The 139,146-nt window shown below is 52.0% G+C and overlaps 4 protein-coding genes across 7 annotated transcripts; 1 reads left to right on the forward strand and 3 right to left on the reverse strand.

The window, feature by feature from the left end:
* Window positions 1-291: 291 nt before the first annotated feature.
* Window positions 292-14,638, reverse strand: ELOVL1 (ELOVL fatty acid elongase 1). 4 transcript variants are annotated; one of them, XM_074151957.1, is made up of 9 exons: window positions 14,615-14,638; window positions 5,777-5,904; window positions 3,984-4,045; window positions 3,354-3,544; window positions 3,104-3,184; window positions 2,838-2,894; window positions 2,418-2,523; window positions 2,149-2,285; window positions 292-1,740 (listed from the first exon to the last, which is right to left on the reverse strand). In XM_074151957.1, exons 3-9 carry the CDS (start codon window positions 4,027-4,029, stop codon window positions 1,486-1,488), a joined length of 873 nt encoding a protein of 290 aa, XP_074008058.1. In that variant the 5' UTR covers window positions 4,030-4,045; window positions 5,777-5,904; window positions 14,615-14,638; the 3' UTR covers window positions 292-1,485. The 4 variants fall into 4 exon arrangements, with proteins under 4 accessions (XP_074008058.1, XP_074008057.1, XP_074008059.1 ...); XM_074151956.1 differs by lacking the exons at window positions 5,777-5,904; window positions 14,615-14,638 and adding exons at window positions 11,349-11,358; window positions 14,040-14,207 and having other exon boundaries at window positions 3,984-4,043; XM_074151958.1 differs by lacking the exon at window positions 5,777-5,904 and having other exon boundaries at window positions 14,615-14,628.
* A 12,534-nt stretch (window positions 14,639-27,172) lies between these two features.
* Window positions 27,173-37,452, reverse strand: MED8 (mediator complex subunit 8). Its single transcript, XM_074152314.1, has 7 exons — window positions 37,431-37,452; window positions 34,139-34,257; window positions 32,969-33,113; window positions 32,182-32,322; window positions 31,677-31,758; window positions 30,678-30,926; window positions 27,173-27,647 (listed from the first exon to the last, which is right to left on the reverse strand). The coding sequence occupies exons 1-7, from the start codon at window positions 37,434-37,436 to the stop codon at window positions 27,583-27,585; spliced, it is 807 nt and encodes a 268-aa protein (XP_074008415.1). The 5' UTR covers window positions 37,437-37,452; the 3' UTR covers window positions 27,173-27,582.
* An 87-nt stretch (window positions 37,453-37,539) lies between these two features.
* SZT2 (SZT2 subunit of KICSTOR complex) lies at window positions 37,540-98,908 on the forward strand. Its single transcript, XM_074152878.1, has 72 exons — window positions 37,540-37,589; window positions 37,854-37,979; window positions 38,150-38,323; window positions 38,660-38,830; window positions 40,719-40,850; window positions 42,941-43,100; window positions 43,576-43,682; window positions 43,866-44,076; window positions 45,289-45,459; window positions 50,586-50,817; window positions 51,484-51,613; window positions 52,897-53,039; window positions 53,699-53,851; window positions 54,185-54,299; window positions 56,884-57,089; window positions 57,498-57,722; window positions 58,145-58,223; window positions 58,570-58,667; window positions 58,920-59,088; window positions 59,574-59,688; window positions 60,360-60,473; window positions 60,952-61,149; window positions 61,269-61,381; window positions 61,870-62,011; window positions 63,381-63,585; window positions 63,800-63,912; window positions 64,350-64,608; window positions 66,012-66,177; window positions 66,255-66,347; window positions 66,534-66,615; window positions 66,754-67,035; window positions 67,392-67,530; window positions 67,786-67,902; window positions 68,017-68,080; window positions 68,455-68,640; window positions 68,711-69,049; window positions 69,191-69,311; window positions 69,775-69,849; window positions 70,061-70,199; window positions 70,439-70,556; window positions 70,802-70,931; window positions 71,032-71,184; window positions 71,298-71,400; window positions 71,794-71,911; window positions 72,155-72,266; window positions 72,723-72,841; window positions 73,232-73,396; window positions 74,009-74,093; window positions 77,490-77,678; window positions 77,800-77,997; window positions 78,353-78,522; window positions 78,690-78,856; window positions 79,296-79,393; window positions 80,303-80,435; window positions 80,546-80,673; window positions 80,948-81,078; window positions 81,592-81,774; window positions 82,105-82,372; window positions 82,589-82,668; window positions 83,010-83,135; window positions 84,840-85,045; window positions 85,171-85,261; window positions 86,931-87,011; window positions 90,371-90,445; window positions 92,792-93,005; window positions 93,279-93,462; window positions 93,758-93,880; window positions 94,142-94,253; window positions 94,338-94,643; window positions 94,969-95,085; window positions 95,491-95,559; window positions 98,151-98,908. Exons 1-72 carry the CDS (start codon window positions 37,560-37,562, stop codon window positions 98,292-98,294), a joined length of 10,590 nt encoding a protein of 3,529 aa, XP_074008979.1. The 5' UTR covers window positions 37,540-37,559; the 3' UTR covers window positions 98,295-98,908.
* A 557-nt stretch (window positions 98,909-99,465) lies between these two features.
* Window positions 99,466-102,453, reverse strand: HYI (hydroxypyruvate isomerase (putative)). Its single transcript, XM_074152387.1, has 8 exons — window positions 102,250-102,453; window positions 102,054-102,165; window positions 100,846-100,960; window positions 100,621-100,699; window positions 100,382-100,431; window positions 100,130-100,199; window positions 99,802-99,936; window positions 99,466-99,599 (listed from the first exon to the last, which is right to left on the reverse strand). Exons 1-8 carry the CDS (start codon window positions 102,443-102,445, stop codon window positions 99,511-99,513), a joined length of 846 nt encoding a protein of 281 aa, XP_074008488.1. The 5' UTR covers window positions 102,446-102,453; the 3' UTR covers window positions 99,466-99,510.
* Between the last annotated feature and the right edge of the window lie 36,693 nt (window positions 102,454-139,146).

Genomic DNA, 139,146 nt, shown 5'->3' on the forward strand with positions numbered 1-139,146 from the left:
CCCCAGCCATTCTTTCACAGGGTGGAGCCACTTTCACAACAGGAGCCTTGACACATTTCCTGCCCTGAGCACTGCTCTACCAAAGCACTTGGAAACAATCTGCCATCTGCTTCATCAGCATACTGCTATCACCCTCTACCCCCCAACACACAAACCTGCTACACCAGCTGCTTCTCCCAGCCCTGCCTCCAACCACACTAGGTAGGACCAAGCACCTGGAACAGCTTCTGAGCACAGCAAGCCAAGAAAAAGAAGAGGGCAGAGCCATTTCTCCTTCTGTTTTGTTTATTTGTGATAGAAGAGCAGCCCACTCTGACAGGGCCTGGCTCCTTCACCTCATCCTCAAGGCCACCAGCACGGTTTTGGTTACAGCCAGAGCAGGTGATGGGCACCAGGCCCAGGAGAGCTGCTGCACTGCCCTGCTGTAGGGCAGAGTACACCTTCACCCAGGCCCACTTGGATCCAGAAAGGCAAGAGGTGCTCACTATTACACCACAGCAGGGCACACTACAACCATCCTCTGCTGTACTCACACTGCGCCAGAGCAGGGCTGGTCCCAAGCTGTAGAGCCTGGGAGCTGCTTCTAGGGGCAATTATTGCTCAAGTCTTGAGTTTGCAGGAATGGAAGTGGTCCAAGGCAAGGCTGAGCTTGGCTCCCCCCACTCTGGAGCAAGCCACCAGCTGCCATACAGGATCAGGTAAGTGTGGCTAAAGCACACACCGAGCACCCAGCCCAGGCACAGAAAGGCAAGGCAACCTGGGCTTACCAGGGGGCATGGGGGAAGGCATTTCAGGCTGTCACAACCCCACCATGCACTAGGCACAAGGCATGTGTACTGTACTGGGCAGGTCTGGGCCTCAAGTCCCATACATGCTGCCCCTACATTCTCCACAGCCACACCTGAGCACGGAGACACCAGGGCAAGACCCCCCCACCTGGGCACACGGGGACCAGAAGGGACACACAGCACTGTGGCATTGAACAGGGTGGCACAAGGCATGGTAGAGCAGGAGCACTCACGCTTGAGCTGGCAGCAGCAAGCAACCAGGGACAAGTCTGCTCATCCACACAGGCTCTGATGAGCCAGGGAAGAGGAGAGGGCACCAGGACAAGGACCGATCTCTTCTTTTGGTCCTACTCAGAAGGAAATGGCCCCCAGGCAGAAGGGCCAGATGTAGGCACTTGGGGGAAGTTCCTTTGGAAACACTGGAATGGGACTGCAGCCCCGCAGCTGTGATGCAGGCAGCTGCCTCTCTGCTCAGCAACACCAAGAAACAGCATGAGCCCTCCCCGGAGCAGGAGAAGTTGCCCATGGCTGCTCAGAGCAGAGGGGCTGGGCATGCAGACAGAGGACAGCAGGGCTGGGCACAGGGGTACAACAGTCTGTAGGCACTTGACTTGGCTAGTGGCACCCAGGAGCAGGGGAACAGGTCCCAGCTGCCTCTGCCCCGGGGCTCTCATTGGCTCTGGGAGGGCCTTGCCCTCTAGTTGGCTTTGACCTTGCCGTTGGTGACAGTGCCATTCTCATGGATGCTGCTACCATTCTGCTGGGCTGCTTGCTGAGCCACCCTGGGCAACCGTTTGCCCTTGGTGTAGGACTGGTACCAAAAGTTGGAGAAGAGGATGAAGAAGATGGTCCCATAAATCCAGATGAGGTGGATGAAGATGGGGAACTGGTACTGGCAGCTGGGCATGAAGTAATACTGGGAGATGTGGACGGAGACAATCACGAACTGTGCCTGGGAGCAAGGCAGAGTAGCAACAAGTTATCCACAGAAGCAGGGTCAGGGATCCCACTAGAGACCTTCTTGCTAATGAAATCAATAAGCTCCTTTACCACTCTGAAGTGGAGTTCCTTATGGTGAGGCACAGTCAGCAGCAGCTGGAAGAGGCTGAAACAAGCATGTGCCTCTCACCCTCCCAATATGGCCACAGCCCAGGGGCAGCAGGCCAAGCAGCACCTACTCCCCAACCAGGCTGGTAGGGCTATCAGAGGCCTACGGTGGTCCAGAGCTGCTAGAAACCCATAGTGAGAGGCTGCAGAAGAGACAACAGCTGCTGACTGCGCCCTTCATAGGTACAAGGGCTGGCCTGTCCCCTGCATCAGAGGCTGAGGGCACATGCTTTGCTCCACAGCACAAACTCACCAGCTGGATGGCCGTGATGTGCTTCTTCCACCACAAATACTTCTGAAAGGCAGGTCCTGCTGCTGAGAGCCCATAATAGAAGTACATGACAACGTGCACCATGGAATTGATCATGGCATGGAATGAGCCCATTCCCCCTGTTAAGACAGATTTTCATTAGCATAAGTCAATCCTAGGAGCCCAGCAGGGCTAAAAACCCTTCTCATCATGCTGGGGCTAACCCAGATAACCTTTTTCCCCCCAAGCCGTGCACTCAGTTTTCATCTTACCTGGACCAAACTTTGCTCCCCACCACCAACTCCAAGGCAGAACAGAGTGGTGGAAGAGGTGTAGGAATGTGACCTGTTCATTCTTCTTACGCAGGACAAAGATCACCTGCAATGAAAGCCCAACAGCATCAAGGATTTGCAGCCATGGGAGCAGTCTGAGCAGGCTGGACCACAATTCAGTGTCTGATCTCAACAACACCTCCCCCACCAAGCTCACCGCCACCACAACTTAGCCAGACCTATTAACAGGCCAAGAGTGGCTTTGCAATAGCCTAGAGTGGCCTCCTTGGCAGTGACACCAGACAGAAGCACTGCCAGGTCATACTGGAACAGGTGAAGAAAGCCCCTGCCCCAAGTATACAGGGGCCCCAACTCCCTGCCCAGCAACCAGTGACAAGGCCTCCTCAGTAACTCACTCACCGTGTCCGTCAGTTCGATGAACTTGGAGAAGACAAAGAGCCAAGCAACGCTCACCATCTGTAACAGAAAAGGTTAACATTAGAGACCCACCTCAGCCTGAGCATGACGCAGTGACTGAGGGCCTCCACACAGTAACCCTGGAGTGAAATCAAGAGCCAGGGACTTTAAGACCTCTGCCTCAGGAGACACAGGTAGCTGTGATCTTGCTGTCCAAACACAAGCACTAAAGACCATCCCCACTTACTGGAAGAGGGATGAGAACTCACCCTGAGGGCCTTGGGGTCCTGCGAGAAGTCCACAGGGTCACATCGCCAGGTGTACCCAGTAAGCCACCCTGCCATCAGGAACTGCAAGAAGAGCATCATCAGGGTGAGGCCCAACACATCACCCACTGCACTTCCCAAGCCCTGCACAGAAGGGCAGGGAACAGCCTGCAAAAGGCCCCCCCCCATCACCCATGCAGCCTTCATGGACTGCATTGTGTATACCAGACAAAGCCTACTGCCAACAACTCACCTCATAGACTATGTAAAGTGAGAGTCCCACCAGGAAGAAGTTGTATAGCACCATGAACTTCTTTAGGTTTAAAGGTTTCCTGTTGGCCATTAGCCGGGGACCCAAGGATAGTACAAAGTAGACATATCCCAGAAGGATGCCCATCACAAGGAACGGGGACTGCATCAGTGGATAATCAGCAATGCGGGGGTCTGCAGAGAGAGATGCAGTGCAGGGCAGTTAGTGTCCTCACCCCAGTCTTCTGCCAACAATGCTAGTGCCAGAGTGGAGGCAAGGACATGGCAATCCTTTTCTCCTAGGACAGGAATGAAGGTAGGGGGCAGTCAGGGAGCAGAGGCTGGTGAAGCCAGCCAAACTCAGTAAGGTACAGCCTGAAGCCACACTGCTGAAAGGCAGCCTTGTGCCGTCCTGGGCAGAGGGCTTTCAGTGTCCCAAAAGGGCCTGCACAGGCACTGAGGCAAGACAACCTTGTAACAGCTAGCCCAAAAAAACCCAGAGCTGCACCTACATCAGGGCAGAGGCAGGATGCAGCTAGACCCAGACTGCTTCAGGAATGACAGACCACCCCCCTGTGCCTGTGACAGTAAGGCATGTAGTGCCACTTGCCCCGCAGCTGAGCCAGACACTCACCTGCTTTCTTCATGAAGTCCTGATACATGGTCACAATCCCCTCCATGGTGGTGGCAGTATCTCTGTGGAGAGAGGAAGGGCAGATCAGACAGCTGTTTTTCCCAGGAGGGCACCTTGCAGATCAGCAAGTCTCAAGCATAGCTTCAGAGGTACAGCCATGTGTATCTGGCCAGCATTCCTCAGCTGATCACACACCAGCATGCACTTTCCAGTTGAGCCACATGCTCCCCACCTCTCACTGAGCTTGGCCCTGTCTCCTCAGCTGTGCCAGGAACCCCACCATCCACCCCAGCAGTCCTTCTAAGGCAGGATCCTAACGCTTCAGGCAAGCTAGGAAAGCTTACCAACCTCAGAGCCGTATCTCCAGCCCCTTAGTCCTGCTTCTGCAGTACAGGCTCAAGAAGTATCACCCACATCTGTCATGATATCACCAACAACCTTGCCACCCATATCAACTGCTCAAGGTCTCCAAGGGAGATGCAGAGCTGGCCCACACTCTCCATAGAGCAGTGCCTTTATGATCAGCTTTGAGTTCCTGCCCACTGATCCCCTCCAGAGAAGCAACAGAGCATCAATGGCAGACCCACTGCATGAGGAAGGAAAGCCATCAGTTCAGAAACTGATGCCAGTTTCTGGTGTGAGAGTTCCTGGTTTCACATCTTGCAAAAACCCTCCTGACAAGAACTACCACCCCACAAACCAGCACTTGAGAGGCTAGGAGCATCCTACTTGGCAATAACATTTCCACACCCCTTCCAGACAGGGGACAGTATCCTGAAGTAGTGGGGAAAGTTGCAGGAGAAGGACACACCAGACAGACACTCTCCAGAAGAGCAGGAAGGGCCCAGGCTCTTGCTGCTGCAGGCACATTTGAAACACCCTCACCCAGCACCCCGTGCTCCCCGACCTCCCCCCAGCCCACAGGACACCAGAGCAGCAGGAAGGGAGGCAGAACACAGGCCCAGCCTCAGCGAGAGGGGCATTCCCCACAGCTGCTACCAGACACTCCACATGCACCTTCCTGGAGGAAGGTGCACAGGAATCACTGCCCACACAGGCCTGGGGAAACAGGTCCCCAGCCCACTCTCCCCAGGAGGTTTATTGCTGCTGCCACCAGGAAGCACGCAGCCTCTCCCAGACCAGCAGCCTGGAGGCTGAAGCTAGAGTAACCTTCTTCCCAGTAAGGCCCCAGCTGGGAGTATCCAGTAGCCCCTACCACCTCAAGCCCTCACCAACCAACACCAGCATCGTTCCTTCAGCTTTGCTGCAAGAGGAAGAGCTCAGCAAAGTGCTCTGTGCTCTAGCAGGGACCCAGGCAGGATGGCACCAGACACTACCTGTGTAGTGCTACCAAGCACCTACATGACAGGCTTTGCTGGCAGCCCTCTTCAAGAGGCTGGTGCACATCATTCTGGCTCACCATTCTCTGCAAATCACTTTAGTGCAGCAACAGCACTGACCCTGTGCCTGCCCAGTCATACCCTGTGTGCTCCTCCAAACCGGGGAGTGCCACCCAACCTCTCTTCCTTCACCCCTCAAAGTACCCGTTCCTCTGAGTAGGGCTCTAGAGCAGCCCACACAGCCACACACACCAGGGAGAGCCCAAGAAGTTTTGCTGTACTACAGAAAGCATGGAAGGTGGCTCCTCATGCTACCTTGGAGGCAGCTAGAACAATAGGACAAAGCCCACTTGGGACTGAACCCCACACCTCAGGAGCACCAGCAGCAGAACAGATGTTCACCCTCCCAGCCCAAGGTTTCAACAGGTTTAATAGCAAGTAAAACTCACTTACAGTATCACCGTGATACCAGTAGTATTTAAGGTCCTGGACTGCCAAGATTATCCACTCCTCACATGCAGCAGAGGCCAGAAAAGCGTAGCAGGAGCTATAGCATCTTTGAGAGCCACTCAAGGCACCAGCTGTGGGAAACACAGTATGTACAAGTCCTGAAAGCTGCTGAGCTTTATGCTGCTTTAATGGCTAAGAGCAAGCTCCAAACTTGTCTGTCTAGTTTCAGCTTTCAACCACTACATCCAGCTACACCTTTATTTGCTAGGTTGAGGAGCCCTCAAGAGTTAGTTCCCAGCACAGGTACCTGACTATTTAAGCTCTGTGTTTATCTTATCAAGCTGAATGAGTCAGCCTTACTACAGGACCAGGGCAGAGACAAAACTCCTGTGGAGCACTTGCCTATTTTGGGCAGGCTAGGATGAGAAGATAGTATCAGTCGCCCACAAGCTCAGAGCTTTATCTCACAGTGCAGGGAAACACTTGAGCACTATGGATTACTTCACTGACCCTGATGCCAGCAAGGTTCCAGCATCACTGGCCAATTAGGACCCCAAGTCAAAACAACTTGGGCAAGAAGACTCACACTGCAGTTTTGCCCTGACAGACCTGCTGAAAGGTGCACAGAGCACACAGCAGACAAGGGTCATCCTGGCTGCAGCCCTGGACCCAGACAACTGTCCCCCCAAGCAGTGGGAGAAGACCGTTTCAACCCAGAACTAGCACAGAAGTCCCCACCAGTGTGAACAGCAACGAGTCCCTCTTACTGCTGTGTCTTGTGAAGCACCCGCAGCACTCCTACAGCCATACATGCCACAGGGAGAGGGGAGGCATTGCAGTTGTGCTGAACATGGGCTCTGGCAAGAACCAGGACTTCTACCAGGGCAGAACTAGCAGAATTATGCTACAGGCCCTTATGAAAAGGACCTAAGCACTTTCCCAAGCTTCCCTCAGCAGAACAGCATCCTGCTGCATTCAGCTAACAGAGCAACCACATCTCCAGGGAACCCCAGGTCTTCGCAAGATGTCGTACCCACACTGACATGCTATATGGTTCTGCATTAGCCAGAGGCTGAAGTGTGCCTTGCTCCCTGAGCAGATGCAGGTATGTCTCACCCTCCTCTGTCTCCCAAGGGGCAGCCACTGGCCTTGAGGTGCTGGCAGTTGAGCTGCAAAGGGGGAGTTGTAGAGCAGGCCCAAGCATTACCTTCACTAATCAGGAGGCTCCAAAGTGCACTGGGCTGCCTGAGCCACCATGGCTCCATGCCAGCCCTTCTGCTGCAGGCAGGGGTCTTTCAGCACAGACCAGCAAGTATCTGGGAACCTGAACTCACCCCACAACGATGTCCCTCTGCACTTTAAGAGGAGTTCACCATCCAGCCAGGCATCTGCTCTTACTACCCTCCACGCTACATTGCGCCTCTCAATGCAGGTATTTACAGCTCAGTGGTTGGTGTCTGTCCTCTCTGCACAGTGGAGACTCTCCTTTAACTCGCCCAAGAGGATCAGGATCCAGGAAAAGGAACTGGGAGGAGATGGGGAACCCAAAGCTGAGCCTTCAACAGCTGAAGACAAGCTAACAGGTCCAAGCATCTCAAAGCACCAAGAACCCTTGGGGCCCAAACACACCCTGCACAATACCTAGAAACCTTGCAACACATCTCCTTCCACCTCTCACCAACTGGGTGTCACTTCCCCATCTCAGCAAGAAAGTTCCCACTGTTTGAAAACCAGAGTACCAGGCCACATTCTGTCCCAGTAGCCAACATCAAGGATTAGATAGATACTTGCTTACGCCAAGCAATGTGCAGACTGCATTATTTCCAACAAGCTATACAGCTAATTAGTGCAACTTCAGCAAGAACAGCAAGGCCCTTTATAATCAGGCCCAGCAGCCCAAGAGTAGTCAGACCACAGTATTGTGAACCACGACACTGACAGAGACCAGAGCTCAACCCAGTTAGCTTTGTTAACAGCCTCACAGGGCCTTTCTCTCCCCACATAGTAGCCACCTGCAAGGAACAGACTCAGCCCCAGCCATCCAACACCCAACACTCCTACCCCATCAGCATTCGAGTCACAAATCAGTCCTGTAATAAGTAAGAGAGCAAGCCACCCTAATCTCCCCACTAGTTTAATTACAGGCAGCACCAAAACAGTCTGGTAGGTAGCCACAGAGCTGACACCCCAGGGAGAGCTGGCACAGGGCCCTTGCTGAACTGGCTAAAGCAGGCCTGGCCCTTGTGGAGCTCCCAAGGGAGCAGCAACCCTCAAAGGTCAGGAGATAACCAGCTGGCCGGAGACAAAACCAACCCTCATCCCTGACCTACAAGCTGGCAGCTGCCTGATGTAGCTCTGAGCTCCACAGTCTCCCAGGAAGAGGCATCTCTTCCCCCAGCTCCCCACCACAGCACCTGCCCAGCTTCCAGGGGCTCCAGAAAGTCATTGTGGGGTCCAGCAAGACCTGTATGCAGCTCCATGTGCCCAGGGAGCGTGTTTCCCAGCAGAGCTACAGGAACCTGTAGTTCAGAAGCATCTGCCAGCAGCAGCTATTGCTGTGGAAGAGTGGGACTGACCAACCCAGGGTCTGGTAGCCCCAGACCAGGCACAGGCAGGACTCCACACAGCACACTGCGAGTGGCACTTCAAACTATCACCAAGAGCTGTCAGTTACAGCTCCAGAAGAAGCTTTTCTGAGCTTACGCATGAGTGAATCCAGCAAGGAGCACAAAATCACATCTGCCCTGAACGACACAAAAGCAGCAAGGCAGAGCAGGATGAGAGGAAGAAGCTTGGCCAGCCCTGAGCAGCAGCACTCCCCTGTTCTTTATGAACTCCATAGCAGGATTGCTCTAAGACTGAAGTTTACCATGAAGCACAGAAAACTGACTTGGATCTCCTCCTTCTGATACTCTGCACTCAGGTGAAAGGGAGAGGGGTCTGTAACCAGCCAGTGCACATTCACTTCACACACAGCATCTTGGGACACCAGCTCAAGCACATACAGCAGAGAACACTCAACAGGAGAGCTGTATTCACATACATCTGCATTACTATAACAATTTCAGCCATCTCACTGAAGACTCAGTTAAGGCACTCTTGTCCACATGCTACTAAAGTCATCATTTCCCCTCAAGAGAAAAATTACAGCCTAAAGAGATGCCTGTGCACCAGTGCTTACAGGGCACACAAGATGCTATGTGTCAAGTGTGGAAAGCCATACCAGCAGATTATGGCAGGGCAGGAGAGCTCTCCTGGCCCATCATTCTGGCTCTGAGGACTTGGGACAGACTTTCTGATCAGAGTTTGAAGACAAATAGTCCCAGAACTCTCAGCCCACAACATAACTAAAAAGTCTACAAGGCAACTTCATGATAACATCACCAGATAAGTTTTCCTTCTTGAATCACGTGTATTTGTCACTTCCTCTGGCTTAGCTACTTCATGCTGAGTGTCAAAGGACATGGCTAACAGCCTGGCACCATACGCTCTGTATCAGCAAACTCTGAAGCCAGTATAGGACAACTGCGTTCAGAGAGAAGGATGCAAACTCTTTATATGCAACAGCTCTTGCAAGAGCTGCCATTGCAGCTGGTGCAGGAGGCCCACTGAGTGCTGCTCCCGGCACACTGGCTCCCAGTGGCAGGAAGTGACCTACCTGAAGTTGAGGAGTTTCCCCATCTTCACCAAGTGTGTGTTAATACCCTACCATGATCTCACGCAGTGGCTGTGAAACCCTGAGGCCTTTGGATAGCATCCTGTAAACAGAGATTAAGTTCTCCCCTTCCCATACTCGCTGGAAGCGGGGAGAGAAACAGGAGACTCCCAGATTAGCTAGCAAGCAAGCTCTGCAGAGCCTGGGTAGTCAGCGTGGCACCCCACAAGCTTTCAGAAGGAGCAAGCCCACTGCAATAGGGTACTGGTAACCTTGTAGAAAAACTGAGGCAGGTAATCAGACTTCAAGGTCCCACAAGAGCATACATTGCAGTAAAAGATCTATATGCACAGCACGCTGCTTTTTCAGGGACAGCACCTCCCCAGGCTGATCAGGCAAGCTGTTAGAAGTCTTACCCCTTATCACATTCAACACCAGTGGCTGCGTAGTTAGAGCACTGGTATCAGTATAGATGAGAGCAGCCAGGGAAAAGGCAGCATTAGCCAGGAAGTCTGACACAGCAAGGAACAAAGGAGTAAAGAAGTGAATGAAGAAAAGAATAGAGGGTGATATACCTACAGAAGTGGAAAAATAAGGTATTTCCTATCCGAGCTAACCACACTGAGCTGTGTCCACTCCCTCACGCAGCACCAGGTGAGGGGGAAAGGAAGTGGAGATAGCTGGGCTCCCGCTCTGAAGTGATGGCACCCAGCACCCCCCCCCAGGGTGCATGGGAGAGGACTCAGGAAGGATAGAACTATGCAGGCGACAGAGGAGGACAAGCAGGGTTAAACCAAGCAGGGCTGGCTTCTGACACCCGCTTCTAGATATAGGTCAAGCCTTCCAAAGCCCTCTAGCAGAGGAGCACAGAGCAACCCTATGTGGAGGTGGGACAGACGGTACCAGAGCATGTCTCTGTGGTTTTAACCATTATGCAAGTGCCTCACTACAAGGCTTCACCTCTGTTCTCACAGCAGTGTCTGTAATCATTACACAGTAATGATTACCGTGCTCTTTCCCATCCAAGCCTGTGCATTAGTTGGACAGGCACATCAAAACGAGATGGACATTAAAAGTCTAGAAAGCAAGATGCAGAAAGGAAATACTCCTAAAATGCCTCTAACAGCTTTATCTGGACCATTCAAGAAGCCAAAGTGTGATCCCAGAGCCACTTATTGAGATAAGGGGTTACTGCCTGGAACTCACCATGAGATCTCTTTTGGAACTCCCCTACCTTCCACACCAAGAAGGCACTGCAGTCACACAACCACCTTCTAACATGAGAAAAGGATGTTCCCTGACAATACTAATGATGTCAGATTCCAGCAGCACAGTACATGTACCACAGATCCCAACAGCCATAAGGCTTAAGAGATACCACCTTTAACAAGGTTCACAGCCCTCCAACACACACTCAAAAAAAAAGTAGTATTAGGCCCAATTATCTCCACACAGGTGTAGATGGACCACTCAAAGGCAGGGCTGTTGCTCCTACTGCTGATCCTGTACAGACAGGAAAAGCCTCTTAGGGTTAATGCAGAAGCAATACAAGATATAAATGTATGTATACAGAGCAAATCTGTTAACAAACCATGAGAGCAAGCTAGCTGATCTGATCCACAGGGTAAGAGCACTCCTTGCAGCAAGGCTGGAGAATTTGCTGCCACAGTGACAGCTTACCACTCTGAGCCATCCCACAGGGAAGAACCCACTAGAAATTAAATACCCCGTGAGACGCTAAGGTAAATGAAGAACCATCAGACCCAGTTACCACCTCCACCAGCCCCAAGCCACTAAGATCTCAGATAGCATCCAGACACAGGCCTGCTGGTGGGGAGCTGGCTGTGGCAGCTGCAACCTGTCATCTGAGCAACAGCAGCCCCACAATTCCTGCAGGGAAGAGCCCTGGCTCCTGGGGACCAGCTCCTCCCTGCAGGAGCCCAGGCTGCCTCACCTGTTTGACTGGCAAGAACCAGACTTTCCAGCCCAAGTACTCCCACCATCTGACAGCCAGCAAGGCACAAGCTAGCACAAATCCAATACAAAAACGCAGATCTCTTGGGTCATCACAGGCACCACTCCCAATACTTCCTTTAGTAAGAAACTTGCAGGAGGTATCTCAGCCTGAGCATTGACTGTGCTGTAACCCCAGCAAAAAAGGGGAAAGCATTCACCCACAACCTTCAAGGACAGTGCCAAGCCAAGCATGCAGCAATGCACCCGCTTCTGACACCAGCTTCAGAGCTTCCTGGGGATGCAAAGCTTTTACCCAGCAGGAGAGAAAGGAGACACTATGCACCTTGAATAAGCTCACTTATTTTCACCTCCCAAACATGGTGGGAAACACCTCTAGATCAAAGTAAGTTTTTACTCTCCTAGCCTCAGTTTTAACAGTACTTTCTCTCATATTACATACCTGTCCTGAAGGACCATATAATCCCCCCATCTAACAGACTTTCAGGAAACTGAGGTGAGAATACCATGCAGCGCAGGACTCTGTAGGCCCAGGCTGTGTGGGTGGCATGGCTTAATCCCCATAGCAAAAAGATGCTGAAACAGCTGGCATCATGCTACTTCTCAAAGGAACAGGCTGTCAGCAGCAGCTGACACCCATAAGCTAGAGGGGCTTCCTAGGAGACAGATAAGACACAGCAGCCTCAGCCAAGCCCCAAGGGCTCAGCCAATTGTTTGACTCTCTAAATCATCCTCAAGAAGCTGCCCAGCAGGTCTGGTGGGAAGGTCACTTCCATCCAGCTAGGAATCTGCCCTGGCTGCATTCTAGCAAAAGAGGAGGTGGTCAATTTGGGGCAGCACAGCAGGATGGATGCACTGCTACACAGGTAATCCTGGCCTCCAAAAGGGGAAGAGATGCTCTGAAGGAATGCACTAGGCAGGGAAAGCGCCCAGTGTTAACCCACACTGCCCACTGAGCTATAGGAGGGATATTCACTTCACTTCTTCCTGCCCTTAGGACTCCAGAACCAACCTGGTCAGTCACAGGGAAAGCACCTGACAGTTCCCTAGCGAGACACAGCCTGGGCACCGAGGCACTGCTGCCCCCAAAGCCTCCCCTCCTGTCGCAATGCCTGTGTATTTATGCCATCTCATTTAGTCTGTTGCAGAGATCAGGAAGAAGTAGCCCCACAGATCAAGTCCAGTACTGCCTGTGCAAGGTCAGATGAGCATTTGGCCATGGTTACTAAGCCTGCAGTTGCCCAGCAAGTGAAGACCCCTGTGCATGACCACACACCAGCCTGAGGTGAGCTTGCAGCCAGGCTACTGCTGCCACCAGGAGGGTGACAGAGACCTCCCTCCTCCTCCCACCGGCGTTCCAGAGCAAGGGCCAGAGGGAGGCCAAGCACCTACACCAGCCAGCACTCAAAGCTAACATTGTGTCACAGCAGCGGGGGAGGCCTGGTACTGCCACCCTGCCCGGGGGAGGAGAGAAAAGCTATCTCAATGGTACATTGATGCTGAAGGATGTGTAGGAGAAAGCTCTCCAGCCACCAAGCAGCCAGCACCACTGCCAGAGCCTGCTCTCGCTCTGCTGCGGTGAAGCCCCAGCAGACCACAGCCCTTCCCGGCTGTTCAACATCGCCGCAGCCCTCAGCCAGGGCCGAGCCCACCGGCCACAACACGATGGAGGGTGTCGGGGAGCCAGGCGCAGCCGGGATCCCCGGGTAGTGCCCCACATGGGCCTTACTCCCGCCCCCAGCGAGGCGGCTCCAGCCCAGGCCCCAGGGAGCGCTGAGCCCCGCAGGAATCCCCTCCCGCCGCCCCCCAGCCCGGGAGCGGGAAGCGCGGGCGGCTCCCGGTAGGGCCTCGGGGTGGGGCAGTGCCGGGGCCTACCGCCGCTCCGGGCCCCGGAAGCGCCGCGCCGCGGCCCGGCCGAGCGCTGGCCCCGCCGCCAACGAGGAGCCTGTAAGGCCGGGCCCCGGGCTGTGGGGAAGGGCCGCTGCGTGACACCCCGGCGGCTGCTCGCCCCGGGGAGGCCCTGCACAGCCGCCGGGAGGGCGGCGGGGGTTAAGCCCCGGCCGCGGCCTTCCCCGCTGTAGAGGCAGGCCGGGACCAGCCACAGAGCTGCCCCCAGCCCCTGCAGAAGCACCACCACAGCGCTGCCGACCCCCTTCCCCGAGGCTGTGCAGCCACCACATCTTGACCCCGAGAGGAAATAAACGACTGGCTGAGGGCCCGTCTCCACCAGCAGCAGGGAGGCAGCCCTGGCACAGCAGGGACCCTGTCCCCAGCATGGCCACCAGGCAAAGACCTGCCGGGACGGAGGCCAGGGTGCTTGTGCCCTGGCACACAACCAACGAGGAGAGACAGTCCTCCCTCCTGGCAGGCTGGGAAAGCATCCCAAGCACTGCCCCGAGACAGTGCAGAGGGACCGTATGGGGCATAAGACTGCCTCAAAGGGGTGCTCAGGGGAAGGGCAATGCCTATCCCACAACCAGGCAGCCCCCCGGAGGCCGCTCTGGGGCAGCAGCACCAGGCCCTGAGCTGGGGTCTCTGGGGAGCACTGCAGCTCCTCACACCATCAGGACACGGCTGCTGTTAAAAACCACTTCAACAACACAACGTGGACTCTGTTCATCTTCCTCCTTCTGCCACAGGCGGGTTTGCACACCGCTGGCCTGTCACAAGGATCCACGCTGCTATTACAGCTATTGCCACCCCACCAGGAAGGTGACAGCCCCTGCTAGCACCATCCTGCCTGGTGGCAGCCGCACCCAGCCTCACCACCTGCCAAGGGCATGTCGCAACACCCATCCCGCCCATCAGGCCACGGCCTCCCCAGACTCATCCCTCCAACGCTCTGGTGAGGGGGAGACACCACCCATCTCCTCCCGTGCCCTGGAGCATCCCGGGTGAGAGGGACACAGGCACACACATGAGCTTCCTGCAGGCTGTTCAGCAGGTGCCAAGCCCCTCAAGACCTCTCCGGGGCAGGGCCCACCATCCCTGACAGGCAAAGCTTCAATCCCAAAGCAGCCAAACCCCCACTAAGGCCTCAGCACTCCCCTAGGAAACACCAGGCACCCCCTGCCCAACCCCAACAGGCAGGGTTAGGCACAGCACCCACCACCGCGGCGAGATCGTCGTACCTCCCCTCAGCACCCACCGCGCAGCTGGGGTCCCCTTCCTCCCCACGTGTACGCAGCACCCCCCTAGCCGCACCGACTCACCGCCAACCGCACCCCGCTCTGCCCGCCACCACCGCTGCCTCCGCCCTTAAATAGTGCCGCCCTACCCCCCCCGCCGCTGCCGATTGGCCTCTGGGGGTCGAGCTCCGCCCACAGGGCGGAGCTCGACCCCCAGAGGCCAATCGAGGCTGGCGTCGCGGCCCCCCCATTCTTAGCCACGCCCACGCCGGCAGCGCGTCAAGGGCCAGGGCTGCGCAGCTCCCTGACATTTGCGGGGTGGGGGGGGCGCGTGCAGTTTTTTTGGGGCAGTTTTGGCTGATTTTTAGGGGCGAGGCGGCTGCCTGCGGAGGCCAAGGAGGTGAAGGGGCAGGAACAGGAGGGGAAAAAAATGGAAAATGGCTGGGAAAACGCTGCGGGCTTGGGCAGGGTCTGGACGGAGTGTGGAGGGTTGGTTGGAGGGTGGTGGTGAGGGCATGAGGGAAATGGCAGAAAGAAGGCCCTGGCGTCACTCTCGCACCGACCTCTGCTTTCTCTGGTGGTGGTGAGGTGGAGTCGGTCCTGTCTGAGTCCAATGATGCCTCGACATCCATTACAAAGGAGAGTCCCAGTCCTGCGGGTTCCCCCGTGGTGGCCCCAGTCCACCCTAGCAGGCGAAGCAGCAGCATGGTGGGCAGAGAGGCCAGGCAAAGCCAGGGTCATCACCTGCATCCTGGCCGCTCGTAAGTGGCGGTGCACGCACCTTCATAAGAGCTCAGCATCAACGGGAAACCCCTAACTTGGATGGTTTAGGTGGACTCTTTCAATCTTGCACTTTTAGGAAACAACCAGCTACAGATCAATAACAAGTGGCACATATGCACCTTTTTTTTTTTTTTTTTCCCAATGGCACCACAGCAGCTACTGCCAACGTTTGGAAACAGGACAGGACACCCCAGAGAGAAGCCCGACTGCGTACTGTTTCCAGCACCATCCTCTGTTGTCTTCACAGACTTATCAAGCGCCATCTTGAAAAGTGGCTGGGCTTTGACTCGCGCTCGTCTGATCTGAAGGCGGTTTCAGAATTCACTGTGCTAATTGTTAGGAATCACCTTCTCATTTCCACCTTAATTTGATGTACGGCCAGTTAACATCCATTTGTTCCTGTGCCAACATTGTCTTTTATCTCACATAGGTCCTTGCCTTGATATTTATGCTCCAATGTATTTGTAGACAGCAATCATCTCTCTCTCAGCCATTACACGGAAGACTAAACAAGTTTTTCCAGCATTTTCTTACTAGCCAGCCGGTCCCTGCACCAAATGCCATGGTAACTCTCTTGGCCATGCTGCAGTTCAAGTTCCCTCTCCTGAAGACGAGTGACCAGGAGTGGTCGCAGACTTTATGCTCATCTGGTGATAATTCCCAGTCTGGGTACAGCCAGGGCTGCATTCACCCTTCTTAGTTCTGCTTTGCAGTGATAGCTCAGAGTCACTCTGTGGCCAGTTACTCCTGTAACTCCTCTTCTTCAAGTGCTTGCAGCTCACGAAGTCTCCCAAATGAGGTAAAGAACTACACTCCTGGGGACTTTCATGCCTTTTTATCGTGGTACAGTGTTCTTTACATTCCCCTACAATACCAATGCACCACACATTCTAATTTCATCAGATTACACCTACTATTTGTGCCAGTCCTTAAGGCAATCAGTTTATAAGAACATCTACAAAGTAGGATTGAAGGTTACAGTAATAAACTTCTTTGTGTCCTGATATGCTCCCTTTCACCAGGCTCTGCTTTCATCTTGACCTTAACCACTCCTTCCCACATGAAATTCCTGTGCTCGTTTCTGCCCCAACATCTACCAAGGTTCCCAGTTGGTCCCAAGGTTCCCAGCTCCTTCCCTGGAGTCCACACAGCTTTATGGAAAGTTTTTTTTAACTATCAATCAGGTTAGTCAGACATAAGAGACCGTATTTTATCCCACTTTCCATTTCCTGTCCATGCACTGAGTTAGTCTTTAATTGAATGCTATTAACATCAGACTGACAGGCCTGCAGCTGTCTCGATCGCTCTTCCTCCCTTGTTAAGTATAGGCATCAGCCTTGTTTGCTATTCTTCACTTCTTGTTTGTTCTCCTTTTATTTTGTACCATTAATCTATTTTTAGTTGATTCGGGGTCCAAATCAGAGGAAATCTTGGTATGTCGTTTGCCATGAAATGAGAGATCACCAGTGGATTCCTTCCCACTCCTTGCTAGGTGCTTTCCACCTTGTATCCCACATCTCATAGTTTTCTCCAAGCATGCCTTCTTTCCTCTGGATCCACCCTTGCTGGCAGGCTTGTCAGGCTCTAACAATAAGCCCCAAATTGCACAGCCCAGCCTCTTCCTGCTGTTGGAATAAATTTCCAGGTCACTCTCTTTTTCTTCTGCTCTGAATGCAATTTCTTTCCCCTCTCTCTCGGTCCTGGAGTCTTGCTCTCTGTTGCGTCTGCTGTCTCCACCATTTTCCCTGTGGGGTATTTGCTCTTTGGTTTTCCCTTGCTACCGCATCTTCTGTTTCTCTCCTTAATTCTCCAACACATCAAATATATTTTTCCATTTTATTTCTCCTCTATTAGTTTGTTTTTATTTTCATGCTCACTTGCTTTGATGGGTTACCCTTGTCTGCAGATCTGCTTTTTTTTCTCACTGCTTATGCTCAGCAGGTGTCTGCATTTCCTCGGTGTTCCCCCTTCCCACCACATCCCTCGAGCTGCAGTAGCCTGGGCAGGAGCTCCAGCTGGTGTGAGCACCCTGGCTGCAGGCAAGTGGATCCAGCACAGCATTGGCCCAGCTACAGCTCACTGCGGGGGGTAATGCAGAGTGTCCACCCTCCTCACCCTTGGGGACAGTCCTCCAGCAATCTGCTGTGTGTTGTGGATCTAGGTTTCTGCCTTCTGGCCTCTTTGGAAGCAGGGCAGCACAAGCACACGTAGCAAAGAAAATCCCTCAAAAATAAGGGAGGTGAGGGTGAGCGATGTGACCCATCGTGTACAGCCGGATGTTCCCAAAGTGTCTGGAGAGAGACTTTTATAAATGGATAATCTTCTGCTTCCATCTTGAATCCTGCCCTGTGTGACCCGCAATCTGGGAGAGAAGCTGTTTGCAGCCAGCCAAGCGTGTGGCTCTGACCACAGTCTGGACTGCCGAACCAGAGGTGGTGGTGTCACACGCCTACACGAGGGTGCCCTTCCTGCACCAACCACTCCTGCAGCGGGCAAAGCCCTGCGGGTCATTAACTCTTCACCTGCAATTCAGGAAACAGCCCAGCTGTTGTGCTCTCAGTCGCAGCAGCCTGGGCTGTGCCAGGCTCCAGTCTGGGACAAGTTAAGCTCCTTCCTCCGTTGCTTATCCTGGAGAACAACACACCATTTCCACTGTAGCTTTAGTGAGAGTCTCGCTGATCCTTCCCAACACGGAGATCCGATCAGATGGAGGTGGGTGTGAGTCTCTGCACTCCTCCTTTCTGTTGTTCCTTCCACTTTCTGCTTTCTCCTTGCTTCTTGCAGAGCCAGGTGCTCCTCTCTTTCTCCTTGTTGCTCTGTCTTGGTGCAAAAAGCAGGCTTGCACTAATGTTAACTTGCTGAAGGCACAAAGATGGAAGCCATCATCAGTGCAGAGGATTATCAAAATTATCAGATGGGAAGGTCTGGAGGAACTAAGCAATGAAAAAGGAATGAAGTTCAATGAAAGGTTATGACCTTAAGGATTAATAATTTCTTTTGCATGTGATGTGAGGTGCTGGTACCTTTTCTGGTGCCAGTCTTGAAGCGTGGCTTAGGATCATCGTGCAGCTGGGTGGGAAAAGGGGAGTTTCAGGCCCTCCAGGTGCTCAGTTTCTCAGTTTTTATGTCAAAGAGAAATTCACTGAAAATCCTGGAAACTACAATATCTTTCTGATTATCTCCTATTCACTGAATTTATAACTATGAATTTATTTTTTTTAAATACTGAAAAAATGAATTGTGAGGTTTTTGTGGCAAAAACATTGACATTATTCAACTTGAAAGATCTAAAAGATAATAAAAGGACCAAATGAATGTAGTGAAATTAAACATATATGCACTTGGCCCTGTAATTTTGCAGTAATGTATTTGACGTACATAGCTAGCAAATTCACCTACCTTATTATACTTGGGGGGTGAAAAAAGGATTTCCAGATCCTCCCATCCTTTTCTGTTTAATCCTGAAAAGCCAGCAATTTTGCATGTGATCAGATAAAAACACTGCATGTAAATTGGCTCTAATGCTGTTTAACCCTTCTCCCTTTCTCCCGAGGTTAGACCCTGAAGCACTATCAACCACACATTGTTGCACCACACCTTCTCTGGGACTCCGTGACAAAAAAATGGCAAGTTGATTATGCTGATAACCACAAAATATACAGGAAATGCTCCTACACCACCTCTGTCTATACTGAGGGAATAAAACACGGCTTTCATGGCTGCTAAAAGTGGAGACAGATGACACTACTCCGAGCCTGAAGGACCATTAAGTGCTGTAGTGTCAGTTTGCGATTTCAGCAAATGGAGATGGGCAGATAGGCCATGCCCCATCACACGTGCTTTGCTAAGCTCAGGCTGATGTGCTGCCTCCTTCCACAGTTGATATCAACATTAAGTGGCTCATCTTGTGCAAACTTTTGTCTGTTATTTAATGCTGATTACATCATCCTGGCAGTAAAGGCCAATTACCCCATCGCTGTCAGTGTTGCCCTCTTCCCCTTCAGCCAGAAGAAATACCATCCTTCCTGGAATCTGAAGTCCCTAGAAGCCCCTCAAGCTACCAGGAAGCAACTCACAACAATTCTGTAGCCAGCAGGCACGAAATGACCCTGCTGAAATCCCTGCTGTAACATGATGCTGTAGTTTTACTTTAAAACACCACCTGGAAAAAGCATACCATGAAATAAAAGGGAAGGTGGAAGCATCACCTGGAAGGTTGCAGGCACCGTGGTGGTGCGCTGGAGCACAGATGCTTTGATGGCAGACTTTCACCCTGCTGTGTTTAGTTGCTGGACTTTGCCTGCCAGCCGGGGTGGGCAGCACGCATGACTGCGGTTCCCTGCCAGGACAAGAATTCTTTATCAGCTGCATAAAAGCCAGCAGCCTCTCCTGGAGTGAGCCCTGACACCCACCGCTGTGGCCTGGCAACGTCACCCCTCCACGGACACGCCAGAAGTCTCAGCCCGCTCCTGACCTGCTGAAGTATCCCTATTTGTTCCTGTGGCCTATAGGATAACCTTATGGAATAACAGTGCTTGTTCCAAATCCACACAAATCCTGGGTGGGGAACAGGCAGCAGAGCCGTGGCCAGAGCAAGGTGCTCATGGAGACTAAAAGCCTGGAAAAGCCTGTTCTTCAGTGATTCTGCATGTCAGCAGGCACAGCAGAGCCAGCTCAAGGCCCACAACAGGCTAATGGGAAGCTGGAAAGGGTCAGGAGGTTTGGGGTCTTGAACACAGGCAGCACAACAGGAGTCCAAGCAGAGCAGTCCAAGACCAGCGCGAGCGTTTGTGACTCTCCACGGGCAGCATGCTGTGGCAGAAGGTCAACAGCAGTTCTGTGAGCTCTGTCTCTAGTAGGGACCTGAAATCTGCCACTTCTCAGGGAGGTTTCAAAGCTGTTCCATGGGCACATGCTCCTCAAGAGAGAAAATGCAAGTGATGAGAAAGCCCTGGTCCTGCTGATCCCGGGAATCTCCCTTTCTATCTGAAGCCATTTCATTTTATCTCCATGATTTAGAGCCCATAGGAGTTGATCAACCTCGGAAACCTGCCCCAGACTGCCTGGAGCCTGAGAGAGCAGCTTGGCAAAGCCGGGTGACTTCTCCACCCCCGGCAGGCAGTTGGGATTACAGTCAGATTTGGTGACTTGACACCCACACGCCACGCTCCACAACTGCGTCCCAGGGCTGTCCTCCTAACCTGTAGTGCAGCGGCGGCGCCATGCCACTCCGTGGAGCCAACAAAGCCAGAAGAAAAACCCTTCCCAAGTGCTCCAGGCTTTGCTGGAGACTTTCCTGGGAAGAATTTGCCTTGACCTGAAGTGGCCACAGAGTCCTGAGCAGAGGCTGTCCAGGCCGGGGGTCCCAGGTGCTGCACCTCGGCCATGGGGCAGCAGGGCTGTGGGCAGGGGCTGGTGCAAGCTGCCAGGTGACAGGCTGAGCACGCTGCTGGTTGCTCTGCAGGGACTAAGCCACAGAAAGGACATTGTCAGAGCTGAGGATTGTTCTGGGAGAACAGGCCTCACAAAGAGGGATTGTTTTGCCGTGAAATGAGGCCGTGTTTTAGCTCCAGCCGGGGCTGAGCTTCGCTTGCCCATCCGGGCTGCAGGCTAGTGGGGGACACTGCCTGCTCCCCAGTGGCTGCCGTCCTCCCCAGCATGCCTGGCATCTTCTCTGCTTCTCAGGTCCTCCTCTGGCGTTGTGCATGTCCTGAGACCCAGGGTGGGTGGGGAGGAGAAGGAAATTGAGGGATAAGAGAACTCGTGGCAGGTCCTGCCGTGGGCTCCCACACGTGCCTGGCAGCTCCAAGGAGTATGGGGGCAGGGGAGAGAGCAGTGGGGAAGCTCCCACGGCGAGGGGCTGCTCCCCGAGTGTTTCTCCCAGATAGCCAGGAACAACTGTCCGCTCTTGAAGGAACAGATATAACCAGGAGGGAAACAGAGATATGCAGTAAACTGCTCCGAGATAGCGGGTGGAGAACATAGTGGCCTCCTTTCTGCAAAAAGTGTTGTTGATGGTGAACATCACAAGCCTCCTTGGATGCCCTCAAGCCTGCACTGCGTATGGAGACAAGCATCTTGCATTTAAGCTCCAGCAAGACACAGCAGGGAGCACAGGACACAAAGAAACAAAGGAGAGGGAGCTTCGTGCTCAAAACGTGGGTTGGAGCATTCCTATTAATCCCTATTTTTTTTATTCCCTATGTGAGTAAATACAAATGGTTAAGAGCGATGGTGGGCGCACCCACAGAGGCTTCATATAAGTCGTTCCTGGCTCAGCAGCTGCTGTGGGGCTTTGGCAGCCCAGGGCTGCGGATCCTGCTGCCCAGCTCCTCCTGCCAGCAGCCCCGTGCTGCCCAGCTCCCTGCCCAGACCTGAGCTCTGCGTTGTGGGGCTGCACATGATGTGTGCCCCCCCAGAGCCCCATGCAATCGAGTCACGACCTGGTGCGTTGTTCCGCTGACTGGAACAAAACGGGCTGCACTACAATGATGATGATGACTGTGGCTGTTTCTATCGCTGCGATGCCCATGGGAACCTAAATATACAAAAAAGGAGACAGTCAAAATTATGGCTCCTTGGCCCCACTTACGCAGAATGCATTTCTCAGGGGGGATACAAACCCGTCCTGTATTAGCTACTGCCATTAGCTCTTTAGGCAGTGCTTTGAAATCCCGCCACGCTGCTGCAGCAGAGCAGGAGACAAGAGCCATCTCTCCCATCCCACACAGCAGGACCCTGACTTCAGGACTGCATCAGTACCAAAAATAAACTCCATGTAAACATCCACCACACACTTCAAAGTCCAGTTCCCGTGGGAGCAGCACACCTCCATGCTGCTGGCCAGGGCAGGCAGAGCCCAGGACTAGCATGTGGCAGTGGGCAACAGACACGTCCCACCAAGGCCACCTGGTAATACGTATAGAAGGGGGAGGTCTGGGTTCAGGAGAGGAACATCCTGGGAAACACTACAGCTTCAAAATAACACCCCCAGACAGCAATGATGCCCCTCTGGCTCAAAGCATGGCCAACAAACACTCAATGAAAAGATAATGCAAAAGGACCCTCGGGCACAGTCTTCACTCAGAGGAAAGGAGCTGCTGTGCCAAACAGGACCTCAGCACCATTGCTAATTCCATGCAGAAACTGCTTGGACACGACGGTAGCAAAGGGAGAAGCCTTACAGCAAGCAGGCAAATCAGTGACAGAATCTGAGCAGCACTGACAAGATAGCTGCTGCAGGAACCACAGCTCTTGATCCCCTCACTTTGGAAAATATGCGTCTTGATCAGAAAAATACATGCAGTAATTTCCTTTCTTTAAAAAACACACACTGGGAAAAAAAATAGACAAAAGCTTTTCCTTCAGAGGAGCCAGCCAGCACACTTTGCATTACTCTTATGTGCTTCCTCATGTACAGGGTTACCCCTGAGGAAATTGCAGAAGGTTTTCATTAATTCCCAAGTGCAGGTTTCCACCAAGGCAAGGTTCATGGATCCAGCCAGACAGCAACAGTATCATAAGGACAATAAATAAACTGTGGAGCATGTACTTTCAGTACCACAGCATCTATGTGAGATACAAAGTGGTCACATTTTACTTCCAGGAGAGATGAAGATTTATTGCACTCAGTTGGAAGGAGGAGCTCTATGGGATTTTTCCAAAGTGCCTGTATCTTCCTTTGTAGGCACCAGCTGTCACGTAGACATGCTCTGGCTCTCCAGGGGCCACCAAGCTCATGGAGGAGCCCAGGGGAAAGCAGAGAGCCAACCCGGGGTTTCTGCTTCCACCACTTGGCTGTTTTATCTCCGTTTGTGCCTTTAACTTTCAAGCAGTTTCTGAGCTTTTCAATGGCCGGCTCAGAGACATGTTTTGATGCTGTTTCTGTATTTGTCTGTCCTCTGTGAGCTGCAGGTGAAGCTGCTTTGGGTGCAATGCAGATGCAAAACTTGGCTTATTAGCTTTTGGCAGCACATAACCTGTTACGTTGCTTCTTAGCATAAAAAAGCGCTCAGGCTCCCCCAACCCAACCACCAGAAGACTTCTCCTTTGGTCCCAGATGTTTCTGTCAGAAAAGTCTCATCCTAGCAGGAGGATGGAAACCAGACCCCCAGCCCATGCCGAGACCCTGCCTTAGCTGAGAACTGCAGAGGCTCTCCTCCCTTAGCTGTCCCCCTGATCTTCTCGGTCAGGTCTTCCCTCACACCTTACGTAATTCACCTCCACTGTAAAGGCTTAATGACACTCACACACTTAAAAGATCTGTAGGTTAAAAAAAACAAAAAAAAGTGTTATGTTTTTCTTTTTAAAACAAAGGACACCACCTGTGTGCACATCTCCACTTGGGGAGGACGGGACAAGCGAACAAACACATGGCAGATGTTAGTCGTGCTGATCGGTGGACGCAGAGAGATACAGGGAAGTGGTGGCACCACGCCGAGCTTCACGGCTTCCAGAGACCAGCTGGCCCAGGGCAGCAGCAGGACAGGCTACGAACACCACCCGGCACGGCTGGATGCACGTATGGGCTGCAGATAGCTGGGCAGGAAGGAAAGGCAATAAATATCTCGCTCCTGCATTTGGGAGGAAGCCAGATGAAGCATTCCTGTCACAAGGGTGAAATGCTTTCCAGTCTAACAGTAACTCAGGAAGATGTTAAACAACAGTTGCATAAGGCAAGTGTTAAAAATTCAGCAGTCCAGGTATCTTGCAACTCAAAATAAAAATAAATAAATGAATCTGTTTTTAAAAATGCAAACGATTAATGCTGGCATTCAGCAAGCCTGGAGAAGCTCCAGAGAACCAGCAAGCTGATGTTATGCCAGCATTTTAAAAAAGTAAACAGGATGGCCTTGTAAACAGGTGTGTCTCTTAAGACGGTCATCCCATGCAAAATAATGACCAAAAAATATGTGATCGTATTGATAAAGACTTAAAGCAGAGAAATATAAATACCAATCATCAGGGATTACAGACAATAAACCGGTCAAACTAACATGATAGTTTTTGTGGCACTGCATACTCTTAAATATCAGAGAGCGAGCTGGCTGGTACAGTGGCATGTGTGATCAAGGAACAAGAGCTCTGGCGACCCAGCCAAGTGCGAGGCAGCAGAGGAGATGCTCCATGGGGAATTGGCCCTGAGGATGTGTTTCTATCAGGGAGTGCTAAATAGTGTAAAGCTGATGACTTGGAAGGAAACGAAGTCATGACGGGTGAAGCATGCTGTCCTGGGAGCAGGGGACACAGCAGCAATCTGGAGCCCTTGGGATCTCTGGGGCAGCAGAGCCACATGGTGAAAGGTGTCCATCCTCTGCACTAGAGCCTGACTGGTACCGAGGTGGGGCTTGAGGGACCAGAAGAAACCAGTGCCCATGCTCTCCATCACACTCCTGCACCCAAGCTGGGGCCCAGACAGCCAGGCAGTACCTGTTGTGCTGGGGCTGAGCCTCCTTCCTGCTGAAATTATCCTACTGGGAAGAGACAAGTTCAGAAAGGTATTGGACAAGGCAGGGAAAAAATCCCTGAGGGCTCAGCGTGGCAGCACATCCCATGCTTGCAGGGATAGTGTGCTTCCCTGACTGCCTGCTCGATCCCTGCCACAGTGGGGCACAGACCGAGCCTTTGCCCTGACCCAGCAGGGCTGTGCTTTTATTCTGACACAGTGCACTGGGAACGGTGAATCCCTGATGGACTTGCAGGCCACGGTGACGAGCAGTGGACCGTGAATTTCCACCATGACTTTATGGGTAAAAGGCCTGTTCCCTGTTTAAACATTCAAGCGTTGGCAGCGACTGGATAAGAGGTTAAAGTCGCTCTGCATTTGAAATTCCCATTCCCACAATTAGAATAGCGAGTCCTAGTCCAGTGTCCCAAAGGACACAGATGCATAAGAAGATTTGGACATGAGCCAAGAAGTGGAAAATGGAAAATATGCCTTAAAGCAAAAGGGACTTTCATCAGTTCCGTTTATCGTAAGAAAGGATAAGGAAAGCTTGATCATAATATCTGACTCCTCTCTCAGGGGCTCACTCCCTGGCTGAGAAGATCCAGCAACTTGAAGGGAATTAAAGAAATGCAGCCTCAATATAAGGTGCAGTAAGAAAATTAACCTTTAGAACAAGCTATCAGACACTGTAGTAGAGACGTATCGGTTCAACTGTTTTCCTGACAACAGTGCTCTAATTTACACAAGAACTAATTCAGGGCAGTCTGTGTCATGCAGGAAGTTACGCTGGCGAGCCTAGCCGGCCTCCCCAGCTCTATAATCTACGGAAAAAAACCCTGCCTGTATTTCCCTTCCTCCCGTCCAAGTGTGTGAAAGGTCTGGCCTGCCCCACTGGAGGCGTTTTCGGAGAGCCAGGTTAGCGTGGGTAGCAGGCAGCCACGCTCTGCCCGTGTCCCAGGCTGACCGAATCTCCCCGGCCAGCCGCTGGCCCCGGCGTTCCTGCGCTGGGAGATTTTAGCTTTATAAGGAAGCCACTATGGGGGGATGAAGTGAAGCAGCATCCTAGAGCTGAGGCTCCATGGATGATGAGTGCCAGGGATCTGACACGTTCCTCTGGCAGTTTTCTGCCTTCCTTCCCAACCAAAGCAGGGACATGAGATAGAGCAGGGAACAGCCGTCCTCACGGTGCTCAGCCCATTGCCCTGCAGGCTCCAAATCCCCTGCCATCAGGCTCCAGGCACTGCACAAGACCCTCACACCCGAGCCAGCAGTGCACCCCGGCCTTCACATCAGCTCCCCACTGCAGTCAGCAGCTCTGAGAGAGCCAGGAGTTCCACGTTCATCGGGAGCAAAAAGCAACCCTGTCCGCCCAGCTGGGCCAGTGCCATTGCAGACACGTCACTGGGTTCATTCGTAATGGAGCAGCTTTGCTTATCGTACAAGCTGCTTGTGCTTCCAGCTCAACTTTCTACTTCCCAGCTCAGTGCTTTTCAAGGGCCTGCACATCAAAATGGGTCGGTGACTGCCCCAGTCACGGCTTTGTGGCAGGTTTTGTTTTGGGAGAAAGCCTGCAGCCTCCACAAATAAGCTGGATCCGATTAGCTCAGAGGCAAGCGGCACAGGAGCAGCTGCAGGCTGTATCTGCTGAGTGGAGATTTCCTCACCCGTAAGATTGCTGACAGATGCTATTGAGCAAAACACAGCGCTGGCTTTCACCACAAGTCGAAAGGGAAGTCCAGGCAAGAGCAGCAAGAGGCAGGATAACCATCCTAACCATACAGTCTTTAGGATAGCGCTGTATGTAGTGACATGCTCTGTGGGCATGTGTCCCCACCCTTTATTCTCAGAGGAATCTTTCATTAGGCAGATTATATGTTAGAGCTCAAAGGCAGAAAGTAGAACAGGGATGGCTTCACAATGCCCACTTCCAAAGAGAAATGGGCCAGACCTCACAGCCTGGCCGATTCAGAGGTGCCACAGTACTGAGCAGATTGAAATACCTCTCTGAAGTGACGGATTAATCCCGAAGTAGCTCAGCAACTTTATAGGAGACACAGAAGCGGAGAACTATGGAAGTGAAATCAGATCCAGCTGGGATTTGCAGCAGCATCAGAATACAAAAGCCCTGTGCTTCTGTTCCTGAAATACTGCCTTCTTGCTGTGGGCCTTGTAACAGTCTTTCCCAGTATTTTGCTTTCTGGGGAATAGTCATAATGGGTTTACAATGAACAAGATGTTTACTGCTTATGTTTGTACCCTGCTGACTCACTTTATAACAGCTCTTTACACATAAGCCTGGAGCTCCAGCACTCAGCCTCCAACTTTTCCTGTGTATTTTAGATTGGAGCTGTCCTGTAGCCTTACCCAAAGGAAAATGAGAGTCCTTATGACCTGGGAGATGGACACCTGTGTCTCACAGCATGCATAACGAGGTCTTTATTCAACAAGCGGGAGTAAAGAAAGCAGTGAACAAGCAGAAACAAGGAACAGAGTGCTCTGTGCACATCTTCAGATTCTGTATCAGGAAAGGGTAGTTGTTCTCCAGCCCAGACCTGAAGATGGGATCAATACCAGAAGCGAAGTCCTCTGCTCTGACTGAACAGAGAAGTACTTGTGTCCAGGAGACATGGCCACTAGCAGCTCCACACAAGCCACCCAGCGCTAAATAAAACTCAGAGAAGGGCCTCATAACCCCTATCTCCCTGGATTTGGTGTGTGGATACATGAAGGGACATGGAAGTCCTACAAGGAATCCAGGTGTGGTGGCTGCAGCAGGAACAATGTTGGTAACTGTTGATCCCTGGGTCTGGTTCATCTCAGCTCATCTCTGATATGGATGCATTGAGGCAGATTTGATGTTTGTTTTTATGCCACTTGGCATTTTGCCTGGAGAGAGAAAAAAGAAAAAGCAATGCAAAATCGGCTATATGAGAGGACATTTGCTCAGGAGCATGCAAGACTCACAGCAACCCTGTCTGGGCTTTTCCTTTTCCACTCCAGGTACCACACTAGGCTTACCTGCTACAGCATCTTCCAGCTTCTGACCTAACACAATCAATCTCTTCTACAAATTGGCATTTTTCTGTTGAGAAATTTCCTTGATGATTTCTGTGTCCCCCTGCTATCCCTTCAAATTCTATCCTTGTTCCATCTTAAATAAACCTTTCTCTTTGTCAGGAGGGTCCTACAAAAGTGTGGGACTCCAGTCTTACAGAAGTTGCTGGCAGCAGCACTCACAGAAGTACCCAGGCTGATCTCCACTTTCATTTCAGACAGGCAAACACAAGAACCTGTATCCCCTTCCATGTAGAATTATTTATAGTCAGGGTGTATATTTAAATTACTAAGCCTCTCTCAGATCTCTTAATTTCTCTTAACCACATCCGCCTCTTGGGCATTATTACTCTTTGCTGATACCAATCACACATGGGAGTGTGTTCAAAGATGTTGTACTCGCAGTGTACAGTGCTAGACAAAACTAAATTGATCAGAAAAATAAACAAAAAGTGATTAAAGAGCAGCACAGAGGGATGTTCAAAGAACACTCCTTCAGAAAGTGGAACATGTGTTCAAATTGGAACAGAAAAAAGGACAACTTCTGAAAATTAAAACTGTACTGCAGCAGGACAAGAGAAGATTTGATGAGCAAATGGCTAAAAGAATAAAAATTATTAAACTTTCTCAAACAGATCCAAAGCGGGTCACTGCCTGCAATGAACTGGCAGGCAATCTGATATCACTTCAGTGCTAACTATCAGCAGACAAATGCTATTAGACATTACTCCAAAAGGAAGAGTGAACAGGACTGTACGGTTCACCCACATCTGGAATACTGTGAGTGGTTCTGGTGTTCCCAGTCTTGACAACAACCAGAAAAGGTGCAGGTAAGAGTAACAAGGATGGTCCAAGACATATTTTAATTTTCACACAAAGACATATTAAACAGAATAGGACTCATTAGCTGGGAAGAAAAGAGACAGACAAAGGGAGGAGGGCATGACAGACTTTGGAAAAATGAGAACTAGTATGGAGAAATTAACTGAGGAATGATTATTCACCACTTCTCACAACACGGGCAAAAAGGAAACATGCAATAAAATTATCAGGCAAAAGTTTTAAACATAAAAAGGAAAATTTTTTTAAGCAAAACATGCAATGAAGTTGTGGGACATTGCCATAGGTGTTGTAGAAGTCAAAATTGTAATTCAAAAAGGAACTGCAGAAATTCATGGCTGCTATACCCCCTGGTCTCAAACCAAACTTTGGCTTAAAATCCCTAAACAACAACTGCTGTCAGAACATACCTTGTTCTTATATTCTATCAGCCTTAGCTATGGGCACTATCAAAACCAGGATAGTGCGACTGACCTTTGGCGAAACCCAGTATAGCTGCTCTTATCAAAAGGGAACTTCCCGGTAACACTGGCTGGACAAGTGCTCTTGTTACCAGCGCACTCTGCTTGATGTGCAGAAGCGACTGTCTTCCCATCCTGCAGACAGTGTTTGTGGGTATGCAGCCAGAAATCACAGGTGCCTTCTTTGTTTCCAAATCACAGTGGAAATGACTTTCTAACTCTTACATAAATGCATAATTAACTTAGGATTAATACTGTTGCTCAAGTTCATTTCTGAACAACAGTCATTATACAGGCAAGAAAATACCAATTAGGATATCCGATATCCAAAATCTCAATTAACATGAACATAAGAATGACAGTACAGGGTTAGGCCTGTAGGTCCCCCAGGCCAAACCTATTCCTGACAGCAGAGGACATTTAAGGAGGAATACCAGCACAGGGCAAGCCTGCAGTGATACCTCTGCAGAATACTCCCTCAGCTTCTAACATATTGTGGCTCGGGGACTTGGGAGCCAGAGATGGTATCTCTAGAATTAGCTGTTGACTGATTTTTCATCCAGAAATTTACCTACTTACTTTTCCATCCCATATAAATTTTATCTACTTATCGCACATTTGGCAAGGTGCTCCACGGTGTAATTATTCAGTATTCAGAAAAGTATCTCCCTTTTGTTCTGAATCTACAAGCTGATAGTGCACTTTCATCGATCCTTCTGTACTGTGGAATCAGTGAACAATCATTCCCCATTCACCTGCTATAAACAATTTGGGATGTTATAGGCTTCCATATTTTCTTCTCCCTACCCCAAAGCTGTCCCCAGTAGCAGAGACGAGATCAGAACTGCATATGATAGTGCAGGTGTGGGTGCCCAATGGATTTATACAATGGCCTAATAATATCCTCTGTTTCTCTGTTCCTTTTCTAATAATTCCTAACATTTGGTTTGCATTTTTGTCCCAACTGAACATCCAATTAATGTCTTCACAGAACTGCTACATCATGTATCTATTTCCCAAATACAAGTAACTAGTTCAGGTGTTTGACATGTAATGTCAATATGCCTACGTTTTTCACTTTATATTTAATACAAATGTAATCTACTATTATTAAGTGAAGTCACTTCGTATATGAAATCCTCCTGTCACTCTTTACAGACAGCTTTTGTTTTTTTCTTACCTTAAATAACTCCTCAAACTTTTCAACTTTATTGCCTACCCACACCTAAAATGTGACAGCAAAACCCCCAGCACAGATCCCTGCAAAATGACGCTGTGGTCTCTCTCCATATTGATTCCTATGGCACTAAGTCTGTTACTAAAACGGTATTGCAGTGTGAGTTAAGAAGCTGAAGCTGGATGGCTGGGATCCATTTCAACCTCTGAGCCAATTTTAAGCAGGTATTACTCCACTGTTACAACCTGACTCATGTTATTAAGGCCAGAAAGCAACCTCTTACTCAGTTGTATCTAAAAGGTGACTGGGCATGGATCTCTACATCTGCATTTGTCCTTCTTGCTCCCTGCATTTCAGTTCCTCTCAGATATGCAACTTATTTACCTGGCTGTCCTGCTTGTGCCATCTGCACTCCTGCCAGCATTGGCTGCTGCTGAGCTGGTGCACCCGACATTGGGACCTGCTGCATGCCTGAAGCACCTGCAATGATGGCACCAGCTCCTGGTTGACCTGACTGGACAGATCCTCCAGAGCCAGGGGGTCTCCGGTTTGACAATCCTTTCCCAAAGGCCACAGCTGCTACCAGTGCATTGGTATCTGCTGGATTGAAAGTCTGCTTGTTCTGTCGTAAACCTGTAGAAAAAGAAGTGATTTTGGAGCATTTTAGCAATCAAGTCTAAAAAGTAGCATAGCTTGTCCTGAATTTACTTTTCTGCTATTTTGGGGCATGTAGTAGAGATCAGCCTCTAATAACCTGTCCTACAAAAGTCTCAGCAATGTCAAAGAAGCTGCAAAATCCAGAGTCAGTGGCGACCAAGAGCTTCTCCACTGAGAGCAGGACATATGCTGCTCAGGGAAGGAGGACAGAGGGAGCCAATTCCTCCATGCCCATGAGAATGTTCCCACTAAAGGCTCTTCCATGCTGAATCCTATGGTAGGCAACAAGGACTGAAGCAGCCATCATCTAGACGACGTCACAGAAAAGCCTGCCAAAAAACACATCATGGACTCAGTCTGAACGTAGCTAGGGGATTTCCCTTTCACTGCCACTGCATTTCCACAGCTATTTTTATTAATCCAAGTTGATTGGGATGTTTTCTTGGTAAATACCTACCACCTTCTCAAAGGGGGATATGGCAAAGGGCTGGAATGCATGCTTTCTGCCATACATAGGTCACACAAGTAGAACACATCGCACCCACAGGACCCCTTTTCAAATCAGGGGGCTCCAGGACAGCCAATTTTGCATCTTCTGGAATGATTTCATCTATGCTGCTCATCTGCATTTCCCATGCTTTAGGCCCTCTGATTTACCTATTTGGCCACTACTCTCTCAAGCCTACTGCTTGGACCCTGTAGCTCACTTCCACCTCAGTGACATACCTCCACTTTCAGATTCACGCTCCTCCTTACTGATTTTCTCCAGCAGATTTGAGCACATTTTGTTCAGACTTTGGATCTGTTTCTGCAAAATGAAAACCATCAGAAACCACCAGGATACCCCCAACTCAGTACAAGTCAGCACGGTAAACGAACAAGCTTTCTTTGCCCAGGGTCTGTGTAACCAAACATAAGCATTTTGCAGCAGAGCCTAGAAAAGCCCAGCGCTAATGCATGCAGGAGGGCACTATGGGGATGGGACAGCCTTCGCCTTTCTCCGGCTGGTCTGATGGCACCTCTTGTAAACAGCCAGCGGGCTGGATACCCCTGGTTTGTGAAACTGTGGAGGAAACCAAACCTCAGCTAGGGTCAGCTGGAGAAATCTCAGACAGAAAAGGACACAGCAAAAAAAGAAAACTGTCAGATGGAAGGGTGAAGGAAACGGAGTTAAAGGGCATTTTGTGCCCTAGGACTAAGAAGCAGAAGAATCAAACTCTTCTTCACCTACCTGTGCCACATCAGGGCTAATTCGAGCTGCATCTGTGATCAGCTGCTTCTCCTGCTCCTCCACCTCAGGGTCGGGCTTAGTTCGAAGATGGTCAGGCACGACCTCATGGCTGAACACGGGCACACGTCCTTCTGTCTGCCGCTGCAATAGATGGACAAGGCACACTCAGAGCCTCCTCCTCCAGCCCAGCATTCAGACAGCTCAAGATCAGAGCTGGAACAAGCTAGTAGCATGCTGCGGGGACACCATGATCTGGAGACCATCAGGAAGTTTCAACAATTTGTCTAGGAATTTGCACTGTGCCTGTTTAGTTAGAGCAACCCATGGGGGTCTCTAGTGCAATCTCACCTGCATGACCTTGATCAGTTCAAACATTTTCTCACTCAAGCAGAGAATAAACATTGCCAGCACACACTGGAGGTTCTGTAACACACCCCACGTTGGTCAGACGACAAACAGCAAATCTAGATGCAGATGTCTGACAGAAACAGCACAGCTACAGCAGAGGATGCCAGGAGCTTGCAAGGAGACCTCCCAGTTACACAAGACACTCTCTCTTTCAGCCCCAACATCATGAAAATAACGTATTTATGAACAGGAACACCTCCTGTAAAGTGTATCCAGTGCAAGTGTTTGTAGGTGAAAGCCCCCCAGCAAACCAGCTCCCAGGTTTTCTTTCCCTACACACACAGCTGAGGAACACCAAGCATGAGGAATGCCAAGCTGGAGCAGATACAGAAGCATTTTCTCATACTCCAGGGCCAACACTCAGAGGAAAGTTCCATACCATGATCTCCTCATCGCGGTCTGGAGACAGCACTAGGGGTATGATAACCTGGTTTCGCAATAGCGGGGTCTTCTCATGCTTTAGCACTTTATTCAAGGTGTTCAGCTGCCCTGAGAGCAATGCAAAGCTGTCCAGAACTGAAGGCCTGGGAAAACAAATAAAGAGGACAGGACATGGAAAGAGATGCCTCAGATGGCTTTTATCTCTTCCTCACTCAAATGGCAGAAAAGTGAGGAAATAACACTATTACTGCCCAAATCAGTCTACTCCAGACAGTAAGCAGTAAAACCTAGGGCTGAATGTGCAGGTGTGGACAAATGCCAGTCCCTGCTGCAAACAGCTCAGGGACATTACAAGCAGTACCACTGGAAGGGGCAGTTGTTTGGGATTTCAGTATCATACACGTTGCCTTATCACTAACTCTCCCAGTGCAATTCTAGAGCAAGGTCTGAGAAACAATTTAACTCCTAAGCAGAACAGCCAGGAGAGTCAGTATTTATAGCCTGGCTATCCAGACTAAGTAATAATGAAACAAAATAACTGATAATCTTGTCAAGGAGGCCCCCTTCAGCTGGCTCACTCTGGGGGATTCATTGCCTCACCTGCCTTCTGCAACATTAACTATAACTGTTAACTGCCTGTGAAGCTGCTGCAGTGGCAGACACTGTCTAAGATACTGTATAGTTTATTAAGCTGTAGCTATAACATCTTTATGCTTCATCAGGAAGAAAATGCCACCTTGCACGTCTCTCAAACTCTCTGGTAAAACATGCAGAACTAAAAAAACGCTACAGGTCAGTTTATACCAGAGTCAGAAAAAGCCAGAAAGGTCAAGAAATGCAGAAAGAACCATTGCTCATTTTATAGTGTATGTGGCTTTCTACGATATTTTGTCCAAGAAGCTTCCAGTCACTGCAGATGCAAATCTAGTTCTCATAACGAGTCTAGATTAAAAGGTGTTAGCATGACTCTATTACTATACAGCATGAAACCAATGGATTTCAGCTGGTTTTCTGGTGGAAGACATGTAGTGGTTCCTCCAGCAGAAATGTGAAAAGCAAATTTAAACCTATTGACAACAGGCTAGTGGTTTTTAATTATAGTTTGAGCTGAGTCTGGAACAGCTTCAGCAATGATTGACAGCGCCCCCAGCTCTGTGAGACACCTTACCATGTGAGTCGGTCATACTCGTTCTCCAGCTTGTAGATAAAACTGACCAAGGAGTTCTTCAGGTCGGCCACCTGACTGATGAGTGCCTCCAGGGTCAGCTCCAGCTGCTTCTCCTCTCTCTACAAAAAGGCAAGAAAGACAAGGGATGAGGACAAAGCTTAACACCTTCCCAAGGTGTTGTGGATCCACACATATGCATCCATAGTCCAATCTCTCCAACAGAAAGTCTCCTTTACAGGGAAAGCAAACAGAGACTCTGGAGATCAAAATCCTATGATTTCAAGTTGATCCCTTCCCCTTGGGCCAGAACAGTTAGGCAAGAGACTTATACCTGAGACAAAACCTTGGCTAGCTGTCCTCTTTAAGATCTTGATAAGTGTAGTGAAGACATTATCACTTACATCTGCTTTTTACCACATCAGGAAAAGTCATCAAATTTAGCTCATGCCACCTTTGTGAGCCATTTAAACTAATCCAGCTCAAAGCAGATTAACATTCCCTTAACCTTTTCTGACAGCAGATGTCTTCATCCAAAACAGTCCTTTGCAAAATGAGTATCAGGTCCATGGCTTAAAGACTCCAGTTTCTGCCCTTCACCTCATTCTTTACTTTCTTCCTGCCCAAGTGCCACTTCCAGCTGCTAAAGAAACTGGCAGCTCCCATTCTGCTCGTGCCTCGCTGGCTGCGGGAGACCCTGCCGTGACAGAGACTGGACATACCGACACATGCACACATCACCTCCTGCCTTTTGCTCTGGATTACATCCACCGACATCCCTGGGTGAGGGAGGATGGTGACAGACAAAGTGTCAGGACAGGGGTTCTGTTGCCAAAGACACCAAGGCATATCCTTGACTCTTGCAAAAACCCTTTAGAATCTTATCTACTCTAACTTATTCATACTACAGTATTGCGCAAAATATAATTAAAGTCCCATCCCTAATGAACTGTTCGTGTAAGTCAAGAACTGTACAATAATAATCCCTGAGGAGGGTGGGACAAAGCAGTCAAATAATAGAAAGGGAATGCCGATTGGGAAAGCAGATAGAGTGACTCAGGCTGTTGGCATGCTTGCTATTGAGTTTGTTGTTCTGTTTAAATACACTGGACCGGTGTGACCTTCACTGGAGAGATTACCAGCTATCTTCCATGTTCACAAGCACACAAAATTATTCTATTTTATTTGTAGTCTGAGAAGACTTATAAAGGTTTTTTGTAGTAAAAGTCACTGATCAGACTTCACTTCACTTAACCGCCTTAGAAGAAATGGCTGAGTCAACTTTGTTAAAATTTGATCCCCAGTCCATGGAATGGATTCACGGAGCTGACTGCTGTGTGTTCCACCTTGCGATAAAACCACTCTCCTCCATCGTGTGCGGGGACTAGTCAGTTCCTGTGCAATTAAGAAATGAGTCCACAACTGTTTGGGTGCACTGTGTTTGTGCAAGAAGATTAACTAATGCCTGTTTTACGAGCTGGGCCGGTAGCCAGTGTTTTACTGCAGGGGTGCCAGGCATATGCACCTATGACAATTCACCTGGCGCATTGCCTGTGCTTATTCAAGAAGCCCTCAAGAGGATGAATGAAATCCTGTTGCACACACATTGCTCTTGTGGCGGCAGCAGCGTACTCCAAGCCTCCTTCTTTCGTGGGCTCTCTCCAAAGCTATTAAGAGCTGGAAGCAGATGTAAGCACTGCAAAGCAGGCGTGCAATAAGACTGACCGGTGTTTCCAAGGAATGCTGTGCTTGTTGCAGGCGTATGCTATATTCAAGCGGTGCTTTAAGAAGTTTGTTAGCAATACTAAATTGCCCCAAGGTAGTAAAGATAGGGCTTATGGGAGGAGTTGCGGAAGGACCTCCTGATATGGAGCAACTGAGAGGTAAAGGTGAAATTCAGAGTAGTTAAACGTAAAGCAATGCACGTGGCAAAACAAAGAGGGAAAAAAAAACAATCCTAACTTTCTGTACACAATGACATTCTCTGAGCTGATAACGTTATCACTCAGAAACAAGATCTCAGGATTATCTGAGGGTAACCCATGGAAACATTGGCCCAAAGCTCAAGAAGCAGTCAAGGAAATAAAAGTAATAATAAGATTTATTAAATAATAAGATTTATTAGGAAAGCAACAGAAAACTAAGCATCATCATGTCATCCTAAAAATGAATGCCTCGTTTGCATCTCAAATATTATGTCACTCTTGTCCTCCGACTGAAAAGGGATACAGTAGGATTAGTAGGATATAGTACAATTAAAGGCATCAAGGATGATCAAGAATATTCTTCAGTTCCATAGATGCAGCAATTAAAAACAGAAAAGAAACTGGTACATGCAAGTGACTGAAATGAGGAGAGACAATATAACAAACCCTATCGCCAAGGAATTACAGGATAATCCATTTTCACTGTCTTTTCTGGTAGGAAAACCAGGGGACTTGCATAAAGCCAGCAGGTAGCGGTTTCAAACAAACCAAAGGAGGTGGATCTTTACAGCCCATTAACTTGTCATTAACCTCTGCAACTTTTTTCCATTGGACACCATGGATGCTAAAAGTTCACAGTGCTTCAAAAAGTAACTACATCCTTCTTCCATCAATGAAAATTCATCAAGGCTATTAAACACAAAGGATGTGCAAGCAATAGCTTATACAGAATGACATCAATAGCTAATTTTGCTGTCACAACTTCTTTTGGTCATCAGCTTCTTGGCTAGTGGCAAAGCCAGGCTGCTGGGTAGCCGGACCTTTGGTCTGACGACTCTTACCAAGGGCTGCAGCAAGGGCTGAGAGGAAGAGGTGGACCCAGGTACCTGGACACATGCTCACCCTACAGCCGTGCAGCAAGAGGACGCTGGTGCACAGGAAAGTTGCACCAGCTGCTGGGGGGGCGAGCTCTATCTCCCACCCTTGGGCTGCTTCAACCCAAGGCAGCTTTGAATCCCTGGGGACCTGAGGAGCCGAGGACGGGCAGAAATCACCGCCGCACCCCCGGCCAGGGCCAGGCAAAAGGCGGCAGCAGCGCTGGTCGCCGCCTCAGGACGAGCCCCGCAGAGCTCGGGTCATCCGTGGCAGGAGGCACCGAAACGCGGGGCCCGGCCCCGCAGGCCGCACTGGCCTCCCTCCCGCGGGCAAGGCCCTGACAGCGACCCGGCCAGGCCTGCGGCGCCTCCCCGCCCCACCACCCGCCCGGCCCGCCGCGCTCCCGAGCCCACCCACGCCCCGCTGCCCCCGAACGGGCCGCAGCCGCGCCCGGCCCCGCGCCCGGTCCCGGCCCCGGCGCCGGCGCCCCTCACCTGCATGGCGGCGCCCACCCGTTGCCACGGGAGAGCGGCGCTTCCGGGTCAGCCGCGCGCCGCGATGGGGCGGGGCCAGGCGGGCGCGAGGGCAGAGGTGAGAGGGCGCGGGGCGGGGCTGCGCCAGACATGGCGGCCGCCGAGAGGCCCGACTCGGAGGTAGGACTGAACAGGGCCGGGGGAACTGGGGCTGGACTGGGGGTAGGGTGACCGTGGAGCCGAGGCGGGAGCGAGGTGAGCGGTGGCTGCGGTGCGGGGGACAGGCCCGCGGTGGGGAGCAGGGGGCTGGCCTGGCCTGGCCTGGCCTGTGGGAGAAGACGGGGAGTGCGGGGCTGAAGCAGCCCGGGGGTGAGTGGCGAGGGGTGCTGGCCGGGGTGCCCGCGGAGCCCCGGGGTGACCTGGGCTGCTGTGCTCCCGCTGCAGGTGGAGGAGGCTGGGCACGTCTTCCTGCTGATGAAGAAAGACTATCGTATCTCCCGCAACGTGCGCCTCGCCTGGGTCCTCAGCCGGCTCCATCAGGTCATCTGGGCTGTGCCCGAGCCCGAGCTGGTGAGTCGGTGCCCCGGGGCTGGATGGTGTCACTGCTGCCTGATGTGGCAAGCTGGCTCTGCACCACTCATGAGCAGCTGGACCCTGCAGGAGTTTTTAACCCAGTTCCTTTCTCTGATTCTTCCTTTGGCTCGGCTTGATGTTCTCTCACCATTTACATGTTCTTGTAGGTAAAGTCAGAAAATGAACTTGATGTTCTCAGCATCCTGCCTAATGGGTGGCAGCCAGACGAGCCCGTCCAGCCCAGGCCCTATCTCCTTGTGCCCTCTACACGGGTCACCTTCCTGGCCCGCCAGTACCGATTTGTGATTGAACTTGATCTGAGCCCTTCCACAGGGATTGTGGTAAGTGCAGAAACTGCCTCTTTGGGGTGTTCTGCGTTAAAAGGCTGGACTCATTTCTGTTTGCCGAGAAGGCTTATTCCTCTCTTAACTATTGCAGAAGTCTTGCTTTTCACAGGAGGGAGGCATGCAGTGCTCCTAGGTAGGCAGCTTAATGGCAGATCTCACTTCTCTGCTGAACACTCTATGTTTCACTTTTGTTTATGGGGAGCTGTCATTTGAATCCAACTGCCATTGCAGAAGGATGTTTGCTGTTGTCTGTGCATGGTGAGGCAACCAGCAGTAAGATTAGAAGTCCTAGAAGATGGAAAAAGTTGTTCCCTTACTCTGTTTCCGTAGGATGACTCAACAGGGGAGATAATTTTTGATGAAGTGTTCCATGCCCTTTCCCGATGCTTAGTGGGATTGTTAAGACCCTTTCGTATCCCTGGTTCAGACATTATCTACCAGCCAGAGATCTTCGTCACCATCCAGGCGTATTCCTCCATCATTGGCCTGCAGTCCCATCAGGTAATGCTAAGCCTCTCCCTTGGCATGGCTCAGCGCATGAGCAGCTTGCTGTATGGGCTTCTGGTGAACACAGAGGAAAGTGGGGACATGTGGTAGCTGGGCTCTGCTATCTGTGACACTGCAGACTTGTCTCATTAAAATGTGTAGCCTCGTGTGGTGGGGAAGTGTATTTGAGCAACTTCTCCTTTCTGGGCAGGAAGCGGAGTTTTCTCCCGGGACAGCAGGGCCCAGCAGAGAATGCTGCCCACAGGCAGTCTCAAAGTTGGGACACGGGATATTTCCCTCATGCTCAATGTGTGTTTGTTGTTTTTGTTTTGTTGGTTGTTTTGTTTTGTTTTTTTATTTCTGTTAGCTAATTCTTTTTGGCCTGTTACAGTTAGCTTGAAGCATTCAAGAAGAGCTGGTGTGCCCAAAAGGTTGTCTTCCTGCTCCAACTGTGTAGCAGTGGTTTATACAAAGATAATTGCCTCTTCCTACAAACCTTGCTCTCTTTTTGCACTCGTATGAATATGTTTCTCCTTGCTGGAGAGAGCAGTCAGCACCAGCATTGAGATTATCAATGAGGTTTTACTTGAACCAGGGCAGGTCTATTTAATAAATAGATGTAAATAGATGTCTGGTTTATGGTGCCAGTGTGATTTTTGAAGTTTATCCTTCCTGTATTGGTCCTTTCCACCTCACAGTGTTTTCATATTATTTTCATGTTTCCAGTGGTGTATTTCATGCCTTTGCTAATACCAGGGACAGTGGGTGGTAACAGAATGAGCCTGTTAGTCTATGCTTGTTCTCTGCCTCTCTCTCCTGCACCCACCTCTGCCCAGGCCTTCTGTGAGGCTGCAGCCTTTAATGGTCTGTGCAGTGCTTGAAGAGCGCGACCCTCGCTTTGGTCCATTTTTAGGTCCTACCAAAGTAAGCATAGCAGGAGTTTCTCCATTTGCCAATGATATTTTGTGTGTCATCTTGTCCAGCTATGCTGCAGACGCCATCATGCTTTGCCTCAGTATCTTCCCTATTTACACTAAATTGAGCACTCTGGAGTTGCTACGTTTTTCTTCTATGGATCTCCCTATTGTTTGAGGCCAGGAACTGTAATCTCTGAGTACAGCTGTATAAACTTAATGTTCCTTTGGTGGAGAAAAAGGCATATATGTGCCTCACTCATCCAGGAAAGCCTGTTAATATTGTAATCGTTTACTTTTTTGATATCACTGTGAGGTCTTGCCCATATGAGGTTGAGGGAATGTGGGTAACGTAGCGGACTGTTGAGCTCTTTGTATACACGTTGTATCTTCTTGGCCTCCTGGTTGTGGACAGAGATTGCCTGTACAATGGTGGCGTCTGTAAACACAGGTGTCCTGCCTATCAGCTTGGGGAGTTTCTATGGTGGCAGGCTCCCTCTGTCGCATCACTCAGACTTTTTTGTAAAGGCCAGTCTAATTTTTTCCTTTCTTTATTTCAATTTGCTATTCCTTTATCCAGCCACTTACTGGAAGATAATTGGATTGGTCTATAGGTGAGTTAGATTAGAACAAACAGGCCTTCCTTAGAGACATCAGACCAGAGTTAATGGCTTCTAACAGGGATCCCGCATTGCTTTCTCCTACAACTGCTTATCCTGGAAGAAGGCAAATGAAGTAGAAATTTCCTCCCCAAGAAGGAGATTTCCCAAAGAGTGATGTGGCCGTCTGCTGCCCAGTGCACTGTGGGTGCTATGAGGTGCTGCTGCTCACAGACAGTTGGCCCTGAGCAGGAATAGCGAGAAGAGGCCTGTGCTTTGTCAAGGATGTGTCTGAATTTCACCATGCAGAACTGTGTTCCTGTGTACCATTTTAGGGGCTGGTACTATAAAACCTTAACTTGATGACTGACATGCGTGTCCTTGGGCCAGGTACTATTCCAGGGCTGTCAGCTGGATGAGACAAAGCGAGAGGCCTTTCTGAACCAAGTTTACACGCAGCTATGTGCCTTTGAGAACAAAGTGGCAGAGATGCTCCAGCAACAGTATGAACCCAAACCGCAGGTAAGGATGGTAGAGGTGGTTGGGGTCTCTTGGCTCCCTGGAGACTTGCACTCTGAGGTCCCTCTGGGGTGGCAAGAGGAACAGCAGTGTAGGTTTGGAGAAGGAACAGCTAAGGAGTATGTAAGATTACTTCGTGGGATCCAGTAATAAGACATGAACACTGAGAAAAGCAGAACCACTAAGTGTTTAGAAGGACTGATGAGAATGGTTACCTTCCCCAAGATTATTGTGCGGTAAAGCAGCCTGACCTTTTGTACATCATGGGACAAACTGTAGGATTGTCTCTGAAGAAGATGGTGGGAGAGGTGATTATGCTCGTATTGTTAATCTATAAATAGCTGTGAATATGCCCTTGGCCCCTGTTACATTTCTTTAATGAAAATACTTCCTTGTTACTACAAAAAATGACCGTGAAATTGAATAAACAGCAGGTGCAGCTTCTAATACTTCTACTGCTACATCTGTGGCAGATGCTGTTTAGTAGCCACGGATGTAGGTATCAGCAAGTTAATGATAGCACTATAAAATACAGCTTAGTATGAAATTAAGAGCGAGATTCTGTAGGGATTCAGAATGTCTATGGATTTCTCATCAAGATCATCTCTCCTCATCTTGGAAATTAAGAATGTTACATTGTAATACTGCCATGTTCATGTGGCAGTCACAATCTGATCTGTGGGCACCCTTCTTGCAGTCAAAGGCATTATTGGCCTGGCTGAGGTTATTTAGTCCTTGTTTAGCATTAGAGTTTGTGCAAAAAAAAAAAAAAGTCTCAAAATCAGATGAACAAGAGGCTACTGGTGATCTTTTTCAGTTGCATATCTGAAGTGTTTCAAATCTCCTATTTTAGCTGAAATTTATATCTTTGAATGGAAATATATCTTTGACAGGACTGTCAGTCCTGAAACAGAAAGAAGATTGCAGGAAGTAAATACCTTTACCAGTGTGTCCAACCGGTGTTTTTGCAGTGCTTTGTATGCATTCCTGCTTGCTGCAGTATTTCTCTCATGGTAAACTACCCTATAACTTCTTTCATGCAAATGGGGGAAAGAGACGCGCTTGCAGGCCAGAGGGACTGGCGAGTCCTGCCACAGGCTGTGGGGTGGAGGTGGGAGGCCCCAGGGCAAGGGCAGGGACTGAAACTTTTTTTACTTTTGAAGTTGTGTTAGCTGTATCATTGTCAACAAGTGTCTGAATTTAAGGCATCTGGCAAATTGAAGCGATGGATAGTCAGGTTTTTTGCTCAAAGCCACAGACTGCTCCCATTTGTGCAGAACAGAAGTTTAGTTAGTTCTAATTTTCTTTTCCCAGCTCCAATCATCAGTAGCTTTGCAGGGGAGGGTCTCGCCCATTCTCTGTATTAGCAGTGAAAATGAAGCAATAGTTTATTACAGGGTTGAACTGCCAGAGCTGTCTGGAGATGAGGGGACTGCAAATACAGTAGGTTCCTTACCAGTGTAATTATACAAATTTCAGGCTTTGCCTGGGGGATGTTTTTCATAGAAGATGCAGGAGAAGCCTACCTGCATTTGCTTATATCAGCACTGCATAACGAGTGCTGTTTGAACAGAGTTAAATGTACAGGCACTAGACTTTGTCCTTGAGAGGCTCCTTACCCCCTCTGCTGCAGCACTTTGTAAATGAGACATAGCTGTGTCTGCCTTTCCAGCTTTTCTGGGCTTTGCTTGAGTAGATGCTGAATAGCTGCAGCTTCTACTAAATGGCAACAAAAAGAGGTATTCATCATCTCTTTAGTTGGAAACTGCTTTGCTCTGTAGAGGGGCTTTAGGGACCCCAAAGTTTTTCATCTTTCCCCTTTTGTGCAAAGTAAGCTTATAATAAAGCTCTGAGCATGTTGTCTCCTTTCTCTGCCCCTGAGCAGCCTTGTCCAGCTGTTCTAAGGGTCCCAAGTGACCAGGACTCTGAGAGTACCTGAAAATTAAAGCTAGAAGTGTAGTCTACTGAAGGCTATGGTACCATGGGCTAGACTGAAGGCTGTTCGGAAGAGTGAGAACTGGAGCTAGGCTGAAGTCTGCCCCATGCGGCTTTGTGGGGTTTTTTTGTTTTGTTTTGTTTTTTAACTTTTCCAGGTGGATTTGTCACCCCTGAGCCAAGAGAGCTCTGGTGATATGCAGGAGTCGTCTGGGAGGAAGCCCAGTGTGTCTGTTGTCACTGCTGATGTTGGCCTCGTCAGCATGGTCCGACAGGGGATCCTAGCACTGCAGCTGCTGCCCTCCAACTCCAGCGCAGGTTGGCTTCATCCTCTGGGTTAAGGTTTGCCCAGTTGTTTGCAAAAGGTTGTATTCCTCCTGCCTTAGGCTGAGATTAATTTTATAAGGGCTGGTGCATGGGCCCTTCTGTTAGGGATGAAATTTCAGCAGCTGCTTTTGCTCTGTGCTCTGTGGGCAAATTGTGGTGGTGGGAGTGGGGAGGAGAACAACACTGCACCACGTGCCACGTGTCAGTGTTAGGGAGTTTGTGAGGAAGCACAACCATGACTGCTGCTCAGAACAGCCCAGGGTGTGCAGAGCTGTGCCCATCCTGAGGGCTTTGCTGGACCTAGTCAGGAGGTTTGACAGCTCCAGAACACCTTGGAAGCTATAAACCAACCTCAGGATTTTCGTTTCTACTTTTGCCCTGCCTAAATTTTATCCCTGGTGAATATAGCTGGAGAGTGGTATCTGGTTGAGACAGAGAATGCACTAATATGCTGCCTTCTTTACAGGCATAATAATAATTACGGATGGTGTGACTAGTGTCCCTGATGTGGCTGTGTGCGAGACCTTACTCAACCAGCTCCGCAGCGGCACTGTGGCCTGCTCCTTTGTACAGGTAGGTTTGCTGTTGGCAATGAGTGTACGGGCAGCTGCCTGCAAGAGGGAAGGAGGTGAGTTGCTATCAGTAGCATTGACCTCCAGAGGGGACTTCCCTGCCTGTCTGAGGCCTTTACTGGTTCTCTCCCTTGTCCTCACCAATGCTGTACCCTCTCAGCTATCTTCTTTATCTGTCCTGTAGGTTGGCGGTGTCTACTCGTACGATTGCAGCTTTGGGCATGTTCCCAATGTGGAACTGATGAAATTCATTGCCATGGCCACTTTTGGTGCTTACCTCTCCACGTGCCCTGAGCTGGATCCCCTGAGCCTGGATCTGAATGTGTATCACAAGGCATTTCTGCTATACTCCTTTCTACGTACTGGGGAGTCCCTGAATCCAGAATACTATTGCGGTGAGGAGTGTGCATGTCCTCTTTCCAGCAGACAGCCAGATGGATATCTTACAGCACCTCTCTTTGGGGTGACAGCCCCAGGCTTGGTTATGCTGATACTTTCCCTTGTCCCCTCCAGGCCATTCTGAGTATTATGGAGGCGAGGAAAAGGCAGCAGTCTGTGTGCTTTGGCAAGAGTGCTGCCTTCTCTTATGGGCAGTGTTGCATGCTTGTGCCTGTATGAGAAGGAGAGCCCTGAGGGTGCTCAATATCTTCAACCCCACAGAGTGCCATGCATCCTGTAGACTCCGGGCACTGTTGGGCCATGCAGCCTCATCTGTGAGTGCCTTCCTGATTCCAGGAATTGGGTGGAAAACTAATGTCCCATTTTGTACCGTACCCTTTTCTGTGGACTTCACTCAGCAAACTGCAGTTAGGCGTCCTGTGTTGGAACTTGGAGGGGGCAAGAAGCTCTCATCCAACCTTTCCTGCACACTGGCTCGCTCGCAGATGGGGACGTTCTGGAGAGCTTGTCCTAATTGGGCTTGCAAATGGCAGTTTGGATTGAAAAACTAGGCCCCTGAGAACTGTCCCAAACGCCTCTCTTGCTTGTTCTTATTTTGTGAATGTTAGTGACTGAGAGTATGCCAGGAGAGATTAGTTACCAGTAAAACGTGGAAACACCCTTTGACACTTTGGTGATATGCTGGTGCCATCTGCACTTTCTGTAACTTGGCAGCAGAAGCCGCATACAGTGGCAAGTTTGAAGAGAGCTGGCCTGGGACTCAGAAATGTTGAATCTTAAAAAGATCAGGTGTGAGTGGTTTAAACTCAAGGTTTCCACATCCTGATGCCTTTTAGAAAGCACCTGGGAACTTCAGGGTTTTCCCAGGGAAAAGCTTGCTGTGTGACTATTGCAACAGCCGTGCAGTTTCTCCCTGTCTTGGCTAAATGTGCAACTCCAACATGTGCCTTCTCACAAAGGCTGTCCCAGAGGAAGCAGGGCCTGGCACCCCACCCTGCCCCTCTCCCAGGCCTCTTGGCCACACTAGTGGACCTGTTTGCTGCGTTGCAGAATCAGGAGTGGATGTAAGTGGTGGCTGAAGGGTGCAGTGTTCTTCAGGCCAGTGAGTGTTCCTGATGGCTTTTGTAAAGCGCTTTGGGAGGACTCTTGCTGTGGGACAAGGAGCAGGGGAGTTGCTCCCTCACAAACCCCATTTCTGCCTTTTGCAGTGTCCCAGCACAGACTGTTCAATGAGCACCTGGTGTCTGCAAGCAGCAACCCTGCTCTGGCAATGAGGAGGAAGAAGCACACCGAGAAGGAGGTGCACGCTGACCTCGTGAGCATTGTCTCAGTCCGGCTGCGCGAGGGCTACAGCATCCGAGAGGTCAACATCACAAAAGGTGACTGCGCTGTGTTGGGGGCTGGAGGCTCAGATAAGACTCTGTTCTCAACTGTTTAGAGCAAAGTGCAGTGTCTGCCATCTCAGCAGTGTGGCTGGTATTGTGGAGGAAGGAGCCAGTTTCTTCAGACTCCTGTTTGTTTTTGTTTGCCTGATGCAGGACTGTCCAGTATTGTGCAGTTTTGCACTTGCCAGGCTCATCCTCTTTGGCTGTAAATGCCTGGAGAGGGACAGACAGACTGTGACCCTCTGTATCTTGGAAATGAGCCCCCACAATTGCAGGGAAACTAGTCACAGAACTTGGGGCTTTGCAGAGTTTATTGGAATTTCTTCTATACTTCTTTTTTCATCCCTTTCTGGTCCTTTGCTTAGATGCACTCCAAAATACTAACACAAAGTTGAGCCCTTTAGGACAACAGATTTAATGCCTCCAAACTACAGTTTTCCAAAGGAAGAAATAGCGAGAAAGAATATTGTTGGGTGAAAATGCTAGATGAGTCAGGACCAATATAGAAGAACATAAAACCATCCAATGGTTCTGTTCTCTCATCTAACTCGCTAGAGATTATGGCACCTGGAGTGTGAGAACTAGCCACTGAGAGGGACCTCAAGGGGTATAAGTATCCCAAGGAGTGCTAGTAAACTACCTAACTTTCCATCTCTAGCTGTGACTAGTGGCTAGTCATAGCTAGAGATGGAAACTGAAGGCAGGATGAGAAAATCCAAATGCAAGTTATGAATTGCAACCTTCACAATAACCAGCAGAAAGCCTGGAGGATGGGATTCTTAAGACACAGCATAAACATGTACACTGCATGGTGATCCGATGTTTTCACTATTCTTTTTGAGATGTTAGTTCACAGAATATGTTTTATATTTGGAATATATTTATATTTTATATCAGAAATTTGGTGTCTGTGATATAACTCCAAAATCATTCCAAACTTGCCGTATGATGTTTTCTATAAATTTACAGTGGTCTACCTTAGAGCCGTGTAAACATCTTGTGCCTCTGCTCTGCTTGGAAGATTGTCGCAGAGCTTCATTGCTTCCTTTCTAAACTCACTCAGACCAAATTAGACCTGTGTAACTTTATTATCCTTAATTAAGTTTATCCTCCTTGTCTGGCATTGCACAAACATATTTAAGAACAATGCCTTTCTCCTTGTAACCTTCCTTTTGGCAGGTTAAGCAAGCCAATGTTTCAGCCTCCTTTTGTAAGGGCAGGCTTTCTCTTCTGTTTATTTATCTTAACAGCACTTCTTTTCCCCCCACAGTTGTTTGTTTTTCACAGTTTAGCCTCATATTTCTTGAAACAGTTGATAAGAGTGGTGTAAATGTGGTTTCATCTATGCCTTGTTCAGTAATGCTAATACTTTCCTGCTTCTGAAGTAAAATGCTCTATCTGATAGACCAGGAATCACATGAGCTTTCCCTATGATTGCATTGCATTGTTAGTGCAGAAATCCCTGTGTCTTTCATGCCCTTTTGCTTCCAGCTCATGAGTCCTTAGGGGTTTTTTATTGGATTTTGTTTGTTTAGTAGTCCCTAAATGTGCTATTCTTCACATAAGAATACTCTTAAGTTTACCGCACTTAGTTCAGCTCACTATTCCTGTGTGATGACTGGGAATTGCAGTTCTTTTGGCTTGATGCTTCTTACAAACTGAATGGATCTAAACCAGCTTTTTGGGGAAGGTTGCTAACAGTCACATTAGGTGGGTTAATTTCTAAAGTTGGTCTTCCAGGAATATCCCTAATTTTTTGTTTCAGGAGTTTTCTATTAAAAGTAAGAATCTGCTAAGGTTTTCTATTGAGAGACCTCTTCTAGTAATGTCCGTAGATTACTTTCACTAATTTCCTGTAGGTTTGGCTGGAGGTACTTCCCTTAAATCCATGCAGACTAGGTCCATTGCACGCTCCTTGTCTAGGAATGTATGTGAAACAGTCTGACAAGTCAGTTCCTGTCCAAACTGTGCTCAGTATTGTGTCTTTTGTCCTTCTATGCATCAGTTCACTTACAGCTTGGACAGCGCTGGAGAAAAAGCCTTCTTTAATCTGGCAGCAATGGTTAAGTGCTCTTGGTGACTGTGAAGTCCTCTATAGAAATGCTGGAAGAGGCAGCAGTGTGAATCATTTGAAAAAACAATCAGACAAATTCACATTGTACCTTTTTGCACAAAGGTGTAGCTAAAATCTCTGGCTCAGGATATCATAAAGCAGCAAATTCTGGAGTCTGGAAGAATGTATCACAAATATTGCCACATGTTCCCTATGCTCCCTGCACTTTTCTCTGGGTATCTTCCTGCCACTTTTTAGCCCTTAGAACGATAAATGGATTGGTCTCCTGGTTTTTTAAAGAGCAGAGGAGCAGCTGCACTGGATCAGTTGCCTTCTGTGGTGAATAGCTGTGGGCAGGTGCACAAGGAGAAGTAAGAATAGGGTAAATATACACCATGTTTCCTTTCTCCTTTCCTTTTACTTCCCTCTGAGCACTCTAGCTCTTTGCAGCTCAGGGTCTTCCTGAGCCAAAAATACTTTCTGTGTAATTTGATGAAGTGGTGTTTTTTTTTTTTCAGAAGAAATTTAAAAATTAAATGTCTGAGCTATCAAAAATGCACTGTGTATTTCCGTGCCAGCTTTCAGAATAGTAGCAGATAATGTTACTTATACTTTGGAAAGGTAAAATACTCCAGGGAGTTGCTGGCTGTAATCAAAAAAAGTTGTTGAAATAACATCTGAAAGTAGAATTTATAAAAGATCAAGACATTTAGACACTCTACACTAAGGAAAAGCATGTTTGGCTAATCGGGGCTGTCTGGGCCATTCTGTAGAGAAGTGTATGACAAAGAACAGTTAATTAACCTGGGTTGCCAAAAGCTTTTGCCAAAACTTGCAAACTAAAGGCTGTTAAGGAGCCAGCTGGCTGTGAAGCAAGAGGAAGGAGTGTGGTTGTGGACTTTGACACTGTCGCTTTTCTGCTTCAGTTTGCCAAAGGCAAAACAGAATAAATAGCTAGCTTTGTGCTCAGAGTTGACTGGAGAGGTTGTTTGTGATATTTATAAGTGCTCTGGTTACCCTCACTATTTGATTTCAGATATTTAGGCGTTTAGAAGGCTACTATGGTTGGTTAGGAATGCAGAAGTGCTTGCAAAAGAGGGAGGATTGGAAGGGAGAGAAGCTGTGTCTGAGAAACTGTGAGGCCATGGTTTGTGATGGAGCTCAGCTCCTCTCCTGTTTATTTCTGGGACAGTGTGAGAGGATTGAACTCTGTAACAAAAACCAATTCTCAGTGGCCGTTTTGCATTGCTGTGTGTTGAAGAGAACCTGGGGGACATTTTTCAAGACATCATCTTCCTCTGTGAATCAGTCCAGCACCAAAAATGGCTAGGCACAAGCTGGCCAGTGAGAATGGCTGTTCTCAGTGTCAGGAATTGGGAAGGCAAAGTGAGCTTTCTAAAAACCAGAGCTGGACTTTATGAAAGAAATCAAAGCAACAAAAGCTTTTATTAGTTATAAAGTCAAGAACCAGAAATAGATTGCTCTGCAGTGAGAACAAGCTAAAGATCATCTAAGTATGACTTCAAACTAAGCAAATATTTTGCCTGCGTTTTTAGTTTTGCTTGTGTTGGATCGTAGGAGTGAAGCCAGAATGACTAATGGAAACACAGGTGGAAGTAGGAAATATTTTCATTAACGAGCTAGGCAAAAAATGCAGGAATTTACTTATCATGTTTGCTGTTGATGAATTAGAAAGGCTTTGTAATGAGAACTAAAATATTGTGCAGATAGCAGTGGATGAGCACTAAAGCAATAAGAGTGAGGTGACAGTATGAAATGGAAAGAGACAAGTTTATAAGTTCTTGTTTAGCCTCTCTGATAAACTAGGCAATCTTCATACGGAAACAACAGACGTTACAACCCTGGAAATGCATTCATAGTAACACAAAGCACCCATTGTGGAAAATTAGTGACCTTAAATAAAATCCCAGTATTCCCTCAGATGAAATACAGGTGAAATACAGTATACACCTTTGATCATCTTTGTTCAGGAAAGGTGAATTCTTGAGATGCAGAAAAGTCTCGAACTGTTAAGGGGAATGGATAGTCTGTCATAGGCTGATGGCCATGGCGTGGTTTAACCTGCACAGTAATAGCTGAAATTGGGTAAGGATTTCTCCCCCTAGTGCACACTCCTTGTCAGTGTTATGGAAATGAAGCTTCTCATAATAAAAACAATTTAATCAAAAGAACAACTGAGCAGGAATTTGGCATGTACTCTGGAAGGTTTCTTCTAAACGTTGATGGGGGAAGAGTACTCTGAGGGAGCCTCCCAGCAGGGACCATGGGAGCAAAAAGCAAGGTAGCTTTAAAATGGAGTGTAGTCAGCCTGTGAAGGGGATGGCATGATACGCCTGTGACAGCGGCAAATGCAACTCTGCAGGAAACATAGGATCCAGGCTGATGACCTGTTCGGACGGTTTCCAGTGCATCCAATCACTTATGTCACAAATGCTGCAAGTCCTGCAAACTATAGGGCAGGCTGGACATCAAAATAGATGATCGAGCAGTTGAAAGAGCAGTGTGGCACTGTTATAGAAAGTCATGTGTTTCCCTGGGTTGTTTCAGTACAAATACACATGCACAGTCAGCAGGACTGTGACAGTTTTCCTCTCTTCTGGCTCAGTAATGCTTGCTGTCAGGTGTTTGTGTTAATCTTGCTAGAGATGCAATGGCCCGCTTAAAGAAAAAGGTAAAAAAATGTACAGTTTGAAGAATAGGTGAATATTCAGTCTTAATCGTCTTAACTTTGGGAGGAGATTAGGGTAAACATGGTGAGAAGCTTTTGATGCTTGAAGTTCTAGATTGCATGAAATCCTGTCTGTGCAGGTAGAATATTCTACATGTACGTTTAAAGACCTGTTCACCAAATGCTACTGTGTAAGCAAAGCCTCCCTCTGTTGGGGAGGAGAGAGAATGACTTCAGCTAGAGCAAACAGTTGTTAGGTCACTTTGTCCTCCTCATAGTAGTCAAACAATCTCACAATACTTGGGAGTCCCTGGTCAGAAATAAAGCTCAGATGTGTACCAAACAAGCACTTGAACTTATTCCTCTGCTCCCATGCAGGTGGATCTCAGCTAGAGGTGAAACTAGTGCTGCTTTGGAAGCATAACATGAGAATAGAGTACTTAGCTGTGACACCCTGGCCCCTGGACCCATCAAAGCGCAGCACATGGGTGGAAGTGACAATGGAAGGAAGCTATGACATCTTGCATGACATCAGCTGCACCATGAGGAAGCCTATCACCAGTCTGTACCGCACTACAGTTATCCGGCGCTTCTGGAACACCTTGCAAAGGTGAGCCGGACTATCCCCAGCAGTTCCCAATGTCTGACGTAACCAAGAATATCCTTCCTTGGCATGCTGGGGCATGGGTGATGTAGGTGGCCATCGCAACCCAGGGTCCCAAAGGAATATGCTCTCAGGAAGAGGCATGACTGGCAACAAACTTGCCGTCTAGCCAAGGAAAATACTCGAGCTGGCCTATAGCCTCTAAGATTGCTTCATGGTGAAGATATTGCTGCCCCTGAGTCCTGATCCTGTGATGCAAACCTTAACTCTGACTGCCATCCCATGGAGGTGGTGTGTTCTTACAGCACAGTCTTGCAGCTGTGCTGCACAGTCACACAAGGAGGAACACCTCCTATCTCTAGGCCTGAAGGGGTTGTGGGTTATAACCATTTCCTGGCCAGGGTGACCGTTACTCCCTGCTATTCGGCAGATTCCTTTTCTAGCACTTCATTCCCAACTCTTATCCTCCTTGTATTTAAGGCTGTTACTCTTGAACTCCCTTAACATGCTCTTTACAATCAGGTGTTGAATCCCAGCATTGCCCTAGAAAGCTGTGTTGGTGCAGATGGGCTGCCAAAACATAGGGAGTGCTGTGTGCGCAGGCACTGGGCTGACTGGGGCAGGAAGGGCAAGGGTGTGGGCTTTTGTGACTAACTGCCTCTTCTCTTTCAGCATCAACCAGACAGATCAGATGTTGGTTCATCTGCAGTCTTTTGACACAGTTCCAGAACACTTCACCATTCCTGAGAGCACCAAGAATGGGGTGCCACTCTTCTACATCCCCCCAGGCTCTACCACTCCGGTATGTTCCCTCTCTCTCCCATTTAATGTGGGATAAGTTGTCCCTCTTGCCTATTCTGTTTTGCACCAGGGGATGCTGAGTCCCAACAGGCAATTAAGATCTTCTGTAGCTCTCAGGCTTTATCTCTTGCTCTTTGTCCTGCTCAGTAACAGATTTCAGGTGCAATGCAATGCCTGTGAACATCCCATCCCATACTTTTTCCCCTCTGAACACCACCCTATGTCTTTATTGCTGCAGCTACACCTCTAAGCCTCACAGCAAGTCTCCTAAGTGTGCTGTGAAGCCTTTACCTGGTAGTAATGTGATGTGTGAGACCGATGGGATCTCTTATTTTTGCCATGCTTTTTCAGTGGATACCTCATATGTGTGGAGTTGCTGCTGGCAGGCTTGTGTGCTGGTGATGTAGCTCAGCACCATCAGGTGAAGATATAGGGTGTGCTGAGTAGTTATTGTTTAATAGGTTCATTGCTCTGAGTGCTCATGTGGAAGGTGCAAGAGAGATACTTGTCATCTGCACAGCAGAAACTAAACAAAATATGAGCTAATAGTTTCCACTGCAAAATTCAAACTCATTGAAGCTCACTGGGCAGAAGTGCTGGCATATTATCGGCTCCCTGCTAGCAGTGTCCTTGGCATTGATAGAAGATGACTAGCAGATATCAAAGCTAGGGGAGCTTTAATTTTAGAGAACTGTCCCTTTAATTTTATTGCATAAGCCCTTTACTTCTTTATGTTTGCCTGGTAAATTTACACTGTGGGATCCATAACCCTACATAGCAAATCTGGAGCGTCCCATCTCATGGCTAACCACCACTTTCTTTCTGTGTCAGCAGAGTTGCTGTAGTTGGTGGAATCATGGTGTTACCACACAAACACGTTAGAGTTGCCCAATGCCACCCATTGCCAGTACCCTATTTGCATGAGCACTCTCAGATGAGTTATCTCAGTGTTTAATTGCTCTGCTGACACAAGCCATATATCCCCCTCTCAATCAGAAAGCACACCATTACCTATGCAATCTTTTCCATGGTTGATTTACTTGATGCAAAGTAGTTAAAGTCCTAATTAACTTGATGTTTCAGGAAAGTAATTTATTTTTGTTTACATTGTACTGCCTATTTCAACGTGAACGTACTTAGTTATTTGGCTGAGAGGCAGTTACCGAAAGCCAGGGATGTGGCTAGCCTTCTAGACTTACACAGCTCAGCCACTAGAGACATTCCTGCTCTCTCTGGGTGGGACCAGACAGTTTCTTGCTGAATATTGCCCTTTCATTTTCTCAGGTGCTATCCTTGCAGCACAGTGGGTCTGACTCAAGCCATTCCCAGTTTGCCTCCTACTGGAAGCCTATCCTTTCCATGGATGCCAACTTCTGGCAGAGGTGGCTGCACATGCATCGTATAGTCCTCCTTCTGGAGCATGACACGTATGTAACTGGTAGGACTGAGCTCACATGCACAGTGTGGGCCAGCCTGGGAAAGCAGGGCCTCCAGTTCAGTCCAGTCGCAGAGTTGCAGCTGTTCTGCAGGTGCCTATGGCCAAGGGAAGGGCCTCGCTAGTGTGAGCTGGTGGAAGGTGAAGGCCCATTTATCTGAGAGAGACTGTAGGTTGGGAAGTCATCTTTGTCAAGAGCAGGGGCTGTTCTTAAGGGCATAAATTGTTTCTCAAGTCTCTCTTGGGTTTGGGTTTCCTGATGGCGGGGGGTGTGGACCATCCAGCTGGAGCTATTCCCCATGTTTTTGTTTGCTGCTGGAAAACGTCTTCCCCAAAAGCATTGCTTTCCTGAGGCTGGTCCTAGTTGCAGAGTTATGTGAATAATAGGCATATATTGCATGGAGGGAGATAGAAACAGTAAAAGACTGTGCTCTCTGCAAGTTGGAGAGCAGGATCCCTGTGTGCTCAGGGAGTGTGGCAGGTACGGACAGGCACAGGCAGGGGAGGTGCTTTGGTATTGGCTGCTGTGGTGGAATAAAGCTGATGTACCAGCCAGAGGATGAGCTGGAATGGATGTAGTAAAGTCTCTCCGGGCTTCAGGGGAAGAAGAGAAACTGTGGTTCTAAAATGACTTTCTGCCACACCCTGCAGGCCTGTGCCCAAGCACCTGCACACGCCGGGCAACAACGGCCGCTACAGCACCATCCAGTGCCGCATCTCCCACTCGGCGCTCACCTCTTTGCTGCGGGACTGGAGCAGCTTTGTGCTGGTGGAGGGCTACTCCTACGTCAAGCTGATACATGGGTGAGTGTATGGGGACGGGCATATGGCCAGACCAAAGATCTAGTTAGACCAGTACGCTGTGATGGGCCAGAGGCAGATGCCTAGAGGAGAGGATAAGAGTGACACAAGCGGGTATGAAACCCTGCGTATTCTAAACTGCTGCCACTGTGTTCCAGGCGCAGCTCAGAGGGAGAAGGAAGCAAGCTGGGGGGTTTCTGCCCATTAGAACTGATCTGTGTTGCTGCCAAGTTGTGCAGGCTGTTGAGCTGTGCAGAACAGGCCTCCACTTGGTCTGACACAACAGAGCAGCAAGATCCGTGCTGTTTCAACCCTGTCTTAATCCCTCCTCCCTAGCTCTGAGGATCCCACACCTTCCTCGTTTTATGTGGTGCGGATCATCTCCAAAGCTCCCTGCATGGTTCTCCGGCTGGGGTTCCCTATTGGCACACCTGCACAGGCCAGGAACAAGGTGAGAGCTAGCTGGCTGCTTCCTGGGGTAGGAGCAGAGCAAGAAGTTCAGGATGTGGAAGTGGTGGGTAGATCACAGGCGACACTGTGGGCAGGTATCCTCTAATAACTAACTACTGTGTTAAGGCTTAGATGGGTGTGAATTTACTGTAACGGAAAGGGACAGTTCGGACAAAACTTTCTGTGTTAAGTCTATGAAAGATCTAAACCCAAAGACTCGAAGATCAATAGAATAGCTGGTCACATGAATGTTTTTCCCCAGTGCTTAATTCAACTGTGGGACTTGAAATGACTCAAAGGTTATCTAGTCTATCCTTGTGACCAAAGCACAATCAATACTGTCTCTCAGGAGCAGCAGATACTTGTCTGACTCATCTGTGAACGCCTCTTGATGGCTGTACTACATGTTCCCTGGGCTATCTGCTTCAGTAGGTGGTGAATTGTGTATATGTATCATATCATTTGGGCAAGGAGGAGTTAGAGTTAAAATGTGAGCAGTGCAGGGAGAGGAAAAAATTTAATACTCAGAAAATGTTTTAGAGATGCAAATCTGCTAGATAAACTTTTAATAACCTCTTTGTATCAAAAGAAATGGGCTGTCCTAGTCAGGTGCAGAAGGTGGGGTGATTGTGTGGACTGTTTCTCTAGCTCTAAAGGCTGAGACAATTCTAAGTGTTCCTAGGTAAAACAGTAAGTATGAGAAATATGTCCTGCTGTTAAGCTGTGTGAACCTTTTGTTATAAACAAGAGGTTTATCATTAAATCTTGATCTTTTGTCTTCATGAAAGAAATGTTTTGTTTGACTCACTTAGCTTTGGTGTTAGACTAGTCTGAGGAGAAGGGGACAAACCACAAACATGGGAAGGACCATCTCTTTCTGAGATAATGAACCCAGATAACACTAAATGCTCTGGCAGTCTAGAGTATCTGCCCTTTCATGTCTTTAGGGGATCCAGGCTTTGGGCACTGGTTGCTGGGCCAACATGTGGGCTGGTAATGCCAAGTGACAGGTTTTATGAAGGAGTTACCTCTGGAAGGTGTAAGTTAATACCTGTCTCAGGAAGGTGTGAGACAGGCACTATACCCTGCAGCTCTGGGCAAGCTCTGGATCATTGCAGCAGGAGCTGTACATAGATCATAAATTGTATCATGCACAACCTTTTTCTTTCTTTTTTTTTTTTATTTATTTTCTGCCATAGGGCTGATTAGCTACCCAGTGTGGAGGATGGCAGTAGAACTTAGCCTGCCTTGGTTAAGGGGAATGATTTTTTTTTTTTTGTGTTGAGCTATTCACATTCCCAGTGTTCAAGGGGAGGAGAGCACCTGACAGAGTCTGACTTTCAGACGGCTTTTGGTGAGCCTCCATATAGGGCACAACTGTAGAACTGGAGTAGGAATGGGGTGTCATAAAACAGACAAAACAAGAAAATTGAAAAAGTGCTGTGTTCTCATCAAAGCAGAAGCTGGTTGTGGTTTTCCCAATCTTTTTACTAGTCAAGCGGTAGGGAACTCATCTGCAGGTAGTAAACTGGGAACATCTGCAGGTGGCACAAAGCTATTTGGTTTTCTCTGCCCTTTCATCCTATGTGCTTTGTGGACGCCTAAGCAGCAAGATGGTGGCTGGAAGCCAGTATTGCAATTGCAAAATAGTGCACCTTGGATTTGGAAGCTTAAACACCATCAGCGATACTGTATTATCAGTATGAAATCACGAAGGGGACCCAAGTGGCATCGTAGTGCAGAAAATAGCTCTGCTTACCATTTGGTTTTGGGGACACTCCTTTCCTTAAAAAAAAAAAGACATAATAATGATGGGGAAAGTTGCTGAAATAATTGATATTGAGGAGGGAGATGGAGAGCTGCTGTTCTCCTGTTTGCCTACAATGGTAATGGAAATTAAAAGGAGTGGAACAAAGATCATGAAAAGAAACCTAACTGTGGAAATTTCAAAGAAAACATGGGGGCAATGTGGGGATCAGATGCTAGTGTGGGTAGATCCATATTCAGAGCTGCTAAAAGCTAAAAAGAGTAATCAGGAAGTCGTTTTGAAAGTATCTTGGAAAAAATTAACCTAAAAAATAACCTAAGCTCTTGAAACCTTTTACCATAAAGGTTTGACACATGAACGTGATAGTGGGGGAACACATCAGCTGTGGGAACAGTCTGGCTCTATCTTATATGTACTAGTTTACATTTACTGTAGGCTGTTGAGGAGAGGAGGAGGGGAGGAGTGAGGGTGGGTACTCGGACTTCCTTCTGTGGAAGAGCTGATATGCAATTAATTTGTTTTTCATCAGAGTTATGGAAGGCACTTTCTTCAGCCTTGAAATAATCTTTGGGGTTTTTTGGACCTTTCTTTTGCTTTTAAAAATATTTGTAGTTGTTAAAATGTGGACCTAAATGCCTTGTGTCATTTTGATCTTGCTAGTGCCTCAGAAGTGAAATGACCCTGAACTCCTACTTATCTGTATATTTAAGGAGTGCTCAGTTCTTTTTAGTCAGGCTCTTCTTCTGGAAGCTTATTTTGAGCAGCTTATGTCTCCAGCAAAGGTGGTCATGTTTACCTTTTGCTTTTGCCATGACAGATAGTGGAGGAGTTACGGGACCGAATCTTGCAGCTGCGCTTTCCCCACAGGGTCCAGAGCAAGGAGGCAACTCCAAAAGCAAAGAGGAAAATGTTTGGCAGTAGTTCTCCCTCCAAGTCTCCACCTGTGGCTGGGGCCCAATCAGCCCTCTCAGACAGACCCTGCCTCGTTGTGCTGCACAAACCATTGGAGAAGCTACTCATAAGGTAGTGATGAAGATCCAGGCCATCAGCACAGCACCCTTTCCCTGGGAAGTGGGAGAGAGGAGAGTCTGGGGATGGTGCTGCCAGTTGCAGGATGAGAGTGCTGTGAAGCTGGTGCTTGTGGGGGTGGGTTTGGGTTGTGTGGCTGGGAATGGCAGCTGTAATCTGGGAGGGCTGTGACTTGCAGCAGGGGGCCTTGCTGGACAGGCAGGTTTGTTACTCCTAACTAATATGATGCAGGAGTAAATTTAGTTAGTGCTGTCTGAGCAGGATCCTGTGCTGGGCTAGATGTGTTGTGCTGCTGGGGGGCTCTGTTCTGGGCCCAGCAAGCGGGCTGTGAATCCAGACAGCTCTGGCCCTGAGCATAGCATTCTTTCCACTTCAGCAAACCGTGCTTCTGCCCTCTCCTAGGTATGAGAAGCTGCCTTCTGACTATCGAGCCCCCTTCATTCTCAACCTGGAGCATCCCCCAGTGTCTGGCCCACTCACTATGGTGGCCAATCGTACTGCCTCTTCCACCCTGGCCTCGCTGTCCCGCTACTTCTATCACCAGCGTTGGATCTGGAGCGTCCAGTCGGGGCTGGCACCAGCTGTGCCCATCACTGCTGTAGCCCAGCTGCTTTCCACACTCACAGAGTAAGTTGCACACCTGAACGAGGATGCTTTCTCCAGCTAATCCTGGGGATGCAGAGAAAGCAGAGTGGATCTGAAGCTGCCTTATAAGTAACAGTTGAAGCTGCTGTGCAAAAGGTTTTGGTCCTGTACACAGCTTCTAGAACAACTTGGTTTAGTGCTTTACCCAGTTCTGCAGCTGCAGTTGAGGAAAAGGAGAGTGCTGGAAAACATACAAAAGGGCAAGAGGTGTTACTGTGCTTGGAGTATGCTGATCTTCACACAGACTGTCCTGTGCAAAGCATTGCATCTCCCCATTCTCTGTGTGTAGCTCCCTGTCTCGGGAAGGAAGGTGTTATGGGGTGAAGGGTACAGTTGTTCTCATATTTAAGACTTGCAGTATGGGTAGAGGAGTTCTCTATGTCTGACCGCCTCTCTGTTGCCAGGGTTCGTCTGTCAGAGGGTTTCCACTTTGCATCCAGTGGGGATGGAATTATCAACATGGTCCTGGAGCTGCCTATACAGGTGAGCCTGGGTGCTGTAGCATGGGCACAATCCTTCCTTGCTTCTTCCTGTGATGGGATTTTCCATCCGCTTCTAGCATGCACCCATGACATGTACAGGTAGACCTGCCTCTTCCCCTGAAGTAAAGCTGCTTGTGGGTTGGGCGTTTTCCTGTCTTCATCTGCAGTTAGAGGGCTGCTTTGCTGGTACAGATATAGTGCACTGGAGGAGTTTTTAGGGCTGGGACAGGCTCCCTCTCTCTTCTGCTACCAGTGAAGCTGGGTCGTGGTGCTGTGTTGTGTAGGGGGGCACTGAGTAGGTGCAGGCTGTTGCTGCTGACCAGGCTCATGCAGTGTCTCCCCTCCAGATCGATGGCTCAAGTGAGAGCAGCAGTGGCAAGGAGAAGCACACCTGTGTCGTCCAGTACATCCTCTTCCCGCCCCACTCCACCTCCACCAAGGACAGGTGAGGCTGTTGCCATGCTCCCAGGGAGGGCTGTCAGCAGAGTCACGGCTCCAAACTTTCCCTATGTGGGAAGGAGGGAGTTTTCCATCATCTAGTACAGACAACTAGCTGTCATGGATTGATCACAAGTTAGCTGGGGCTTTGCCTGCAAACCTAGGGTTTGTGTGGCTGTTCTCACAACTCTGAGAGGAGCTGCAGTGGGCTGCTGGCTCTGGGCCATCTCACGGGGCTTGCCTTCTGTCTTTCCTCCAGCTTTTCCACAGATGATGACAATGATACGGAGGTGGAGGCCATTGAGGTAGACACAGAACTGAACCTGGTCACTGAGTGCTGGGTAGAGCCACAGAGTGGCCACGTCCACAGTACTGCTGAGAACTGGAAGCATCTCCATGGCTTGCCCTACCAGAAAATACCTAAAGCGGTGAGTTCCTGAAGGGGTAGGGGAAAGAGCTCTTTTTTGGAGGGAGAAGGGTTTATTGCAAATGCACTGCAACACTGCAGGTGAATTATTAAGGGCCAGAAGAGAAGGGAATGCCTTTAACAGCCTGAGATTTCTAAAAGAGGAACCGGGCTACTGGATGGAAAAGGATTCTGGATTGCAGGGCAGTGGATGGAATGCTGCTCTGGGATAGGTGGGAAAATACAAATTACTTTGTCAAGAGCCATTCCAATGGAGGGGAGCAAGTTGGACCAGAGCAGGGATTGCAGGCAGAACTGCCAATGCACCTCCTAAACAAGGCAAAAGAGGCTGAAGGCTTTGTGGAGGAGGAGGGTGCAATGAGTGACAATAGGTCAAGTCGGGATGGGATTATGGGTGTTTCCTCTCTTTGCTTTTAGACTGTTCTCTCCTGCATTTGGGGGTAATAATTCTGCTGCATACAGCTGAGCCTTGACTGCTTATTGCAGCTCTATCCCCGAGACCTTGCGTGCGTTGCCACTATGCTGACCTTTGAGTACATCAGCCAGCTGTGCCAGAACAAGGAGTGGGTCTGCCCTCCTTCAGACACCAAAGCTACTGAAGGTGAGTCGTGCAGATATTGTGTGGGTTTGAGGGAGCCAGGATCATCCCAAAGGCTGAGGGCAGGAGCTGAGGGAACCCTATTGGATCATATCACTGGCCCTGTGGGAGGGGAAGAGGGCCAGGAAAACTCAGGACCTGGAGGGCAGAGACCCCTTCCTGAGGAAGAGGGCAGGAAATGCCTTCAGGGGTATGCAAAGCCTTCCAGATGGGAAATCTCTCTGAAGAGCAGGGGGGTCCTTGTCCCTGACTATGCTGGTAATTCAGGCTGCCTCTGGCTCCCAGCACAGTCATTGCTCTCCAGCAGTGTTACCTGCGAGACTGATGTTGGGGTTTTCTTCCCTGGCATCTCTGAGCATGAGCTGCATAAGGCCTCATGGTGGTTCCCTCCTGGTATGAAGGTGGCAGTAGGCCCAGGGGACTCTTACATCGAGGTACCTCTCTGTAGATATCTCACAACCTGCTGCAGCCTCTGGTAGACTTTGCACTTTCCCCACATTCATCCTTTGTATCCCTCTGCCCTCCCAAGCAGAAGGAGTTGGGACAGTGTTGCTGTCTACCTTCACTTGTGCTACCTACACTGCATTTAGGCTGGCACCAGGCACGTGGAGGTGGCCTGGGAGGCAGGGCTATGTGGTGCCCACAGAATGTTACATTCCCAATTCTTGTTGCAGATCCAGACATGGGGGCTGGTTTTCGAGTGCATGAGATCCCATTCCAGTTCAACCTCCTGAAGCTGCTGCCCAGGTGCCAGCAGGTTGAAATGTTCTTCCTAATGCTGACAAAAGGTAGGTGCCTCTTCACCGCCTGCCTTCTCTTGTCCTCCCTCCATGTCTATGGGCACCCTGTGCTGTGTGTTTGTCTCCCTGGGCAGCAGGTGTGCAAGAGCTGCCATGCCATTTTCAGTAGCTCAGTTCTTCCTGTCTCTGCAACCCCAGAGCTGTCTAGGTGTATTGCTATCTTCCTTGGGATGATAGTTTTGGAAGAGTTGTTTTGAAAACATTGAACCTAGACTGTTGCTCTGTGGCGGTGGTTTCTTATCTTTAGCCCCAATCATCTCCAGAACAGTTACAGTAGCAGCGTGAGTCAGTGCAGGGCAGCTAATGATGCTGCAACTCCAGGGTTTCCTGACACCCTCCAAGTCAGCCTTGCAGAGGTCCTGGGGGAAACTCTTGGCTTTGCAAAGAGCTGTCTCCTGGGTGCCTGGTTAGGTGGTGGTTGTGGTGATGCTGTCTCTGAAGCTGCCATGGTTCTGTTTTGGAGCAGAGAATGAGGAGGTGACCAAGGATTCTTCGCTTGTGCCCAATGAAATGCTACTAAACCTCTTCCATGGCTGCCTGCAGCATGATCTCAGTGACCGGGAGATCCCCATGGCTGATGCTGATCATGTGGCTTTCATGGAGCAGGTTCTGCAACGGGATCGTGATGGTCATCAACCCCTCTTCACGCTCCCTGTGATCAGAGGTAAGGGCCAGGAGCATGGCAGCAGTGACACCGGGAGCTGGGGTGTTTCAGGAGCCTTGCTTTCAAGTCTCTTCCTCAGCTGGTGTTTCTCAAGTTGGTTTCTCTGTGCTCCATTTCAGAAGAAACTGTGAAAGCCTCTGGGACCCTGGAGCAGCAGGATGCTTCTGCATCCTATCATCTTGTTGGCAGCAATGGCACCAGGGATATGACCGGCTCCACAAGTACACTGCAGGTACTGCTACACTGCCGTCCTTCTCTTGAGCCCCCTCGGAAGGGAAGGCAGCAGCTGGTGAAGAGCAGGAGAGTTAATAGAAGGGTTGAGAAGAGATTGAAAGGCTGGTGTTTTCCCCATGTTTGGCAGCAGTTTAAGCTGTGGCCTGTGGCTGAAGTCAAGCAGGAATCTGGTAGGTGTGGGGTAGTTGCATTCACCATGGATCTAGTCTGCTACATCAGCGCTGATGCTGTGCCACAGATTGCTCAGAAACCATGGCCGGTCACTGCCTGGAGGTCAGAATTGGCCCCAGCAAAGTTGGCTAAGCATCTCTTGACTGTGTGCTGGAGCGAGGCTGCTCTGAGAAAGGTGCAGTGGGTGGCCAGGGTGATTTCAGTGCTGTGTCAACTGGCATTCATGGAGGAACTTGCTCTGTGTTGTTGCTGCCAGCACATGGCACAAGCCTACCTTGAGGCGATGAACTTATCCAGCTTCTGCTCTTTCATCAGAGCCTTGGAAACACAGAGCTGCCTGAGGATGACGTGACCCTGAGTGACAGGACGGGGCCCTTTCCCCCACAGTGGCGGTGTTATGCCAAACTGGTCAACCCCCAGCATGTGTTCCTGACCTTCCTGCCAGCCACCTTCTCAGGTGAGACTGCATGTTGTGGGGAGCAAGAGGAGGTAGCATTCCCAAGAGCCTCCTCAGGAAAACAGCAAGCCCAGAACCAGCTCTGGTAGGGTGAAGAGAAAATTGAACAGCAGATTCTAGACCCAGTCTTTTTGCACCATGTGGCTAGGAATAGAGTGGTGCAAAGTGCTGTATGTTTTGCTCTTCTCGGTGGTGCCCATGTGGTATTTTCAGGCAGGGGATGTGGCTTCAAGTAATTTGCTGGCTGCAACCATTGGACCATTTTCCCGGTAGGGTTGTTAATGAAGGGAATAAGGAGACTGCTAATGGAATGGTCTGGGAGAGTCCCAGCTTCTGGGCATTGGCACAGGTGTGGCTTCCACTGAGCTGCTGGTAAAGGCTGCGAGGCTCAGCTGGAAGTACTGTGTGGAGCTGCTCACACACACAAAGAGGTGGCAGGGACATGTGCCCCCTTGGGAATGTAGATGGAGGGGTTAAACTGTTCTCACTGGACAGAGGGTGATTTTATTTTGTTTTCTTCCAGATGTACAGAAGCTGATGGCTTGCGGGTTGGACAAACCTCCAAAAGATGAGAGTCAATCCGGAGAGGATATCCTGGGACCTGTCAGCGCAGAGCGAGTTGGGGCTGAGGCTGAAGAAGGGGATGCTGCAGTGCCATTACCTACCCTCAGTGTAACACCAGCCCACGGTACCGCCATCAGGGCAGCACCTTGCTAAAGTATTAGTATTAGTATCCTTGCTATTCCCAAGCACACTGCTGGGCAGATTGAGGTAGGACAAGTAACAGGTTGCTACAGCCTGTCAGCTCCTGCCTGGCTGTCAGCGGAGTCAGAGTCAGGAAAAGGGACACAACTTTCATGATATTCGTGGAGGGGGTGAGGGAGTGTAATGTGAGCTGAGTGCCCGTGGCCCAAGGGTGGCTCCCTGTGGGCAAGGAGGTTGCAAGTAGATAGAAACTACCAGGAATGGCACTGCTGGGTTGCACTGGAAGGTCAGAGACTCTTGTGTCATGGTCCAGACTGGCACTACGAGCAGCACGTTGTCTTAGGGAGAAGGGCCCAGGTCTTTGATGTATATGGGATTTGACTGCACAGCCCCTGGTGCAGTCAGCCAGGCCTGCAATGTGGATGAAGGGTTGTGCTACTGCAGAAAGTGGCAGTGGTGAACAGACATGGCTGCTTAAGAAGGGGGTCAGTGTGGCCAAATCACTGGGCTGAGTGGTCGAGTGTTGCGTGAGGAGAATGGCCCCTGAGATTGGAGCAGTGAGAAGCTTGTAAAACTAATACTTACCTGTGGTTGCTCCTGTGAGGACTGTGACCTCTCAGACGAGCAATGAGGAGCCTTTATCTTGGGACTGTTTCTTTTGCAGAAGCAAGCCGGGACCCTGGAGAACAGGGCGGTCCCTCGCGGAGAGATGTACATATCTCCTTCTGTCGCCAGAACTCCCAATCTGAGCTAGGCGACTGCCGCCGATTTCGCTGCCCCATTTACATCTACAGCTGCTCTTTGGAGCTGTTACGAGAGCAGCTTGTCAGCCCACGGGTGCACCGTCCTCCCCGGGACATCTTTTTCAGGTAATACCAATCATACTTGATTACTAAACAGGAAACAGAGCAGCTTCCTTGACAAGAGGCTGGCTGTAGCCCTGCCTTATTCTCTTGGCTTGGTCTCTCTGCCTTATAGCAGCTATGGCCTGTGCATGTGCATGCCCTAGGGCCCTGCTTTCCTGGTGCCAGAGCCGTTTAGCCTAAAACATAGGTGCTGAAGGTGGTGGCACCTCTTTTCCAGGTCCCAGTCTCTGGAACGTCCTCCTACTGCTGCTTGGCTAGACCACAAGCATAAGGAGTTGGTGAGTTACTGCACGCTGCTGCAGGAGCATTCCCACCAGTGCTATGTGAAAGGTGAGGAGCAGCACGATGGAGCTAAGGCAGGGCTGGGGTTGGGGCTGGGGCTGGATCTTCTTTTAAGAAAGCAATGTCTCATTTTTCTTGTGATCTTACACTGAGAAAACGACGGAGCTGTCGGACTGGTTTCCTACCAGGAGGGGCTTAAAGATGTCTCTGTGCATTCCCTGTGGGTCTTGCATAGGCTGTCCTTGGACCTGTGCAGTGCTGTGGAGGGAGGTCCCTTCTTCGACTTTTTCCTCTCACCTTCAGGGTGGCAGATCCCTAGGCCACTCTAGCATGACACAACCCAGGCTGACGTGTAGCATTAGGCATCCTGGCTGAGTTTTGTCTCTATGTTGGGACGTGATGAAAATCTGTATGTGGCTATTGCCTGAGTCCCAAGGCCTTGCATCCTTCTGGTGAGGCGCTCAGGCATCGTGTTTGATCTGTAGGGCTGTTCAAGAGCCTTCAGCAGTCACACAGCATCAGCTCCCAGGACCTGCTTACAGCCATGGACTACTGTGAGGAGCTGCTCCAAGAGATTGATATCACCAACTTCCTGCTGACGGTGTGCAGCCATGTCCGCTCATTCCGAGAGAGCCACCAACATTTCCATACGCACTCCAAGACAGCCAGCTTCCAAGTGGGCAGCATAGAGCAAGAAGAGGAGCAGAACTCTAGGGAACGGGGTGTCTTGGTCTCTGAATCAAGGTAGGGGCCCACCTTGGCCATGCTTATGTTATGGCCCTTATTGGGCCAGGACAGATCTTTAAGCATCTTCCGCTACCTGCGAGAAGGAATGTTGTAGGGCAGGGTCTAACAGAGCCACATGCAAGGACAAATATTGCCAGTGGGATACTTGCCTGGTATGATGTCCACCAGGACCTTCTCATTCTTATAATCTCTGGTGACATCCATCCTTTCACTTTCTCTTGTAATCTTAGCTCATTACTGTCCCATCTGGCCTGAGCTGGAGGACAGTTTGTCTGCAAGTAACTCTCCAACTTGCTTGACTCAAATTTGAGTTTGCTATTAACTTCGGTGAAAATGACAGGTTTGTTATCTTCTAATGAATAAAATGTCATTTTTTTTAAATTAAAACTCTGGAAAAAAATCACAAGAGAAATACAAGGCAGAATTGGAATATGATGCTAAACTTCTGTCCTGCTATTCCTTAGGGTATTTCAGAGGTTTGTATGGCCTCTGGAAACTTAAGGAGGGGAAAGAGTACTCTACTGTGCCTTAGTGTCTGTTGAAGAAACACCCTCTTTAGGTCTTTTGCCCTCTGTTTGCACTTGACTATCCTCAGTTCCTGTATGTGAATTCACTAGCATTCCTTCATTCGCTAGAAGAAATCCTATTTCTTCTTACACTGTAAGCCATTGAGATGAGGCTGTGGTTTTGAAGAACACTTAGTATTTGGAAAGTCAGATGACTTCTTCAAGTGCTGTTTTCCCAGAGAAAAACTGTGGGAACGTTTTTTTTGTTTATAAAATGTTATGAATCACCTATTCCAGTGCAGATTATATAAACATTACTGAAGGGCGTATAGCTTGTGACACATTGCACCCAGATCTGCCATCTGTATTACTAATTTTAATACCTTGGGAGTACTTTGACCCAATGACATCCCCCTCCCCAGATTGCTTTTTCTGAGTTTTAGGAACTGCTTCTGCCATGGAGCTGTTGAGTGAGCGTGTGCCTGAGCTTTGCACTCTGCTCTGTGCTGCCAAGACACTAGGGATGCTGGGGTGGTGGTATTTGCTGTGAGGTACCCTGTTGGTAATTCAGATTGCTCCAGGCCTGTCCCCTGTACTCAGCCACATGTCTCTATTTCCCAGGGAGGGTGTGTAGCGTGGTGTAGAGTACCTGGCCACAGGATCAGTGTGGTTAAACTGCCTCTGGCCTGGCTTCAGACAGCCTAAGAGCTTATCTGGGTTAGTGGGTGGCAGGAGGGTTTCTGGGGCTGTAGGTGTCAGGGCTGTGTAAGTCACATCGTGTTTACTCAGCTAAGGTGTGGGGAGCTGTGAGGTGGGATGCTTGCAGGGTAGATAATATATACAACTATTCCTGTTTCTCAATTTGCCTGTCTGACCTGTCCACAATCCTGTCAGTGCGGAAATGGAGGACTACAGCGAGCAGGACTCCCATAACATTGCTAGCCCTACAGAGGAGCCAAAGAGCAGTATGGGCACCAGCTGCTGCTCAGAGTTTCCCCTCTCGCTGCTGGAAATTGGACAGCCCTGCCAGGCACACCCTGACTTGCATAAAATTATCCAGGTGAGGAACGTGGGAGCTCGGCCTGGCTCCTGCAGGAGAGTAGAATGTCTGCTTCATGTTTGGGATTTCTCTTTTAGGAAAAATTCCTGGAAATTGGAAGCTTACATTTCAAGCCAGTGCCATCAAATCCTCACTATTTCTTCTATTGCCCGCCATCGGCCAAGAAAGAGGTAGGCATGGTGCTACCCTAGCAGGCACCTAGTCCTTGTGGAGGGAAGTAGCTTTGCTTGGTGTAAGGTCTGAATTTAGGGCTGGCAGACTCATGGGTAGATTATGCCCCTGGCGGGGGGGCCATTAAAAGCCTGTTTCACTGCCTGGCATGGTTCTAGTATTTGCCCTTCCTCTCTCTATCTCAGGAAGAGGCATCTCGGGATCAGGCAGACAGGAAAGGCAGTGAGGACATGGAGGGATCAGAGGCAGAACTGGCAGCTGAAGAAGGTAACATTTGCTCACTCTGTCCTGAAGAAGGAAGTGTCTGTAGTCTCACTGTGGTGATGCCTTTCAGAGCTTGACTGTGTCTGATGGGGTCTCTGGGGACGTGGGCCTGGTTTGCTAACAGGGAACCTGTGTCAACAGGAACCGTGTCTGGGTGCTGCATTGCCACAGAGAGCGACCCAGAGCTGGAGGTGGAATACCGTGAGAAGCTGGAGCATGAGTTCCCAGATACAGATTCTCTCTCAGACTCTAACACGGTGAACCAGGATGATGACTCCTTCAGTGTGCTGGGAGGGGACTCACTCAATGAACAGGAGTTCCTGGAGCAGGAGATGCCCCCGCTCTTTGTACACCTCACTTGCTCAGTGAAGCTGCGTAGCCAGCACAGCTCCATGCCCGTGCAGTCCCTTCCAACTTGTCTAGGTAAGAGCAAGCCTTGCTGTGAGGTTAAAGGGCAGTAGGGCTTCTCTCAGGTCCCTGCTGGGTGGGCAGCCCCTGGAACAAACGTGCTGTGTCCTAAACAGCAGTCCCTCTGGACCAGCCCTCCCTGTACGGAGCCCCCAGGGTCTCCCAGCATCAGATAAGGGCTTTTTTATCAGGTCTTCCACTTGCTGTGGGATTGGTCATGAAAGGATGAAAGTTGCACGGGGGAGGGTGGCCTTCTTGAGTCTGTCTAGGACAGCCACCTCTTGCAGTCTCTGTACTTGCCACCAGGGTGTGTATGTGTGTAAGCAGAGCTGTTTGTTGTTTGATTCCCTTCATGTGTGATCTCTCCTCAGGGGAAGTTCTGGGCTGCCTGGAAAGCTGCCAGGGCTTGAACACCATTGACTTGGGGGACCTCTGTGTGACCCTGGACATCTTTGTGCTGACACTGCCCCTGGAGATAGAAGTTGTGAACACAGACATTCTCCACAATAGGTAGGTGGAAAGAGGCCCAGTCACTCACCCACCCTCTGCCTGCCCTTCCCAGCCAGCCAGTTTCAGCTCCTCTCCATGTGCTGAGACTTGAGATTATCTTTCTCACAGAGCCTCTCACAGCCCTAAGAAAATTAAGATTTTTCCAACAAGGGCTCACCTTCTCTAGAGATCCTTTTTTTTCTCTCTAGAGCCTGTATCTGTTTATCTTCTCTGGTTCAAAAGCTGATGCTCAGACTGCTCTCTCTTCTGTGGCAGATGCACCTCAGAGAGCAGTGTGTCCTTCACACGCTCTCCAGGCCAACCATCTTCTTTTCGGTCAGATGAGGATATCATGCACAACTTGGAACGGCTCCCATCCACAGGAGATGAGAGGTATGGCACTGCAGATGTAGCAACTTCCTCATGGGCTCCTTTTGCTGCCTAGGAGCTGCACTGTGGTGGCTGCATGCATGAGAGTGACTGGTTGATTCTTCTCCTCTCTCTTAGGCACTCTGCACTTTCCAACCTCCCTGGAGTGCACAGGCAGGCTATTGAAGCCACTATGAATGAGGTAAGCCAGCCTTGACTGCTTCTTGCTTCCAGCTGGAGCAATGTGGCCACGATGCGCAATTGCTGTTCTGCACTTCCTTGCCCGCTCCAAGCAGCAGCCTCTGTCAACTGAAGTGCCTTTCAGGCCTTCACACAAGCCATTGGCTTTGTGCTTCCCAAAAGTGTGGGATTACCCTGGCAAAATTCTTACTGCAGTGGGAGTGGGACAGACAGACCTCTCTTCCAAAGACCTTTTCTTAGGTACATTGAGAAGGAATGAGGGGATGTAGGTGATGAGAGCGACTGTCCTCATCCTGTTGGGACCTGGATCAGAATTGGGGCAGCTGTGCAAATGCTGGCCACCTAGGTCTTGCACTGTGTCCTTGCTCTGCTCAGATTCGCTGGCTCCTGGATGATGAGATTGTGTCTGCGCTGCGCCACTCGCAGGTCATCAGTACCTCCATTCTGCACCGGGTAGCCACCCACATCTATAACTCCAAGGGGCGACCAAGCTGCCACAGCGAGGTGGTGCTGCTCCAGTTTGTCTTTGGACCTGAGCACTCTCTGGAGAAGTTCAAGGAGGTAAACAGAAAGCCCTGAGGCAGCATCATACACTTAGCTAGCAGGGTGCTTATTCTTCCCTGTGTTGCAGGAGTTCAGAAGAATGGCTCTGCCAGGCTACATGCTCAATGCAGAAGGCAGTGACTACCACTACATCTCCATCAGCCGCCTGCACTCCAGACGGGCAGCTCCAAACCCTTCGGGGACACCCTGCTTGCAACAGCCCGCTGGAGAGGGCACCAGGACAGCCCTGGGCCAAACAGGCCAGGAGGGGAGCAGTGAAGCAGAGGCAGAGGGCTCTGAGCTACAGCATGCAAGCTGTGTCCTCCCAGAAGAAGCCCAGGGTCTCTGGGGGTGGCCGGAGAGTGAGACACGCATTGTGCCAGATACAGCAAACCCCATACGTGGAGGCAGCCATGCACAGGATGAGGTGAGAGACACTGAGGTGGTCTGTTGGTGGGAAGGTGTGGGACACTCTTGATAGCCAAAGGTAGAATGATGCAGGAGTATGACTGAACTTTTTTTGGTGCCTCTTTTTCTGGTCACTTTTGCAACCTTGGCTTGTGTGCAGGTCCCAGGAGAGGTGCTGAGCCTTGAGCAGAGCAGAGCACCTGGCCATGACTCCCTGGAGGAGTCAGCTTTAGAGACAACCATACAGTCACTGCCATCCTCATCCTCGGAAAAGGGCAACAGTGAGAAATCACCATTGGTGACACCATCTGCAGCGAGCCTGGCTGACTCCGTAACACAGGGCAGGGAAGGTAGGAGCTGTCAATGTGGGCAGGATGTACCTCAATCTCAGCAACTTTTAAGGGAAGGACCCTGTTTTGGCTGTAGCAGACAAAACATGACTGTTACTCCTGTTGTAGTCGCTGAACACCAGAATTGGTGGTGTTGCACTGTTGGTCTCTTCCTTGCCAAGGTGTTGGCAATTCACTGCTTAACAGTACCCAGGGTATTAGACTGCTGCCACACTGATATCCCTAATGACATGAAGTTCCTGGTGACTCCGGTAGTGGCTGTGAGAACCCCAGCACTGCCTGCCCATGGCCAGCACTGCTGGGTAGTCCGGTGGTGTAATGTTGCTCCAGCAGATGGGTCCTGAGAAGGAGCTTAGCAAGTGCTCTCGTGATCAACCCCCTCTTTTCTTTGCAGGCTCCAGCAAGCAGCGTCCCAGCCGTGTGCAGAGCCTCGTGTCGAGCCAGGGCAGCATGGACTCCGACCATCTGGGTGAGTCTGCCGGCGCAGGGGTGACTGACAACCTGCAGGCAGACACTGGCAGTGACATGATAGCGTGGGGGCATGGGGGACCATGTGCATGAGTTGGGGTAACCCCTGAGGACAGGGCTTATGAATGGCTCTGATCTCCTAGAGCCTGCTGTGCCGAGGGAGGAGGCCAGCTTGCCAGGCAGCCTGGGACTGAAGCAAGGATACATTGCAGGTTACGATGGGGGAAGCAGTGACTCGGAGTATGAAGAGGCGCTAATGAGCGACCAGGAACCCAGGTGTCCCCTCATGCCAGATTTCTGGCTCATCATAAAAATCCAGCAGGACCGAGTGGAGGTCTATTACCACACACGGTAAGGAGGGTCCTGCTGTCTGGCCACAGCTTCTCTTTACCAGGACCTTATTGCCACTCCCTCATTTCTGGACAGGATCTTTTTCTTCCCCAGTGTTGGTGGGGAGCTGCAGGACTAGACTGGTGCTCGATAAGGGGAAAGCAGCCACCCTTCCCCACTGTGTTCCTGCTCCTAGCACACGGGGACAGGCACTGTTCAGGTGCTCTGCTGACCCCTCTCTCCCCTTCCCTGTAAAGCAGCCTGAGTGTGGAGAAGGCAGCATCAGCAGAAACAGAAGAGGAGCAGCCAGGGGAGTGCCAGAGTCTCAACCAGGTGGTGGTGAAGAAGATCAGTGAAATCTGCAGGGTTGTCAATCAGGTAACAAATCTGCAGAGGGCAGGGTCAGAGCTGCAGGTTATGAGATGGCTTAGATGAGAAGGGACCTCTGGAGATTGTCTAGTCTGGGTTCTGCTCAGAGGAGGGCCTGGCGAGCCAGTTCAGCTGGTGGAGTATTAGCCTGAGGGCTGAAGAAAAAGGGACTCAGTCCAGCCTTGAGCCCTTCTCTGTGCTGTCTTCTGTGAGCTGTGGAAGCAACAGAATCAATCTTTTCTCATCCTCTGCAGCGCTTGCTGCTGCAAGACCTGCATGACAGCCACATATGCAACTCGTTACTGGTGGCAGAAAGTGAGGAGGACATCTGGAAGAGTGAAACGCCCTATACTTCCTACAGGCAGCGTGTCATGCCCACAGACGGTATGAATATACCCTTGGCCATGCCTCAGTGGCACATGGATGACTAAAAAGATGTTGACTTCCATGCTATGGCCCCAGCTATGTCCTATGTTCTTTGTAGATTACTCTGTAGAGGAGAGCTACCAGCCCCGGGACTACCTGGCTGCCACCATGCAGTTCATGCCAGGGCACTTTGCTTGTGATGTTGTGTGGAGCACACTCATCCATGTGCATTCACGCCTCAAGATGGGCCCCAACATGGGAGTCTCACGAGGTGCGTACAGCCCAGGTTCTCCCTCATTTTGCGTGTCAAGAGTCTGGCTTCTGGCTGGATTGGCACATCAGAGGAGGGTGTGTGGGATAGCTAACATCCCACGTTGCCCACAGCTATCCAGGCACTTCGCTCGGTGCTCAACGCCTTCTCTGTGGTGAACAGGAAGAATATGTTTGTCTACCAGGAACGTGCCACTAAATCAGTTTTCTACCTCCGGTAAGAAGCCAGCGTGACTTGTTGGCCTCACCCTGCCCTGCTAACATGTGTTATACCAGACTGAGAGCTCCTTGGGGCAGAAAGTGTCTGCCCAGCCTGTGGGACCTTGCTGCAGCCCAAGCAACAAATATCTGATTTCTGATGAGTCAAAGTCACATCAAACCAGGTCCCTCCTGCTCTCCTTGCACTAAGGCTTTACATGGGAGGGAAAAGGATGATTATCTTTTTTTTTTTTAAGGGAGCCAAAGGGCAGTTTTTCCACAAGCTCCATCTCATAAGGACTAATTCCCAGAAAGTGCACAGGGGAAAGCAAGGAAGATGTGGATCTTCTGTGAAGGTATGATGCTGTCGTCCTTGGGAATGCAGGCTGACATGTCTTTCTCCTGTATTCAGGCTGACTGAAACCACCTACAGTGGGAAGGTGTGGGAAGCAGAGAGCACCCTTAGTCCAGCATCTCGCTCCCTGGCACTGACACGCAGCCAGGAGCCCATTTACACTGAGGATCTAATGGTGAGTCTGCTGCTCTCTGGGAGTGGATGTTGGTGCTCTTGGTGATAGGAGTGGAGGAAACTCAGTAGTTCCAGCAACCTGGATTTTATGTAGTAACTTATATTGTACAACTTATGTTGTAGATGGGTGGAGTGGGGCAACAGGGGTTGGGCTCTGCCTGACCTTATTGACAGCCCGAGGCAATGATGGATCTAGAATTCACATGAAAACTGCTTCTGTGTGGCTTTTGTTTTACTTCTCCAGGGTTCTCGTTCCTCTCTGGACACAGTCTCGTGCCGTAGTGTGGACTCTGCTCGCCCTGTGGGACAGGTAGACAGGCACATCCAGCTGATGGTCCATGGTGTTGCCCCAGCAGGTAAGTGTTACAGCACCTGGCCAGCAGATGGACTGTGCTGATGCAAAGCAGAGGAATAGAGCTCCAGTCCCAGCCCTCTTTGCTTGAAGAGCAGAGACAGTATCTCCCTCCTGAGCAAGCTGCTTTTCCATAGCCCAGAGCTGCTCTCCCTTCTGTCTGGATGGGAATGTGAGGAAAGGATCTATCACCCACAATTGAACCACCTGCAGACCAAGTGGCTTATGCAAAATTTCCTTATGCAGGGGTGCATTTGTCTTTGCCTGCTGCACCATCAGTCTTTTCAGTGATCATGAACGGGTAGAAAAAGATGCCTGAAGAAATTGATGGCAGGGAACTTTTCCCTGTGGAAAGTGACTCTGAGGGTGGTACATCCTGAACAGACAGGGAGGGATGTGGCTTTGGTCATTCTTACTGGATGGGGTGAAAAAGCTGCTTGTACCTCTGCTTACTTGTCAGGGCCTGAGATCACAGATGAGCTGGTGAAAGTGCTGCGCAGACGCCTGGATGAGGCCACCCTGGATATCATCACTGTGATGCTCGTGCGGAACTGCAAGCTGACCCCAGCAGATGTGGAGGTACCTCACTGGATATCTGCTCTGCTCATCCTGGAGACCATAACACTTCCCTACTTTTTGACCAATCTCAGCCTCTCCTGCCCCAGGGCAGGGAAGACCAGGCCAGTTTGCTGCATCCCTTTCCCTACTCCAGTACTTGCTCAGGCTATCATTCACTGAGGTGTATATACTGTGTAGGTGGGAGATCCTCTTTGCTGGTGTTTGCAGCATGGCAGGGCCTCCCTGTGAATACCCCTGGAACATCCGCCCACATCTGTCTCAGGGTGCTGTCTGTGGACCTTGACTGTACCTACCATACTTTCCCTTGTTATAGCCAGCCCAGGATCAGTATCAGAGCCCCAGGGCATCGTGCTAGTTTCAGCTGAGTTTTTTAAAGCCTTCTCTCTGCAGTTTATCCAGCCCCCTGGGACACCACCCACAGAGGTCCTGCAGTTCGCACTGCCACCCTCCGCCCTGCCTTGGCTGCATGCAGTGGCCTACTACCTGCGCCAGAACCTGCTCATCTTCCTGCACACCCCTAAGTACACGGACAGCAATGTGGAGCACCACTTCAAGGTGAGGAGGGCTGTGAGCTGGGACAGCAACCTGCCCAGCTTCTATGTGCTGCTGGGGGGATTTGTTCGGGCAGCATAGTCATTATGTTCCCAGCTCTGCCACGTAGCATCAGAGAGGAACTGACTCTGAATACTGAAGCTTGGAGGAGCTTCAGGGACTATGAGCAGTTCTTGTTTGGCCCAGTATAAACTTGGACAAGCCTTGCTTTGAATACATGTGATCGCTTGCTGTGCAAAAAGCAGCAGCTATAAAGCTCATGCCCACAGTCTTCTCCCAGGAGCATGGGAAAAGACCCCCCTTGCAAAGCTGAGCTCCTTGCATGGCTCCCTCAGACTGAAACATCAGGGGGTTAATAAAAGTTTGGGAGCAGCTACCCACCCCCTCAGCATGCCATAGCGAGGATAGAAGAGGAGGCCAGATGTGTAATATCATATAACCCTGCACAGAGCTGTAGGAGAGTCCTCCTGCTCAACAGTGGCCAAGCCTGTGTTGGCAAGTGTTTTAAGTAGGTGTGGATTGCTTGCTACAGGTTGGGATGAGCTTTGGACACATGTGGGCCTCTGCTTCCAGTTAAGGCAACTCTCTGTCACCGTTCTTCCTTGCTTTCCTTAGCACTACTTCAACCACAGTGGGAGCATCCCTGACCAGGATCTCTATCTGTACAACAAGCCAGGCGGCCAAGGCACTGGTGGCAAAGGTACCATGCTCAACTCATTTCTGAAACAGGGTGTGGGGCTGCATGTTGGAGAGCCAGTTCCCACATTGGAGAGCTCTGAGTGACTGAGGAGGGCCAGCCTCAGGGCAACATGTTCCTCTGATGGCTGGGTAGTGGGCAGGGGGGACTGGGCGTGGTGGAGTGAGCCAAGGCCTCCCACAGAGCAACTTCCTAAGCTTGACCTGTTGCTGTGGGAAGTAGCTCTAGGTTGCAGGAGCTGTGGGAGCAAGACACAGTGAAACCTTTAGTCAGTGTGGGGCACAGAGGCTCAGTGGGGCTGGAGCGGGGAGCAGGGCCAATTGTTGCTGTAGCCTTGCTGCGAAGGGGTAGCAACTGAACACGGGCTGTGGGGACAATATCCTTGCTCTTTTTCTCTGGACTGCTGGAGGAGGGATTGGATAGGGCCCATCTTGCAGCAGACTTTCATGTCGTGTTTTGTCCAGGCCATGTGGTCTGTCATCTGGCCATCATGTGTCTCATGCCCCTCCTGCACCGTCTGAATGTTCTTCTGTTATGTAGGTACCATGTCGGACCTTGTGCAGCACCTCTTTCCACTCTCCCACTTCCAAGGTAGCTCCTGTGGCTCCAAATATTACTCCGGTTCCCTTTCCCATGCACCTTCCTGGCCCCTCTGGTCCCTGCTGGTCCTGTTTTCCTTGTGTTGTGGCTTCAGCTCTGACTCCTGTGTGTTTGTGTATGTGTGTCCATTTAGCTGAGCCTTCTCTTTCTTGCTGGCTGGATTAAATGAGCAAACAGAACCTGAGATGGCAGCTCTGCAGTCCCCGGCTGCTGAGGGTCCGTGTGCTGCCCTGTTAGCTTGCAAGCAGTGAACTCCAAAAGTCCTTCACCCTTTTTTCCCCACAGGTCTCAACAGGCATCTCCTCCCTGAGGAAGATGGGTCATGATGTTTCAGCTGTGGTTTCGTGCTCCAGGCTGTAGTATCATCACTCCCTCAGTGGCTGTGTCCTGGGGTCAGGGCTTCCCTTGCATACCAGTAGGTTAGAGTGGCTGGGCACCACCAGACGTGTCCTCTGTATTACAGTGAGCCTAAGTCAGAGCAGGCTCAGTGTCCCTCTCAGGTGGGAGGTAGCAGCTCCCTAGCACCCCACCTCTCTGTGGGATGTGATAGATGAATATGTAGCCAAACTCCAGTGCAGCAGGCAGTAAGGTCCTTGGCAGCTCTTGCTAACTTACCTCTTCCCATAGCCCCAGAGCTCAGGTCTTGAGTTTTACCTGTGATTTAGTGGTTGAATTTCAGCTTTTCTGTGCTCCTGTAACAAAACCGGAAGCCTTGTTCCCTGCAGCGGGGAGGCTAGCCTTTCTGCTGCTGGGGCAGGGGCAACCATCATCTCCGCCCTGAGGGACTGAGCCAGCTGCAGGGCATTGAGTGCTTGGCATTTGCTTGGCAAACCAGCTCTGTCTCAGGGAGCATGTGCAAACGAGGAGCCTGCTCCTGCGGCTGTTGACCTGGCCTGCTTGAAAGCAGCACCGTGGGTGCTCTCTCGCTAGAGCACGTGTCCCAACATGAGGAGAACGTGGGACATTGTGCTTGGTTGTTCTCATGTCCTCACCTGAGACTGAAACAGAGCTACAGAATGGATGTGATAGGGAAACCTGCTAGAGACGAGGAGGCTGAAAGGCTCGATGTGGGAGTTTATCCAGGAGAAGAGGGGAATAACTAAATCTTAGTCTGCAATTGCCTGCATGAACATCCACTGCCATTCTGGTCAGCCTGGGGCTGATTGGAAAGCCAGACAGATGAGGAGTTTGAGCCCTTTACTGTTGAAAAAGAGAAACTCTGCTTGGGAGAGCTCATGCCCACTGTCATGTGAGGCAGATTTCCTGTTCTGGGTAAAGTCCTGGTCACCTCTACCTTGGTTATTTAGGAATTTATGAACTTCTCCATTGTTTGCTGGATAAAGGGTTGTTCCTGCACCTGTCTGAGGAAGAGACATGTCAGAGCACCTCTGAGATAAGGCAGCTCCTGTACTTTTCTTCAAGTGGAGGAATGCTCATAGGTGTAGAGTTTCCTTTCCTCAGTGTGAGTGCAATTGATCTGCCTTCTGACTTGAATGCTCATCTCTCTCCTTTAGGAGGAATCTCTTCATATCGGTGCCCTCTCCCTTGCATCTGGCATGTCTTGGAGGAAAGGTTGCTGCAGAGCTTATGTTTCATTAGGAATTATGGAGACCAGGTGGTTGTGATGCTGATTAGACCTGGGCACAGTCTGCTGGGGCTGGATTTGTCTCAGCACAGGGAGGGCACCCATCCTCCACATGATGCTGTGGATCCGGTCAGGTGCAGCTTGGTTGCTCTGTGGCAGTGAGTCTGGTTTCACTCCCATCCTTCTTGGGGTGGAGAAGGACAAAGTATGGGCTCAGCAACTCTGTGGGGCTGAGATGGTTTGCGTCTGGACACGTCATCCATTGGCAGTGTTGGGGCAGCTTTGCCATCCAGTCACCTGAGTGCTGGCTTAGTTGGTCAAGGGATGGGAGCATCTACATGCTCCCACAGCATGGGGTTTGGACCTCACAACTGCTTCCCTGGTGCCCTGGCCAGCGAGCTGGGCTATGGGGAGTGAGCTCCTGTTCCCACTCTGGTCTGTAGCAGGGCTTCTCCTTCTGTGTGGCCCAGGGCACACAGGATGTGGGCTGTGGAGCAAGCACTGCACTGCTGCTCTGTGTTGCTGAACTGTCCTGCTACATGTGTGTAGGGCTCAGTGTAGGGGTGCTACAGCCAGGGCCTGAATTTTACTCTGGAGCAACTCCAGGCTAATGCTACACGTTTGCTTTGTCCCCAGCCTTGCTGGTAGGAGTGTGGGGAGAAGGCCTCAAGATCAGATTTTGTACAGTCAGAAGTGGGGCATAAGTATAATCTGCAACAAGGTGTCCTGTATACAGCCACCTTCTGCAGGAACTCGAGGTCCTTCGTAGCCTGGAGAGGGCTGCTGGAGAGTATCTGGGTTCTGTACTCTGTCCCTTAAGAGGACGGGGATGGTGAGCCCTATCCTGGATCTCTCTGCATAAAGGCCCTCCTGGGGCAAATGGAGATGCCTTGACTTTGCATATGGGGCCAGACAACCCAGGAAGCTCTTGCAGGACAAGGTGAAAGCTGCTGTGATGCTGCAGGAGGGAGATTCTTGGGATGATGGGACACCTTGTCCCAAACACCATGCTTCTTGCCCTGCCTCCCCATGGGCACAGCTAGCCTCTGCTCCCCTGGCTGCGTCCCTTCCTGTGGGCCCTGCCTGCCATGTGGCACTGTGCAACTCAAGTGGTGACACAATGGTCCCAGGTGTGGGGTGGCAAGCTGTAGGCAGGGCTTGTAGGGATGTGCCCAGTGCTGGGCTGACAGGCTGTCTCGGGCTCTTCCCTGCAGGAATCGCATGCATTGCACTGACGTTCGTAGATGAGCATGGCAACCCCACCTCGCTGCCCCACGGGGAGAGGCCTGACCCTCTGAAGCTGCCTTCCTCCTCGCCTATTGTGGGCCTGCTGCAGGACGCCGACTTCGAAAGCCTCACTGCAGTCAGCAGGCACCAGCCAGAGGCTGACACCCTGCATTCAGGTAGGGAGTGAAAGAAGCCACAAGCTGCTAATTCCCTGCTGCCTCCGCATCCCCTGGGTCACCTCAGAGGGCCAGTGAATGGGAGGGATGCAGAGCCATGAAGGACTGCCCTTACCCACAGAGCCCTGCGTGCTGGTGCGCCTGGATATCTGGGAGAAGGGCAACATCAGCCTGCTGCAGCTGTCAGAAAAGCTGCGTGGGGCCCTGCGCCATGCTCTCTGCGATGCCTTCATGGAGTTCCTTGTGCTGCCGGCCCCACTCTGTGTGGAAGCTGCTTGCCCCCTGGCTGCCACGGACCTGGAGGAGCTGAGTTCTGCAGGTGAGAGCCCAGCTGGGATGGTCACCCCGAGCCCCCAGCCAGCCTCGTTCCTCGTTTCAGCCTGGCTGTGCTGTGGAAACTGGGGCTGAGGGGGCTGGGAGGGAGGAAGCTACTCTCCCCTCTGCAAGCTGTGCTGTGTGATGTCTCAGGGAAGAAGCATTATCAAAATTAGGGTCAGCAGAGGTATTTAAAGGTCTGTCTGCTCCCCAAAACTGAATCTACTTTGCTGGGTGTTGCTGAGGGCTCTCGCCCTTTCCTCCAACCAGGCTCTGGCCAGGCACAGTGGGGTATATGGGGACACCAGCAGTGTGTCAGTGGGAGGCTCTGGAGAGTCTGATTTGCTCTGTCTCCACAGGAGGACTAAGGAGGACCATGTCAGAGACCAAGGGCTTGGCTCTGACCACTGGTGGGGCTGGCAGGAGCTGTCCTCCACCCCTGCACTTCACTTCTGCCCCTTCATCCAGCTCTGGGGAACCAGTGACACCCACGAGCAAGCTGGGACGTCGCAGCTTCTGGGACATGCTGGTAATGTTGAGGGATCATTGGGGAGCAGGGCCTGTAAGTCCTTATGATGTGTCAGGCCAGGAGGAATGGAGAGGAGGGATCTGGCTGGGTGGTAGCAGAGACTTTGAGATCAAGGTGCTAGCTGGGCTGTGCATGTGCACAGCATTAACTCACCCCCTTCTCCCTAGAGCAAGACAGAGTCTGCAGAGCTGGGCAGCCCCAAGACTACTGATGACATTGTGCTGGAGAGGCCAGAAGAGGCTCGCACGAGGCGGCGGCACAAGACTGAGAATGTCAAGCAGCACCTGAGCCAGGATCGGGCCACAGCCACAGCTGAACTGGAACAGGCACAGAGGCAAGCACATCCTGCAGGCCAAGCAGCGGGGGTGGTTTCCCTCCATCTGCTGAACATTGCTCTTCAGCCTGACATCCTGCTGACTCTGTATTTGTCTCAACCCTCTGGACAACAGCCCCTTTCCTTGTAGTTTCTCCCTTTTGCAGCCAGTTAGGGGAGCTGCCTTCCACATACAAAACCTCAATCTTTATTGCTGGAGTGCTGCTGGGAGCACTGCTGGTTCTCCCTGCCAGACGTCCCTTCCCTGCATTGTGGGACCGTGTGCAACACCTGACACTCCTATGGCTACTCACGCAGAGGGACCAAGCTCAAGGGCTGTAACAGTCCAAAACAGAGGCTCCATGGGCTCTGCTCTGGAGCTGGGAGGGGACCTTTGCACTTTTGTGCCTTTGATGCTGTTGACTGATCTGGTATAACTGCTTTCCTTTCCTCTTCCCAGGCGCCGAGCCTGCCAGTTGGAAGAAGGGGATGTAGGCACCATGCATCCACTCTTCAGTCAAACCTGCCAGCAGTGGATGGCATTCATGAATCAACTAGGTATGTGTCTCAGATCCCAGCTCCTCCAGGTGGGCTGGGAGTGGGCCTTTCTACCCAGAGCTTAGAGGACAGGTCCTCATATGCCACCAAACCATCTACGTTCATCCCTTGCTGATCTCTACCTAGTTACACACCCTGTCTCTTCCCCAAACCGCACCAGAGTTCCATTGGTCTCAGGGCCAGCACCAGCATTACAAAGCTGTGGCAGGAGTCCTGGCAGGTGTCTGCATCTGAACAAATCTCCTAAGGCCTGTGGTTGCATCTGCCATGCTCCAAGTCCAGGGCTTGCTGGACTTGGCTGCAGCTGCTTTGGAGAGACCTGAACTCCAACAGCAGCTGAGGTAGTGATTTAGTTCCCAGATGTAGCAGGGAGGGAGGATCTGAGCCTCTGCAACATGTTCTGGGGCTGTGAAGCTGCATGGGAGACCCCCGCTCTTGCAGGGAGGGCAAGGAAGAGGGATGCCCTTCGTATGGTGGGATTTGGTTCTGTGTGGCTGCCCTGTTACTGCTTTCTGGATACCTTTCACTGCAGTGTTTGTACATCCTCTCGCACCTCCTGCTGGTACAGTAGGGCTGTCATCCTCCTCTGGTGGGGAGTAAGCCAGGGAAAAAGCAATAAGTAGGGGAATAAAGTCTGTGCTCAGGGCATGCAGGGAGTTTGATCCAGGTCACACTTCAGGCCAGAACTTGAAAGCAAGGCTGATTTCAGCCTCCGTCTTCTCCTCCATATAAGGTCCAGGTCCTTGTTCTCCAGCTCTGCCTGCCTTAATACCTGTCAAGGCAGGAACTTGGCCTGCTGCCTACAGCAGGCCTGCAATGGGGCTCCCTTAGCCCTCTCTGCTGCCCAGGGGACAGGGCTTGGCTGTGGGGCAGCTTGGCACCTTGTCCTAAAGTAATTCTTTCATGCAGGGTGCCCATCGGTGCAGCAGTGCTCGATGGAGATTGTGTCCCGTTTCCTCCTGTCCTCCATCCTGGTAGAAGTGGTCAGCCTGGTCACTGCCCTGGCGAGCGACACCACTGTCAAGGTGTTTGAGCGGATCTGGTGAGTTACACAATTCTTGGGAGCTGTTTGGCACCAGCAAACACCAGTCAGCTGTACCCTCTACTCCCATGGCTCCACGTGTCAGCCACCTTTGGTGCTCTTCTTCACAGCTGCCATCAGAGCACCGCCTTCCTACCCTATAAGCCTGCCCAGAGCGCCAGCCCTCGCCCTGCGGCCGTCAGACACTTCATCCTGCTGGGACGCAACTTCCAGCAGTGGCGTTGCAGCACGGAACAGGGTGAGTGCCCGGCCAGGGTTCACGGGACCGTGTGCTGGGAGGGTCTTGGGGTGGGAGATGTACGAGCAGGGTTCTCCTCCTTGCTGGGACAGACTGCTTGTGCCCAGGGGTGGACAGTGGGCAGTTTTCAGCTCCTGAGATCTTACTCTAAAATTTGCTTAACTGCTTATTTCAAGATAAGCTGAGCAGTACAGTGGCACAACATCCTGTCGTGCCACCTTAATGGCATGTGGAATGAACTGGTACTGAGGGTCATAACTCTGGCTTCTTCCAGCTCACAAAGGGCTCCAGCGCTTTGAGGCCATGGAATTCAGCTCAGCAGAGAGAGGCTCTGATCCCAGCCTTGTTGGACGAGACCTGGCGCCCCGGCAAAGGTTCCTCTTCATGGAGATCATAGACAAAAAGGTAGCAATGGTGCCTGTGTGAGGTTGTTTCCCGATAGCCAGGTTGTTCCCAACTGGCCCAGGGCTAGAAAGAGGAGAGGAAGAGTGCTTCAGCAGGCAACCAGCCTTCCCCAGGCAGGAGCCCTCTGAAGCAGCAGTGCAGGATGTCTCTGTTTGTGCCACAAGCAGAGCTGGGGGTTGCCTGCAGTGCTCTGGGGAGTGCCGGCGGGGGGCAGCAGCCCTCACTGTCTCTGACTTCAGCTGCCCCATTGTGGACCTTAATTGTCCTTTCCCTACCTACAGCAAGGCCCATATCAGGTTGGGCATTTGTGCTGCCGGTGCAAGTACCACCGCTACTGCTGTGGCTGTTAACAGGGGTGCTGGGAATGAGCTGTTGCTACTCTCCCTGTCCCAGCCTTGTCATCTGAAACTGGCTGCAGCAAGTACCACCCAGAGCACCTGGGGCAGCCTGTGTCACCATGCAGGTTTTCTCTGAGCAGGTCCTTCAGCCTTCCTCCCTCTCCTCTCTCTCCAGCTGACGCTCTACACCTACAACTGGTCCCCAGACCTGGGGGCCAACCTGAACTGCTCCCTTACTCGCCTGCTGCAGTGGCAGAATGCCCGATCCCACATAGTGCACTGCCTGCTCAGCCAGAAGCTGGGACTCTTCCACCACCATTGCTTCATGGACACACCATGGCATGAGGACAGCAAGCAGGTGGGGCACCCTGCCAGGCAGGGCAGTCTTTTCCTCTTCAGGAGGAGCCTGGACAATATGGGAGTTTGCAGAAGGTTGCAGGCACTTCTGTGCTTTTGTGTGCTGATGTCAAGGCATCCCCAGGTGCTCGCATGTCCAAAAGTGGCTGTGTCCAGCCAGGCTGTTGCTGTCTGCTCTTGGAGACGGATCTTGCTGCTGGCAGCATTTATTTGTGGCTGGATTATTTAGGGTGGAGGAGGCTGGGGAATGGTCTTGCCTACTGCACGTTAGGGTCATGCAGTCCTTGGGACTGGTGATAGAGAAGGCTAACTGTGTCTGCTTGTTTAGGAGCCAAATCCTTTCCTGAACTCCACTTTGGAGGTGGATGCACTGATCCGGAGCTCCAGCCCCCCACCTAGCAAGGAACAAGGCCGGCTGAGCAGCTCTGCCCGCAGTCTACCATCTCTGCACTTCCATCCCGATGTGGTGCCCTTTGACGAAGCTCTGCGTGATGTTACCACCATCAAGCGCATACCCCATGGGCCTGACTCAGGACCTTTTGACCCCGTGTCTCGGCACGGGGCACAGTTCCTGGAAATCAAGAGCATGGAGAGGAAAGGTAAAGCAAAGGCCTTGATGTCATAGGAGCCTCCTGGAAAAGGAGTTCAGGAAGAGCAGAACAAGAGTTCTGGCAGAGGGGAGGGGCAGTTTTCAGTGGCTCCTGCCTGGGTGCTGTGAGGGAATGGGTTATGGCCTGAGTAGGGTGGGAGTAAAGGGGAGTGGCAGTACCTGGGGCTGCAGCTTGACACTCTTGTGTCTGCTCTCTTTCCTCCAGAACTGGAGAAGCAGATGAAGATTGAGAATCTCTTTGTTACCTGGCAGCAGAGATCGGCACAGTCCAACATGCCTATCAGTGTGAGTGCAGCCTGGGCGGGTGGCAGGCTGGGCCGCCTTAAAGCATACTGGGAGCACTAGCTTGCCTGCGGCAAAGGGGAGCGCTGGAGCTCAGAGCAGGGTGTGTTTGGGGATGGTGTTTGGTAGTGGAGCCAAACTCTCTGCTTGAACTTCTCATGTTGCTGGGCTCTAGCACCAGATTAGGAATGAGGCCTCGCTGCCCAGCATTGGAAAGGCTCTAAAGCTGGGGGTTCAGTCCTGAGTATGATCTCCACTCGAGCAGCAGCATGGTGTTGTGACAGCTTGTTCCCATGCTTGATGAGGGATGTGTGCTGTAACCGTGTTGCTCTTGTGCTGTGCAGCTGGCAGACCTGGAGACCCTGAAGCAGTCCTCACGCCTGGTTCACTACTGTGCTACCCCCTTGCTCTTTGACCCGGCCTTCCGGCAGCAAATCCAGACTGACCAGCAGGGCAAGGTGGAGGGGAAGGTGAGTGGGGTTGAGCTTTGTGCTCTGGGGCACAGGATGGCTTTGCAACTTTTCCCAAGACAGAGCTGCTCTGAGCTCACCCCCACATTACAGGATTCATTTTTACCCTGTAAGATGGAGACTGAGAAAATCCTTGGGCCCTCAAAGCCTTTCTCCTGCAGCCACACCATCCCTGAGGAAGACTGACTTCCATTTTCTACCCAGAGTATTCAGGGCTGAGCCTAGCAAAGCCATCAGAGAGTGCTGTCTGATGCTGATCTGTTGAGGAAGCAAAACTTCACTTTATGCATTCAGCAGCCAGACCTGGTAAACCTTACCTGGAGCCAGCAAATAGCTAGAACGGTTGAAAGCAAACCAGCTGAATCCTGAGCAGGTTGCAACCTGACAGACTCTAACCAGTGCAGATCCTGCACTGGCTGTTCGCGGTCTGTACGTGTGTCATGAGGGAAGAACAGGCTGTTGCAATTTATCTAAATGTCAAAAGGATTCTGACAGGGTCTTTAAACAGAGGTTGCTACAGAAATTGAGCGCTCGCAAGAGAAAGGAAAAGTATTATCACAGAATGAAAACTTCACTTAGTTGTTGGAACAGAGCAAAATGAAAATTGGTTATTCGATTTGAAGAGCCTGGCAGCAGGGGTTTCAAGGTTGTGTATTGGGTTCTGTATCTCCAGATCATTTATCGCTGTGCATATGAGATGTCAAGATTTGCAGTGCTGTGTGGCTCTTCAGATCGGTCAGAACAGAAAGAGGCTGCAATAAACTCTAGAGGGACCTGCGTAGCCTGTGAAATGAGAGGTATTGTGGGAGCTGGGATCTGGTTCCCAGTAAACCAGAGCACAATGTGGAGAGAAATTTGAACTCCTCCTATATTGTACAGTAACTGCAGAGCCTGTACAGAGCAGGCAGGTCAGTGGATTTCTTTAATTCATGAACAGTTGCATACAAAAGGCAAACTGTTTAGAGTACATCAGAAAGGGGTGTTAGTATTACAGGTAATACTCCAATACATTTCTAAAATACTAGTGCATTAATGTCTTCATAGTGTGAAGAGAAGCATCTTGTGGCAAAGGCATTTAACCAGAGAGACTCGGAGAGCGTCAGAGAGTAGCCAGAGAGACCCCAAGTAAAGAGGCTGCTGCTGGGGTAGCTGAATGAAAGGGCACGTAGAAATATGTAAAAGAGCCACAGAAAAGAAACCTCTGTCTCTCACAGCACAAAGACAAGTAGTATTCAGGACACCAAAAGGAAAACTGAAAATGGTTAAAAGGAAACACTATTCCTATTTAGTGTTACTGAACTACTAGTAAATCCTGAGAAGTCAGCAGGATTCATAAGGGGATTGAACTCTTATCATGGCAATAGGAGCTGAAGCTCTGTTGAACCTTGTATGAACTAGTTGTGAGCCATTAAACTTTGAGGAAGCTGTTCTGTGGGGGGAATATGTGAATTATCCCCTTCTGCCAGGGCATCTTTTCCTGCAGTCTATTGAATTGCTGTTAGGTCAGTCCATGGCTGGGTAAAATTTGGATCTTGCGTTTCAGCTCATGCACTAGGACAGTATTTGAGGAGCCAGCTGTTAGTACTCTCCGGTAGAGGGACATCTGCCCTATGCACAACCAGAGCAGCTGGTGGTGTCATGGCAAGTGTCACCTGCTGGGGCCAGATGCAGGAGGTGTCCTTAGGAAATTCTTTTCTTTTCCAGAAGCGCCACCGCTCAAATGACTCTACAGCTTCAGGGAGGGACCGCAGCCACAGCTGTGACTCAGCGGAAGCGCTGCCCTGCAAGGTGAAAGAGGAGCCCTGGCTGCAGGAGATGTGCAACACCTTCTTGCAGCAATACATCCAGTACCTGCAGAGCATGGGCTTCATTCTGGTCCAGGTGCGGCCACCCTCACCCACCACTCGCAGGTCAGTGGCATTCTGAGAACCCTGTTGTGGGAGAAGGGCTGACGCACTGAGCTATGCCCTGGTTTGACACAACAGGAGACCTTGACTCCCCTGCTCAGAGCTCTCTCTGTTGTCATTTCCAGTAGCACAAGCCGGATCCGAGCTCTGGCAGCAATGGGTGTGGAGGGAAGAGGGTCCTTTTCCTACACAAAGCCAAAAGCAGAGGGGAGTCCAAAGGTGAGTGCATGTCTGTTAGAGGGGTGGAACTGGGATGGAAGGCAGGCTGCAGAGTGGGGCAGTTCTGGTTGGTTTTTCAGTCAGTTTCAGACAGAAAGGATGTGAGAGGGCAGAGAAAGTACCAAAGGAAAAAAAAAAAGTGTCTGTCTAGACCAACACTGTCTTTGGGACCATTGTTGGGTCAGATGAGACCTCCTTGCCCTCCTGTATGTCTTCCTGCAGCCCCTTCTTGGGACTGGGTGGAACCTGGCCAAATATCAAAAGTATGGCAACAACTTGAATGGGGCTCAGAAGAGGAACAGGGTAACCTGGGACCAGGACAGCTGCCTTTTGGGTGTGATTCTGGAGGTTTACCTTGACAGAAGCCTCAGCATCAATTTCTTCACTGAAAGGGTTATCAAGCATTGCAATGGGCTGCCCAGGGAAGTGGTTGAGGCACCATCCCTATATTGAGATATTCAAAAGACAAGTTGACATGGTGCTCGGGAATATGGTTTAGTGTTGGTGGGTTTTGTTTGGTTGGTTGGTTTTTGTTTGTTGTTTTGTTTTTTTTTTAAGATTGGACTACATGATCTTAAAGGTCCCTTCCAACCTAGACAATTCTGTGATTCTGTGATCTATGGTGGTCGGCAATTCTGGGGCAGAAGGATCTTGAGTTAGTGAGATGAATGCTGAAGTTGAAGAGATCAGAGAAGATAAACCCTGAATGGCTCTACTGCGAGAGCAGGCTGAGGGTTTTCATTTCTAAAGAAGTGGCTACTAGGGAGGGACAGGATAGAGCTCTACCATATCACAGCTAACCTGGAAAGGGTTGAATCCTTGCTGTCTTATTCAGTGCAACACCTAGACACCATCAACTAAAAGTATTGGAGCCAGGTTCAAAGCAAAAGGGAGTGTTTCTTTGTAGGTAACAGTGGTCTTTATCAAAAGGTTTTGTGACCACTAAGAGCTTACGTGGGTTTTGTGAACACAAGAGCGTACAAGAGAGAATAGGTAAGTACCTGGAAGAGGAATCCATCTGAGTTGCTGGATAGGCAGAAACCATCTGTGGCTCTTGAAATCATCCAGGGGTGATGGGAGCATATAGTGTTTGCTTACCCTTTCCCAACACTTTTCTGGCACCTACCTTTGGCTGATGTTGGTACAGGATTGTGGGCAGCACAACACCTTGCAGTTAAAATGAGAAGAGAGCAATCACTGGAACAACGCAACAGGGGGCAAGTGAATTTCCTGGCAGCTAAGCTCTGAGTCCAAACTGGATGCCTTTGATAGCTGCCATGTGAGGCAGATGTGATGGTGTGGGGAGTGCACAGTAGGGAGAGGTTTCGTGGGCAGTGTGCTTTTCGTGGGAGCGAGGTTTCGTGGGCAGCATCACCCCTCAGCTTACAGTGTCCTCCAACTCTAGAGATGCCCTGTCCTGAGTAAGCAGGAGGGGAAGGGAGCAGTGTGCCTGGTGTGCTCTCTTGAAGGCTGTTTGTTAGGTTTGTTAGAATTCTTTTCACAGTCAGCTCTGGCATGTCTGTTCTCCTCCCTCCAGTGAAGGTGCTCAGTTAATGAGGTTCCTCTATTTCCACCTCTGCCACGGAGCCTTATGGCAGCCTCGCACTCTGGTGTGCAGGCTGCTCTCCTGTGCCAGAGAGCCTCTCCAGCTTTGTCCTTCTCTTCCCAGAGCACAAGCCCTGCTGTTGCCACCTATCATCTACAGAGAGCTCTTCCGGGTGGGATTGTGCTGATGGAATTGGCCTTCCAGGTAAGAAAGAACAAGAAAAAAAGTACAATCTTTGGGGCTTCAGGGACAGTCTTCAGAGGTGACAAAGTGAATGATGAGGAGGAGTGCAGCAGATGTTGTCCGAAAGCAGGGTCGTTTACCCAGTGTGCAGACGCCAATATACACACAGGGTAGAGGTATTATCTATTTCATTTCTGCAGAGATGGGTGCTAGGTGGCAATACACAAAGCCAGCACATTGGCCTAAAAACTCTAAGGAATATTTATACAGTTCAAAACACAGAAAGGCACACCCTTAATTATGATTATTGGTTGGTACCTTATCTTAGCAATTGCTATTGGTTAGTACAGTTTCTCACTTTCATTTAAAGTTACAAGGTCCTTTAATTGATGTGCTCACACCGTGGGGAGGGAGTCCAATTCAGCCTCCACTTGAGTTGGTGGTGGGGATCTCCCACTGCCACCTTTACCTTTCCCCCAGTTACTGCAAATTTTTGTCAACTCTATGCCTTATCCAGCAGCTGTCCAGTTTTCAGCCGGTTTTGGTGCCTCCTGTTGTGGGATATTCTTTATTATCAGCCTTCTGTTCTTCTTCAAGGGTATATTCATTAGCAAGGCATTTATCATTTATATCAAGTGTCTGATTTCACAGGACCTTTTTATAGCTCTTTATTCTTACCTAGTGAGAGAGTCTACCTTCTAAAATATTTTACCTTTTTCGAAGTATATTCTACCTTCTTAAAGTACCTCATTCCCCCCCTTTGAGACTTCTTTCTATGGTTTTCATGTCTCACTATTTCTTTTCATCACCATTACATAGTTCCCAACAGTAGCCTGTGTAATCAGTTTCTCAGTACAACTAAAAGAAATGCAAATCATAATTAGAGTGATTACAATTATAACTATGCCTTGAAGCAAACTAGCTAACCACCCAGTAAGAAAGAATCCAAAACCTTGTAACATTCAGTTTAAACATTCTCTCCCCTCCATAGAGGCATTAATGTCTCTACTAAATTTTGGCACTTGCTGTATTTTGTCTGCTTGTTGATCCAGTTGTTCAGTCACATTAGACATGTGGATGCAACAGTCTTTCTTCTTCAGGTTTAAGTATCCACACACTCTGTGTTCATGTAGTAGTAACAAATCTAAGGCCAGCCTGTTCTGTAGAGCCCATTTTGAAGTTGCTTGCAACTGAGTACTTAAATCTCGTAATCCAACTTTGGTTGCGTTTGCTAATAATTCCACCTGGCCTGTCAGGTTATTTAACCACATTCGATTTTGAAAGGAAGTAATTTGGGGGCTGAAGATAGCTTCTAAGGCCCATCCTACCTTAGTTGCAATCAATGGATGTCACCAGGGGTCTATTTCCCTTCATTTTAATTTCCCCCATAGTAGGTTATCCAAGGTTCTTTGTCTCCATAAGGGACACAAGGTTAACATACCTAAAGTTGATGCACTTTCCCTTCTAAGGGTAATTGAGTACAAGTAAGTTCCATCACTACTAACCCAGACAGTTTGACCCATGGAAGGCATTGCTTTCTCATTACAATCAATAGGCTCTTTTTGTACTGGTCCAAGTATCATGTATGTAAGTGGTGTAGTTTCTGCAGAGGCACCCCGACTGTAAGGCTCTGGCCACCAGACCCAATCGCTGGATTCCATAATCAGTTGTAGAACAATTAAAGACTCGTACACAATTCCATTTAGCATTTTGGGATTTTCTGCTTCGTTATGCTTAACGATTGAATATTCATGTCCTTAAATTCCTCCAGTCCATTCAATATGCCAGTGAGTATTTGGCATATAACGCCACTCACCTTCTTCTAATTTAGGCCAAATCTGTGGTAAATCCATTCCCCGGGGAAATTGTTGGCAAGGTGCAGAGGACGCAGTCTGTATATTCCAGCATGTATTTTTAAGTGATGCTGATGCACAGGGTCCGGGGCGCTCCCATCCTACATCCCAGCAAATGTTCTCCCTGTAATTCTTGTGCCTACTGCTTCGTCTGTCAATTTGAGTCTCAGGAGTCCAGTCCTGTTACTTACCATGGCCTCAAAAGTCCAATTCAGATCCAACGTTCAGACTTCCCGATCTAAGGGGTTCTCAGCAGATTTTGACAATGGAAGGCAAGCAGTTATACTGCTACTGTTGTGGATTCTCCCTAACGACTGGATGAGTCGTAAAATTAAATTCCATTCACAAGTATTAAATGCTAAACTAAGCAATGTCACACATGTAACTTTCATCTTAATAATGTTAGACTAACAATACTTTCTAATAATGTAAGAATAACAATATAACAGGTAAGAGATATAGTTCATTGAGGGTCTCTGGTTATTCGGAGTTTAAGCTCTCCTGTCCATATAAAGGTCCATTTGTTCTGGTCTTGCTCTGGTGCCTTCTTTACTCTGGTATAATGGATCCAAGAGTCGATCCCATTTACCTTTACTGCAGCATAGGTCTTTAGCAGCACTGTGTAAGGTCCTTTCCACCTTTCTTTCAGCAGTTCATCTTTCCAGGTCCATATGTAGACTGTGTTCCTGAGGTGAAATGGGTGTACTGGAGTGCCCAAGGCAAGTGGGGTCCACTGGTCCAGGTACCCATGCAGGGAGGATAAACTCTGCAAGAAAGAAATCAAATCAAATACTCTTTAATTACAGCCTGTCCCTTTATGTGCATTTGATCTCCCTTTGTAGTTAAATAATTGGTTGGATAAGGTTTCCCATACAGAATCTCAAAGGGACTGGTTTTGCAATCAGTCCAAAATTGGGAATCCATAAGCGACACCATCTGACCATCCCCAGAAACCCTCTTAATTGCTTCTTTGATGTGGGTACAGCAATTCTACAAATTGCCTCTTTTTCTCTCTGTACTTAATTCTTTCTGTCCTTTGGTGATCTCAGACCCCATGTCTTGGACCTTTTCCTTCCCAATCTGAGCTTTCTTCTTAGAAACACGATATCCTGCCATGCCCAGAAAGTTAAGCAAACTGATGGTAGCTTCCAAACATGCCTCATAACTGTTAGCACTAATCAGTAAATCATCTACATATTGTAACGGTGTTACAGGGTCTTCCTTTCTTTCCTACCTCTTCCATCGTACTGCATGGGGTCATCTAGGAATGGTTCTGCAGGGCTCAGAGCAGTAAGAGTTTCCAGGGCAGGAGGTGGGGAGGCTAATAAAAGAGGCAAGGGTTCAGCACCAGGTAGGGTGCTCTGTGCTCAGCCACATGTTGGCTGGGCCAGCTTGGTTCGGGCAGGAGGGGGAGACAAAACATGGAGCAAGTGACAAGTGACTGGTGAGGGTGAAGGAAGGGGACTGTTCTCCTTCCCTGGAGAGGCTCAAGGCCTGTGCTGTGCTCATGTGCTCTCTCTCTTCCAGGGCTATTACTTCTGTGTGAAGCAGTACGCGCTGGAGTGCTCACGGATCCCCATGGGCCAGTCTGTGAACTCCCAGGTAATGGCTTTGCAGGGTCAGGGTCTGCTTCAGGAGAGGCAGCAATCTCTGGGACAGAGGGGGCATTTCAGGTGCAGAAAGTTCTGGAGAGCTCTGCCCCCACCTCTTGGAAAAGCAGAACCGCTCGGAGCTTTTTATAGCCACATGCCCTCCACAGCCTGCTGCTTGAGCAGATCTGGAGTGCGGTGAAAGGCAGCGGGAGGTTTGGCAAGAGGATGACTCTTGCTCTTAGAGAGCAAGACAGAGCAGGCTGGGGATGAATAGGAGCAATTCTGTCAAAGATTACTGCTCCAGGGAAAGTCAGTGCATGGAGAGCTAGAAGCTCTCTGCTTCTCTTAGAGCAGGGATCTGTGAACACGGATGGCTGCCCTTTGCCGGAGATCACTTTCTGCATCATGAGCCCTGGTTCTTGATACCTCTGTACCTTGCTCTACAGCACCATGGGGTTGCCTGCTCCCTTCTCTTTTGGTGTGTCATGGTGTCTCCTGCCTGTCCCCAGGGCACTGGGTGGCTGCTTAGAGGCTGACCAGTCCCAGCCTGGCTGAGGCAGAAGGTGTGCATGACTATGCTGTCCTTTCCACGGTGGCTTTGTAGCAAGGCTGCATCATATATGCCAAGAGTGGCTCTCCTAAGCTTAGAGCCTGCCAGGGCCTTGCCTGAGGGTTTGCTGAGTCTTTCCTGGGAAGCCTGCACTTACACAGGGTTACCAGGCTGCAGCTGGCATTGTAGGGAACATCCAGGCTCCCTCTGAGTGACCTGGGAAAAGGCTTTGCCTGGTTTTGCAGTGGGAGGGGATAGTCCTGGAAGCAGCGGAGGAGAGGCATGGGGCTTGCTACAGGGGCCTGGCCAGCCTTCCCACGTGCTGGGACTAGCCTCCTCCAGGTGGGGCAGTTGGGCTTCTCCGCCCCTTCTCTCCCTCTGTCCTGCCCTGGGTCTGTGCAGGACAGGCTGGATGCAGGAACGGGGCTAGGCAGTGCCTTGTCCCTCTTCCCACTGGCTGTGCGTCTCTCTCCATCAGGGCACTCTTACAGCCAGAGCTCGCAGCAAGAGCTGCATGGGACCCAGCTCCGTCTCTGAGTCTGCGGTACGTCCTCTCCTCCCACTGCCATGCTGGGCACGGCAGGACCAGCCAGTGCAGGGCTGAACCTACCACTCCCTGTGCTTCCACCCTCCCTGCCCCAGTGCCTGGCAGTGGGAGCTGCCTCTTGCCTCCTGTGCCAGTGCCTTCTGTAGCAGTACATGACACAGTGAGCAGCCCAACTTGGGAGGAGGATTGGGTGGGCCCCGGGTGTTGGCATGGGGGCAGCGCCTTGTGTTTCTTGCTCTTTGCCCTGCCTTTCCTGGAGCAGAGCTACAGGCTGCTCTCCAGGCTCTTCCTGTCTGTGCAGGTTGCCCTCTGGCTCATGGCAGCAGCAATGCAGGTGGTGCAGAGAGTGAGGGCAGCCTGTTCTCGTGCCAATGCCTCCTGCCTGCTGGTTTTCTCTGCTTGCCACTTTCTTAAACCAAGGGATTATGGTGTCGGTCAACTGCCCAGAGAAGTCAGAGAGCCAAAAGACATTAAAACTGTGGGCTCCTGGCATGAGGGCAATGCTGAGACCTTCACCAACACTGTCCCCTGGCACAATAGCTGCAGTTGTGGTGTGTGCATGGCCGGGGGGGGTGTGTGTGTGTGTGTGTGAAGGCTGCTGCTGTCCTGGTAAAGGACTGGCATGCTGAGCAGGTGTGATGGCCGTGTGCTGGGGGGATCCTCTCTGGGCACTGCTGGATCTGGCTTCCTAGCAGCCAGCCTGGGTCCCTGTTAGTTATTGAGCACAGGGAATTAGCAGTTCTGTTGTTGCCCGTCTCTGGGTCCAACCACTCCCCACAGGTCCCTGTGCTGCCTCCTGCTCTCAAGGGACATTCAAGGTGTCAGTCTTTGCCTGTAGATCCAGAACTTGCTGGGACTCCAGCCCCAGTGTGTCCTGTACCGACTGAGGGACTAGATAGTGCAGAGCAGCACTCGGCTGAAAGGAGACTGTGTCCTCCTTCACAGCCACGTGGCTTTTAGCTCAAAAGGAGGGATTAACCTCATGCCAAAATGGAGGCAGTGCTGATCAGCACAGGTCCTGTGCTGCTAGATCAGGAGTGGCGTCAAGTGTGGAAGGAGCCACCAAGCTGGATCCCTTGGGCCCAGGCCTGCAGGTCTGCTATTTGCACTGTGCACACAGCTTCTCGGCTGCATCCTGCTCTGTTGTCGGGGCAGGGGTGGCTGCACTGGCTCTGCCATGCCTTGCTGTCAGCAGGGCTTTGCAGGAGGATGTGAGGTGCCTGGTAACATTCCTGCCTTGACTCCCTGTCCTTCCGCAGCTCTCCATGCTCTTCACAGAGGAGTGTGACAAGGTGCGGGACCTCATGCACGTGCATTCGTTCAGCTACGACTTCCACTTGCGTATAGTCCACCAGTATCTGCTGGGTTCTCACATGACCCTCCGCCAGGGCTACCATCTCACCAGCTTCCTGGAGGATTTCATTGCCCACCACACTGACATCCCCAAATTTGGCCGCAACCACGTTTTCCAAGGTGAGTAGCTCAACATGTGACCAGTCTGGGGTTGATCACAGCCCATAACTTGGCAAAAGTTTCCCAAGTACTTTACAGATAAACTTGACCCTGTGAGTATCCAGGGAGATGACAGGAAAGGTGACATGAGGGGCCCAGCTCCAGAGGAAGTCCTTGCTGCCCTGTTGTGGGAGGCGGGTTGCTCTAGAGCTCTGTCCCCGATAGTAGTTTGTAGGACACCAGGTAAGAGGCACTGAGCAGCTCCTCTGACAGAACTGTGTCCTCCTCCACTAGGCATGCTGGCCTTGCCCACCAACATGATCACTGCACACCAGCTGTACAACTACATTGCTGACCATGCCAACACCTACCACATGAAACCCCTACGCATGGCCCGGCCGGCCACAGGCAGTGACAACAAGAAGGGGACACCAGGCACAGAGCAGAATGAATATGCACTGGTCTCTATTTGGAACAGGTGAGTGCATCTGCTGCAAGTTCCTGGAGCTGCCAGAGATTGGTGCGCACCCCCTCATCCTGGGGACACTTCCTCAAGGTGCCAGCAAAGCTGACTACAGGCAGCACTTCTGCCCAGCTTTTCTGAGATGGCCATCAGGGGTGCTGTGCGTGTATACACATGCATTTGACATTTCCCAGCACTTCTGAGGAGTCCTGCTGTGTTAAATTCCCTGTGTCCAATAGTTCTGTTGTGACCAAGAGCTCTTGGGGAACAAAATGAGGTCCCCTTCATACTGATGTGCTTTTGTTCCCAGCTCGGGCTCCTACAAAGACTCTGAAGGCCTGCGTCATCATGATGACTTTGATGTGTCCCTCCTGGTGTGTCACAGTGCAGCACCATTTGAGGAGCAAAGTGAGGCAGAGAGACGCATGCTTCGGTGAGCACTGGGGGCCCAGAGACATGACACCAAAGCTTCCTGGCTGGGCAGGAGGGCTCTGGGAGGGACTGGCTCTGTCTGGGACATCACAAGCAGATTTGATGCTGTCTGGGGAAGATCCTTGCAGGGAACTGGGCAGTGTGGTGTCTGTCCTTGTCTGGGCAGAGAAGCACCCTTACTGGCAGGGACAGAGGTTCATTTGCAGCCCAGCTGAGAAGGCACCAACCCTTCCCCAGGTGACAAGTGTCTCCTTGCTCTCAGCTTGCGTTTCTACGTCATCATGACTAGCCAGCGGGAGCTCTTTCCCCGGCTCACAGCCGATATGCGACGCTTCAAGAAGCTGCCGCGCTTGCAAAGGGAAGTGCTGGAGCCTGTGGTGGGCCGGGCGGCGTGGGAGGCAGCGGAGCCAGAGACCAGCCTGGGGCAGCAGCAGCCAGCAGAGCGGGAGCTGTGGCAGGACGTGGAGGACAGCAGCGAGTTCTACGCAGGGGGCACACAAGTCAAACTGGGGCCAGGGCTCTTCTACACCTCACCGCTCTTCCCCTTGCTGGCCTCCGAGGTGGCCTCAGCACAGAAGCAGCTCAGCAGCATGGTGCAGCTGGCCAAGTGCCACTGTCGCAGGGACAACCTCTGGAAGCGCCTCTTCCTTCTGGAGCCTCTGGCTTCTGACAAGTTGAAGCTGGGCAAGCTCTCACTGGTAGAGCTGGAGGAGCTGCTCGATGCCGTGCATGGGAAATCCATCGCTGATGTCGACCCCCAGCTGGTGAGCAGCAGGGATGGAGTCATGGCGCCCAGCAGCTGCTGTTCTGTGCTGGGGATGGAGTGGGGTGCCGGGTGAAGGGCCTGCAGGGCACATCTCTTCCTGTTTGGTGGGAAGATAAAAGGCAGAAACATAGCTCCTAGCTGGCAGGGTAAGGGGGAAGCTGCATGGACCTCTCTGTAGAGAGTGAATAGCCCTAGGTCAGCATGCCTCATTGGGCTATGAGGGATGCATCTGATTGGGGGTCTGAAGGCTGCTGTAGTAGCATTACGGCTGCTGGTGCCATGGCTAGAGGGAGGCTAAAATCGGCCCTTTTCCATGCCTGCAGGGATGCTTCCTCACCATGACAGTCTCCTGGTACCAAAGCCTCATCAAAGTGCTGTTGAGCCGCTTTCCCCAGAGCTGTCGGCACTTTCACAACACTGAAACTGGCACCCAGTATCTGGTAAGACAGCCTGTCACCCACCTGCAGCCTCTCTCCCCTGTCCGGGCCCCTGCCTGCTGTTGCTTCTCACAGTGTGAGCCTGACACATGCTGTCAGGACAACGTGGGTGCCATCATAATGTTGCTCTCCACTCTGCTACTGTGCAGCGTGAGGTGTGTGCTCCTGTGGTACAGCGCTGTCTGTTTGCCACCAGACGGGCAGGACACTCCACACGCAGAGCCTCATGCCATGTATATCCACATGGTTTGGCAGTGTCACCTGTGAGCCAGGCAGACTTGCATCTTCATGGCTTTATCATGCCACTCATCCTGCACATCAGCACATCCCTGGGTGGGTGGTGTTTGTATCCCTGTCCTGGGGTTTGTGCTCTCTCCTCTGCAATGTGTGCTGTGACTCTCTTGACAGGTTGTGCTCAACCAGAAGTTCACGGATTGCTTCGTTCTTGTGTTTCTCGATTCCCATTCAGGAAAGACGGTAAGAGTCTTGGGAACATAAGAGTAGCTCTATTGGCTCAGGCCGGGAGTCTGTCTAGATTCATCCAGCAGTTGCCAAGGGCAGGTCCCCATGGAGAGAATGAGAGCAGGACAAAAAAACTTGTTAACATCTTTCCCAGCTACTGTCCCAACATCTGACAAGCTGTGGCCCAGGCCTGTCCTGAGCTAGAGATGGCCCCCTGCAGCTTTAGTTCCTTGGGTTAATTTGTGGCATGCATGATTTCCCTGGCTTGCTGCTCCATGATGCAGTTACAATGTAAGTGAAGAGCTGCCTTCCTTGGCTTGTTTTTGAACCTCCTTCTGCTCCTTTCATGTGATGCCCCTTTGTTCTTGTATTGGAAAAAAAAAGAGTGAGCAGTTGATCCCCTTTTCCTTCACAGGGTTGCTTTTGGATCATGTTCTCAGCTGTCTCTCTATCCAGGCTAGAGTCCTTCTGCATTCAGTTCAAAGCCAGCACACACTGGGTCTTGCTGGGAGGAGTCACCAGTGCTGTGGGCTGTTCTTACCTGGGCAGACGATGAGGGTCCCAGCAAACCTGCATGGGCCTTGGCCTTCATTGGACTTGAGAGCAAAACTACTCTGCTCTCAGCTGTGCTCCCAGCCAGAGTGCAGGATGGGTCACAGGGAATGTGGCTCCATGTGAGAGCAGGGGATCTACAGGATGCTTCAGTCCACAGTGAGGCTTTTGCAGAGACCGCAGCATAAGTAACCCCTTCATAAATAAATCACGCTCCATCTAAAAGCAGGTAGGGGAGACAGAAGAGGTGGTGCTTGCTGGAAGGCTGCTCAGTGCCTTCTGCTACCTGATGGTGAAGCGCCCTTCCCATTTTGTGCTGGAGCTTTTGTCGTGGCCAGTTCTATCCTCTTCATGCCAATGGTAGCTCAGAGCTGAAACCACTCTTCGCTCTGCGGGTACTAGCTTCCTCCCGGGTCCCCTAGATGCACCTCTACCCCTGAAGGTGGAATTTTTGCTAACTCTGTGTTGCTGTTTTGAGCAAACTGAGCTCTTTAGGCTGCCTTCCCTTGTCCAATGGCTTCATTGTCATTCAGAGCCCTTCAGGGTTCAGGTCAGCCTTTGTAAATACAAGTGTCCGGGACTGCACCCAGTATGCCTGAGGAGTCTCAGCAGAGCCTTCTGTGTTTGCACTAAGCTTTTCTGTACCTGCCTACTGCTTCTGGTACAGCCTAGGGTGGTATTTGCCTTTTCATGTTCACATCTTGCTGGTCATAGTGTCACCTTGTGGTCATTGATATGATATACCCAGACCCTCCATCACTTCTCCCAATGACTCCCTTCTTATAACAGAAATCTTTCATGTTCCTAACATTGTATTTTGTGCTTAGCATTCATCCCATTCCTGTGGCCTATCAAAAGGCCAGGGTGTTTGGTTTTGTGGGTTTGTTTTGGGTTTTTTTGCATTATCCCAATCCTCTTTTGTATTAGTGCCTCAAATTTTATCAGCATGCTCCTCATCTTTGTGCCAGGCTCATTAAAGTAGTAGGCAACGTGAGTCCCAAAACCTGTCCTGGAGGAGCTCCATTTGTTACCTCTCTCCAGCCTGATACTTCCCCTTTCAGCACTACCATCTTCACCTTACAATTTTTGCATTAATTCCTATCTTTTCAGCTTACCTAAATTTCCCATGTGGCACTACATCAAATCCTTCATGAAGCTCAGATAAGATATTCCATGATTCCTTTGTCTAGAAATATTACCTTATTGAAGAGAACTCTAGTGTTAGCACATCACTTTGGTAACACTGAGCTACAATTTCCTCCTGGTTCATTCTCTCCAAGCCTGCTCTAAAGCCTTGCACGCTGCTGGACTTAGGCTCACAAATCACTTTCTCTTCCTTCTTAAATGATGGTGATGCATTTGCTGTTTTTCCCGGTACACAGCTCTTCTCATGACTTGACAAGTTTGTTAGGGGATCCTGGCTACTAGATGTGCTGCATTTCAGCTCTGGAGAACATCCAGTCCCCATGTCTTGCTTCCATGACGCTGATCTCGGTGCACTGAGTCGCTTACGTTTTTCTTCTGCTTCAGTTCCTGCAGCCTTCTCTTCTGAGCCCTGTTCTCTGCTCCCCTCTGCCCTTGCCCTGGCTCGTCAGTACAGTCAGTAATGAGAATGGAGCAGCCAGCATTTATTTTTAGGATTGCAGTTATTATGTTTAATCTCCTCCCCTTCCCCATTTGTTGCACTCCTACTCTTTGCCTTAGAAGAAGAAATTTCCCTCTAATTTCCCTGGAAGCCCCTATTGCTGTGGAGGCAGTAGGATCCCCTCCTCTCCTGAGGCTGCTGCTGGGGTGGGTTGGTGTAACTCAAGATGCATGGGGGCTGAGACAGAGTGAGTAGGCAAGTCCTTGCACCTACTTCCCACCAGGAAAATTGGGAGGAGGCTCAGACATGCTCTGTCACAGAAGGAGACACTAGCCTAGTGCTGTTGGCATTTTGGGACTTCTCCCGGTATCTGCCTGACACCCCAAAAAAAGTGCCTATGTGCCTGGGCTAGGGAAGGCACAGTGCTTGTCTGAACTCTGTCCCCTGACCTGCTCCTCCTTCTCAGCAGAGCCTGACTGTGGTTTTCCGGGAGCCCTTCCCAGTGCAGCCCCAGAACAGCGAGAGCCCTCTGCCACAGCTTGTGTCCACATACCACCACCTGGAGTCAGTTATCAACACTGCCTGCTTCAACCTCTGGACAGGCCTGCTCTAGCACTGGCACCCGCGTCCTGGAGCAACACGTGTATGGGACCTCTCGGCATGGCTGTGCTATGGATGATGATGAGGAAGAACAGGCCTCCGGAGGGGACCTGTGCTCCGGCCCCACAGGCAGCACCACTAGAGGCACGCATGGATTTTGAGCTGAGGAGCCTGGGGATATGTGCCTCCGTCGCTTGCTGGCTGGCTGGTGTGGCCCTCAGTGCACTGTTTTTGGTGGATTTGATACCAAATTACCTTGAACCGAACCGCAAGGGCAGGAGCTTGGTTGCTGTGGCTTGGCTGAAGCAGAGCGACTCTCAGGGACATGGCTTTGGCATCTGCAGGTGAGTCCTGCCTCCTGTGAAGGCACGGAGGAGCACACACAGCACATCTTCTGCACAGGGCAGCACCACACAGTGCTCTGGCTTTAGGCGAAAAGACTCCTGCACTTCAGGGCTCTGGACAGTGAGGCTGCCCACTTCTGGCTCTTTGCTTTTGGTGGGAGACCACCAAATGGGACAGGAAGGGTGAACTGGACCAGAGGAAGGTTTTATGGAGATGTACATTAAAGCCATTGATGTATCTGTGAAATAAACTGACCCAGATCCCTCCTTGTGTGCCATAGACTAGGATGTGGAAAGCCTCCTGTAGGGGGTGTGGAGGCAGCCCTGGCTGTGGGGCTGGCAGGGTTTGCACCAGTGTCTCATACTGGCTCTAGAGCAGGAGCAGCAGGGCAGGCAGCCCCCAGTGTCTGTGGGCAGGCAGCCCCCAGCCCTTACCTTGATTTGTGCAGCCTGTGAGGGGGCTGCTTGCTTCACTTTCCGCACCTGCTGCGGGCCTCAAGAACTGCAGGACTTGGAAGCCCAGAGCCCTCTTCACACAACTCCAGTCACCAGCTGGAGCTTGGACAGGGAACACTTGGGCCCTTTCCGAGGAGTGAATGCTCCTCTCAGCAGGAAGAACTAGAAAACTCTCCCTGGACATCCCTGCAGGGGTGAAGGTGCTCCTTTGTACTTCAAGTCACCTGCAGTGGTGCCTAAGCCATCCCCAAATATGTCATGCTGCAGATGATGAGGGTCCAACTACCTGGCCTGGCCCAGCAGTCCCTGGGACAGGGCAATAGGACATAGATGCTCCTAACTTTGCCCTAAGTCATAAAGCAGACAGACATGCTCCTCTGTTAAGCCATTGCTTTGACATTTGACATTTATTCCAGTGTTTTCCTTGTTTTACTCTGCTGCCTTGCTGGTCCCGCTGTGCTGCAGGCCTCGGCTCTCCCAGTACGAGCGCAGCCAACCCAGACCTTCCAGAGTGTCTCCTACAGTGAAAGACAAGGTCTTCTGCTGGCATCCCCAGGCAAGCTGGAGCAGCTGCTGTTCTGGGCAGGGCTTTCATCCCCAGGTAGGGACCCTGATGCCCACTGCCTGCCACCCCGCAGGACATGCCTGCCTCTGCACAGTCCCGAACCAACTGTCTGTGCCGGGGGGCTCAGACCACCCACAGCCAGGGGGCCCACTCACCTTTTGGAGCATACTCGCACCCCACGTAGCCAGTGTAGCCAAGGGACTCCAGGAGCTCAAAGATGTAGGGGAAGTTCAGCTCCCCAGGGCTGTCAGGCTCGTGCCGCCCTGGCACCTGTGCGATCTGGATATGACCTAGGGAGGGAACAGGACATGCTCTGCCCAAGGTGGCCCTGCCTGCAGCCTTCTCTAGGCATGGGACAAGGTGACCCAAGAGCAGCGCTACACCCTCCGTGAGCCACAGCAGAGCGTGGAGCAGTAGGGCCCCATCTCAAAGGCACTCCTGCCCCGTGGCCACGAAGGAGCTGGTTTGGGTGCAGGGTGTTACCAATGAGTGGGAAGTATGTCTCCAGGTTGCGTGACAAATTCCCATCCATGATCTGGCAGTGAAAGAGGTCCTGTGGGAGACAGAGGAGCTCAGCAGCGAGCTGTCAATGATGGCTGTGCTACAGTCCCTGTCCCTTCCCACATCCCCAGGAGAGGATAACAAGCCCACAGCCACTGGGCTCTACTCCCCTGTGGGCCTGTGCAAGGTTCCCTGGTGGAGGGTGGACCCTGGAGATCTTCAATGCTGACTCACCAGCTGCAGCTTCAGATTGGGCCGTCCCACCTTCTCCAGGATGGCAGCAGCTAAGGGTGCAAAGAAATGAGAGACCATCACCCCCAGGCTGGAAGCTTCCTGGTGAAGCCCTGAGACCCCACTTCATCAATTGTGCTCCTTCAGCATCTCCCTGCAGCTGAGTCAACCTCCTCCTTTTCAGACTTCAGGGATCCTTCTCCTCCCTTGAAGGAGACTCTGGGGAGAGATGTCTGGCTTACCTTGGTGTGGGGTGTTCAGAAAGTAGCGAGGGTCAGTGATGCGGTTGTTAATAGGCTCCACCAGTCCAATCATGTCTTCCTGTAACACAGTAATGTCACCCTGCAGAGCATCCTGTCACCTCTGCAGCAGGGAGCGCTCTTTCCCCCTGCCAGGCTGGTGGGGGATTCTCCATCCTCGGTACCCTAACAGCTGGACCCATGGAGCAGGACCTGTTCCCCACTTACCTGGGCCAGGAGGTCAGCAGCATATTTGAGATTCTCAATGAAGGTGGTTTCCATGTCACCTGCCACTGCTGCCCGGTCTGCGCCCAGGGGAACCCGCCCAGCTACCAGGTGGATCCTACAAACGCAGACAGATCAGCCACAGGCAGCAGCTCCAGTCTCCAAGCAGCTGGTCGGATCTAATAGTACACTTTCCCCTACCAGTGGAAAATGGGGCCAGGCTGGGGGAGCAGACGCGGAAGAGAGTAAGAGGAGCCATCTCCCATGCAGGAGAAATGACAGGTGTCAGCAAGCAGCAGGGACACAACCTCAGTACCCTGAGGGGCATCTTTGAACCTTTTGCCTGACAAATTGCAGACCTTGACTCTTCCCTCTCGTGCCAGCTGCCTTCAGCTGGAGCTTTATTGGAGTCTCGCTCCTTGGGCTGCCATGAGGCCAGCAAGATGGGCAGTGGGTGTGCTGCCTCTGCCAAGGGCAGCCTCGTCCCACCAGTTGCTGGCTTAGAGCAGGGAGGGGACAGTGGCCAGTGCTGGTCTATGCCAGGCTGCATGCAGAGCTCAAGGGCCAGGTGAGAGCAAAGCTCTTCAGTGAGCATTTAGGGAAGGCTTATGTTGGAAACATAAACCTCTTTAATCTGCCCATTACCAGAGAGCGCCAATGGGTCTGGGCAACCCCTGGCCTGCCCGGCCCGTGCCCTCCGCAGGGCTCTGGACCGCATTTCCAAGGGAAAGTGTGGTGCAAAGTAAATGCAGTAAAAGGGCCACGTTGGCTTTCTGAAGGCGGCTGTGCCAGGCTAATGGCATCTCTTGCAGTGTCTCTGCTGCAGTGATCAGCGTGGCCTTCAATAACGCAACTTTTGTGGTGTCCTGGGGGAAACGACTGGTGTAACGGGAGGAAAAAGGGAGGATCATCCCAGTGACCGTTGTGTGGAGGTGCGGACAAGAGCCACCACGGGGAAGGGCAGGGTCGGTCAAGTGCTCGCCAGCTTTGGGTCAGCTCCCAGCGACCACGTTACAGCCGGGGCTCCGCACACCGGGGTCCGCAATGAACTATCTCCTGCCCGATGCCACCGAGCGTGGAGAGACCCGGCGGGGCAAAGGGCAAGCCCCGCTGGGATGAAGAGCTGGAGCAGGAAGGTTCCGGAGGAGCGACTTTCTGCGGCCGGGGGGATCCGAGGCGCCGCAGAAGTGGGGGTCCCGCCTCGCACCTACCTGGGGCAGCCCACCGCCCTGGCGTACTGCACCGCCGCGGCCAGGCCCTGCCGGAAGGCAGCCTGGCGACCGGGCACGGCCGCCAGCCCCATCTCGCCCGCCTGCTGGTCCCCTAGGAGAGAGCGGCGGGGCGGTCAGCGGCGCCGGGGCACCCCCGCGCCCCCCCGCCCACCCAGCCCAGGGCAGGCGGCGGTACCGGGAGGGGTATTGAGGAGGACGATCCGCACCCCCGCCCGTTCCGCTGCGGCCCGCAGCGCCTGGGCCGGACAATCCGCCGGCCAGGCCGCCTCCACTGCCCTGAACCCAGCGGCCCCCGCCGCCTCCAGCCGCGCCGGCAGCGCCGGGAGCTGCGGGAAGAGCCAGGAGAGGTTGGCGGAGAAGCGGAGCGACATGGCGGGCCGCAGGGAGGGGCGGGGCGTCGGGGGCGGGGCCAAGAGGAGTAGGGGCGGGGTCAATGGGGTAGGGGCGGGGATATGCCGAGTAGGGGCGGGGCTATGATGATTAGGGGCGGGGTCTCGGCGACCCCTGCCCGCCAGCCAGGTTGCGGCGTCCCGGGTGGGCAGCGGCGGGTCCCGGCAGGACCGACCCACCCGTGGGGCCGCCGGGAGGGGCCGCAGTGTGTCCCGCGGCCTGGGCGGTGCGGATGCAGCAGCTCACGGCTCCCACGCCCGTAGCGCTCTGCCCTGCGTGCGTGCGGCAGGGTGATGGCTCCAGCCCGCATCCGCAGCCACGCCGGTGCGTGGGGCCTCGGGGCCCCTGTGGGTCAGTGGCCCCACGCCGCACTGGAGCCGCCAGAGCTGGCCCCATGCTGCCTGTGACACAGGTGGGGTTCCTGTCTTTGTCACAGGGGCGTGCTGGGGGCGGCTGTCGCGGGGGGCAGCTGCGTCCTCCCTGGGAAAGGTGTTTTTGCCAGGTGTTGGCCTGACATACACAAAGTGCTGTGTTAATTGGTTTCCTGGGGAGCTTGTCTCTAACAGTGTCTCATTATGCAAAAAACGCTTTCTCTTTTGTCCCACACTCTGCATATTTTACCATAAAATGTTCCTCTCCACTTCTCCAGCATGCGGGAGCCCGACCTCTGTGGTGCCTGTGACCAGCCCCGCATCCCCAGTTCCTGTCCCCTGTGCCCTCCAGGCACACACAGCTCACGGGTTGCAGGGGGGGGGGGGGTGTCCAGTCCAGCCTGTGGCCCCCAGGGGCTGTACCGCGGCTGGCAGAGGCTGCACTATGAGTCGTGGATGTTTCTGGGGGTTGTCACCCACCTGCCCCCGCCTGGGGAGCCCTGCGTGTTCCGTCTCCTCCATGACCATGGCAGAAGCCCTCCGCAGCCCCATGGCCCGCTGCAAGCCCCAGCAGCTCCCAGCAGTTTGGGAGGGCCCAGCAGCAGCGCTGCCTCAGCGGAGGCCAGCCACAGCGAGGGGATTTTGGTGGGAGGTCAGGGCAGCGCCAGCAAAGGGAAAAGCAGTGGTGAAGCTATCCATTAAAGAGTCTCAACTCAATTAAGGCTATTGATTAATCAATTAGAAGAAGCTTGGCTCAACTTCTCAGTAATAATCCAAACTGTCCCCAGTGATGGACAGCTGTGCGGGGGGGTGGTGTCCCCATCCCCAGCACACGCATTCCCACTGCACAAGTTCCCAGCAACCCAGTGCATGTCCCCAGCACTCATGTCCCCGGCATATGTGTCCCCAGCACACAGACTGCTCCCTGCCCACAGCCGCTGTGCTGGGGGAGTGTCCTTCTGCATCCTTACTCCGCGGTGTGCTGGGGTTGTTCTTCCCCTTCCATCAAACCCAGGAGGTGCCGGAGTGCGTCGGGCTCAGCACTGCTGGGCAGGTGGGTGGCAGAGCCTCATGGGCATGGGGACCCCCAGAACAAGGGGTGGAACCTGCCTGGCCCAGGGGTGCAGCCTCAGCAGGCCCTTGTGCCATGAGGCTGGAAAGGTGCCCGCCGTGGCCATGCATTCCCACATTCCACATTCCCAGATGGAAGCCAGGCACCGGGATGGGGCAAAGCCTGGGAGGCGGTGGGTGGGAGGAGAAGCCTTTTTCTGGGGGAGCAGGGGCAGCAAATAAATCCAGCATGTGGGAGACCTGAGCAGCAAGACGGGAATCCGGTGAGCCTCGCAGCAAACCTGCCCTGCCGACGGCAAGCGAAGCTGCTGGGCTCCACGCTGAAGCATTAATGGCGTCTTTATATCTCTGGTAATATATCGCATTGATCTTCTCTTGTTATAACTGCAGTTCCTGCATTACAGGCCCATGTTTTGTCACTTCACCTTGACAGGGCGCAGTGGATTTACTCCCCGCCGAGCCACTGGAGCCATGTGCCACGCTGGCACCGGGGCCTGCCCCTGGCACCCACTGTTTGGGGGGGCTGGCGCGAGCGTGGGGTCAGACCGGCCCCGGTGCCTCCCCAGGGAGGTGGACGGGCGCCCAGCAGGGCGCTGGCGCAGGAGGGCAGCTGGGTACTGAGCATCCCTGCTGCCACACGGGAGTTTTATTGGCCCAAAGAAAATGCAGCTGCTGCACATTTTATTAGCGAGCTGACATTTCCGTGCAGACCCAGCTCTGGCCTCTATGATGGCTGGGGGGGGGGGCAGCGGGTGACCCGCACATGCTGGCCTTGGGTTGTCCCACAGTGCCAGCAGCGGCAGCTGAGCCAGCCCTCTAGATCCCACTGCAGTGGGGAGCACCAGTCCTCCCAGTACCCCATAAATCCCCCAGCTCATTGTACCGCGGGGAAGGTTTTGTCTGTCTCCCTCTTTATGAAACGCATTTTAATTTAAATTGACATTTCTGTATTTTAACTACCTGTCCCTGGGCACCCAGGGGGCTCGGCTGGGACCCTGGGGGCCAGGAGGGCTGAGGTGCTGCATGCTGGGGCAGCTGGGTGGCACCATCCCATTAGGGCTTGTCACTCCTGACCCTCCTGGGCACCCTAAGACCTCTCCCTCTCCCCCTGCGACTGCGAGGTGATCTGGGGCTGGGAGATGGCCTTCCTCCCTTGTCTTTCTTCTTTGCTGTAAAGCGTCCCAGCATCCCTTCCTCCCTTGTCTTTCTTCTTTGCTGTAAAGCACCCCAATATTTTGCAACCATGTTTGGTTTTCAGAAGTAAATTCTAGCCTTTTTATGTGTGAAAAAGGCTGGGGAAAATCATCCGCGTGTGACCCAGCATCTCATGAAGGCAGCTGCAAGAGCTTTGCTTGTATTAAACCTCATGATTTTTCACCAAAGACGGTCATCCCCAAACCCATCTCCTCTGGGTGCAAAGCCACCAAGAGATGAAAAACCCCTCCAGCAGGAACCAGCATCAACCCTCACCAGTGTCCCTGAAGCCAGTGTGTCCCCGTGATGGGGAACCTCCCCTGTCACCCCCAGCCCTTGCCAGGACGTCCCTCCCAGCTCCCTGCTCATCCAGCTGTATTGGGACAGACTTTGCCAAACAATGTGACCTGGCCAGCTGCACGTGTATCCCCAGCTCTCCTCCCTGCCCAAAATGCCACCCAAATTTCTTGGACCTCCCTGTTTCCACGGCTCTGGGCACTTCTGCAGGTCTGGCTCAGAGAGCTTGCACCCAAGGGACGCACCAGCTCTGGTGCCTGCTGGGGACTCCTTGGTGGGATCCAGCACTCTGCCAGGTCCTTCTCCACTCACCATGGTCCATACATACTGTGCAGAGATAATTTGTTAATTACGGTCTTTCTGCTGCTGAGCTGGTTGCTTTACCACCGTTGAAGTGTGCTGTGCCCTTCACAGCCACCTTTGCTGCTAACCCTGGTTCCCCCTCCTGAAAAGAAGGACCTGCCTGGGTTGCAAATGGCTAATGGTGGGGTGCAGCAGGGCTGTGCTGTAGCCAGGGCTTATGCTGGTCCTGGTGGGAGCCTCCTTCTCCTCTTCTACTTCTTCCTCCTACTGCTCCTCTCCCTCCATCCTCTCCATCCCCTCCATCCCTCATCCCCTCCATCCCTCCTGTCCCAGGCACCAGGCAGCATGTGGGAGATGCAGGGAAAGATGCCAGGCCCTCCCAAAGCTGTGACGAAGATTTCTGCGGGATGCTTTAACGAGCACATTGACCCTCTCAGGCCTCCCTTTCTTACTGTCTCCAAAACCACTCAGGTAAAAGCAAATCCATACATCATATTATGGGAAACAAATGCCCAACCTTTGCCAGTTAATGGCTATTCTTCATCAGGGAGGATCGAACCATGTAGGAATGTGATATAAATCCCAGCGGAGCCAAGAGGAGGAGGCAAGGACCGAGCACCCCCACATCCCCGCGGCTCCTGGTGTGGGTGGGCTCTCCATCCACTGGCTGGGATTTTCTCGCTATTTCAAGGTTTCACAGGAAATTAATGAGGAGGCCAAATTCTCCTCCAGCCCTTGGAGGAGGCCGGGGCGGGCGGTGCCTGGACCCGCTGAGCTGGCAGATGTTGTTTAACATTCCCAGCAGTAATTAATAGATGGCTTCATCACTCTTGTATGATTCAAGCATGTCGTCCCGCTTCTCTCCAAATACGGAGCAGAAATATTTGTTAAATGTGGCTGGCGTTTTTGTGTGATCATTAGCGCTCGAGCAGCTCCAGTGGCTGCAGGATTTATTGCCTTGCCAGGATTTCTTTTGGCCTCACGATGCCGTCGCCATCCCTCCCTCTGCTGCCGGCCTCTCCTGGCGAGAGGCTCCCTTTATCACTTTCCCTCTGATTTATGTCCTGCCGGTTGCAACCTCTCCTTTACACTATGGTTATGGATTTCCCCCTTTCCCATTCATTACGCTACGGCAGGATGGGCTTCAGCCAAACCATCCCCTGACCAGGGGCACCTGGTGCAATTCAGCCTGGCAGAGCTCCATGGGGACCACTCCGACTGCCTGGTGCCCATGGTGGGATGCAGGGGAAGGGTCCCCCCAGGACACTTCAGCCCACAGTGTCCGGGTGGGCTGGCAAGGCCACCCCGAGCAGTGATGTGTGTGGGGACACAGCCTGGGCTGTGCTGGGCACTGTCACAGCAAGTGGTGGCTCAGGGAGCAGGGGCAGACCTGGCTTGTGGGAGGTGGTAGCCCATCAGCCAGCACCGCTGGTGCCCTGGGGAATCACTGGAGAGACAAATTAAGAGGAGCTTCCCAGCTCATCCTCGCTCACAAACAAAAGCAAGCAGAGTCCCCCCGGAGTGCCCCGCTCATGGCGTGGCACAGCACAGCGTCAGCCGCAGCTCCCAGAGCAGGGACGTGGTGGGGACACAGGGAACGGGCACTCAGGAGGGTCCTGACAACCACACTGATGGGGAGAGTGAGGCCCAGGGTGGGAAGGGGGTGCTGCCACTATCGCCTGCCTGGCTGAGCGCTGGGACTGCTGAGGTGCCCGAGGTGTGGGCTCAGCCCAGCGCTGACTAGGGGAGCAGGGGCCCGTGCAGCCTGGCCCCCCCGGGGCACAGCCTGGCCCCGACTCCCGTTCCCTCCCGCAGCCCCGCAGGGCTCAGGGACCATCCCCGGCTCTGCTGGCCCCAGCACTCTCCATCCCCGTGCCCCATGCCATGGGGTGCAGGAGCCAGCCCGCAAGGCACCCCTCCTCAGCGCGGCCCTCTGCAGCCCGGTCACCATGTTAAGCCATCTCTTAATTAATCAGGCTGATTGTAATGTGTTTTTAGGGCATTAAAATTCAATTGTGGAATTCTCCGCTGGCTGGGCTCGCAATGAATACAGAAGTTTGCCTAATTAGAGCTGACATGCAGCCGGCGGGAGAACCAGACAAACGGCCCCGCCAGGGCTGCCCGCCTCATGCCCTCTTGCCCGGCCCCCAGCATCCCCATCCCTGCTGCCGTGGGGACACGGTAGGGACCAGCACCTGCCATGGGCACCCGGACCCTGCTGTGGACACAGGGAGGGCAGCACTCCTGGCCGCAGTGTCCCTGGGGACATCCTCAGCCATGCGCCTGTGCCAATCCCCTGGCCAGGCACCAGCCAAGAGCAGCAGAGATGTTTCCTTATCGGCAGCATCAGGTCTTCGCTGTCATTACCATGGCAATTATCATCTCATTTGGAGTCTTTAGCTGCCATAATCTGTCTCTTGCACTGATTTATTCCGCAGGCCTCTTCCCCAGCAGTGCAGGAGGGAAAGAGCCATCAATAAGGAGGCAACAAGCTTCATCTCCCAAAGAAGCCTCTCCCGAGCCAGAGCAGAGGTGCCCCGTGGCCAGAGCATCCTTCCAGCGCAGGTGGGTCTGTCCGCACAGCAGCATGTGGCCAGGACCAAACCAAAACCCATTGCCTCCTGGCACCATTTTGGAGCTGGTTCCCCCAAACCTGACGCGTGTACCTCCTGTGACTCCGCCAGCCACCAAGAGCTTCATTGAAAGTTTTCTCACCTGCGTTTGCTGACTGCCAACTTGCACTCACTGCTCCCAGCTTTCCCAGAGCTCTCGCCTCCCAGTTTTTTTCCCAAAGCCCTCACCTCCTCTTTCACCTTCCCTTGCAACTGGGACGTCTGGGGCTTTTCCAGACAGCAGTTTGGTGGCAGTCCAGGTGAGTGTGTTGGCTGCTGGGCAGACTTCCCCAGGCGATATGAGGTGCCCTGGAGGAAAGGCAGAGTGATGGGATGGGGACAATGGGACAGTGCCAGGTGACTGTCAGACCCGAGTGGGCTCATGTCATGGCTGGAGCTGCCCTGGAGCTGCTGCCTGTGGTCACAGCAGCTTCCCGGGCCGGGGCATCACTCCTGCCTGGCTCTGGCACATGAGAGGCTGTGGCCGTGCCAGTAAAGCCCTGCTCCCACCTGCCTGCTCCTCAGCCCACCCCACCATCCCTGCCAGGAGGGAGCTGTGCCAGGCCAGGCACAGGGCAGGCTGGGGCTGTGCTGTGGGGCGCGGAGCTGGCACAGCCCTTGGGAAGGGCCCAGTGGTGACAGAGGTGATGCAGCAGCGGGAGGACACCTGCTCACATCAGCTGATGCCTGCTGCCCAGCCCTCCCCAGGCATCCCTGCCTTTACCATCAAGCCAGGACAGGAGGGAGGGTCCCCTGGTTACCTTGAGCAGCCAGCCCACCTTCTCCCATACTCAGGGGGACCCCAGGCAAACAGCAGGATGCCATCCTGCAGTGTCTGCAGGAGGGACCCTCTGTGCACCCAGTGGCCCTGCTGACACCCTGAGCAAGACAAACCCAGCACTGCAGCAGCTCTGGTGCCTATCCTTGCCCCCACCCACATTGTAGTGGGATGCCTGGGGCAGGTGTGAGGTCAACAGGGCAAGGGGAAGCCATCGGGTCTGGGCACGGGCTGGAAGCCACCGACCGAGCCCCCATGCCACTGGTGAGCCCATCTGCAGGACACAGGAGAGCAGAGCAGGCAGGGTGGCAGTGATGCCACCAGTCCTCGCAGATCCATCCCAGTCCGGCGGCACCACTCCTGTCCCACCCCTGTACCCGCCAGAGCTCAACCTGCCTAATGGAATCCATTTATATGCAAAATCCCCAGAAAAAGCGGTAATTAATGAAGTCCCTTTCATTACCATTATGCAAATGCAATTAATTTCAGCTGTTATGAATATGCAAATATTACAATTATGATCTAATTGCCAATGTGTGTAGGGGAGCGGGTGGAATATCAAGTCTTAGCCCAGGCCCCAGGAGCTTTGGGGTGCAGAGCCACACTGGGACGGTGCAGGCAGGAGGAGGGAGCCTGGGGCAGGGGGGGATGCCCAGCTGGGGGCACTCTGCCTGCTCCTGCGGGCTCATCAGGAGCGTCTGTGCAGGGCCAGGTGGCAGGGACACATCTCAGCCACCGCCTTCCTGGGCCATGGGTGCTGCATAGGCCTCCCCTTCCCACCTCCTAATGCTCTGGGGCAGGATCCCTGCTGTGCTGCAACCCCCTAAACCCTATGCCAGGCAAGTCTGCACCAGGGCTGGGGCTGAAGGGCTCCTCAAAACCACCATCTGTCCATCTCCAGTCCTGTTCAGCCTTATAAGACGGTCATCCCTGGGCTGCAGGGTGGAGGATGTGGAGGGTTACCAGGCAACTTGGTGCTTCATCCTTGGAGCGCAAGGAGGCAAAAGGCAGTGGGAGGCAGAGGCCTACCCTGACCCCACTCCCTCCCACGGTCCAGGAAATGGTGGCCCCATGCCCACAAGTACTGCCTGTGGAATACCACCGCTGTTAGCAAACCCCAGCTGTGTGTCACTGGCCCCGCTGCAATCTTAGCACGGGCCCACTATCACCCTCCCCGCAAGGGGGTCCTGTCCTCTGAGCCAGCTGAGAGCCCCCAGCCCTTCCCCCGCTGTTTTGGGGGGGGTTCAGCATCCCCCACAGCCAAGGATGCTCTGGGTTCATGGTGGGGCTTGGGGGGGGGGGACAGGCAGCGCAGCCATTTTGACAGGGGACAAGGTCCCGGTGCAGAACGAGCCTGTGGAAGGGGATGTGGAGATATCGTACGTGGGGATATCCTCCGTGGGACCATGGGGGTGCCCTGCGCGGGACCACGGGGATGCTCTGTTTGGGGCTATGGAGATGCTCTGCGTAGGGCCAGGAGGATGCCAGGCGTGGGGCCAGCGCTCCGGCAGGAAGGCGGGCTGCGGGCAGGGGCTGGGCAGTGCAGCCGGCAGCCAGCAGGCTGTGCTCCTGCACCCCACAGCACACGGATGTCACGCAAGGAGAAGGCCAGCGGCAGGGCACGGCCCTCCCCGTGCCGGCTCCGGCTCCGGCGCCGGCGGGGGCAGCGGCCGGCGGGGCTGCCCGGGCTGCCCCGGGAGGAGGATGCTCTCTCTCCCGCACCACTGCGCTCAGCCATCACGCTCCGCCGCGCAGCCCCAGCCGGGCCTGGTGGCCGCCGAGGCTTGCGCACAAGGCAGCGCAGCAGCTGGTCCCAGCTGTGCCCGCAGCTGGCAATAGCACTTTCCCCGGGGACAGAGCAGCCCACGTCCGCCCCAGCGCCTCCCAACCCCGTCCTGCCTTCCCTGCCACGGCGACAGCCCCACCCCAGCTCTCGCAACGGCGCCCCCGGTACCCCCGGAGAGAAAAATGGGGGTCGCTGCCTGGCCCTGGGTGTAGGCTGCCTGTTGGTGGTGCAGGGGTTTTGCTGTGCTGCAGAGGAGGGGTGTGCTGGCAGGCTGGGGAGACCCGCTTGCCTTTGATTCCCTCTGTCCCGACAGCCCCCATCCTGCCGCTCCCAGCCCCCCACTCCCAGCCTTGGGGCTCCTAACCTTACAGTGTGCGGGTAGCCCAGGCTGCCACCCCAGGGTAGGCGTGCAGAGTAGGGGGCTGTAAGGGCACTGTCACTCCCTGGGGACCCTGTTGCCTGCTCCCCACAGTCTCAGCCAGCCCCATTTCCGCAGCCCGGCGAGGCTGATGGCCCTGCTCTGGGGCTGAAGAGGCTTTTCCTCGCCCACCGCCATGACCCTCTTCTCCATGGTGGCAGGGACTGACTGGAATCTATGAATCTGTGCCTCCCTGCCACGTGCCCCTGACGTGGGGATGGAACGGGACACACACACACACACACGCATTGCTCAGGCTAATTTGAGCATCATTTGCTTTGATGGAGGACTTCTTCTCACACTCAGGGAGAAGGAACTGAGCAAGGCAGCGGGCAGCAGGGTGCCAGACAACTTGTATGGGCAGGCAGCCCCCATGCCCACACCTGGCAGTGCAGCCTGGGCAGCCCCAAACCCCCAAGTCCCCTGGCCCCTTCCCGTGGGGCTCAGCTAGAAGGAGGAGAAGAAGGAGGAGGAGGAGGTGGAGAGGCTTCTCAGAACTGCGGCTCGGTTTCCAAGGCAATGAGACATAATGGCTGTTCATCCCAGCAGGGTCATCCCTCTGTGCTGGAGCCCTGGAGGAAGGGGCTGGGGAGAAACCGCAGACCCCGCAGACCTGCTGAGCACCCACAGCCTCAGCCCCACCGGGGCCAGCCCTGCTCTGTGCAGGTCAGAGTCGGCCAGGAACCCCTCAGGGACACAGGGACTTTCACACAAGCTGTTCCCCGTCAGTTGCCATCAATGCCAGTGATGGAGCAGGACGTTCAATTCCCCAGCACAGCTGCCACCGTGTTCTGCAGATGCCGATAGGGTGACAGACCTGGGGCGACCCCCAAGGGTTGCAAACTAAGTGAAACACCAGTGCATGGTGTTTCTCCCCCATCTCTCCAATGGTGTGAGCACCCATGGGTGCTGTCACCACTGTGTCCAGCAGCCCTATAGTGACTCACAGCGTGTGCTGGGAGCTCCAGTCCCCTGGGTATGACAAAGGCACACAGCCCCAGCCCCACTCCCTGTGCCGCCCCTTGTGTTTTCCCAACTAATTGAATTCAGAGACATTTCTTCCCAGCACTGCCAATCGATGAACCCCGTGTTATCAGCCCCCCCGGCCCTCAGGATGGATATGGGCAAGGGGAAGAATTGAATTTGCGGCCATTTTCATTGGGATTTAATTGGGCAGTCTCACCTCGTTGCCTTAATCCCGGGCGCTGACGTGCACAGCCGAGCCGGCAGCTCCCCTTATTTATCACTTTTCAAATATTTGCCTCTTCACAGTTGTGGGAAATCGATGCTCCCGCCTGTGGCATGCTGGGAGCGACCTGGCCGGGTGGCCGGGGATCCATCAGCCACTGCCATCGCTATCGACAGGGCGATTGGGGTTTAAGAGGCACTTTGATAGCAGAACCGGCACACATTAAGTGCTCGTCATCAGGGGATGATCATGACTTATTACGGCTAATTCTCCCTGCGCAGCGGCAGGGCTGCAGGGCTCTTCCTCGCTAATCACCGTGCGGCTCCGTGCCGAGGCGCTGGTGCGAGGCTCCTGCCCTGCTCCCCGGGGATGGGGTGCTGTGTCACCCCCTGCATTCCCGGCTTGGCTCTCGGTGCCTTTGGATGTCCTTGTCCCCAGGGTGCACAGTTTTGCTGGAGAACCAAGGGCTTTCTCTGCCCCCCCACTGCATGTCCAGCCTGGTGGAGGCTGAGTCCCTGCCAGGCTCCTGACAGCCCAGCTGGATCAGCGGAGGGGCTGCAAAGTTCCAGTTGCAGCCACAGCAGCAGACACCTATGGAGGGGCCAATTGCCCCCGCTGTCCCTCTCACCCCTTGTTGGTCATCCCCAGGCTTTGGTACTGGCTCCAGCTCCCTGTATCACACCATTGCCCCCCTTAAGCCATCAGCATCCTGGTCCCCGGGGGTCTCAGCTGGACAGGAGACAGGACCAGCACCTTTGAGAAGGGCAGCACTGTCAGGATGACCCTGTACAGCTGCTGTGCCAGCCCAGGGACAGGGGATGGGTGGGCTACACAGCATTCACCTCTCCTGCAGGCTGGGCTGTCGGGGGAACTGTCTTCCCAATCTCATTCCAGGTGGCTCTCAGTGCTGGTGGTTGTGGTCATGCCAGCCTGGCGCTAGCCCCATGTTTGCCTCCCTGGGTCCCTCTTCCCTGGGATGCTCTGGGATGCCTGTGCAAACCTGGGCAGGCCCAAGCCTTGGTGGCCCTGTTCCCCAGCAGAGCTATGGTGGGGCGGCCACCGAGCCCTTCGCTGATATGGTCTCTTGCTGTGAAACCAGCCCGATTAGTGTCATCCAGCCCTGTCATTTGGAAGGCGTCCAGTAATGAGCAGCCAGAGAGAGAGAGATCCTCGGTGGCAGGAAACAGACGCTGCTGTCGCCGTGCAGCGGCTCTGGCACTGCCAGCTCAGTGCTGGGAGCAGGACTGCCAAGGTGCTTCCCAACGGCCCCATGGAAGGGATGAGAGCAGCAGATGACCCTGTCATGTCCCCTCTGGGTGGGGAAGGGGGTCGCAGCCTCCCCACAGTGGCACGAGGGCAGGCAGAGTCGCACAAAGTTCCCCCCAGCTGTGGTGCAGAGGACAAAGGTCCTGGGAGCTGGATGCTGGAGCCTCACTGGCGTGGAGTAGGTGCACCCAGGAGAAAGGACACATGGAGCTGGGGATGGCCCTGTGCCCGGCTGCTGTGGTCTCACTGGCATCCATCCATCCCTGCATACAACTCAGCTCAGTCTCCAGCCCAGCTTGAGCTTGTGCCCTGGGTAGTCCTGTCTTGGGGCCACCCTAGGCCGGCTGCTCTGGCAGTCAAGACCCTGCGTCTAATTTCCAGCCTAAATTTATTCATGGCCTGTTCAAACCCATCATCCCTGTGCCAGCGCCGTGGTCCAACCCAGCAGTGCTGGTGTTCATCCTTGCAGCGTGCTCAGAGTGAGAGCCCATCCCCTCCGACTCCTTGAACTCCCAGGGGGACACAGGTCTCCATGGGGACCTCCTCAAATGGACAGCAGGATTTGTGCTAGAGGGGCTGAGCCCAGCTCCCCTCCCCATCTCTACACCCCCAGCCAGACTGTGTCCCCTGCTGCCTGCCCTGGGGTTGGAGGTGTCCCTTCCCTCTCTTCAGAGCCAACCCGGGGTGACATGCTTCACCTGCTTGTCCCCATTGCCATGGCGATGGGCGCTTACTGCCCTCCCTCTCACCGGCTAGCCCTTAATAAGAGGCCTAATGAAATAAAGAGGTCAAACCAGGCCTAATGGGGCTGGTGACATGCTGCTGACCCCCAGCTCATATGGCCTCGGTGCCACTGCCACCAGCGACCCCAGCAGAGTCCCCTGGGGCTGTGCCACCGGTGCCGGCTTAAGGAGCAGGTACCTCACCGGGATGCTCTGGAAAGGGCGCAGGGCCCAGCTCCCCTCGATTCTGCCGCTGTGTGGGAACCCCTTTCTGGAGATGAAAGATTCAGCGGAGGCCGAGCCAGGGTCTGGGGCTTTTTGGGGTAGGAATTGGTTTCCTTGTTAAGCACTGGGTTTGGTTTTTTTAGCAGCCTGTTTATGGGAACAGAACCGCCCCGGCGTGAATTATTCATGACCCCTCTCAAGCTCATTCTCAAAATATCAATTTCTCCCAGTCACGCCAAGCAGCACTTAAGCCTAAAAGCCTTGTTAAAATGAACCACCGGCCCAGTGAGCCAGAGAGGGGACGGGAGCAGCCGGGAGCGGGGCTCTGCAGGGGCGGGGGAATCCTGCCCTCCGCTCCTGCACCCACCCTGCAGGTCCCGGAGCCATGGGGCAGGACATGGTGGGAATTACAGAAGGGGACCTAGTGGAGGGTGTGTATGGGGATGGCGGGCATCAACCCAGAGGAGAGCAAGGGAAGGTCATTCAGTGCCTGGGGACTCTCCCTCAGACTCTCTCCCGAGCGAGCTGCTTCCCAGGCAGGGGGATATGCGAGTCTCCCTGCTCTGGGCATCACGGCAGCATTCACAGAGCCACATGAGGAATTAATCAGGTGGAGGAGCAGGGAGGAGCACAGGCATTAGCGGGGGGAGCTGCTGGAGTGGGTGGGAGGGAGAGAGTGGCTGCGGCACAAACCAAACCAGCTGTGGCCGCAGATGGCAGAGTGATGCTCCTCTCCCTCGGGGCTGCAGCCAGGACTACCGGACCCCCCCGTGCATTTCCACGGAGCCCTGCTCAGCAAAGTCACCCTCGCATGCTGGGGGCCATCAGCTCTAAACCCTCTGCTCGTCTGCTGGCGTGGGGAGGAGGGCAGGGTGAGGACATCCCTGTCTGCAGGGGCTCAGAGGACACCGAGCAGCACCCCAGCCAGGGCACCACACCAGCACCCACAGCAGAGCCACCCTTGGCACCCAACCGGGGCCACCCGGTGTGAGGCAGGTACAGTGCCACCACCCCAACCCTGACCCATCATGGGCAGCACCCAGTGGGAACAGGGACCCTGCAGGCAACAGCTGGGCCAGAGCAGCACTGCTGGTAATTACTAATTAAAATGCAGATGCTCCCCAAACTGCAACTTTTAGTTTCTCTAGCAACTGCTAAATCAAAAGCAACGAGGCAAGGAAACACCGAGTCACGCGGTGGGTGCCACCACTCCTTACACCTCCACCTAAACGCCTCCCCGTCACCCCTTGCACTGAAGCTCGCTCTGCTGTGCTGGCCCCGGCACCTCAGGCTGTGATGCTGCAGCAAACCATCTTCTTCCTCGTTATTACTGCACAAGTCTTCCTCATGCCAGCAAAGTTTTTGCACCCTGCAAACAGCAAATAGTTTCGGTTTCCAGGACCTTTCCCTGGCATGGCCCTTCCCTGATGCCTCCCCACTAACAAGGCCATTTAGGGAAGCTGTCTATGAGCGGATCTTTAATCCATCTACTGTGCCCTCTTAATTCCTCATAAAACAAGTTTTTAATCAAAATGTCACGTGGCAATAAGTGAAACACCGGAGACAAATCAGTGGTGCTCTGCTGGCACTGCTGCTGGTACCTGCCAGGCTCTGCTGCTGCCCAAAGAGGCGGTGGGTCTGTCGTACAGGACTGATGTGGGACACACAGTGGTTCCCTTCCTGGCTCTTGGACATGATCCCAGATGAACCCTCCACTGTTTTGCTGAGCTCAGTATCTCCCCACTTGGTCTTTGCTTTTTGTACTGTCCCGTTTTCTTTGCCATCCCGGTCCAGGGGAAAGTGACTCAGTTTCCCAGCACATGGTTCGTGCCAGGCTCCAGGCTTTGGGCATGTCTTAATTTTTCCACCATTTATCCAAATTAGCAGCTGGAGAACTTGTCGGCAAGACCTCTCAGCAGTGGGGTGGGTTACCTGCACCCAGGGACCTGCCCCTGCTGCACCTGCTCAGCTCCTGCCGCATCCCCTCCGGCTGCAGGGCTACGGGTCACCTGCCCACTGGCATCGCCAGCCCCAGAGCACCCCGTACCCCGGTGCCCTGGGTGGGAGGATGTCAGCATGTGACAGTGTGATTGTTTCCATGGTAACAGTGTGTGACAGCGCAAGCACCAGCTGCTCTGTGGTGTTGGTACCGGCGCCTGGAGTTAGGGTCGCCTGTCGTCATGTTTCTCCCGGACAGAACCAGCACGGTGTGGGCATCCACTGCTGATGGTGGGATGTGAGGAGCTACCGCAAGCCCCAGCTCCACCCGAGCAAACCCACAGCTGGTCCCTGACCACTACTCTATGAGAGTGGGACAGAGCTGTGCCCACAGACAGCTCGGTGGAGGCCGTGTGGGGAGCCAGGGACACCCTTCACCCAGGTCCCCTTGCCCCGCAGTGAGGGCAGAAGCCACCTGGGATCAGGACAATGCAGCGGGTGCTGCAGCTCCTCCACCAGCATGAGCCACTGTCCCTGGCTGGCACAGGACAAGGCAGCATCCCCGTATGCCCTGTTCCCTTCCCCAAAACGGATGCACCAACACGCAGATACCGAGCACAGCATCCCTGCTCCGAGCAGAGCAGGGAGCAGCCCACCCCGAGCCCGGGTGTGTGGGAGCCTGGCACCCCCCTGCTCCCCCCGTGCTGGCCATGCTGCAGCCCTCACTGTACCCAGGGTGAGCACCCATGGGTCAGGGGCTGGTGCCCAGGGTGGTGGGGGCTGCGTGGCCGTCTGGGGACGTGGCGGGGAGCGAGGGAGGGAGGGCAGGTGACCGGCACGTGAGTGCTCAGCCTTGCTCCCGTCCCCAGCACGCCTGTTGCTCGAAGAGAGCTGCCAGGGAGAATGGAGTGGGCACTTAATCTCCCCCTATAAGTTTAATTAATGGGCTGCAGCGCTCATTCTGTGCTGCTGCCTTAATTGGTACAAGCTGCAAACGCTGTGGAGCCTGGAAAAAAACATTTGGAAATGAAAAATATATTAAGCAGGAAACAGATCAATGGCTCTTAATGAAGCTGATTCGGGGCTGCCTGTCGTCGAGGGGCCGGGGCCCAAGAGACACCGCCGCCGCTCAGGCTCCACGGCCCCAGCACCCCCCTCGTTATTTCCAACGAGCAGCCCCACTCCAGTCCACAGGAGAGTGGTCCGGGGCTGTACCTGCTCTGAGCGGGGCCGTGAGGCTGCACCCCTATGTTTCTGGGGACAGCTTGAGCTCTCCTTGCAGTGCTGGAAAGCCTCAGGTGAGCACAGCTGGAAGAGCCAGCCCTGCACATCTGGAGCCCCCTCCCACCCCTGCACAACTGGAGAAGCACCCCCAAGCACAGCTGAAAAATCACCTCTGCATATCAGCAGCCCCTGGTGCAGCTGGAAGGGTGAACCTGGCACAGCTGGCTGATGTAGGACTGCCCAGGGCCAGCCCCAAAAGCACCTCCAGCCCCGTGGGGACAGAGCAGGGTGGCCGAGGGCTGCGAGCAGCGCCGGCCCTTTTTCACGGTGGTGGTTTAATGTGAGTTTCTCCCATTACATGGGGCATGGGGGGGCCGGGACTGATTTGCATGACAGGGCCAGGGGGGGGCGGTGGGGCTGCGCTGAGGGCTGTAATTGCCTCAGCTGTGCACAGAACATTAGCTGCGCTTCCCAGATATTTACACAGGGGAAAACAAAGTCATAACTCACCAAATAAATAATCTCCCAGGCGCGGCACTAAGGGAGCGGGTGCTCCCCCGCTCTCCCACAGCCGCCCCAGTACAGAGCATCCTCTGGGATCCCCCGAGGGCTGGCAGCACGCCCCCCCCAGGCCATGCACTGGGGGGAAGAGAGGGCACCCAGTGAGCTGAGAAGGGGGAGTATGTGTGCTGGGGTGCAGCGGTGCAATCCTCCCCACTGGGAACAAAGGGGTGAGAGACCAGGGACTGGATTCAGGCAGATATCCCAGCTCCTGAGCAGTGCGACAACCCCATTCTTCTCCAAACCAGTGGGGCCAGGCGGGCCCTGTGGTAGTCCCACATGCCAATGCACACCCCAAGAGCACCCATCACCTGGGGCTCAGGCCTGTGAGACCTACAAATCGCCCTGAGCCCCGGGTGGAAGCAGGTTGCCGCACGGGAAACGGGGACCTCAGCGCCGGCCCATTTCACACAATACATTTCATTTAATATATGGCATTTTGCTTCGTCTACTTGATAGCCAGCTAACAAATTAGCACGACATGGTATCAACAGCTCCAGACTGTGTAGATTAAAATCTGTTTAACCAATAGAACCCAAAAATAAAGTAGCCAATAGGGGCAGCACGGCTATGAGGGCTGGGACTCCGCCGGGATTTCAGCATACCTGGGAGCAGAACAAACTGTGTTCGAGTGTCATCCAAGGAGGCTCAGCTACCAAGTGGCCAAGCAGGGTAACCCAGTGGCTCCCAGTGCCAGCAGGAGCAAGGAGGAGCCCAGCACATCCCAATCCAGCTGTGACCAGGGAGCTTGTGGGGACAAGCAGCCCCTCAGTGCCCCTCGGCTGCCCGGCTCGCTTGGTGATGGGCTGGGGTCTGCAGGGACCACTTTGATTTCCTGCTGCTAAATCCTGGCCCCACTAATGTGATTGCTAACGGCACATGGCCCCTAATGGGGAAAGTACACTGCAGCCTGCCTGCCTGCCCGGGACAAATTGCAAATCTCGTTATGGGTTTGTGTCCAGATTTTTAACGTGCTAATAGCTCCCCAGCTGAATTACGCCGTTTGCTCAGTTCCCTGATGGTCCCCAAGAAAGGGCTTAAGCAGCTGCCTTCTGCTGTGCTCCTGGGGTGAGGGCAGAGGTGGGGGGACAGGGGTTGTTTATGGGAATCCCTTTAAGATGCTCCCAGAGCTGCCCTTCAGCGGCAGTGGCCCCACATGGTCTCCAGTGATGCCTGGCCAGGGACAAGCGTGTGCTGGCCACGCTGCCCCATGCAAGGCGCCCTGTTCCATGGGTCTGGCTCCCTGTGCTAGCCCTGGGGCTGGGCAGCAGCAGATGAAACCCAGCCCCGCATTTATTTCCCTCCCGCCACGCAGGGGCACTCGGCCCCCACCGGGCTCGAGCGTGGCTGTGCTGCTCCCAGTCCGCCACGCACGGCTGCTCCTCCCGGCATCTAGTTAGAAAAAGAGAGAAAAAAAAAACCTAGATAAATAATTTAAAACATGAAATCCTTTGCACCTCTTTAGTGCTTTGCACTTTCAAAGCCCGGCATGCCCATTAACTAATGAACCACATCAAACGTGCTCTCACCTCGCATCTCGCCGGCCTGTCTGTTTGTCTGTACCAGCCTCCCCTGACTCGCTGTCCCTGCTGTCCCCAACCCTTCCCAGGCCCCCTGGCACGCCACCACCAGCCCTTGCCCAGCTTGGGGCTCTGTGGGAGCAGCCCTGGCCAGGGCAGGCAGCCCCAGTGCAGCACTGGAGTGCCCGTGGGCTCCCCGTGACTCCCCTCTGACGTGGGCTGTGCCCCTCGCTGCTCCCGTTGTCACTGGGATTACTGGTGAGCACTGTAGCACAGGCATGGTAAGACTGTCACGTTTTGGTTGTCATTATGCATTCGTTACTCGGTATCTTTTGCAAGCTTTTGAGTGCGTTACGGAGTTAAGACCACGTAAGTACAGGGATCATTTTCCTTCTCCCACCTCCGAAAGGCGGCCGCCCCGCAGCAGGGTGTAATAGCTGTTTAGCGACACGCAGGGAGGTTACTCAGCAGGGGGAGAGGGATCCCACGACGGATGCGTAAGTGTAAATTACCGGAATTGAGCATTTCACCGCTTCTGCTCTTGCAAAAGTGGTGGGCAGGGGTGCGGGGGGCACGCTCGACACCCCCATGGGTGCATGCTGCTCTCAGCTCTGCCACCCCTCCGCAGCCTGCCCAGCTTGGGAACCACCCCTGCTCCCAAGGGACGCGCAGCTGTGTCACCAGCCAGCCCCACTCCCGGTGTCACAGCCCCACACGGGGGATGCTCGGGGCCCCCATGCCCCGCTGTGGGCAGAGCGGCAGGAGCAAGCAGGGCTGGTGCTCACGGGCAGCCCCCCCGGGCGTGCGCCCACTGCCCACAGGGCAGCAGGAGAAGTGGGGTTTAGTCCAAACAAAGAGGTGTTTTCAGAGGGCTGAAATTAATAACACAAACCCTAATTTAAAATTATATTAGGCTATCAATTACTCCCCGAGAATCCAAGAGCTTTGCTGGCAGCATCAAATTGCCAGCTGTGATAAATGGTTTTATTGGAATTTCATAAGGTCTGAATTATTTGCAGATAGGAAATTTTTGTAGATTAATTAAAATTTTGTAACGAGCTGGAGTGGTTTGTGGCACTCCCCCTTGCTGCTGGCCCACGGTGGAATCAGGGCTCTGGTGAAACACGTGCCCCGGTTGTCCCCAGAGACTGCTGCGGCAGGGGTGGCCCTGCCAGTGCCGTAGGAACATTGTGAGGAAAAATTCTTCGAGTTTGGCAAATTGGCAGAGCTGATTATCAAAACCCGAGTGGCTGGAAGATTGCAATGTGCTTGGCTTGAGCCAGCAGAGCTTCTGCACAGGAGCATCCAGCCTCATTTGTTGTATTAGAGTTCTTCTAATACTTCAGTAAAGAGTGGGTAGAAGAAAAACCACTCAACATAGTTTATTCAGATTTTCAAAAGGCCTTTCGACGAGATCCAACACAGGAGGTTACTATAGAAATTAAGTTGTCGTGGAGCGAGAGGCAAAGTATTGCCACGGATCAAAGGCTCACTGAGACAGAGAAAGCAGAGGAGGAATAAATGGGCAGTTGTCATCCCAGCACAGGGCAGCTGCAGGGGCTTGCAGGCTCCACCGCATCCCCACATCATTTAACGTATTCATGGGGCATCTGGGGAGCAGCAATTTGGGAGACAGGATTCTGGAGGTATAACAGGGTCCGAGAGCCTGTTGGATGAGGCAGGCGTGATGCTGGTGTGCAGGTCATGGCAGAGCCATGGGGCCACGCTGCAGTGAGAATCCCTCAGGGACTGCTTATGGGTGACCACAGCCTCGTGCCTTAGTGGACCACGATGGCATTTCTTGGCAGACCACCATGGCATTTCTTGGTTAACGAGTTGTGAGCCCAGGGGAGGACACAGCCTGCAGGTGGTGGGATGAGGGGGGCGGTGGGGGCTGTGGATGGGGGGAGAAAGGGCAGGGCTGCGGGCTGGCTCGGCAGACCACCCTCTGCTGTCCCCACTTCTCAGCCCACACCAGGCCACTGTGGTTATTCCAGCAGGAATGCGATTCAGGGCAGCTCCATCCCTGCTGGTCTCTGCTTCCCTCCCAGGCTCCTGTGCAGGGCAGGGCATCCTCCCACCAAGCAGGTGACACCCCTGCTCCCAAGGTGGCAGTGCCAGCAGGAGTGCTGTGAGCACAGCAAGCCCCCACCGCCCTTGCAGGCGGGTTGTGGCAAATCCCGGATGCCATGGCCAACACCTTTGGGGAACGGATGAGCTGTCCCACACTGCCCATGGTGCATCGTGTCCTCACATGGCATCTCAGTGCACAGCTTGGCTGCTGATGGGCAGAGATCTCCCTATGGGGACACTTGGGGGTCTGCTGCAGGCAGTGCAGGGGCAGGGAGCTCAGGGAGAGCCCATGCACGGGCACAGGCAGGAGTGTACGGAGCCAGCACCACACTTGCGTGTTTCCCAGGGCTACGGCACGCGATTCCGTACGGCACAGCCCGGCGAGCCTTTGTTCTGCTTTGTGCTCCAGGAGTTTCCACCTCTCCCGCAGCCGCCTCCAACTCCACACGCTGGGGAAGTTCCCTTCTTCATCTGGCAGCGCTCCCCAACCTAGTTTGCCGCTTTGCTGTCATTAGCCCCAGCAAGAGCCCTGCCGGCGCGGCCACAGCTCCCTCCCTCCCTCCCTCCCTCCCGCTAACAGGCAATTACCAGCCGAGAGGAGAGCCAGCCGTGATTACTACATGGCTGGCTGCTTCCCCCAGCACCGCAGCCCGGCCACGGGGAACGGCCCCAGCCCTGTCCTGGCTGCCCTGTGCACAGCCACAGTCCCATGGCTGCTCCTCCAGTGGGAGCTTGGGGGGCCTGTGGGGTGGGATGCTGTGGGATGCGGGTGGCGAATGCCCCAAGAGGAACTGCTTGGGCCCCTGGGAGCCGAGTGACGAGCTCACGTAGGTCCTGCATGGGTCCGGCCAAGCCAGTACGTGAGGGATGCCCTGGTCATGAGCAGCAGCAGCCAAGTTCTCCCAGCTCCTGGGCTGCAAACAGGACACACTTCCAGGACTAGTAATTTCCAGAGGAAATGGCCGAGGCTCAGTTTAGCGAGCAGGAGGGCTGGCGATGCCACGCTGCCATGCAGTGCTGTCCCATCCCTGGAGTCACCCTCTGCCCTGCCAGTGTGGGGGGTGGGAGAGAACACCAGAGGTGTTGCCTGTGCCCACCTCTGTAGCAGAGCCACAGGCCCCCAGGCTCAGGGCACAGCTCCGTCGGACCGCTGCATGACAGTGAGGGGGACGCACCCAAGGATGCCACGACCCCCCTGCTCTTCTGTGGGGCAAGACGCTTTTGCACATGTCCCCCAGCTGCAAGAAGCAAAGGGGGATTTACTCCCTGCCAGGAAAAGCCAAGCAAGGAAGATCATGCTGCTGGACCCTGAATCACCTGTACCCCCGGATCCTGGCTGGAGAGGTGCGGAGAGATGGGGTGTGCCCTGGGGAGCCCCCATGCAAGACATAAGGTCAATTGGGCTTTGGGTCATGGCTGCCTCATCCAACATCCCTGTCCCCGCAGGCGTCCCCAGCCGCTGAGGAGGGTGCGGGGCCAGTGCTGGCGCCCAGCTCCCCACTCCCACCACCCAGAACCTGTTCAGCGGGAAAGGGGCCCCACGGGTGCCTGTGCGCAGATAAGGGTGGGAATGTAAACACCCTCCCGGCTCCGGCATCCCAGCTATCTGAAGTAGCAAGTGCCTCCAGAGCAAATTCCTCCCCCTCCACCTCTCCTCTCAGCTGCGGGGCCCTCCTGCCCTGATCTGCAGGGTCGTGGCCAGCTCTTGCTGTTCTGCAGCCCCTCATTTTTATTCTCCCCACATGTGTGTTTGCCTCCTTCCCCTCTGCCCCCACTCAGCTCCCCGGAAGCCTCCTGGGACAGACCACGTTGTCATCCCATCCCACCAGGAGCCTTGGTGGAGGGTGGTGGTGGCCCCCCGCCAAGTCCTGCAGCCTCAACCTCCTCCTCAGAATGGTTTTGCCAGATGAAAAGGTTCTGCCATGCAACCCTGCCAGTGATCAAGGGGCACTTCTCACTGATTTTGGCATCCAGAGCACAGCCATGCTGTAGCAGGAGAGGCCTTGGAAGAGGCTGGGGGGATTGCAGAGCACCCCAATATGGGGCACCCAGCACCAGGCGCTTTGGCTGGTGTCAGAGGGTAGAACTCCCCTTCCCGCTCTGAAATCAGTAAAGACAGTTCTTGTTGGCCCCCTCTGCTTTCATGGGCTGGGGGGGGGGGACAGCCCTGCTGCCATCACAGGGGAGGGGATGCTGCAGGGCTTTGGGAGCAACCAACTGGTACCCGTTGTTCCTTCCCTCACCCGGCCGTGGGCTTTGTGTCCCCACCCGTCCCTCCCGGCACCAACTACAGCTGCTCACACCACTGCCTCGTGCTCACGGCTGGGTGCTGTTGCATGGCAGAGATCTGCTCTGCTGTGCCAGCAGCAGGCTGCAAACCAGCAACACTGGGAGAAGTCAAATACACCCGAGGACATTGCCTGGCATAGCCCTGGGGGGGAGGAGAGGAGAGGAGAGGGCACCCGAGGGGACGTGGGGCCATGGCAGCACAGAGGGCTCAGCGCGAGCCGGGAGGGCTCATATCACAGCATCCCAAAACATTACATTCACAGCGAGGGTCTCCGCCAGGGAACCTGTTGATATGGCAACCCTGCGCGGGGAGAGCATCTGCCCTGCTTGCCTCTGCGTTCCCTCTGCATCCCCCCTGCATCCCCTCTGCACCTGGTGTCCCCCCGGTGTCCCCAGCCAGCACGGTCCCTGAGGGCCACAGCTGGGTTGGGAAATGCGTGATGGCGGGGGGTGGTGGTGGTGTGTAAAATGTGGAAGGATGAAGCAATATGCCACACACAGCAGAAGAATAGACCCTGCATTCACACATGACACGGGGCTTTCCACTGCCGTCTGGGTAAGGGACCTCAGCATCCCTGCGGGCTCCTCTCTGAAGCACCAGCGATGCTCAGAAAGGCAAGGAGAGGGATAGATGGATGCTGGAAAGAAAACAGAAACCACTCCAGCAGCACATGCCAGCGCAGCAGAGCCACGACCTGAGCAGCGCAGCCGGTGGCCACCCCAGCTCAGCAAGGGACCAAGCACCGTCCAGGCAGGGTGACGAGCTGTGGCCGTGTTTTTGGTTGAGAAGAAATTCAATACCCTGGGAATCTTCATCAGTATTCACTGTGTCTCTCAAAACAAGGAGAGCACATGAATTAGATGGTTTGGCAGGTTTAAAATCAAGGAAGTATTTTCTTACAACATACAGTCAAACTGCAGAGCCCATGGCTGCCGGGTGCGGTGGGGGCCAAGTGGGGATCGCTCCCCACTGCCTTGTTTTTGCCTTTTTCCTGTGTATCTGTGGGGTTTGTGAGAGGGGACAGCCCTGGCAGTGTCCACCAGCTTCACCAGAGGAGTTGGGGGGCACAGGCACAGGGCGACAGCCGGATGGCACTGCCAGCTCTTGGGGCTGGCTTTGGAAAAGGTGTGCTTGCACTTGTCTGGTAGTCGCTGGTAGTGACAGACTCCGGCTCCTTAAAATGAACAGTGCTTAAAATTAATTCTCTTGGCTGACGACTGAAGTTTGATGGATAAGTGGCATTTCTCTGCATTTCCAAACAGATTTTTGGTGGCAGCTCTGCCGCTGGCCCTGGAGACAGTGACAGCCAAACTGCCCTCGGGGACACACAGGGCACCCTGGCTGTGACCCCCAGGAAAGGTGAGCACAGACAGCAAGCAAGGCATTGCTATGAGGTATAATTAAACCAGAAAAAGAGCGATTCCTCACTGCACAGAGCTGCAGCGAGCTGCTTTAGAGGGTGGTTAGATATATCTCAAGAGCTGCTGAGCCTTTAATCCCACCTTCTAATCCCCTACCTGAGCCTTTCCCTTCATCTTCCAGGGACTTTGGTGCCTCATCACCACAGGGTGGTCTCTTCAGAGGGACCTCCTGGAGTTTGGTGCCTGCAGCAGTTCCTTATCTAAGGGTCAGAGCCACCACTGACACTGCTGCAAAGGTTTCTCTCTGGTGGGGGGACAGGGCTGCAATCCCGAGCCCCCCAGGGCAGCCCCAGCCTTGGCAGCGATGCTCGAGCTGCTGCTTTGTGATGCTCTGAGGTGCCTGCACTGCCTGCGGCTTTCCCTCCCCATGGACTTGTTTCCTGCCTCACTGTGACCTGCTGTGCCCAATGTCACTCCCAACCCTAGACATGTTTTAACAGCTTGGGAGCACTCGAGGAGCCACACGGACATGTTCCCCAGGCGTGGGGCTGCAAAGCCAGTGTGTGCAGTCAGTGCTGATGCTGTACATCACAGCCTGGGCATAGGGACTGCTGACCCATGGCGGTGGGCTTCTCCTCCTCGGTGGCAAAAGCTGGTTGGATGAAAGGCAGGACGGCTCCTTCCCAGCAACCCCAGCAATACAGCTGGTTGATGGACCTCAGCTTGGTTTTCCCCAGAACCCCCCTGCCCTCCCGCAGGCACTGGGGTGGCTGCAGAGGAGGTGGCTCGCCCCAAGAGCCATCCTGGGGTGAAGCTGTGCCCCTGTGCAGAGCCCTCTGCCCAGAGGCAGGACGCAGGCACAGCCCACGGGAGGGGACGGGGCCACAAAGATGACCTTCAGGAGCGTTGGCAGCATCAGCCGCCAGCCCTGCTGCGGGAGGCGGAGAGAGGAGACCATTAGGAGTGTCAGATGTCTGCGATGCCATTACACATGTGATGCCTGTCTCTACACCTGGTTAATTATTAATGGGGTCTGTGTTGTTGCTGAGGGGCACACAGCCAGGCTCACCCGGCACCAGTGGCTCTGCAGTGACTGCTGCCAGAAGTGAGTCTCCCACCAGAGCATGGCCTTTCCCGCAGCAGCCCCCGCTGCCTGCGGCACAGCAGTGAGGCAGCCCCCAGAGCAGGGAATCCCGCATCCCACGGAGGAGCTGTGCCACCAGCCAGGGACAAACACACACATTCACAATAACGCCTCTCTTTTCTCCCCTGCAGACTTTGTGCCTTTTTTCTCTTCTCCTTCTCTCCTCCTGGCTTTGCCATATGCAAAAAGGAGTAAATAAAGAACATTCATATAAAAAAAGGAAGGATCAAGGGGGAGAAAAAAAGATCAAGGGAAAGGCTGGGAATCCTTTCCCTGGGATTCTTTCCCTGGGATCTCACTCACACTAGCCCTGGCTCCCTGCACGTGTGGTTTGCAGGGCCATGGGTCTGCCTGCTCTGTGCCCTTGATGCTGCAGTCTGGAGGGACCTGAGAGAGCCGGGACAGCACCGGCTAGCCAGCTGATGCGGTGGCACGAGGATGGCACACAGGGCCATGATAGGGGCTTGAACAAGGGAGTGACTTGGACAGGCATAAGAGGTGACTCCCACTCCAAGAAACACACAAAGGAGCGCTTGGATGTTTTGCAGTATTTTCCCCAACAGGTCTCATGGAAGCCTCAGTTTGGCTTCATCTGCTCTTAAAGTGGCTGGGGGAAAAGAAAAAACAGATTTCTGAATTTCAATAAGAGCCCCCTTATCTCAGCCTCCTCCATCCCTCCATCAAGGCTGCTCCCCATTCTCTGCCCTCCAGCCTCCTTCACTTGGTGATTTACATGGTAATGGTGTCTTTGGCCCAGGGTTAAATGAGGAGTTTGCACTGGTGCCTGGCTGCTGGCTTGCCCTTGGGGCAGGGGGGCAGGGGAGCAGGGGCTGGGGGTCTGTCCCAGCTCCCTGCCCACAGCAAGGGCTCAACAGGGAACCACTCTGCTTAGTGCAGGCAAAAGCATGGGGAGATGGGGACAGTCCCGGGCAATGGGGTGTGGGGTGGCCCAAGGCCACCCAGCTCACCGGCGTGTGTGGGACGCGTGGACGGCACGAGCCTCCCTGCGGGACTGCTCGAGCTTGGCACTCAGTCTTGCTTCTTCCCTGCTCTTGCCAGATGGTGACTGGTGCAGAAAGGCAGAAATGTTTAGTAGATATTTCTGTTCTGTATTTGGAATGAAGCAGGAGGATATATTCATCTCCAGATGATACTGTGGATGGAATATAAATCCTGCCATCTGTAACAATGGGGGATGTGAGGCATGATCTCCTCGAATTCAGCATTTGCTGATCATCCGGACAGCTGATGCTCGAGTCTAGAAGGAACTAGCTCAAGCCAATGCTATGGTTTAAAAGATCTTAGAAAAATGGCCAAATTCCAAAAGATTGGAAAAATGTCAGTGTAGTTGCAGTGTTCAGAAAAACGTAAAGGCACAGCCCAGAGACCTGCACATCAACAAGTCCGTTTATGCGCTTTTGTGGGGTCTTTTTTTGGATGGACTTTTATAAGTCTGGTTGATAAATGCGAGTGTACCAATATAGCAAACTTGGATTTCTTCAAAGCATTTTGCTTATTACTACATGACATTTGGATTAAAAAACCCACGCGGTAGAAGGAATTTTCAGGTCACACACTAGATGGACTAAAATCTGTCTCAGACAGATCTCACTGCGTGGTGGTTACTGGGGAGACTTCAGAGGATGGAGGTGTCCTTAGTGGGCTCCCTCAGGGAATCTGTTCCTGTTGCAACACTATGTATGTTTTTAGCCAGTGATCAATCTCATCATAAAAAAAGCTGGGATGGTGAAGTCTGCAAGTGATGCAGTGACTGGTAAGGATGTTAATAACAAGCAGGCCAGGTTGCTGTTCTAGTATCTTCTAAATTGTCTGGTAAAATGGCCATAATCTAACTAAATACATTTTAATACGGCTGCATGCAAGGGAAGGCATCTGGGAACAAAGACCACAGCCTTTATCTCCAGGATGGGGCTCAGAAAGCTGTGACTCAGAAGAAGGCTCAGGAATGATTGCAGGTAACTGCCTCTACATGAGCTCTCATTTCAAAAGCACACTGAAAGCAGCTAACACCTTCCTTGAATATATAATGGGAGAATATAAAACAAAATTAGGGGAGCAATCTCGCCTCTGTTCACGTTACTGTTGAAATGATTACTATGGATGTTATTTCCAACTTGGGTGTCCAGAATTAAAAAGGACACCAAAGTTCTGCATGCGTACCCTCTAGGCATCAAACAAGCTCTGGTACAGGACTGGAACTACACAAACTGCTCAGCTTGCTGGAGAGAAGATTGAGAGATGCCCCGACCTCAGCAAGAAGAGTTCCCGACAGTTCAGCAGTCTCCATCTCGCAGAGGAGCAATAAGATCTGAAAGCTGAAGCAGAAGTTAAAAAGTTCAGCCTGGGAAGAAGATACAAGATCCTAGCAGGAGGTCAGGAGATGCTGGAAGAGCTGACTAGAAGGCAGCAGAATTACTGGTTTCACAACAAATTCCTGTATGTGTGATAGGTAAATCCTGATTCTGGGGAGGCTCTGTAGCCCTGTTATACACAACCTCTTCTGCACCCAGGGGTGCTTCAGCCCTGTGCTGCCTGTGCTGGTCTCGAGATGTTCGTGGTATGCATGCCACAGGGGACAGGAGGTGGCTCAGGACAGATTTTGTTTCCCTCTTTCCCTCCTTTCCCAGGATGGAGAGGCCAGGTCAGCAGGACCAGGCAGCTGCTCAGTCAGACACCCTGTGGAGGTGGTCTGGGATGCCAAGTCCTTGCTGATGGCTCTGCTCTGTGTCCTCCAGGATGCATCCTGACAGTGCTGGGAAAATGCAGCAGTGTTGCCCAACACCAGGCATACCCTCCTTGTGCTAAGCCGAGCCCTAAGCCTGCAGCAGCACACCTTGTGCATGCCTCTACCCCACGTGCCTCTCCAAGCGCCCTGCTCCTCTCTGGAGGGTGCGAGTGACTCATTTGGTGAAAAAATGTTGTGTACCAAAAGCAATGTTTTGGGGGTTGATCTTTTGTTGGTTTTGTGTTGTTTTTTTTTTTTTTTAATAAGAAAGTGTATCTATTTTGTTGAAATCAAAAAGTTTAGAAGTTTGGTGTGTTATTTCCCCTGCCTCTTCTCCCATCTCTTCCCGTTAGTTGTTCCTGCTCCGGAGCGGAGCAGAAGGATGGTGGGTGGGGACTGCCTTATGACTTTTCCCTTTTTAACTGGAACGGGGCCAAACTTCCTCAACTTTGGAAAAGCGACAAGAGGAAAAAAAGAAGCACTAATTCTGGTGATCTGGAATGGCAGAATAAGAAAAACAGGGATTTGTTTGGGTTTTTTTTCCAAAGAAGTTGGAAAATCCATGAACAAGCAGGTGGAGAGAGTATGGATGGACAAAAATGAGGGAGGATGTGCAGAAAGGCTTAGGTTTTGAAAACTAAAACAAACCATGAAAAGCTTTAATTGGAACCAAGCGAAACAGGAACAAGATTGAGATTTTTCATGAAGTTGTTTTTTCGTTTGTCTCTGTTTGGGCAACAGCTAGAGCCCCGGCGGGGGCACAGCAGCATCGCTTCAGGAAATGAGGTCATGTAGTTTGAAATCTAGAGCCCCTGCACCAAGCAGCCCTCAGCAAGAAGAGGGTCCAAGGGTTCTGGAGGAGGTGTTTCACCACATTAGAGCTCTAAATGAGGGTTTCTGACTCTGCACAGGAAGGAAAATGAGTCTGTGATGAGAATAGACAACTTAGAGTCAGAATTAGAGAGGGAATAAGCAAAATATGTCAGAGCTGTCTCTGCGTTGAGCCTGGAAACCAAGGGAATAGGCAGGAGGAATGAGAGGTTCTCATGCATGAAGACAGTTGTGCTTTAGCTGGCATTGCAGAGGCCTGGTGGGAGGGTATGTGACTGAAATACCGGTGGGGAACCGTGCAGAGGCACTGCGCTGGGGGGAACCGTGGGGAGGAGCGCCGGACAGCCAGCCCCCCGAGCAGGCGCTGGAGAGGGGGAATTAGCAAAATCCTGGAGATGACAGCAAAGGCAGCCGCCACCACTGCAACTGTGGAGCCCTTTCACACCAGGATGGAGTCTTGGTGCCGATCATAGGGCTCATGGGAGGCTCTACTGTTGTTTAGAAGAAAAGCTCATTTTTATTCATAATTAATTGCAATGCAGATCAGCGGATGCACGTGTGATGGGCTTAAACCTTAAAACTCAAACATAGGATTGTTGAAAACTTAGTGACTCATTAATAACAGACAGGCTTGTACGGAGAAGATCATTAAGTAAATGAGTTACAGAGGGCTGTGAGAAACTGCCATAACCTGAACCTCAGCCAGAGGCTTTTGGGGTGAAATTCAGCCTGGGCAGCGGGTCGGCTGCCGGGCTGTACGCAGCTCTCGCCTAAAGACAGGAGGATGAAAAGGCTGGCAGTCGCCAGCCGGGCTCTAAATCCCTCTCTGCAGAATAAGCAGTTACTTACGCTGCATCGTTTCCAAAACAAAAAGCTTAAAAAAAAAAAAAAAAAAGGCAGAAGAAAAGAAAGTAGGAATAAGACATTTTCTGACAGGCAGGAGACCCTCTTTGCAAAGTTTTATTGGAAATGTAAAGTGAAAATCATTTCCTATTTAGTCAAATATGCCACAAATGAAGCAGAAAATAATTCTGTCTGGTAGTGGCAGAGTGGTGCCAGGGTGCCTTCTGGCAGAGAGGGCAGAGACAAGACTGCACGTGTAGTGAATGTCAGCAGAGCAAACCCTTGCAGAGGGGCAAATACGCTCAAGTAAGTGGTGAAACTTTTGGGAAAAAAAAGGGAAATGGGTGTGCAGCCACCAGAAGTTGGCAATATTGCCAAGCACTAAAACCCCGTATCTCGATCCACCCAAAATATCACATATTTGGTGTTATTTGCCTTCCAGCTTCTGCAAAGGCAATTGCATCATGCTTTAACACCCTTCTCTGAAACTTTGTGGGATAAAAACTTATTTCTCCCTCCCCCCCAAACAAAATAAACTGGCCAGAACTGGTGAATATATATGAAAATATGGGCTTATGGAAGTATTCTGAAACTGGAGCCCTGGTTAGGGCTGCACTGAGCCAGCCCTGCCCAAATTGTGGGTGTGGGCACGGGGTGATGGACACAGGGCAATGGGCATGGGGCAATGGGCGCAGAGGTGGTGGGCACAGGGGTGATGGGCATGGGATGATGGGCATACAGGATGGGCATGGGGTGATGGGCACGGGGCAATGGGCATGGGGCGATGGGCATGGGGCGATGGGCGCAGAGGTGGTGGGCACAGGGGTGATGGGCATGGGACGATGGGCATACAGGATGGGCATGGGGTGATGGGCACGGGGGTGAGGGGCTGCAAAGCAGGAGGCTTTTGGAGGGGAGGCAACAGGCACCTTGCCTGAGAGGCACAAACCACTTTGGAAATCACTATCTGAAAGCAATACAGGGTACTATAGTTAAGGGAATTAATCAGGAGCCGATAACAAAGGCTGCTTCTCATGTAGGATATAAACAAGAGTAATAACACACACCACCGTTTGTCTTTAAATAAGCACCAGGTAATACATTTCCAACAATTCTATCCAGATGCACCACTTGAGAACCTCTCCTAATTGTGAAATTAGAAATATTTTTGCTGTAAATGCCACAGGATGACATATAGGGAGATATTCACCCTGTGCCACTCCACGCTCTTTGTGACAGTCAAGACCCACTTTAGTTTAAAGGTTGGTGCACAGAATGTAATTTATATTTAAAAAAAAAATCAGCTGCAAAGTAGGAGAAACATTTGCTATAATAGGCTTAACCCGTGAGGATTCTCAGATATCTGGTTGGGCTGAGACTGTCTGGAAAGGGAATACCACATTAAACTCCAAAGATCGGTTACTTCAATGATCTCTCCTTAACAGAAAAAAAAAAAAAATTCCCACTTTTAAGGGGTAAAGCAAAAATGTAACATAATACAGAAAATCTGGGAGTTATTGAAAGCATAAGAAATTTCAGATGGAGCTAATTCTGTAGCTGTCATTGAAAAGCCAGCTTAAGGGGGGAGATGCTTTGGTTTACATTATTTAAATGCAGCTGCAACACATGAACACTGTTCTGTGAAACCGCCATATGACAAGCAGGTTCCCAGCAAAAGGCAAAAAAAAATCACTGTGAAATGAAGGGCATTTGCTTCAGCAAATAAACTGTGAAGAGACAAGCTTAAATCTAACTTCAACAAGATCTTTAATATGCTATTTGGATGTTGTAAGGGTATGAGAATGCCCTTTGATATTAGTCCTGCTCCTGAGATATTTCATGCAGTAATTGCCTACATCTTTAAGGTACAATGTATTGAAGCTATGGTGATTGCTATACTAAATTGGGCGATGGCTCTAAAAAAGCAGAACCGAAGAGCTGGGCAAGAACCACAGAGAGCGGAGAAGACACTTCAGAATGAACTTTAAAAGGTCAAAATTTGGTCTAGCAGAATTACCTGTACGGGCTCTGAGCTGAGCTACGATGGCTTTGTTGCCAATTTAGATAAAATAGAAGCAATAATTAGAATGTCTAGCCTCTAGGATATAAAGCAGATCTACGGAGATTTATGAAAACAATATACTATTTGGCAATATCTATTCCTAAATCTATGGCCAGTATTTCCTCAGGAGAGAAGTGCTGCGGTCTGAAATTGCCTGGCGTTAGGCAGGCAGAGAAGCAATCTCTGAAAAGGCTAAAGCCATGGTGACAGGGACCCTTCACACACCCCGGGCTCGTGTCCGAGTGGATCCACTGGAGTGGATTTATCATCTGAGCCTTTGTGGGGTCTTTCTCTTGTGCCTGATGGACAGATGTGGTGTGCCCTATGTTTCCCTATGGGTCTGGATGAAAGCAGGGCAGCGAGCTCCATGGCAGGTTCCTGGCCCCCCCAAACCTGTGCTACCTGGGATGTCAGCCTGCAGCAGCAGTGTGCATGGTGAAATGCAAAACCACCGAGGTCCTGGCACAGAAGGAGGAGGAGGTTTTGCAGAGCCTGTCTTGCACAAGCCCTGTCCTTCCAGTTCCACCACAGCAAAAAGGATTAGAACAGGCTGCAGACTATTCCTTCCTCAGGAAACCCCGCAACTGCTTAAATCCAAGAGATACAGCACTGCCAAGTGTCCCGGGGGGAAGAACCCTGCTCCAGCTTCAGTGGAAGTGTGGGATACCTGGACTGGTCTGTTCTCTTTAGTCTATAACCACAGTAATATACAACTGCTGTTGTCAGCATCTAAATTTGCGCTACCAAACGCCATAAGTTAGCATCCCATACATAGGGGTTCACTTAAAAGTCTCAGCTTCAGGAGGTGCTAAGCACTGTCTTTCCCACAGCAAAACACATATGCAAGTGTCATAAACAGCTTTGGAGTCCTGACACCCTTACGTTGGATGTGTGGATGTGTCAGATGCTCTGCTGTCTATGTCCCACTGCTCAGCATCTCTCAGAATCACGCCCACGGTGATCAACAGGCAATAGTTAATAACATCGCTAGTTAATAACATTGAGCTCTCCCCATTGAACTCTGGGTTGAATATCCTTTCCTAGTGACATGCAAGTGCTCCTGTAACAAAGCAAAGCCATCCAGACTTTTCACCATCATTTTGGTGGTGAGTGGTTGCAAAGGGAGGTGGTGAACTCCGTGCCTCCCCCAAAGGCAGGGGTACATCACAAGCGCTCGGCAGTGACTTACCTGTTTTCCAGGTCCTCCCTGGAGGTACTGCTGCACCTTCATCAATCCACTCGCTAGACAGAGCCAGCGGGTTGGTGCCAGGTCCTTTGTCCTGTCCCCATTTAGCTGTAAGCAGCTGACGGATGGTTCTGTCACCCGTGGGCGATGACTGCCGGGAGTACATCGTGCAGGGAGAAGGGAGAATTGCGGTGTGAGTGGCCAGGTGGTGAGCGTAGCGATTCAAAGATAATCCACAGGTATAAAATGGCAGACAAGAAATGCGTAGCTAGGAAAGCACAAAAAACCAGCATCAAAATTACAGGAGAGACTTAGGAAATAAGTAATAAGAAAACAGTCCATATACGTGGGCAGAACCATGACCTACTCATTTAATCTATCAAAAATATGAACGCACCAGATCCACACGAAGGCGAGCAAGTGCCAAAACGATGTATACCTGTAACAGTATGTGCTTGAACTATGTATTTTAAACATCCTCCATGTGGACAGCTTCTCTCTAGTCACACTGCAGTGTTCGTGCATTAATATTTTTATTTAAAAACAAGAACAGAAGGGCAGAGGAATTAGGGAATAAATCCGAATTCTCCAGCAACTGAAGGCTGAGTTGGGCTGACTCCAGGGTGGTTTGGGTTGGAGAGAACTGCTCTCACCTACCTTCAGTAATGATAATGAAGAAATTGAGGATTCTTCTGCAGGAAGCAGAGGATTTATGAGAGAGCAGCTGGAGAGGCCAAGAGCAAAGGATAAACACAGAGATGGTAAAAGAGTATCTGACAAAACCCAACCTACGTATTGTAAATCTGCAGGTCCAGACACAGTGTGCCTGAGAATTTTAAAAGAAATCTCTGAAGACAATCTTGGAAAATAATCTTCCCTTAATCGCAGGAGTTATCTGGGCCCTGGGAGAGGCCAGATGTGCATCCCATTACAAGAAAAGGTTGAGAAGATGGGGCAGGAATTTGCCACCCACCTGCCCACAGCTCTCTGGCAGGAGAACTTCAAACTGGGGTTTTTTTTCCTCATCCCTCCATCTCCTCCTTTCCTGCTTCTCCTTGTTACTGCCTTACCGAGCCTACCGCCTTTGCCCAGGGCTCCAGAAAACCGTGAGGAGCTGGGAGGCAAGGCAGGCTGCCTGCAGTACTCATTGCCTGCCTGCACACACAGCCCTGCTTCAGTCCTTGCCCTGCGCCAGGAGCGGGTGTGCTTGCACTCCACCTTTGCTTTTGCACAGGGAGCCTTTTTTTACAAAACCTGAAGGGAACTGGATGTCAGCGGGGAGGGAAAGCTAACTCTACATCTTATTTTCAAACTCCAGCACCTCATATAACCAACAGCCTTTTTAAGTGCAGTCGCTGAAAAATAAGAATTTCAATAACCTCCATTCTCAGATAACCCGCTGAGCTGCCGTGTATCTCTCTCCCTCACCGGGAAGCAGATGCGTTGTCCTCCTCCCCAGCTCTTTCTTGTTTTGGGAAAGGACTAAGATGTGAGGAAGCTGGTGTGATTTGGGGAGCAAAAGCTTGGGGAATCAGTGGTATGAAGTTTCTTGAGGATGGGGAAACTCCCCGTGGCTCAGCTCCTCCCAGTACCCAGCTCACGCCGGGGGTGAATCACAGAGCTGGTGAGCTGAGTGCACGAAAATGTGGTAATGAGGAAGCCGATGGGAGGTGCACCTTGAGCCTTACAAGCAGCTTGTGGGTTTGGGACCTCTACAGCAATCAGGGCTGCTGCGCAATCAGTTGCTGCAAGGCGCCCAACCGCTTGCTCTCTTCAGCCCAGAGGGACATTCAGCAGGTGTGGAGGTGGGACTGCACTGCCTCCATCCCTACGTCTTACAGCTAGTTTTCTTCCCTTTTTGAACAGATCGTCCTCATTATGCAGCCTGCTTCTCCATCTCCTGCGTGGCCGGTCCTCTCAGAGTCATTCTTGTAGTGCTCTAAGTTTTCTTAAAAACTGAATGAAAACTCTATAGATTCGGAGAATTTGGTGTGGGCTAGAAATTGGTTGATGAGTCACAGGCTCAGATAGTAACCATAAAAAAGAAACTTCAAAATTGGGAACAATTTTAGTGACGTTACCACAGTACCGGCACTTGCATTTAAAGTTTCATTAAGCAGAGAATGAGGTAACACCGTTCATATCAGCGTCACCAGTGGGCACTGAGCACAGCCTGGGGTGCGCACAAATCTGCCCGGGAACATCGCAGCCATGGGCTGAATGCAACAAGACAGGGCCCAGCACTGGCAAACATCAGTCTGGAACCTGGGAGAGGGAGAGGAATAGCTCAGGTAGCTGGAAAGCAGTGAGATCAAGGCTAATGGGTGAGAGCCAAGCTAATACCATACAATTTTGTAGTTTAACAGCCCTGAACGGAGCCGATGCCATTCAGCATGGAGGGCCGGGAAGAGTGCTGTATGGAAACTGCCATGAGAGTGCCTGCCCCGCTGTCACCCCTCGGCAATGTCAGCAACGCTGCCGGCGTGGGCTCCCACCCCATTCTTTTGTCCCTAACATGTCTGAGCACCTGCCACTTGTGCACCAAACCTGGGGATGGGCCCCTCTTGCACCGGGCTCCTCTCCTGCCCCCCATGGGGAGAAGGACCCAAGCAGCAGAGATGCGGGCAGCATGGCAGAGAGCGTGTCCACTTGCCTGAATGCAAGTTGTTCCATGTTTAAAATATGAAAAGTGTCCCTCCGTTTTGAGAAACATAGGTAATAGGTAAGTAATAGGAATGATGCCAGGATTAAAGCACACAGTTATGAAAGATTGAAGGAACGAATATTCTATAAATTAGCAGTGTGAAGAGTCAGAGGGGATGCAGTCTTGCTCTATAAATACCTTCAAGGTAACAATATAAATGAAGGAAGGGAATTAATTCACAGTCTCAGACGATGGCAGGACAAGGAACCTGAAGTTAAGGAGGAAAAGCTGAGGCTGGATGTAAGACGCTGTCAGCAATGAGCATCCCCAGGCAGGGCACTCGGCTCCCCGTGGCACACGAGGCTGGAGCGATGCAACGAGTGGGATGGTGGCAAGGGGCAGCTCACGACATGGTGCCATGAGCCTGCTCATCATGAGCATGCTCATCAATTAGCACATGGTGTTAATTGCTGGTGGTTAAAAGTCAGAAAGAAGTTTGAAGCTCTGGCTTGACAGAAAAACAACACCCCAACACCCGGTAAAGCAGAAACACACGGATAGCTGGAGGATTTCTGTGTGTGCTGTAGTGAGCTCTGATGGTGGCCCTGGAGCGGGGACCATCTTCTCCTGCCCTGAGCAGCCGCTCAGGAGGCAGCAGTGGCTCAGTGCTCCATGCTCCTGCTGGGACACGTGGTTGGGTTATGGTCCCATTTTCAGCGTGGCCTCTCCTCAGGGAGCTGCCAGGGTGGGTGCTGGCCACTCACAAAACCTCTCCACTCCATCTGAGGCAGGAGGGTAATTCCAGTGCCCACAGCCATGTCAGAGCAGCTCCTTGGAGGGTTGGTCATATCACCACTTCCATAAATCCATATTCTGGCTAGGATGTCAGTGAGGACAAATCCAGTATCCAGTGCTGCCACACAGTGGTGAAGAGGCATTTCAGAAGGCAACATCTGCAAAACCACCCCACAGCGGATCTTTGGTTGGAGCCAGAGACAACCCTGCATTGACCTCAGGGGACACCTGGGAAGGTGCTGGCAAGAGCTCATGGGCACAGCCCCATTTTAAAGCTCTTTGGTGACCAAACTGACTCTTCCCCATCAGACACGATTCCCTGCAAGGTGCTCCCAAAGGCATGCTTTCCGTTCCACCATTAGTGTTGAGGACATGTCCTTCATTGTAGTAATATCACTGGGTGGAACATTTTGTTGTTATTAATTTAAGTTTCTTCCATTTTATTTCAGCTTTCTTTATATCCTCTCACATCATTCAAACCAAACAGCCTCCCATATTGGGTTCCATAAACTTCACAGACTCACAGCTCAACAGTTTGTCCTCCTTTGGCCATGACCCTGAAAAGTGACACTGTATCATCACAACAGGTTCATACTGTACATTTTTAAATGCTGGTGCTCAAATATGCAGAAAGGTACCAAGGGGGACTACCAAGATATCCAGGTGCCCAATTTGCACCTCATTGCAAGACCCAGAGCCTGAGCAGGAACCCTGCTCCTGCAGAGATTTACCTTAAAAATGTGATCTCTTGACCAGGCAGAATATATTCATCTTTGAAAAGTTGAACAGAGATGACTGAAACGCAGGACTCCATTTCCTCATGGTTTGAATGACTCCCTCCAAAATACTTGTGTCTTTCTGGACTCCAGTTCACTTACTGTGGTAGCTCCTGCCCGTATTACTGAGGTTCACAACTCTTTTGTATTATTTATCTTTCTTCACTGGTGCATACAACACCCCAGTTTGGGGATGATGTGCATGCACATAGTGTGCTATTAATACTCCGTTTCAGATCATTGCTATAGAAGTTAATTAATACTCTGCCTAAGTATTAGGCCTGTGGCAACCTGCTGGAAACTCCATACAATCAGCAGGCTGTAGTTTGCTGTTGCTTGTCGTTCACCCTGATGGCATCCTGCTTTCCCCATTTCATCACTCTCAATTAACTTCTGTGGTACAACAATAGCTAAGATTTAGGTGAGTCCATCATCCAGTGGCTTTGATCAAAAGGA

This window comes from Numenius arquata, chromosome 8 (genome assembly GCF_964106895.1).
Source record: "Numenius arquata chromosome 8, bNumArq3.hap1.1, whole genome shotgun sequence".
NCBI lineage: Eukaryota > Metazoa > Chordata > Aves > Charadriiformes > Scolopacidae > Numenius > Numenius arquata.

What these genes read in the sequence shown, in the direction of transcription:
- MED8 (XM_074152314.1), bottom strand. An exon ending in GCGTGAATCTGAAAGTGGAG is followed by an intron (nt 30,927 to 31,676) that starts GTATGTCACTGA and finishes CTTTTTCTACAG; the next exon opens with GTTTACGACAGAACAAGCAG. An exon ending in GGCACAAGCAGGACAGCCAG is followed by an intron (nt 27,648 to 30,677) that starts GTAAATAAGTTG and finishes TTCTCTCTCCAG; the next exon opens with GCAAAATGCCAAGTGGCATA.
- ELOVL1 (XM_074151956.1), bottom strand. Translation starts at nt 14,207, where the DNA reads ATGGGCGGGATGGGTGTTGCGACATGCCCTTGGCAGGTGGTGAGGCTG. An exon ending in GGACTTCATGAAGAAAGCAG is followed by an intron (nt 3,545 to 3,983) that starts GTGAGTGTCTGG and finishes CTCTCTCTGCAG; the next exon opens with ACCCCCGCATTGCTGATTAT. An exon ending in CACTTTACATAGTCTATGAG is followed by an intron (nt 3,185 to 3,353) that starts GTGAGTTGTTGG and finishes CTCTTCTTGCAG; the next exon opens with TTCCTGATGGCAGGGTGGCT.
- SZT2 (XM_074152878.1), top strand. Translation starts at nt 37,560, where the DNA reads ATGGCGGCCGCCGAGAGGCCCGACTCGGAG. An exon ending in TTCTGGAACACCTTGCAAAG is followed by an intron (nt 50,818 to 51,483) that starts GTGAGCCGGACT and finishes CTTCTCTTTCAG; the next exon opens with CATCAACCAGACAGATCAGA. An exon ending in ACAGACATTCTCCACAATAG is followed by an intron (nt 67,531 to 67,785) that starts GTAGGTGGAAAG and finishes CTTCTGTGGCAG; the next exon opens with ATGCACCTCAGAGAGCAGTG.
- HYI (XM_074152387.1), bottom strand. Translation starts at nt 102,445, where the DNA reads ATGTCGCTCCGCTTCTCCGCCAACCTCTCCTGGCTCTTCCCGCAGCTC. An exon ending in CTGCTGACCTCCTGGCCCAG is followed by an intron (nt 100,700 to 100,845) that starts GTAAGTGGGGAA and finishes ACTGTGTTACAG; the next exon opens with GAAGACATGATTGGACTGGT. An exon ending in GTGCGAGTATGCTCCAAAAG is followed by an intron (nt 99,600 to 99,801) that starts GTGAGTGGGCCC and finishes CTTTCACTGTAG; the next exon opens with GAGACACTCTGGAAGGTCTG.